The 136,891-nt window shown below is 40.4% G+C and overlaps 23 protein-coding genes across 35 annotated transcripts; 10 read left to right on the top strand and 13 right to left on the bottom strand.

Moving 5' to 3' along the window:
• Nucleotides 1-2,393: 2,393 nt before the first annotated feature.
• On the top strand, nt 2,394-23,521 carry LOC106654554 (protein yellow). The gene is made up of 6 exons (XM_014374477.2): nt 2,394-2,670; nt 12,017-12,146; nt 12,561-12,723; nt 12,796-13,155; nt 21,258-21,446; nt 22,130-23,521. The coding sequence occupies exons 1-6, from the start codon at nt 2,394-2,396 to the stop codon at nt 22,316-22,318; spliced, it is 1,308 nt and encodes a 435-aa protein (XP_014229963.1). The 3' UTR covers nt 22,319-23,521.
• LOC106654617 (zinc finger protein 845-like) lies at nt 14,480-16,981 on the bottom strand. The gene is made up of 3 exons (XM_023459167.1): nt 16,893-16,981; nt 16,706-16,817; nt 14,480-16,635 (listed from the first exon to the last, which is right to left on the bottom strand). The coding sequence occupies exons 1-3, from the start codon at nt 16,925-16,927 to the stop codon at nt 14,737-14,739; spliced, it is 2,046 nt and encodes a 681-aa protein (XP_023314935.1). The 5' UTR covers nt 16,928-16,981; the 3' UTR covers nt 14,480-14,736.
• Nucleotides 23,522-26,662: 3,141 nt separating the features above from the next.
• LOC106654552 (ankyrin-1-like) lies at nt 26,663-28,798 on the top strand. Its single transcript, XM_014374476.1, has one exon. The coding sequence runs from the start codon at nt 26,663-26,665 to the stop codon at nt 28,796-28,798; it is 2,136 nt and encodes a 711-aa protein (XP_014229962.1).
• An 829-nt stretch (nt 28,799-29,627) lies between these two features.
• LOC106654551 (zinc finger protein 260) lies at nt 29,628-32,325 on the bottom strand. The gene is made up of 4 exons (XM_023459115.1): nt 32,197-32,325; nt 31,824-31,899; nt 30,025-31,741; nt 29,628-29,653 (listed from the first exon to the last, which is right to left on the bottom strand). Exons 1-4 carry the CDS (start codon nt 32,229-32,231, stop codon nt 29,628-29,630), a joined length of 1,854 nt encoding a protein of 617 aa, XP_023314883.1. The 5' UTR covers nt 32,232-32,325.
• A 5,906-nt stretch (nt 32,326-38,231) lies between these two features.
• Nucleotides 38,232-40,531, bottom strand: LOC106654655 (ADP-ribosylation factor-like protein 1). Of its 2 annotated transcripts, none has more exons than XM_014374616.2 (6): nt 40,207-40,531; nt 40,039-40,128; nt 39,863-39,962; nt 39,666-39,782; nt 39,247-39,358; nt 38,232-39,122 (listed from the first exon to the last, which is right to left on the bottom strand). In XM_014374616.2, the coding sequence occupies exons 2-6, from the start codon at nt 40,040-40,042 to the stop codon at nt 38,913-38,915; spliced, it is 543 nt and encodes a 180-aa protein (XP_014230102.1). In that variant the 5' UTR covers nt 40,043-40,128; nt 40,207-40,531; the 3' UTR covers nt 38,232-38,912. The 2 variants fall into 2 exon arrangements, with proteins under 2 accessions (XP_014230102.1, XP_014230101.1); XM_014374615.2 differs by having other exon boundaries at nt 40,039-40,103.
• A 386-nt stretch (nt 40,532-40,917) lies between these two features.
• LOC106654715 (eukaryotic translation initiation factor 3 subunit M) lies at nt 40,918-42,980 on the top strand. The gene is made up of 5 exons (XM_014374713.2): nt 40,918-41,083; nt 41,223-41,497; nt 41,591-41,809; nt 41,897-42,309; nt 42,569-42,980. Exons 1-5 carry the CDS (start codon nt 41,039-41,041, stop codon nt 42,790-42,792), a joined length of 1,176 nt encoding a protein of 391 aa, XP_014230199.1. The 5' UTR covers nt 40,918-41,038; the 3' UTR covers nt 42,793-42,980.
• A 243-nt stretch (nt 42,981-43,223) lies between these two features.
• Nucleotides 43,224-52,289, bottom strand: LOC106654634. Of its 4 annotated transcripts, none has more exons than XM_014374589.2 (9): nt 51,961-52,289; nt 46,031-46,303; nt 45,755-45,928; nt 45,485-45,605; nt 45,226-45,406; nt 44,960-45,149; nt 44,771-44,888; nt 44,558-44,697; nt 43,224-44,481 (listed from the first exon to the last, which is right to left on the bottom strand). In XM_014374589.2, exons 2-9 carry the CDS (start codon nt 46,151-46,153, stop codon nt 44,359-44,361), a joined length of 1,170 nt encoding a protein of 389 aa, XP_014230075.1. In that variant the 5' UTR covers nt 46,154-46,303; nt 51,961-52,289; the 3' UTR covers nt 43,224-44,358. The 4 variants fall into 4 exon arrangements, with proteins under 4 accessions (XP_014230075.1, XP_014230077.1, XP_014230076.1 ...); XM_014374591.2 differs by lacking the exon at nt 51,961-52,289 and adding an exon at nt 48,116-48,316; XM_014374590.2 differs by lacking the exon at nt 51,961-52,289 and adding an exon at nt 47,728-48,039.
• A 1,480-nt stretch (nt 52,290-53,769) lies between these two features.
• On the top strand, nt 53,770-61,500 carry LOC106654954 (peregrin). Its single transcript, XM_014375119.2, has 10 exons — nt 53,770-54,513; nt 54,849-55,131; nt 55,208-55,597; nt 55,685-56,147; nt 59,307-59,609; nt 59,703-59,877; nt 59,956-60,335; nt 60,443-60,670; nt 60,784-61,233; nt 61,312-61,500. Exons 1-10 carry the CDS (start codon nt 54,364-54,366, stop codon nt 61,490-61,492), a joined length of 3,003 nt encoding a protein of 1,000 aa, XP_014230605.1. The 5' UTR covers nt 53,770-54,363; the 3' UTR covers nt 61,493-61,500.
• LOC106654956 lies at nt 56,153-59,202 on the bottom strand. The gene is made up of 2 exons (XM_014375120.2): nt 58,894-59,202; nt 56,153-57,894 (listed from the first exon to the last, which is right to left on the bottom strand). Exon 2 carries the CDS (start codon nt 57,839-57,841, stop codon nt 56,501-56,503), a length of 1,341 nt encoding a protein of 446 aa, XP_014230606.1. The 5' UTR covers nt 57,842-57,894; nt 58,894-59,202; the 3' UTR covers nt 56,153-56,500.
• A 425-nt stretch (nt 61,501-61,925) lies between the features above and the next one.
• LOC111693720 (beta-ureidopropionase-like) lies at nt 61,926-64,005 on the bottom strand. The gene is made up of 4 exons (XM_023459188.1): nt 63,148-64,005; nt 62,831-63,081; nt 62,373-62,752; nt 61,926-62,302 (listed from the first exon to the last, which is right to left on the bottom strand). The coding sequence occupies exons 1-4, from the start codon at nt 63,303-63,305 to the stop codon at nt 61,937-61,939; spliced, it is 1,155 nt and encodes a 384-aa protein (XP_023314956.1). The 5' UTR covers nt 63,306-64,005; the 3' UTR covers nt 61,926-61,936.
• Nucleotides 64,006-64,094: 89 nt separating this feature from the next.
• LOC106654550 (beta-ureidopropionase-like) lies at nt 64,095-67,754 on the bottom strand. Of its 3 annotated transcripts, none has more exons than XM_023459185.1 (8): nt 67,605-67,754; nt 67,317-67,461; nt 67,002-67,234; nt 65,691-65,814; nt 65,360-65,610; nt 64,871-65,259; nt 64,475-64,792; nt 64,095-64,398 (listed from the first exon to the last, which is right to left on the bottom strand). In XM_023459185.1, the coding sequence occupies exons 2-8, from the start codon at nt 67,457-67,459 to the stop codon at nt 64,315-64,317; spliced, it is 1,542 nt and encodes a 513-aa protein (XP_023314953.1). In that variant the 5' UTR covers nt 67,460-67,461; nt 67,605-67,754; the 3' UTR covers nt 64,095-64,314. The 3 variants fall into 3 exon arrangements, with proteins under 3 accessions (XP_023314953.1, XP_023314952.1, XP_023314954.1); XM_023459184.1 differs by having other exon boundaries at nt 65,691-65,817; nt 67,605-67,753; XM_023459186.1 differs by lacking the exons at nt 67,002-67,234; nt 67,317-67,461; nt 67,605-67,754 and adding an exon at nt 66,307-66,433 and having other exon boundaries at nt 65,691-65,817.
• Nucleotides 67,755-70,864: 3,110 nt separating this feature from the next.
• LOC106654960 (beta-ureidopropionase-like) lies at nt 70,865-72,910 on the bottom strand. The gene is made up of 4 exons (XM_014375130.2): nt 72,698-72,910; nt 72,185-72,435; nt 71,242-71,948; nt 70,865-71,158 (listed from the first exon to the last, which is right to left on the bottom strand). The coding sequence occupies exons 1-4, from the start codon at nt 72,793-72,795 to the stop codon at nt 71,078-71,080; spliced, it is 1,137 nt and encodes a 378-aa protein (XP_014230616.1). The 5' UTR covers nt 72,796-72,910; the 3' UTR covers nt 70,865-71,077.
• Nucleotides 72,911-74,929: 2,019 nt separating this feature from the next.
• Nucleotides 74,930-76,954, top strand: LOC106654549 (zinc finger protein OZF-like). The gene is made up of 4 exons (XM_023459114.1): nt 74,930-75,030; nt 75,106-75,196; nt 75,273-75,954; nt 76,737-76,954. The coding sequence occupies exons 1-4, from the start codon at nt 74,996-74,998 to the stop codon at nt 76,952-76,954; spliced, it is 1,026 nt and encodes a 341-aa protein (XP_023314882.1). The 5' UTR covers nt 74,930-74,995.
• A 5,653-nt stretch (nt 76,955-82,607) lies between these two features.
• Nucleotides 82,608-84,921, bottom strand: LOC106654709 (esterase FE4). The gene is made up of 5 exons (XM_014374706.2): nt 83,785-84,921; nt 83,562-83,721; nt 83,180-83,497; nt 82,974-83,121; nt 82,608-82,898 (listed from the first exon to the last, which is right to left on the bottom strand). Exons 1-5 carry the CDS (start codon nt 84,691-84,693, stop codon nt 82,757-82,759), a joined length of 1,677 nt encoding a protein of 558 aa, XP_014230192.1. The 5' UTR covers nt 84,694-84,921; the 3' UTR covers nt 82,608-82,756.
• Nucleotides 84,922-85,733: 812 nt separating this feature from the next.
• LOC106654547 (gastrula zinc finger protein XlCGF7.1-like) lies at nt 85,734-86,375 on the bottom strand. Its single transcript, XM_014374471.1, has one exon. The coding sequence runs from the start codon at nt 86,373-86,375 to the stop codon at nt 85,734-85,736; it is 642 nt and encodes a 213-aa protein (XP_014229957.1).
• Nucleotides 86,376-86,669: 294 nt separating this feature from the next.
• LOC106654696 (oocyte zinc finger protein XlCOF15-like) lies at nt 86,670-94,108 on the bottom strand. Of its 5 annotated transcripts, none has more exons than XM_014374681.2 (3): nt 94,009-94,104; nt 91,460-91,606; nt 86,670-87,522 (listed from the first exon to the last, which is right to left on the bottom strand). In XM_014374681.2, the coding sequence occupies exon 3, from the start codon at nt 87,514-87,516 to the stop codon at nt 86,836-86,838; it is 681 nt and encodes a 226-aa protein (XP_014230167.1). In that variant the 5' UTR covers nt 87,517-87,522; nt 91,460-91,606; nt 94,009-94,104; the 3' UTR covers nt 86,670-86,835. The 5 variants fall into 5 exon arrangements, with proteins under 5 accessions (XP_014230167.1, XP_014230166.1, XP_014230169.1 ...); XM_014374680.2 differs by lacking the exon at nt 94,009-94,104 and adding an exon at nt 93,888-93,999; XM_014374683.2 differs by lacking the exon at nt 91,460-91,606 and having other exon boundaries at nt 94,009-94,108.
• Nucleotides 91,823-92,428, top strand: LOC106654546 (zinc finger protein 573-like). The gene has a single exon (XM_014374470.1). The coding sequence runs from the start codon at nt 91,823-91,825 to the stop codon at nt 92,426-92,428; it is 606 nt and encodes a 201-aa protein (XP_014229956.1).
• Nucleotides 94,109-94,261: 153 nt separating the features above from the next.
• Nucleotides 94,262-95,799, top strand: LOC106654727 (protein arginine methyltransferase NDUFAF7 homolog, mitochondrial). The gene has a single exon (XM_014374727.2). It carries the CDS (start codon nt 94,365-94,367, stop codon nt 95,697-95,699), a length of 1,335 nt encoding a protein of 444 aa, XP_014230213.1. The 5' UTR covers nt 94,262-94,364; the 3' UTR covers nt 95,700-95,799.
• Nucleotides 95,800-96,165: 366 nt separating this feature from the next.
• LOC106654736 (protein OPI10 homolog) lies at nt 96,166-97,594 on the top strand. Its single transcript, XM_014374737.2, has 3 exons — nt 96,166-96,352; nt 96,620-96,749; nt 96,823-97,594. The coding sequence occupies exons 1-3, from the start codon at nt 96,317-96,319 to the stop codon at nt 97,263-97,265; spliced, it is 609 nt and encodes a 202-aa protein (XP_014230223.1). The 5' UTR covers nt 96,166-96,316; the 3' UTR covers nt 97,266-97,594.
• A 523-nt stretch (nt 97,595-98,117) lies between these two features.
• On the top strand, nt 98,118-109,428 carry LOC106654902 (myotubularin-related protein 3). Of its 2 annotated transcripts, none has more exons than XM_023459130.1 (12): nt 98,118-99,810; nt 103,795-103,870; nt 103,952-104,458; nt 104,527-105,149; nt 105,234-105,429; nt 105,517-105,702; nt 105,784-106,190; nt 106,278-106,541; nt 106,633-106,930; nt 106,999-107,100; nt 107,180-107,364; nt 107,448-109,428. In XM_023459130.1, exons 3-12 carry the CDS (start codon nt 103,964-103,966, stop codon nt 107,950-107,952), a joined length of 3,261 nt encoding a protein of 1,086 aa, XP_023314898.1. In that variant the 5' UTR covers nt 98,118-99,810; nt 103,795-103,870; nt 103,952-103,963; the 3' UTR covers nt 107,953-109,428. The 2 variants fall into 2 exon arrangements, with proteins under 2 accessions (XP_023314898.1, XP_014230516.1); XM_014375030.2 differs by having other exon boundaries at nt 98,118-99,814.
• A 71-nt stretch (nt 109,429-109,499) lies between these two features.
• LOC106654545 (gustatory receptor for sugar taste 43a-like) lies at nt 109,500-117,690 on the bottom strand. Its single transcript, XM_023459113.1, has 6 exons — nt 117,535-117,690; nt 117,370-117,459; nt 117,183-117,335; nt 114,608-114,824; nt 109,723-110,634; nt 109,500-109,650 (listed from the first exon to the last, which is right to left on the bottom strand). The coding sequence occupies exons 1-6, from the start codon at nt 117,669-117,671 to the stop codon at nt 109,501-109,503; spliced, it is 1,659 nt and encodes a 552-aa protein (XP_023314881.1). The 5' UTR covers nt 117,672-117,690; the 3' UTR covers nt 109,500.
• Nucleotides 112,806-114,120, bottom strand: LOC111693707 (zinc finger protein 236-like). The gene is made up of 3 exons (XM_023459131.1): nt 113,909-114,120; nt 113,757-113,832; nt 112,806-113,674 (listed from the first exon to the last, which is right to left on the bottom strand). The coding sequence occupies exons 1-3, from the start codon at nt 113,944-113,946 to the stop codon at nt 112,997-112,999; spliced, it is 792 nt and encodes a 263-aa protein (XP_023314899.1). The 5' UTR covers nt 113,947-114,120; the 3' UTR covers nt 112,806-112,996.
• Nucleotides 117,691-129,919: 12,229 nt separating the features above from the next.
• LOC106654674 lies at nt 129,920-133,303 on the top strand. Of its 2 annotated transcripts, none has more exons than XM_014374643.2 (6): nt 129,920-131,731; nt 131,809-131,896; nt 131,969-132,445; nt 132,521-132,643; nt 132,719-132,992; nt 133,064-133,156. In XM_014374643.2, coding segments are annotated over exons 1-6 (2,154 nt in total). In that variant the 5' UTR covers nt 129,920-130,540; the 3' UTR covers nt 133,065-133,156. The 2 variants fall into 2 exon arrangements, with proteins under 2 accessions (XP_014230129.1, XP_014230128.1); XM_014374642.2 differs by having other exon boundaries at nt 129,923-131,731; nt 133,059-133,303.
• Nucleotides 133,304-136,891: the final 3,588 nt, after the last annotated feature.

Genomic DNA, 136,891 nt, shown 5'->3' with positions numbered 1-136,891 from the left:
ATTGGATTTGACGATCGATTATAAGTAGTGAAAATACCGCGTGAAATTTTTTTCGCAAAAAATTTGAGAATTAATCCTTTATAGATCTGCGAATTCACTTTTACCCTTTTATCGCGGGCGCGCGCGGAGGCTTATTATCGCAGTCGCCACTGCTGCTGTTGCTGCTCCGATACATTATGACACTGAACTCGAGCTCGACGTATCTGTTTAAGAAAATCTGCGAAAATCATTTTATGCTCGAATAACCGTTTTATTTTTCGAGGTGTAATAACAAGACTGCGGTCCGCGTGTATACAACCTTGAGAGCTATTATATCCGTGCCTATTCATTAAAGTCAAATCATCGGGATCTACAAAGTAGTAACATTTGACGGGGAAATTTCATCGCGAAATAGATAATTATACGTACCTTCGGTATGGGAATTTTTCGTTTGTTGGTTCGTACGACTGCGCGTATACCCATACTCGTTACGAGCAATGATTGATAAAAAAAATTAAGAAAAGATGCTACTTATAGCTGTATCTACAAAAAATGTTACAAGTGCACTTTCGAGCTCGATGCATGTGCGTTTCAATTAGTAACGTTCCTTGTGAGTCATGAGAAATCTTACACACAGAGCAGACCCTTTTGGACTCAAGAGAATGTCACGTGGTATCGGTCAGTAGCCAAGATCGGACCGCTCAATCGAGATGTATAAATCGAAGAATTATATAATGTACAGAGTTGCGATATTTTCTGTAAAAGTAAATTGCCAATTCGTGAAAAACGAATTTGGAGAAAGGGTGTGAGAAAGCCCAACGATATAAGATAAGAGTTGCACATCGAAGCGAAACTTTTGTATACTATGGATGTGTATTTGCATTGGGAACGAGTCGAAGTCGTCGAGTTGTCTCAAAGCTGATAAGATTTACGCAAATATCATTGAAATGACATCGAACTAATAATGTCAGAATCGGGATTACACAATCACTATTACAATTAATCAACGCGACAGAGAGAGAGAGAGAGAGAGAGACAAGCCTTCTTTTTTTCAGGATATACCCAATTTGCAGCGAACGAGGTAGAAAAAATATTTATATAATTTGTAGAATAAAACAATCCAGAAATGACGTGTAAACTACCTGAATCGAAAACTACAACTGCACATGAAGTAGCGTTAGAGGAACATTCTAATCGTGGTACGGAAAATTTTCGCCCCGAACGCACCTCTGTAATATGAAAGTGGTTGTATTTGCACGAGACGTGCACGTGTGCAAAAATCGCCAATATTAATTACATATATACACGAGAGTAGCTTGTGTGTGTGTGTGTGTGTGTGTGTACTGCGTTCGAGCATTTATATTCATAATAAACACCGTATATATATAATACAAAGTATATCAAACGCACCGAAGTTTCAAGAACGAAATATTTTCTCAGGCACCCGCAGCCCGCCACGAACTTCTTGGAAGCCCAACGAATTATTGCATTGATAAATCCTACGAGGCGTAGTGTTTAATCGCATACGAATAATTGCAAATTAGATCGATTTCCTTTGGTTCGGACGGATGTGGTTTTCAACTATATTCATATTGAGTCGAGGTAAAAATCCCTTTCAGGAAAGTTTTGGGATTGAAACACGTGGAAAAGTCAAATTAACTTTTCGATCGAAGAAAAATCCGGCATAGCTGTAAAAATATTTTAACAACTCGTTTAATATTTTTTTCGATAAAATTATACAACCGCGAGAGTAAATTATTGCCGATGGTCTTCGATCCAGTTGCACTTACCCTAGTATGGGATTATGCATCTGGTTCTAATGATACGTATAATGTTTCGTTTTGAAATAAAAATTGAGCCCCGAGTAGAGGCCTGTTGCGATTTTTCAACATTGCACAATACCCGTTAAAATTCCGCGTGTCGCCATTTGTAAAATTAAGCCTCTCGACGAGCGTAATCTGGTTTTTGACTTATTATAAAATGAAATTCGATACCTCGCGTGTACCAATAACAATCGATATAATAGGTGTACATTGGAAAGGTTGACAGAAAATACATTTTGGTAACTCCAATGCATCGCAGAGAACCACACACACGACACATATATCCCTTCTAAAATAATATAGACTCTCGGATAGAAAAGTAGCTTACCCACGGAGAAAGCTCCTCCACCTATAAAGTGCAGCAAGGCCGCTTGTATGCGTGGTGTGGTGTGCAGTGTCTACGTGTTGCAACTGCAGCGTGGGGGTATTTCGCGGCAGCAATAATAATATATATAGGGGCTCTCCTCGCCATCGACATCCCATATAGCTAGTTTTCCGCGCATCTATACACACCGTATATCCACGTATGGTTTCGTTGCTCGTTCGTTTTTGGATCAAAGTTTGAAAAAAAAGTAGCATATATAAACGAGGATGAACGTTATTATGGTGAAGTGCTTGTTGGTGACGGCGTGCCTGCTGGTGGCGGCCGGCAGCGCCGCTTACGCGCCCGTCAAAGGCGCCGCGAGATTCGGCCGAGCTCCGCTGCTGGAGCGATTCGCCTGGCGAATTCTCGACTGGAACTTCCCGTCGGAGCTGAGCAGGCAGCAGGCCATAGCGACGGGCGACTATCAGCCGGAGAACGCCCTTCCCGTGGGCATCGAGATCTGGAGGGACAAGCTGTTCGTCACCGTGCCCAGATGGAAGGACGGTAGGCTATTATATATAGGTTTTTCCTCCACGACTCGATTGTGTAGCTTTGCTTTTGACTCGTTACCTAATTATTTAAGTAAAGTTGGGCGGGGGGAATACCAACATCGAACTTTTTTTATCACTAACAAAACATAAACATTCTTCAAAGAGAGCTCGCGAGATTACGCGCGACAAAAAAAAAAAGTAGAGAGATGAGAAACGACACTTCTTTTTCGGGAATACGTAATCGATGATTATATATTCTCCAAAAAGTATTCCACAAATTATACAATGCAATGATTTATCAAAAAAAAAAAAAGTCCATATCTGTTTTTTAATTAGCTTCGCTCGCGCGCGATGTGTGCGCAAACAATAATTCATTTTTACAAGACCTTATGCACACACGAGAGGAAGTTCGAGCCGAGTATATAAAGTTGAGCTCGCGACAGGTGCTCTTGTGTCTTTAGTATAGCTCAAAAATGCACGGGACGAATAAGTGCCGTTTAATCTTCGCGTTCGTCGCGTCGATCTTGTTGTGTAACGTCGAGGCGCGTCGTCCTCGCGGTGACAGATCGCAGCCGCCACCTCCTCCGCCGCAGGAGCTGATCTTCAAAGACGGCGCGAAACCCGTCGGCGTGCTCCTCGAGAACGGCAACGCCCGATGCGAGGTGAAGAAGGAGAATCGCGTGCCCCTGCAGGTCAGGGCCCAGTGGAAGATCCTCGACTGGGAGTATCCCAGCGAGCAGTTCAAGCAGGACCTGATCAAGTCCGGCGATCTCGCCGCGGAGAACGCGCTGCCCGTCGGCGTCGAGGTCTGGCGCGACAAAGTGTTCGTGACCGTGCCAAGGTGGAAAAAGGGTTAGCAGACAAAAAACATATTTATTTATCTTAATGAAATTCGTGAAATTCGGAAAAAGGCTCGACTGAAATTGTGTGTCGACGATTATACATTTATTTATTTTTTGATAAAATTATAATTTATCGAACTCGCGTAGTGGTGATCGATAATCAACAAAAGACTGACGTTAGTTAAATACTGCGGTCGATTAAAATATGTCAACTTATTCTGAATAATTCGACGTTTAATCATCATTGCTCAGGTGCCAAAGAAAAAAATCGAAATGAAACAGATCGTGTGTCAAACACAAATAAATGTGGCACATTTCGCGCAATCAAAAATTGTTTCTCAGAGCCATAATATTTTTATCCGAAGAAAAATTATCCTGTATCGGTTAATTACTCATTTTTGTACAAAATCGAGAGTTCATTTTATTATTTATTTATTTATTTATTTAATTTTTTTTCTATTACGTCAAAGACGAAGATTCAAAAAAAATTTTAACGACACGCTAAACCATAATTTCAAAGTCTTGCCACAATTACGTTCGAATAGACCACGCAAAGGTATTTTTATTATCTAATTCACAACTGAATCGCGCTCGATTTTTTTTTCTCCTCCACGCGCACGCATAACGTCGACAAAGATACGTCTTAATTTCTTCGGCCCGACGGTATACGGAAAAAGTAAAAATCGGCATAGTTTCTATCTCTCTCCCTCGCAGATATTAATTGGATCGTTCTCATTATATACGCACAGTCGTTATTATAAATTAATTTGAGTTATATTTGGTCGCGAAGCCGTTGATAAATTTTTTTCGATAGCTCGCAGTGCGTCTCTAATTTGTTTCAATTTAATGAAACGAGCATTTCTAGGCACGAGGCCGAAGCCTTAGCAAAAAAAAAAAAAAATAATGATGATGAAAAAAAGGGTCCGGCACACGGGCAATCGACGATATTATGCCCCGTGCGCGCGAGCGAGTCACATTCTGCCTCGTTACGTGCAAAGGTATTCGGTGTATATATTTATTAGGGACATTAAGTCTAAGGCCTCTCTCGGTGGTGCGTGTGTGTGTGTGTGTGTGTGTGTGTATTATGCCGACTCTTTCACAACTGCTTCCAGGGAATTGTCCCCTTGCATATGCCTCGCCCCGTGAAAGCACAGGTATATACGTATCGAACGAGAAAGAGAGAACATTTTCATAATCTCTTCTGGGCCCCGCGTGCAGCGGCAGCAACATGTTGATTCGAACCGTCATATCTATCAAAATAAGTGCGCGACACGCGAAATTTTGTTTATGCACTACGCCGATACGTCGATACATACACAGCGCGGACAAATATACGCCTTATTTTTATAACGCGCACTCGAGCATGTATAAATAAGCATAATGCACTTTTATGCAACGCAAAATTGTGCTGCCCTAAATTTTTATCATTGCTCTTTTGAATATTTTTTTTAAACGATAAAATTATAGAGAGTGTTGGATTTCGTGGTCATTTTGGCGTTTACATGCACATTTGAGGGGAACAATAGGAACGGACAGTTAAGCAAGTGGGCACGTTTCATTTCGATATTGGCCTCCTTTTAACGAGGATCGTAATACGTATTATAGCTGCACGCACCTTCGATAATAAGTACACTCGCGCGCGCACTCACATACTTTCGTATATTCTTTTTGAAAGTGACCATCCATCGACGAACGGCTCGCGATCGAAAAAATAATATACAAAATGCCAAAGGAAAAAGAGACCGAATCATATTATACGCTCGTTGAAAAGTTTGTTTACACAACAGGCATCAACGACCACAACGACAACAACGCCAATGGGCGTATAAATGCTGTAAATATCTATCTCTCGTCGTCGTCGGGCGACGTAATCACGGGGTTATATCGCACTGGTTTAATTAGGGAATTAGTTGGTCGATTGCGAAATGGTATCTCTCTCGCGTAAACACATTATATATATATATATAGAATAAAATAAGGTGCGCGTGCGTGAGTACGTGCGTGAGCGAGTATATATATATAAACAGCAGGGAGAGAGAGAACGAAAGTGCTATATAGTGCGCGGGAGAGAAAAGTCGCGCAGCAGCAGCGCCCGCGGCGCGTGGGATTTAGAAAATTGAAATTCTCCGACGTATATAATATGTGCTCGAGCGCATTCCGGTAAACAAATGGTTGCACGCGCGCTCGCAGACTCGCGAATCGCTCACTCGCACTCGCTTGCACTTATACTTTATAACTCGAGCTTCCGTAATGAACGCGGCCCCCCGACTTTTTTTTTCTCAGCTATGCGTTAATAATATATGTGTTACTGCTGTGCATTACTGCGCTCGAGATCACTGTAATAGCGCTGGCTTACGATGAGGCCAATTGCACAATGATAATTACCCGCGCGTGGAACGCGGCTCATCGAATTGTCGGCACCTATTTATAATTGTGGGCTTTATATATATTATATAGTTGAAAAATTTTAATTGACGTCACCGACGATCGGGTTCCAAATATTTTTCATTTTGCTAAGTACTTTCTTGGAATTATTTTACATTTATTTTTTGTTTGTAAAATGTAATTGACGAAAAGTCTCGAGAGATCGATATTCATGCATTTTAACTGTTTAATTACTCTATGTACGAGAGCGAACTCAACAGTCGAATAAAAGCTTTACACAGTCGAGCGATTAAAACTATTTTTTTATAATTAAATTCAATGCGTGTTTATGCATGCACTCGAAGGCACAAAAAATCAGTCTACACATTGCGCCGTGTCCGCAGAGGCATTATGTACACGTCGAACAGCCTAATAATAGTGCGCACTTGACAAGTAAGCGTATACATAGAAAGTACCTGTTTATGCCTCGGAAACATAAAATTTGTCCGGTTACACCGCACGCGAGTTCCTCTGGGGAAAAATCATCGTGTTTATACGTTCCGAAGCGACGACGCGTTGAGTTAGGCCCGACAAATTATATCGGCCTCGCGGTATATTGGCACTTTCTATCGCGTAACCGTATCACTGGCTTATGTACTTATGCGTCCGTATATCTCAATCGCTTCGAGTATCGTCTATTTTACATGGAAAATTGACTTTTGAGTAACTATTTCATATGATTCAAAGTGCATTGTACGATTAATTGGCTCATGTTTGTGGTTTTTCTATTACAAGTGTGCAAGAAAGAATATTCGGCGCATTTCAAATGGCCTGGAAATGATGTGACTTTTTAATCGCATTAAATTCTACAATACTACTTGAAGCCACCGCCACAAGATGGCGCGCACTTTAATTTGTAAATCTGCAAGTGGCAAAGTCAAAATAATTAGATAAATCAAAGCGCGGTTTTAAAAAATCCATAAAGTAAATTATTATTGGCATTTCTAGGATGTTGATTTGTATGTGTCCAGTTCTTTTGTTTCTTTTATGTTCAAGAAACTTTTTCGTTAGCCCAAAACTAGCCATAATGAAATATCAAGCATCTCTAACGGGTTTGCGTAATCAAGTATTATTAATAATCCGAAATAGACCTTTAAAAAAAAAGAGAAAAAGATAAAAATGTCCGTCGACTCGCGTCGAGGACGAAAAGAAAATACCCTCGTTGTTTGGTCGGTCGCGCATAATACGGTACACATACCGGAAGGAACTCTTTGATCCGCCCACGTCCTATACGTACATATATTATACGTACATAATATGTACGGGGCTCGCGCGCGCGACGCTCGCCTTTTTGTTCGGCGCGTTTCAGGGGGTTGTGCTGACTACTACTATACTACTATATTAAAAATCTCAAGTTTAGACCTGTCTATGCCACATATAACATAATATAGACTTCTCTCTCCTCCTCGTTGGGCCGCGCGCCGCGTACGCGTGCCGTCGTTTAGTAAGAATAATGGTCGCTTGTTAAACGTATACCTCGAAGTTGTATAGGCAATCGTTAGTCTTTTTTTTCTCTTTCATTTCGTTTCATTTCGATCCTGCCTCGTGCCCATAATTGTGTACTCTGTCATTGGCAAACTCCCCGCTCTCGGCCGCATATTATACATACGATGTATATTTTTCTTCGTCAAAAAATGAAAATAATAACGATGTCTTTGAAAACGCGTTCTCAGATTTATTGGACATTTTTCGGGTAAATTTCTTGCGAACGACGATGAATAATCGCTGCACGATGGCGGCACGCGCGCTGCTGCTCTCCGCCCGAAATATTATTATATTATTTATACGTATGAAGTATAAAATATACAAAGGGTACGCGTTTTTGAATGTAGACAATGGGGCGCAACACGCGTTAATCGGGACAGTTTACCGCGAGATTTTCGGGGGCAGGGTAATGTACGCCGAGTCGATTAATAACTGCAGTAATAACGCCGAGGGGCTCTCGTATACACGATCATTTCCGGTTATTTTAATTCTTTTCTCGTTTTGTTTCTCGACAGCAGAAGAGTTAAAGAGCGCGGCGCCGAAAAGACAACTGCTTTGCATATATTACGTCGAGTCATTAAAGTACACGTCTGACTTTGAATATTATTATGTGGGGCAGTATGTAATATTGTATATACAGAGTTGATGGACATTGCATTTCATCGAGGTGACGAAATCCCGACGACGCTTAACTCTGGGATCATTAAAATCCATTAAACGTCCAATTACAATGATCCGAAATTGAGATTAAGAACGATAATTTTCCGGAAACGCGCGGCCGAGAATCGAGCGGCGAAAGTCAACGAATGCTTCCATCGAGATTATCATGAACGTGCTCCGCTGCTAGGCTAAAACGCGACTCCGAAAATGAAAAAAAAAAAAAAAACGAAGCAAGCGTGTAATACGTGCAGATTGAAATTCCTCAAACCCCCTTTTTTTAATATTATATACTCTCGGCTACTTGATGCTACGCTAAAACGCGATAAACGAAGATTGCCCCCGTGAAGAAGAAGTGCATCGAGTGCGACCTTTTAAACGGCCCCGATTTCACGTATAGCCCGTATACGCGCTTAATCTTATCCACTCGTGAATCAATCTTTTGTTATTATATAAGTGCAGTTCTCGGGCGTATCTTTCTTTTTTTTTTCTCTCTCTCTCCGCTGCCTTACTTTTTTCTTAGCTTCGTATTATAAATGCGCGCAGCTCTCTCGGATGCTGCTGCTGCTGCTGCTAGCATTTGCATAATATTGTCCCGCGGCGTGTTATATATATATATATATGAAAAGTTTGAACCCTCCGCCCTTTCCTTCCTCTTTTGCTCTCTCTCTGGAGCTCGTTCTTTTTTTTTTTTTTTTTGAGGCCATGGGTATGGGCGTCTGGCCGGTTTCCGCCGTAACAAAAGCTCGTCTCTCTCTCTATACAGAGGCTGCTGCTGCTGTATACGTTTTATTTCGCCCGTTTTTCGGATGTCCTTTCACGGCCTCCGAGCTCCGATTTGAATGCAGCCCATTTATCCCATTTGCACGAGGCAGTTCCTCGGGGATATGTTATATGCGTACAAGAGTTCATAGAGTGAGAGACGTTGCTGCTGCTGCAGAAAACTTTCACGTCACGAGGCAGCAGCGCATTGATTCAATTGTGTGCGCGGGGGTAGTATATAGGTAGTACGAGCTCGTTCGCGAGAAGAGAGAGAGAAGACTTAATTATAATGCCTCGTACATAAAACGTGTCATTGTCGTCTTTTATTAAGTTTTACGAGTTTCCCGTGCGGTTACGTAACATATATAAACGCGAGGGCCCCATTGTACGTTATTATTGTAATAAATATCGGAGAACGGACTATATATAATATCCCAATTTGCCCAATTTTTCTGCGCAGGAGACATCGATGCCATTGTGTGCGCTTGTATAAGGTCATATTAGCGGTCGTAATACGCGTCATTGTCAACTCCTCCCCCACTGATACATGGAAATTCGATTAAACTTGACAAACGAATAAATGTGCGCCTGTTTAAGGTAGCTACATTATTACGCAACGCTCACAAGCTCAAAGACAACTACATATATCCTATACACGAGCTGGAGCTATTATGCCATTTGCAGCAGCAGTAGCAGCTCGATATATTGTATATATAGCTATATTACGAGCCGCGGCGCGTGCTGCATTTAAGAGAGAGAGAGAGAGAGAGAGTAAAAACTACCTGTAGCTCAACACGTGTTTTTATGTATCAATGTTACACAAGGCCAAGGTGTCGACGTGTATATATACGTAATATATAAAGAAACAACAAAAACGATCGACACCACAACGTAACTATAATAACTCGCTTTGTATACGGGGCGCGCAAAATTCAATTCGAGGACTCGAGATTGGCCTCAATATACACATTTTTATAATACACGAATATCCGTTATAAATGGTGTAATTGTCTCGTATGGACGTGACGACATGCCCAATCGACATCTCTGTCATTCCTGATCCTCTATGTCCCCGGGACGCGCAGCTTTATACGACCGAATTTTCAGACAAATATTACACGGATCAGCCTTTCGTATTACGTCGTAATAATAAAAAAAAATGTATGGTCCAAAGTCTTCGTTCGTTGAATAGAAATATGTAATACGTAGGCAATGCCGAACCGGAATTTAGATCGCATATACAACGACGCGTATCTCCGAGTCGTCGACTTTCGCACGTCGCGCGCGACTTTAACTCGCCAACAATTTTGTATACATGTCTAGATATATCCTTCGGTTTAAAAAACGTCTCGGGACGAAATACGTACACGAAAAAAAAAAAGTAAAAAAAGCTCGAGTAAAGAAGCGCGTGGGGTGTTTCGCTCCTTTTTCTCTCTTTCTTTCTTCAACGTTCGTCGTCGTCGTCGTCGTCGTCGTCGTCTTGGCCCATAGGGTTATATTGTTGCGTTCGCGGGCACCGTTACGAGCTGCATTGTTTCGCGACGCGCATCGTAGTCCTCGGGGTCCACCCTCTCGGGCTGTTACAACAACCAAGAGAGTTCCAATTTTAATCGCGCGCGCGCGCGCGCCACTCGAGCGCGATCGCCCTCGAGAGCAGTATAGTCATATACATAGGTTAGTTCTTGGCTTGAATGAGAAACGCTTTCTTATCCTTTCTTTTCACTCGCTCGCTCTCGGCTCTCTCGCAGTTTTTTTTTAACCCCATTATTCAGCGATCCTCTCGTGTATGAATAATGCAAGTTGTATTGCTCGAGCCAGTTCTCTAGAGCTCGAAGGAAGAATTGAATGCGAGAGCTGCTGCGGCGCATTGTCGAGCGACCGATCAACTTCTCTTGAGACGTCGTTATATTCATAAAGTGCGTGTGGTATAGCCTCGATAAATAGAGGCCCGAGACGAGAGTTTATAGCTACAAAACGTTCGTAGCTCCAGAGAGAGAGAGAACCGAAACGCGATACACAACCCTGTGACTTCTCGAGCGGTGAGCTCGAATGCGTTTTTACTATATAGCTGCTGCTGACGCCGACTTTGCACGCAGAAGCGAAAGACAAACGAACGAGCGTTACATTCGCGTCTTGATTTCGTCAGATTTTTGCCTAGATCTCTACAAAGTCCATGAGACTGTGCGTATTATGTACGCTCGATGTGTGCAATGACAATGGAGGTGGGAGTGTTGAGAGGGCTTTTCAACCCTGTCGCGTCGTACTGTGGTTATATAAACCGAGACAATGAAAGCAATGAATACATACAATTTGAGATCTTTTACTTTGAACGATCGTACGATGGTCAATAAAAAAAATTTATTTATTAAATTTTTCGGATTTTAGAAAAAATTGAACAGGTCATAAGTTATACCCCCAATTTCATGAAGGCACGTTATTTTGGGAACGAAAAAACGATGCAATTTGGAAATTATTTTAAATCTCATGTTATTTTAGTAGATAAATTTTACAGTACAAAAATTATTATTAGTATAGTACTCACACTAGGACGGATCGCTCGGTCGCTCCATCGAGCTCTCACCCGCCTCACAAATTGCGCGCCGATCCTCGTTCGCGAGATTCTCGTCGACGATCTGGCACCGGATCTCGATCGCGGCAGCCGATGCGTCGCCACAAAATTTCCGCCACCCATTCGCGCAAGAATCCGCGCAGCGCAGTATCGCGGCCGGTCGCGCGTCGAGTTTGTCGCGAGCCCCACCGTTGGGCCGCACCCATCCACGTGTCTCGTGCGCCTCGTCGAGCGGCATCCGCACGAGGTCGTGGAACGTACGCCCGTTCGTCATCTTGATCATCTTCAGTTCTTGCGCGACCGTTTCCTCGTCGTACCACGGCCGTGGTGGTTGTGCTTGTCGATCGTCAAGATCCGTCCCCGTCTCCGCCGCCGACATCTCGTACAATCCGTACTCGGCGAACAGTCTCGCGTTGGCGCAGAACCGCCAACGCGTCGTGTATATCCAGGACGTAAAAATCGCCGAAAACCATCCAACTGATAGTAATGCACTTTGAAAAAATGTTAAATAGTAATTTTGTCTTACGCCACCCATTTTATTCATTATTCGTTGGGACAATTTTTCCAGGCGATTTGCCATTACTTTTTTTAAACGTTATCCCTTTTTTTCTCGTTCGCAGGAGTTCCCGCCACCCTCAACTACATTCCGCTGGACCAAGTGCGCGGCGGATCGCCCAAGCTCATACCCTACCCGAGCTGGTCGCAGAACGTCGCCGGCGCCTGCGGTAGCGGCCTCACCACCGTCTACAGGTAAGAACATTTTCACCACCGATACTTTGGTTTTTTTCTGTATAAATACGAGCTCGTGCGCACGTGTGACACTTTAGTAAATTAATTAAGCGTGTATATAATACAATGATCGATCGGATAATGATCGGATTACAATAATGGGATCGAGGCGTCGAAAGTCACACGCCGAGGTGAGATTTAAAAATGTCTTCTTTTGTAAAGCAGAATCAATTCGTTAAATCTCGGTCGATTGATGCGATTATATATAGTAGCTTTGACGCCGTTTTCAGAATCAAGGAAAACCGTCGCGTTTTCGGGTTGACAATTTTGTCAAAATTCATTTTCACCCGCGCGGCCATCAAAGAGCTTAAAGCCAGCCAGAGATACATCAAAGTCTAATGTCGTCTTTATTTATTTTTTTTTGTTCGTACGCAGAATCCACGCCGACACGTGCAACAGACTCTGGGTCCTCGACGTGGGTACCGTCGGAATCGGCAACGAGACCGTCCAGGCCTGCCCCTACACTCTGAACGTGTTCGATCTGACGACCGACACCCTCATCAGGCGCTACGTTCTCAGGCCCGAAGACGTTAATTCGGTAATTGATCTCGCGCGACTCTGCATACCTGAAAGTATATTAACGATCTATATATTTTCCCTACCGTAATAGAACACGTTCATCGCCAACATCGCCGTGGACATCGGCAAGGGCGGCTGCGACGACGTCTACGCGTACATGTCGGACGAGCTCGGCTACGGCCTCATCGTCTACTCGTGGCAGCTGAATCGCTCGTGGCGCCTCGAGCACGGCTACTTCTTCCCCGACCCGCTCGCGGGCGATTACAACGTAGGCGGCCTGAATTACCAGTGGCACACCGAGGGCATATTCGGCCTGAGCGTGTCGCCGGTGGCCCTCGACGGCTATCGCACCCTCTTCTTCCATCCGCTGAGCAGCAATCGCGAGTTCGCCGTGTCCACGAGGATACTGCGCGACGAGAAGCTCTCGGCCAACAGCTATCACGACTTCCAGGTGAGGCGACGCTCTTTTTACCTCCTTTTTTTGTAATGAGTAGGAAAATATTTCGAAGGATCATGTTTTTTTTAACGATAATCGTAAAATCAATTTTTCGGACTTCGTTATCTATTGAAAATTTATAAGCAGCTAGGTAAGCAATGAGTTACAATTTTTTCTGTAGCAAGATTTATCGCAGTCAATAGCGGCAAATTTTATTATGAGTGTTTTGATTCCATCGACAGATGGCGTATCGTAAATTCGCAAGTGGCAAAACCAAGTTCCGATCATTATAAGTATTCAAAAAATATACTATCATAACGGATAAACTTTGGAAATGGTCTTTTTTTTGGATACTATACTCGATCATTTCTCACCAAGGCCAGAGAGCCTCGTACGCGTAATATACGCAAGCATGGAAAGTCCCGCGAAGAAAATTATGCGCGAATCTCGATACGACTAACGAGTGCCTATAATACACTCGGTGGCCTAATTGCGCTACATATGTAGGCGCGTCATGCATATTATAATAACGTATATCGAGAGCAGCGAGGTTTTTTTTCCTCTCCTCGTGCCCGCCTGGCTAAATTTCATAATGTACGCGCAGAAAGAAAAATCATAATACATGTGCAAGTGCGGGTACGTATGTACGCGATTTCAATGTGTATAATGTAATATTGGAAAAAAAACACTTTCTTCTATGAGCCGCGTGGCAATCGGAACGAGAAATAAGCTTGTCGCTCATTGAAAATGAGTACGAAATGTTATAAATATTCTGTTCAGATGTGTACACAAGCAAAATCAGCAAGTAAAAATTTTATATATTTAAATAAAATTGTGTGTCTGTGCAATAATCCAATAATAAACCAATAATAATCGAGCACAATTTGTTATTTACTTTCGAGCGAGGTTTTTCTGACCATCAATTATTCGTAATCATATCATACGCATGTTTACTAAACTGGAACTTATGTAGAATTTTTTTGCCCAAATCAGAGAGAAAAGCGATCTATGTACACTGAGGAAAAAAATTCATTGATTCAATGAAATATTTATTTAAATACAATTTGTGAAATAATTTCATTGATTCAATCTTTTTTATGTCATCCAAAAAAATATTTGATTGTTTTTACCAAAGTTTCATTGCTTCAATCAATCATTTGATTAAATTAATAGTAAATAAAATATTAAATTAGATTTCATTGATCAATGATTTTTTTTTTCTCAGTGTAGTAATCATTATTGCTAGGAGTTCGAAGTAAATATTACACTGTATAGTTCTTTTTCGATTGAAAAATTTATTAATTTTTTTTTAAATTCAGACATCGATGAATGACGCTAGAGAAACAATTGTCTGAATTAGTCATTTAAACAAATATACTAGATCAAGTATGGTAGTTTTGCAATACAATTAGCAATCAGTTTGTTACATTCGTTATCAGATTATAATGCATCAGCGATGAGCCTTTTTAAGATTATTCTTTAATAAAAATGATTTGCCGAATTTATGACATGGGTATAGTGGGCATTACTTGCATGCGACGATTTGACATGTTTAACGAGACTAGTTTGTTTCTTGTATTTTTGCTCACAGAAATTTCATGGGTAATTGATATTTTTATGAAACGAATCGGTGTGAGTTTTCAAACACCATTTTTGAGAAAATGTTTTTTCACAAAACTCGCATGGGAAGGTGATGCCATTATGTGCGAAATCGGTATGATGTTTCAAACGATCCTTTCGGAAAAATTTCTTGCCACAGGCATCACATTCATAACTTTTTTTACTATTATGAACCAAGTTGATGTGGGTTTGGAGACTACCCTTTTGAGAGAACGTCTTTCCGCAAATATCACATGTGGGAGTTTTACCATTATGTATCGCTTCAATATGTTTCTTGAGATAACCTTTAAGTGAGAATGACTTTTCACATAAGTCACAGCCATGAGTGATTTTAAGATGCATCGAATCGATGTGATTTTTAAGATTACTCTTACGTCCGAATGACTTTCCACATGTATCACAAGAATGGGCGATTTTACAATCATGCATCAAGTTGATGTGGGTTTGGAGATTACCCTTTTGAGAGAACGTCTTTCCGCAGATATCGCATGTGGGAGTTTTACCATTATGTATCGCTTCAATATGTATTTTGAGGTAACTTTTAGCTGAGAATGACTTTCCACATGTATCACATTCTTGTCTGATACTGTTATGTGCCGAATCGATATGATATTTCAAATAACTTTTTTGAGAAAATGTCTTTCCGCAAAAATCGCATGGGTAGGTGGTACCTTTATGCATGGAATTGGTATGAATTTTCAGAGTGCCCTTTCGGGAGAACTTCTTGCCACACACGTCACATTCGTAACTTTTCATTCTATTATGCACTGAATCGATGTGGGTTTGGAGACTACCCTTTTGAGAGAACGTCTTTCCGCAAATATCACATGTGGGAGTTTTACCATTATGTATCGCTTCAATATGTTTCTTGAGATAACCTTTAAGTGAGAATGACTTTTCACATAAGTCACAGCCATGAGTGATTTTAAGATGCATCGAATCGATGTGATTTTTAAGATTACTCTTACGTCCGAATGACTTTCCACATGTATCACAAGAATGGGTGATTTTACAATCATGCACTAAGTTGATGTGGGTTTGGAGATTACCCTTTTGAGAGAACGTCTTTCCGCAGATATCGCATGTGGGAGTTTTACCATTATGTATCGCTTCAATATGCATTTTGAGGTAACTTTTAACTGAGAATGTCTTTCCACATAAGTCACAGCCATGAGTGATTTTAAGATGCATCGAATCGATGTGATTTTTAAGATTACTCTTACGTCCGAATGACTTTCCACATGTATCACAAGAATGGGTGATTGTACCATTATGAACTGAGTTGATGTGGCTGCGAAGATTACTCATTTGAGAGAACGTTTTTTGGCAGATATCGCATGTGGGAGTTTTACCATTATGTATCGCTTCAATATGCATTTTGAGGTAACTTTTAACTGAGAATGTCTTTCCACATAAGTCACAACTGTGGGTGATTTTAAGATGCACCGAGTCGATATGGACTTTGAGACTTTTTCGTTGTCTAAATGCCTTTCCACATGTATCACAAGGATAAGCGATTTTTCCATTTGGCATGTCCACAATGTGTTTTTTGATATTATGATTATAATTCAACTTTTTCATAACTGTTCTTCTATTCTTTGGCTTGCTGAGTTCACAGTTTGAGTTCATATTAAATTGATTGGCGTCGTCCACAAAAGATTCCTTTTTTACTGCATCCAAAGGTTCTAATTTAATGTTTTGAGTTTGATATTCGTTACCATTTTCAATAGCTGCCAAGTGATCTTCAGAACAATTTTCAATTTTCATAACTGCTAATAAATCCAAGCTCGGCTTCATGTCTTTACATTCCAACTCGATCGCCAAGTCGTCATGTTGACTTTCGTGATTTTCGTCAGATTTTTGAAGCATATGAATCTGAATAAAATATAATTTATATGAAATGTTTCATGAATAAATGAGTTATTATGCTATTATAATTACTTACTCGATTTTCATGCGAATGCCTGAGGAATTGAAAATTGTTGACATCGGCTGTCTTGTCAATTACAATGTAATCATTTTCACCGAGCAACACGTCGATTGGTTCTTCTTTCACGCTGAAATATTTACAAAACGACTGAGTATTTTATATTGTAAAATGTTCATACTGTGATTAACATAAAAAAAATTACCGAACAGCACAGTTCAACGTTCCACTCGATTCCATCTTGACTGCTTAGAAATTTGTTGACGATTGATCTGTCTGTAATAGTGTTACAACACATCTAACTAACTTAAATTAAATAATATTTATAAATCACGAGATGAATATTCAAACTAACTAAAGTAAAGAGAAAGGCTGTAATAACAATATTATTATTGAAGTACTCTCATTATTGATTGTTAGATTTGAGCGACTGTCGCCTCTGCCCTCTGCCCACCTAGCGGCTATCTTCGACAGCTTGATATTGATGCCGTATCCGGCGCGCACTCACTTCTGTTTGAGCCTTTGCGCTGCGCGGACCCCTTTGTCCTTTTTAACAGTTTTTGCTAATATAATAAAGTGTTCTTAAAACTATAATTGTTCCTTTTCATTAGAACAACCTTAAACCTATCAGGTTATAGGCCTAGCTTACTTAATTGTGTTGCTTCCACTGTGCGACAACAATAAAAAAAAAGAAAACTGTGAAATTACCGCGTTTTGAGGTGTTCAGTTTCTTTGTGTCTGTTCGTGACTGGTGCGTTGTACCATGAGCGCGGATGCTGATGGTTTGGTCAGCGTCGAGGAGGTGCAGGTCATCCAGAATGGTGAGAGTGGAAATGGTGACTTGGGCATGCGTAAGTATGATTAAAAAAAAAAAAAGTTAATTAAGGTGTGTCTTCGTAAGAGTCTGTATGACCGGAGAAATCGTGTGTGGTGTTGCTTGTTTGTCGCGATCATAAGTTTGAGAATAATTGAAAAATATAACAATCAAAGTTAAAATAAATAAAGGAAAATTTGGAGGAAAAAAAAGTTTTCAATCTGTGTGCGTTTGGAACGTGGCTGTGTGACACGCGGGAGTATAGCGTGCATTCGCGACTCGAGTTTGTGCCTATCTTGTTTTCGTGGAATCCGAACAGGTCGAGCACGTGCGTGCGAGCAAGACAAAGGACGCCGGTCCGGACAAGAAAAACAGCACACGGCTCTTACGTAGATTCAACGTTTAGTTACGCAGACTAATATTATTTCCTAAATTCTGATGTTCTTGGTGTGATCGTAAAAGCATATATCGACATAGCATTGCGCGACTGATCACCGTGTATACTGCGACGTCGTATGTGCAAATTTATGAGTATAAATGGCGCGAAAATACCATACGCATACACGCGATAATTGATGTGCTAAAATGATGCGATGAAACATTGTATGATGTGTACGTAACCCGGGCTATGCGTATACAGTGTTTTTTATAATGTTATAAATATTTCAGCTGAAGGCGAGTTGGAAAATTTTTGGCATCGGTTGACACGTATGTTCTGCTTGAACCAGAATCACCGAAACGAGACGATAGCCTTTGATATCAATGCTGATTTCCTAAAAATAAAGACTTCTCTCGGAAAAGAATACGTTACTGGTGAGTTGTATATCTGACGAGTTACGATGAGATGTAGTGAGATTTGATAAATTTGATGTTTTTCAGTGCACTAGAGTAATTTGCTAGCATACTCAGTGTGACATTAAACTGTATAAATAATCAAAAATTGAGTATTTGTTTATCAAATTACTTTAGTTAAAATTGTTCCATGTTGAAATTCTAAATCAATTTACAAGTGTGTGCTTGTGTTCGGTACCAAACTTGTAATTGATTTTAGTGATTAAACTAGTGGCCGTGTGTTCCGATCACTGTTTATTCACTAGTCTTAGAGTGGTTAGCTTGTGTTCAGATAGCCACTATGAGACAAGAATGCCTTATTGGTAAGCGCGCTATATAAATTACTAATTGCATTCATATTTTGCACAGAACAAAGAATGTTTCCTGAAGCAGAGTGGGACAAATTTATGGATTGGTGTGGAAAAATGACGTCCTCAGAGAAAGAACTCATCATGCCAAAAACTCGAGCTATGAGTTTGCCAACAATGGAACAGATAAATGAGAGTAATGGCGAGTCTACCACGAACGGCGAGAAAGGAAACGACGAGAGGGAAAACGACGGGATGAGAAAAAGCAACGATGCGACTCAAAATAGTACCGGCGAGAGCACCAACAACGAAGTTCAGATTGTAAAGTCGAAATCAGTATTTTTCAATACAGAAAAGAAAAATCCTTCGTCCATATTTTCGGAAAAAGCTTTACAATTGGTCATGAATTCGTGTAAAGAGATGTCGGAAAATTCAAAGAAAATGACTGATATGGTGAGCGAATTAGTAAAGCTTTCCAAGCTCGAGTCAGAAGCAAGGAAACGAGAAAGACAAGAATATGAACAACGAAATGAAATGTTGTCTGAAATGTTGCGAAAAAATAATGAAAGGCAGATAAATTGCCTTAATTCGGCATTAGATAATTTTGAAAGTATGCTTAAAAACAACATGCAAGACGAAGACAGTCAAAATGAAAATGAAAGTGAAAGTGAGATTGACCCTAATTTTAATCTCCAAGATCAAATAAATAAATTGACTGAAAAGAAGTTTGAGTCGTTAGCAAGAAACTGGAGCCAGACAGTTCATAAAGAAGATAATGCTCAGAAACATATAAAAGATGCACTGGAACTTGAACTTAAATCGATAGGAACAAATGTAAAACGCGACTATAAACTTAGTTCAAGTATGAAGTACGAGCACTTTTATGACTATTTTTCGTCTGAATTAAGAGCTTGCGGACTCTTGCATGTAATTGAAAATACCAATCAGAATGAAAATGATCCAACATTTCAAGACAAACAATTCAAAGTTCGAGATATTCTCATTAATCATTTGGATAATCACTATCATGCAAAAGTAATGCATCTTAAAAATCCAAAAGAAATCATAAAGAAATTGCAAGAGTTAAAACGGTGTGAGCAAAATATAACGTCACACTCAGTACGTCAACAATTGTATAACATGAGATACATAGTTGGAAAATCAAGTGCCGCTGAGTTCGTCGAAAAGTTTGAAGAAACTGTAAGAAGTTATGAAAATACATCAGGCGCGGTACCATTTTCTGCGGAAGAAAAACGTGATGCCTTTTACAATGCAGTCATGATATCAGTACCACTCGTTCAAACAGTTAATACTGTGACTAAAAATATTCAGGGTACTGAAGCAAATTACGAGGAGCTGAAATCTCTCGTATTGCAAGATGAGGCTGAGAAAAGGCAGATCAATAACTCAGCTGAGACAATCACGACTGGGAGATCAGCGAACTTAGCCCATACAAAAGATATACGTTGCTTTGAATGTCAAGGCTTTGGACATATCGGAAAAGATTGTCCTAACTTGGGTAAAGGTATTCTCTGTTACAGTTGTAACACGTTTGGCACACACAAAAAGGAAGATTGCCCTCTGCGAAATAGATCTGGAAAAACGACTAAATACAACAATAGATCATTCAAATCAAACTCATCACGAGGCAGAGGTGCTTCTCACGCCAACAATGACGCGAAGAAGCGCAAATACCCTGACAACAGCGCGAAAGATTCTCGAGGCGGAAAGAGAGGGAGATTTGCTAACTACAACAAATCAAATAATAATAAAAGGCAATTCCAGAGTAACTCCAATCAGCAGCAGAAGGTACAAGATAAGCCCAACAGCGCTAATACAGGTAACAAAACTTTACATAATAAATTATATTGTAACAATGTCCAAATTGACTGTAGCAATAGTAAAGTAGATCCTGATTCAAATTTCAATTTCATTGCTGATTCGGGCGCGACTGAGCACTTCACTAATTCTAAATTAGTATTTTCCTCGTTGAATGAAATGGATTGTGGTGTGATTCAATGCGCAAATAAAAATGAATCGGCAAATTTAAAAACAGAGGGAGTAGGTAATGTTGTGATTCAATTATCAAATGGAAAATGTCTTACTGTAGATAATATGATTTTTGCGAAAAACTTAAAAGAAAATCTATTATNGAGTGTTAGATTTGAGCGACTGTCGCCTCTGCCCTCTGCCCACCTAGCGGCTATCTTCGACAGCTTGATATTGATGCCGTATCCGGCGCGCACTCACTTCTGTTTGAGCCTTTGCGCTGCGCGGACCCCTTTGTCCTTTTTAACAGTTTTTGCTAATATAATAAAGTGTTCTTAAAACTATAATTGTTCCTTTTCATTAGAACAACCTTAAACCTATCATTGATGAATCTAATGAGTATAATTATTATTTTCCTATATCAACGATATAATTTTATAGCAAAGAAATGAAAAATCAACCCCACAAAACCAGTCGCGTCATGTCTCCTATCTAAAAAACAAAACAATTTTGACTCTCGAACTCGGATCTTTATAAAAACAATGCAATTTCAAAAATATATATTTCCATACGCCTATTTTCATGTTTTAAAAAAAATAAAAAAATCCGTGTGTTTGTGCGCGTGCAGGTGCTGCCCGAGCGAGGACCGCTGGGCCACTCGACCGCCGAGATCATGGACGAGAACGGGCTGCAGCTCTTCACTCTGGTCGATCAGAATGCCGTCGGCTGCTGGAACTCGCTGCTGCCCTACGCCCCGAGCAACCAGGCCGTCGTCGCCCGCCACGACGAGGCAATGATCTTCCCGTCCGACGTTAAGGTATACACATAAACGACGACCAATCGTCGATCTCCTCTCTCTCATTGCGGTGATTTCGACGTAAAAAAAAACACTCGAGTACGATATAATGAATCCATTCATGAGCTTATACGTATATACGTTCGCTCCCCGCGAGCCAATGAATATGAAACAATTTTTTCCCTTCTTTTTTTTTTTTTAACGAGGATAAACGCGATCATTGGACTCGAACAACGGGTTTTCTCGTTGCAATTCTGGACGAGCTATACGTGTATCGGTATACACCTAATCGTTGATCCGATTGAAGCAATAACGAAAAGAAAAAAAAACACGTATACACATACCGTTCGATAGAGTCATAATTGCGGGGCCGTAATTTTGTAAACACGTGCCCCGTACGCGTGTGTACGCGCGCGTCTGTCTAATTTTCCCGAAATTTTCTCGCGACTTTCGCGCGTTATTATTATCATACGTATACGATCGTTACGTTTCCGCTCGCTATACATACACGATTGTTGCGCAATTTACGCGTGTTTTTACGCCAGCTACGGACCAAACGAGCGTAACCTACAGCACATGCCTCATTCATGTATATTATAGTGTATATAACGATGCAACGATTTTTTTTTTTTATTCGGCTCGTTGCCTTATCTTATCAAAATTAATTCGTACTTACGATTAAAAATTCTAATTTTCTTGCGCAGATCAACCGTGGCCTGATCTGGATCATGACCGACCGCATGCCGCAGTTCCTCGAGTCCGAGGAGGGCCTGAACTACACCGACGTGAACTTCAGGATACTGACGGTGCCGGTGCGCGACGCCATCGCCGGCACCGTCTGCGACAACACGCCCTGGACCTTCCAGGGCAATCAGCTATGGTGGGACCGATGATCGATTCGATAGCATATATAGAGCAATTCTCTCATCATTTTTATGTACGCCAAGCATCATCGGTGCGCTCATTTTTGTGTGCCTATATAGCAGCAAACGATTTATAATAGCCTAAATATTGTGACATCTACCGATTCATCGTCATTCCATTATAAATATTGTATATCAGCCACTCGCATTTCGTTCACGCCCACGCACGCACGACGCGCAAAAATTCGAATTTTTTTCTTCTTTCCTACATCGCAACTGGATTTCCGCGAAAACGCGTTTATGAAACTTGCACGTATATATGTATGTACGTACGAATGAAAGTCGCGCGCGTTGATGTTTCGATGCGGAATGTAATGGCAAAAAAGGAAAAACGCACGCCAGCAGCAGCAGCAGCAGTGGCTACCGTTTTCACAGCCTATACTGCACGCGCGACTTTCATATTTATATGTATCATGTGTGTGTGTGTGTTTGTACGTTTAAGCGAGCACACAAACATAATATAGACAGCTTGACGCACGGCGCGCGTTTCCGCGAGTAAACAATTTTCTCGCGGAGATTGGCCTCTGATGCATTAATCCATACCGGGAGCCGTGGCAACACCTACGAAACAAACTAGTAGCTGCTTGTATAAATTATTATGTATACACTGTTGCCAATCTTGTGTGCTTTTTCCTCGCCTTCTTTTTTTTTTTTTTTACTTTACTTCACTCGAACGCGGTGTCGCAGTACGTGCCTGTGTGGCGGGCTCGATGAATCGTTTGCACGTGCGCTTCTATACCATAGCATAATAGTGGGCAAAAAATTATGTGCTCCGAAAGTAATCATCCTTATCGAATTTTTCTCGCGTGTGTATCTTAGAAAATTCGCGATTGTATAATAAAACACTTCCGTGTCAAAATTTTGCAGTAAATACGGAATATTCACGAGAAAAAAAAATCAAAGATATTTACTCTCTCAATATTTATCGTCGACGCACCGACGACGGTTGACAAGTGCAATCTAGACCGTAATTGAGCATTGGGTTGTAACGCCGACTTTCAACTTACCTCTTTTTTTTTTTTTTGCTCGTCAAGATCATTTTGAGATAACAATCGAAAAGACAACATTGTATAATGTAACGTGACTTTAGTTCCTTTGAAGAAAAACAGTCTATATAGTTGAATCATTACCTACATGGCTTTTTCATAATACATGCTTACAGATATTTCCATGAATGTGCTCAGCTTTCGATAGTTTCGTAAAAATTAGTTTAATAAAAATAATTTAAAACCTTTTTCAGAAAAAAAAATAAATAAATAAATGATGATCCCGAAGTCGATTAGTTTGCGGAGTGCAAGGTACTACCTAGACATTCATCGATTTTTACCAAATACACGATAATCAATTTTTCCTCGTCAATCTTGTGAAAAGACTGTAATTCAAAAGACAACAACAATAGAATAAATTGAGTGTAAAATTAAAGCTGTATTTTTGTTCTTTTCATGAAAAAAACAAAATTTTTCCAACGATACATTAAAGTTTTTCAGTTACATCTGATTTACGCAAAAAATGACGAGAAAGTTTCATGGTTCGTACCCATCGTTGAATATAAAGTTTCGTACCGAGTCGGGCAGAGATCGAAAAAAGATTCTGAAAGACCTGATGCACTCATAGAACCAAGCTTTCAGAGGATGCATCAACTGTTCGACGCAGACTCCTTCGGACGAGCAAATGGTTTCATACGGACGATCATCTAAGTCGGATTCTAAAAAAAAAAAAGCGTAGATAGAATGTAAACTAGAATTGAAAACTAAACTCCGATACTCACCATGTTGCGCGGACGACTCGACGACGAACATCGCCAACGTAACGACGAGAACAACGAGTGTAAATAACGATTTCGATGCCATGTCGTACAGCGTGTTACTTCTAAACTAGTCGAATGTTTATTTTCTAACAATAACAAAAAAGTCAGAGAGTAGTCTATTTATAAGAAAAGGATTCGCAAAGCCTAGATCGTAAAAATTCTCGCGAAAAATTATTTTTACTACCGAGATAGCATTCCGACGGATAGCCATAAATTTTCGGCGAAGATACACGAGCGCGTCAAAAGTCATGTAATCTGCATTACGAGTGCAGCTCAGAGCCTTGAGAGAGAGAGAGAGAGAAGATTAGAGGTACTCGGCTCCGAATTCCGAAAAGCCGCGCGGAGAGAGAGGACAGGCTTTAATTTGCAATTGAAAGAGATAAGCGCGCGATACGCAACTCGTGCGCGTGTATGTGTTTATTATACGAGCGACAGAGATAAATATTGCGCCGATCGTGTGTCCGAGACACTTATACTACTACTTGCACTTGGCACTTGCAATTATGCATGCGTATATATACATGTACAGTGCAGGTAAGATTTGGCGGTCGGCATTCTCGGCAACTGGCAACGATCGAAAAGGGCGGCGGCGGCGGCGTCAATGCGCACATATATATACTACCATTAAAACGTCGACGCTGAGGATACGAGTCGTTGCGCGACGCGCGGCTCTTAATTGGAGCTCTTTTATATACACACGGTATGAATTTCGTCGTCGGATACACACGGTAGAGAGAGAGAGAGAGAGAGGGAATCGCGCGAAAAAAACTCACGCACGAAAAACCTTGTGTATATAATATACCGATCGCGCCGAGAGAGATGATTCGGCCGCACACGAGCCTCACTTATATACGTATACATCTCGAGTGCGGCGATACACAGCTGTATTATGCACTTGTATAGCCGAAAAACTCATATATGTACGAGTACACGTATACGCTGTAAAGATAATTAATGATCGCTGATACACGAGTGTGTGTGTATATAATCGAATCGATGTGGCTGTGTGCACGAGTGCTCTCGAGAGCGAGATCGTGTACACGTGCACGTTTGAATAAGTAATTTCATAATTGCAGAGACGATGTCGCACGCGCCATCCGCTTCTTCTTCTTCTCCTTCTTCTTCTTCTTCATCGTCATTTTTTTTTTTTTTTTGTTTTCATACCGAGACATCGAACTGCCCATTGAAGATTGCATCGAGTATATAATGTAAGTAGTGTGTACCGAGCCTCGGAGAACGATGGCCAATGAACTTGGTTCGGTGTGTGTCTCCCGATTGCACAGCACTCAAAATGTATATCCCTTACTTTATATTTATATACACGTACGTATGTGTAGCGACGGCGGCACGAGATAATTCGCGACGATGTTATAATTTACGAAGTGCGATGATAGCCACTCTCGGGGCCCGCGCGTATAGATAGTGTATAATAACGCGGTATTATCTTTGCTGCCCCTGCGCTCGCCCGTATGCGTGTATTACCACGTATAATCGATTTGGACTCTCGAGCCGAGTAAGAGAAAATTTGCATCTCTCTCCAAATTGTCTCGCGTGAATCTCGATCGGTTTCGTTTCTCCTCGGCGATGACAACGTGTAGTAGGTACCGATCGTATATATGATTCTTTCGGACACCTCATGCCTCGTACTTATACTTACGGTTCATTTAATTTTAAATTTTTCGCGTGCGCCGGGAGCGACATCAAAAAAACAATTTGATTTTGACTTCAACAATTTAGTTATGCCTGAAGAATAGCAAGGTCGTGTCACCCTTGACATTTCAATTTTTTTCCCTCGTCTTTGTGGCAAAATTATCTAATAAAATGCATTCTTCGAGCGCCAAGCAAAGTGTTGATTAAATTTCAGTAATCATCTGCAATCGAATAACAATAAACCACTTCGATATGTTATTGAAGATCGAAATCATATATGATTAAAACAAAAGAAGATCAAATTCAAAAGTTTAGTCTATTACTTCCAGTAGTTTTGCAATTCAATTAATTTTATTTACTCATTGACAAGATCAATATCACTCGCTCATTTATCTTTTCCTCGACCGAAAGATAGATTATTTCGAGAATCAGACATCCCCATATTGCTCCGTATATAGGACGCTTCCATCTACTGCAGAGGCTTGAGCTACACTAACGTCACCAACGCAGTATATATTGTAGGCAACACTAGGCCGCAGTCATTGCATTATGCCTATATAAACGATGCGTGCGCGCGCATAAGCCAGCGCGAGAGTTTGTCCGTCGTCTGCACTAAGCAAGACGCTTACCCCAACTTTGACACCTTAGTTCGAAACAATGCAATATTGACTTTGATTCAAAGTATAAGAACGACTTTATATTTTTGTTTTTTTCATTACTCGCGTTCGACGTTTCGTCTTGTACAGTGAATAGCTTCGACTATACACGTGTTTTTGATACACAAAAACTTTAAGTAGTGCATGTGTAGTAGAGTGCAATACGACTGTGTATCGTGCGTGATTGCACGACGACCAAAAATGTCCACGTCCAACGACTTGGAGAAACTGAAGAGTTTGCGAGCAAACGTCAACTGGGAGATCGAGAAGAAGCGAGTCGAGCTTCTGCCCAAACTCGTCAAATTATTCGGCAACTGGACGGGCCGACTTCCGAATCTCCGCGACGTATTTCGGCCCGCAGAAATCGACTGGCTGCTCTCCAGGGTCTTCGCGAAGAAAAAAATCGGCACGGAAAATTATCAAGGCGAACGATTCGTCGACTTTGTCATCAGGACCGGCTACAAGGACGATCAGCCCGAGACATCGGCGCGTCGCACCACACCGCTGCATCACGCGGCCAAACGCATCCACGACCGCGAGAACAAGAATCGGGCGATCGGTCGGCTCTTCGAGATATACGACAGGTTGGACGTGAACTACGTCGACGAGGCCGGATCGACGCATTTCCACGTGGCCTGCATGGCTGGCTGTCGAGAGGTCGTCGAGAAATTTCTTGAGCAGGGCCGGGTCGATCCCGATGGCGTCTTGCCGAAAACGGGCGAGTCTGCGCTGCACCTGGCTCTGACCAACGAACGCCGGGAGATCGTCGAGTCGTTGCTGAAAGCAGGTGCCGATCCGAATCTCGCCGACAAGGACGGCACGACTCCTCTGCACATCATCGGCAAGAGATGCACCGACGACGACGACGACTTGGTGGATAAATTCTTCGAAATAAGCGAAGAAAAAAATCGTCCGGTAAGGGTCGACGCCAAGGACGAGTCGGGCAATACGCCGCTGCTCTTGGCTCTCTACCACGGCAACAAGAGGGTGGCTCGTACACTGCTGAGCCGAGGTGCCGATCCGGATCTGGCCGGTGCCGGCGGATTGACACCTCTGCACGTCATCGGCAAGAGGCGACGCGACGTCGACGGCTTGGCCGAGCTGTTCTTGGAGGTACTCGACGAGGTGCGGAAGACGGTGCGGATCGACGCTCGGGACGATTGGGGCTGGACACCTTTGCACTGGACCATGCGATTCGGCAACAAGGACGGGGCCTCGTTGCTGCTGAGGAGAGGCGCCGATGTAAATTTGGCCAATAACGAGGGATCGACTCCTCTGCACATTTCGAGCAAGGGATACGGACGTTTCGACACGACGAAGATGTTACTCGACAACGAGGAGTGTAAAGTCGATGTCCGGGACAAGTGGGGCAACACAGCGCTGCACTTGGCTCTGGGCCACAGTCAAACGAGGGTAGCGAAGTCGCTGCTGAGGAGAGACGCCGATCCGAACGCAGCCAACGAGGAGGGCGAGACTCCTCTGCACGTCGTTTGCGCGATGTATCGATCCAACGATCTGCTGGAGATGTTCTTCGAGGTCAACGACGATATTCGAAAGATAGTGCGGGTGGATGCCAAGGATAAGAAGGGAAATACGCCGTTGCACTTGGCTCTGCGTTTGAACAACAAGAAGATGGCCGAGTGTCTGGTAAAAAGAGGAGCTGATATTAATTTAGCCAACGAGGAAGGATCGACGCCCATGCACGTCATTGCCAAGAGAGACAAGGACGACGGCTGGATCGAGCTATTTTTCGGGATCGTCGACGACGTTCGGAAGATGGTGCGGGTCGATGTCCAGGATAAGTCAGGCCGGACGCCGCTGCAGTGGGCCGTGGCGAATCTCAAGCCGAACGCGATCGACGTGCTCCTGAATCGTGGCGCCGCCGATCTGTCCAACTTCGTTTTCCCCACCGTGAGTCACTTCGACGAGTGTCTGAAGTCGCACAGAATCAAAGACGTTCGGTTCAAATCGAGGCTACCGTCCATCGCCCTGGACGTCGTCGATCGTCTCGAAAAAAGAGGATACGAACCGAGCCGAAGCGACGCCTCGACGATAGTGAAATTATTCGTAAAGTACGAATTTTTCGAGGAGCCGACGATGGATCTCGATGAGAAGTTTGCGCAGGAAGCGAAGAAAACGACGATAGATTCGGGTCGGTCGCTCTACGATCTGATCCAGTCGCGAGCCGAAGAGGCGGAAAAATTGTTCACCGACGAGGACTACACCGAGTTGAAGCGCTCGAAGAAATTGAGTCGGATCAAGCTGAGGCTTTATCGAGCTTCTTGGACGCGTCTGCGAGGGTTACTGGCGAGAGCATTTTTCCAACAAAGTTCGTGATGTTTTTTATTTGTGGTGTTACTAAATGATGATGCAGATTTTTCATATCGTTCAAATAAATATATTAAAAAAAAATTAAATTAATTTGTTGTGTTTCAATGTAGTTCCTTACCGTGTGAATTATCCATGCATTTTGTAACCGAGATCATGACTATTGACTAGTATATTCGTTTGGCAACGTTCTCGAATTAAAATAGAGAAAGAATTAAACATATCTCATTTCAAGTATTTTAGACAAAATATTACACGATTATTTTCATTTTGTACACAAGTTTTTTTACGAAAAATCCGAAAGTGACCAATCTAAAAATTCCGATTCTAATGTATCGCTCAAAGGAATCAGGTAAAATACTACAAAGGGTCGGTATTTAGCTGCGGCTCATGGCACGCTTGCACAAAGGAAGCGATCAATTGCGCGTGTAATATAAACGAGCAATTCTATTAAAAATTAAAGTTTGAGTAAAAATCCTTAAAATTCAAGGCTAGTAATCGTGGTTGAAATTTTTTTCCCCTCGACTCGTGTAAGTGACTAGTATTGTCAAAATTGCATAAAACCTAAGAGGATTAAAATATTAGCTCAAAATTAATAACATACTTCATTTTAATACAAAAGTTTATTTACTTTTTAAAGGTCGTTTTTATACAACAATGAAAATTTATAAATTAGTATTTAGAACGTTTGCATTAAATTTTATACGTTCATTGAGTTCTAAAAAGATAGCGATGCGCCGAATTAACGTGAACTTTAAGATTAGCACAATTTGAGAAATTCTTTTTGCATTAATCACATGTATGAGGGACTTTATTATGCATCGAATCGACGTGGATTTTAAGCTGATCCTTTCGTACAAATGTCTCCAAGCATATAACACATTTATGAGTAATTTCTCTATGTACCGAAAAAAGGTGTCTTTTGAGATTACATTTTTGTGTGAATGTCTTTTCGCACGTATCACATTTATATGTGATACCAGTATGCACTGCATCGATGTGGGTTTGGAGATAACCCTTTTGAGAGAACATCTTTCCGCAGATATCGCATGTGGGAGTTTTACCATTATGTATCGCTTCAACATGTTTTTTGAGAGAATCTTTAAATGAGAATGACTTTCCGCATAAGTCACAGGTATGAGTAATTTTATGATGCACCGATTCGATGTGTATTTTAAGATTACTCTTATGTCTGAATGACTTTCCACATGTATCATAAGAATGAGTGATTTTACCATTATGCACCGAGTTGATGTGGGTGCGAAGATTACTCTTTTGAGAGAACGTCTTTCTGCAGATATCGCATGTGGGAGTTTTACCATTATGCATCGCTTCAATATGTTTTTTGAGAGAATCTTTAAGTGAGAATGACTTTTCACATATATCACAGGCATAAGTGATTTTATGGTGCACCGATTCGATGTGTATTTTAAGATTGCTCTTACGCATAAATGACTTTCCACATGTAACACAAGAATGGGTGATTTTCCGATTATGCACCGAGTTGATGTGGATTTGGAGATTACCCTTTTGAGAGAACGTCTTTCCGCAGATATGGCATGTGGGAGTTTTACCATTATGTATTGAATCAATGTGGGTTTGGAGATTATTCTTGTGAGAGAACGTCTTTCCACATACTTCACAGGCATGAGTGATTTTATGGTGCATCGAGTCGATGTGTTTTTTAAGATTGCTCTTATGTCCGAATGACTTTCCACATAAGTCACAGGTATGAGTGATTTTATGGTGCACCGAATCGATGTGTCTTTGGAGATTGCTCTTCTGTCCGAATGACTTTCCACATGTAACACAAGAATGGGTGATTTTCCGATTATGCACCGAGTTGATGTGGATTTGGAGATTACCCTTGTGCGAGAACGTCTTTCCGCAGATATCGCATGTAGGAGTTTTACCATTATGTATCACTTCAATATGTTTTTTGAGAGAAGCTTTAAGTGAGAATGACTTTTCACATATATCACAGGCATAAGTGATTTTATGGTGCACCGATTCGATGTGTATTTTAAGAGTGCTCTTACGTCCGAATGACTTTCCACATGTAGCACAGGCATGAGTGATCTTATAATGTTCTGAATCAATGTGGGTTTTAAAATTGCCCTTTAGCGAGAACTTCTTGCCACATACGTCACATTCGTAACCTTCTCGGTAATTATGAACCGAATTGATGTGCGTTTGGAGATTACTCGTTTTAGAAAACGTCTTTCCGCAGATATGGCATGTTGGAGTTTCACCATTATGTATCGCTTCAATATGTATTTTGAGGTAACTTTTAAGTGAGAATGACTTTCCACATAAGTCACAGGTATGAGTAATTTTATGATGCACCGATTCGATGTGTTTTTTAAGAGTGCTCTTACGTCCGTATGACTTTCCACATTTATCACAAGAATGGGTGATTTTCCGATTATGCACCGAGTTGATGTGGATTTGGAGATTACCCTTGTGCGAGAACGTCTTTCCGCAGATATCGCATGTAGGAGTTTTACCATTATGTATCACTTCAATATGTTTTTTGAGAGAATCTTTAAATGAGAATGACTTCTCACATACATCACAGGCATGAGTGATTTTAAGATGCACCGAATCAATGTGAGTTTTTAAATTACCCTTCGTTGAAAATTTTTTTTCACATACATCACAAGTTTGGTTGATTTTACGATTCGGCATGTCAGCAATGTGTTCTTTGAGTTTATGATTATAATTCACATTTTTCATAACTGTTTTTCTGTTCTTTGGCTCGCTGATTCTGCAGTTGGAATTCATATTTAACTGTTTTACGTCATTCACTAGTGATTCTTTTTTTACTGCATCCAAAGCTTCTAATTTAATTATGGGAATGTTGGGCTTGACGTCTTCACATTCAACAATTATTTCCACTTCGTCGTCGAGTTCACTTCCAAGATTTTCTTCGCTTTTTTTTATTGTTTGAATCTGTTGAAAAATCAGTACTATTATATTTTATTTCCATGAAAAGGAAAACAACTACCAGTTTCTTAGAATTATCAACACTTACCGAATTTTCTGGCGGGAATGGTAAGAGTAGGAAGTTTTTGAGATCAGGCGACTCATCACTAGGCTCCTCTTTTATTCTGAAATAACCTCAATTACATCAAGTATATTGTTATGATTTTTTTATACCAGCGGCCCGAAAGTGACTACTTCCCTGCCGCTGGGCAAAGCGAGAAGAGCGATTTTCGGGCCACTCTGTATGAAAAATAGTATACAGGCCTATTCCGCGAAAAAAGAAAGCCCCAGAGCACGTATTTATCGACCTCGGCTTCGCCTCGTTCACTAATTACACGTACTCGGGGACTTTTCTGTTTTTCACGGCCTAGGGCAGTAATATACTATTTCGTATAGTTTCATTCTCATGAAGTAAAAATTACCTGATGGCACAATTGAGTATATCACTGGATTCCATCGTTCTCTCTTGGAATTTCGATAACAAGTAACCTTTCCGTGATGATTTCACATATAAAACTAACCAAACACGAAAAGACAAGCTGGGAGCGATGTGCTCTCTGCTCGCTTTATCACGGAAAACTATACGTCTGTGCGAAGAGCTCCAGCTTAGAGGCACAGATCAGCAAGAAACACCGCATCGGGCAAACGGCACGGCACACACACAGAGCCCCGCGCGGCGTAAACAACAGAATGATCACAGATCGTATGCTGTTCAAAATATTTCGAAAACTGCATACGTACTTTTTGGATGATTTTATAATACTTTTTACTCTCTGAAATTTTTCTGTAAAGTTGATACAATGTTCATCAACAATTTAATGTTTGCTAGAAGTCTTACTTTTTTAAGGTAATTTTTTTTTAGTAACTCGAAGCTATAAAGCTAAAAAGAGAGTCAGAGAAAAGTTACGAATGGTTCTGTTTCACGTCGAACGCACGGGTGATTTTTCGTCATAAACGAATGCACCACTCTTATACATGAAAAGAATACCAAGCGTATATCACCATATAGGTTACTCGTGCCTACCGCGCCTCGAGGACTCCTCGCGCATATGAGTTTGGCAGGCTGCAGCGCGCGGCAACAACAACAGCAGCATCAACTAGAGAGCTCGTAACACTAATCCGCCTCGTTTAAAGCCAAAACGAGTCGCCCGCGGGGCCGCTTCTCGTATACACTTACGTACGCGCGTATATCGATCTTTTCTCTACCTACCGAAAAATCGTTATCTCGGCCGGACAATCGGATATACATAAGCGTAACGAGGCTCGTGCAGATATTATACATATTATTGGAGCTACTCGTCTGTGCCGGGACCCGAGGCCATAGGAGCACTACTGCGCTGTACAAGTGCGTAAAAAATACTCGTGCGCAGCTACTCCATCGATCAGCGGGCGATTTAGGCGATGCAGATCGGTGCAATCGACTTAGCGTCGAATCGTTATTTTTCTTTTTTTTTTTTAGGAGTAATGATTAATTCGAGGCTAAAGACCCGCTCCGAGGAGCGAAAAAAATACTTTGCCCCTCTCTCTCTCGAGATACGTGCGTGCGTGTGCAATAACTTATGGTGCATTTAATGTGTAATATATATTTCAAAGCCTGTGCGTGCAGTGCACAGCTTCTGCGAGCTCGATATATATATCGATTCTTGACGCTCGTTCGTTTTTTTTTCTTCGTCTTGTTTTTATTTCAAAGCAATTACGATCGCGGCTCGTGTCCGCGAGGAGATATTTCAAAGACGAAGTATAAAAATATATCGGCAATTAAAAGCGTTTAAATTCGGCTCGGAGCGTCGATGCTCTCAATGCTGGTGACTTTTATGCCCGACGGAGTCGCCGAGCTAGCAATAAAATATGATTGAAACGTCATCAAAAACAAATATAAAACGTTACGCAATGATACACGTCGAATCCACGCGCATTATCATCATCCTCGTCTCGTTCCGCTGCTGCTGTATATATCGGCTTTATCGATCTCTGCGCAGCTTATATGAAGCAGATCCGAAACTCGGCGGGGAGCCGCCCACGAGCCGCTACTTTAATGCCGCAATAGACGCGCGCGCAAATTTCCTCGAACGAGCCGAGCGTCGAAAAATCTATAGGCCGTTGCGATATGGGCAGTTTGGCGATCGCTTGGACCTTACCTTACATATGAATATAACGCGTAATTTTGTTACTTTTTACTCGTAAATCATCGTACTACGAGGGGCCCCTCTCGTTAAACTTAATGCCCTATGTGCAAAAATCGCCTCTCTGGGCTCTCCTTCCAAGGCGCGCGGTGTAAAAAAGAGGCGCTAGACGCGCAGATGTTTCCGTTGTCGTGTGTGTACGAGAAAAAATTCGGATATATATATCGACGATCGATATACGTACGCGCGGGGCGATCCGATCGCGGCGATACCGATAACGATCGCCGCAGACAGAACCCGACCATTTTTTCGAGGGGTCAAATTAGTAGTGAGCAAGCATTTCTAGCCCTTCTTCTTCTTTCTCGAATCTCTCTTCCGAAGAACAATATGCTCGCAGACCGATCGCAATCGCTCGGAACAGGGCGCTGAAGCCGATCGAGCGTGCCAAATTGCTCATACGCATGCCGTTAAAGCGCATTAACACGTGTGGCGTCCAATGCGTTACATATATTATGCATAAACTGTATTGACTTTCATTTGGCTTGCTCATTGGCTCGACAGAGAATTTTTCATCCCGAGACTTGCAGTCGCTAATCTGTATATGATCGATTACGATCTCTCTCTCTCTCAGCGGCTCTGGTCGCGATCGCGCGGCGTTAATGTTTAAGCGCCCGTAACGCACCATTAATCATGACGCCGATCGAGAGTGTGTGGAAGACGCGTTGTGATGTGTAGAGCGCCACGTTAACGCCACGTATATACGTTACGATTTCAAGGAATGCAAAATGGTAATACGCGTATAAGAACAAAGCCACGAGGCGGGGATATCGTACGAAATTAATTCAACAATCAGCGAGTGTATAACAACGCTTAATTTTAGGCCAATTTTCCGCGCTCGTGCACACGTCTCTATTAAAATATCCTTTCGAATCGGCTCTCTCTACAAAGCAAACAGCGCCGAAATGTATATATGATAAATCGTTTAAATTCTCGTGAAGCGCTTATACGAAAAAGAGTCAAATATATATCAATATATATTTCTGCCACTCATTGTGAATTCTCTCCATGCGCGCGATTAATTCGATAATTACGTTAACACTTTTTGATATGCCAATGTCGGCGCGATAGGTCCCCGTTGCCACCCAACAGCAGCAGCTATGAAACACAGCTGCCATCAGCCGGGCCTGTAATTATCGCAACTCGAGCGCGATTAAGAATCGCCTCCGCCGCACACGTACACACACCTCTAATCCTTTTTGCGGCTGGCAAACTTGCGGCTATGATTAAAAAGTATATATCTCGCTTTATTTTTCCTCGCGCGTCCACACACGATGACATAATAATCAAGCGGCACACGTAGAAACGAGCGCCAGTTTTTTCTCTCTCTCTTTTTATTCGATATATATTAGAGCTGTTTATTTTTCCTCCCCCTCCAGCGATATCTCTATACGTGGCGCTGAACCTATACGCAGTTCCTGCGTTAATCCTTTAAACTTCCTTGAAATTAAAAGCCGATCTCGGCCCGGCCTAAGTATTGATCCGCGCGAGATTCGTTACATGATCTACGGTGGTCAGCTGAGCGGTGCAGCAGCACATGTGTTTGCTCGCGTAAAAACGAGAGCCTCGATATTCGATTGGCGATATAAGTCAAAAAAAAAAAAAAAAAAAGATCGAACTTACACACACGTGTGTTGCGTTGTGTGGGCGCAGCTACATTAGGTGGTATTGTTTCGATTATGCTAATTCCCTATATGTATATACCTACAGAAGCAGCAGCAGCTGGAACACCCGCCCCCGTAACGCTGCTGTCTAATACGTAAGAAATTTTATACGTAGGCTCGATCGAACTTTTTTTTTCTTTTATTTTATATATTAAGCAGCAACGTGAAATATGGACGGATCAATTTTTGCGCGCGCGCGCGCCACGAGGCTTTTTTTTTTATTTTGAGTAAATCACGCGGCAAGAAGAAGAAACCCTTCGACCGTATTTAGGGCCCCGGAGCGCAGCTCGTGTGTGCCATGCCGATCATCTGTTAGTGCAAGATGAGCGCGGGGCCCACCCCAAAGCGCATACGCGCACTTTTATACATGCGCGCGGCTAATTCTAAATCATCGGCGTATTAAACGAGATAAACGCTGTGCTTCACTTTTTTTTTTAAACTTTGTTTTAGTCAAAGTTGAAGATTTAATTAGCGCAGGTCGTTCCTCTCGATCGGTTATTTTTCGTCGGTAATGCTCTGTATATAATGTTCATTATCTAACGATAGTGGAAAATTTAATCAAAATTTGGTATATCTGAGTCATAACGATCGTAAATCAGGTGATTAAAAATAGTCACAACAGGAAGCATCTGGTTTTTTTGTGGAAAAAACCTATGCAACCGGAACACAAATAAAGCAAGACGTTCAAAATTGTATCGTCTTTATTTTCTAAACGATTTGATTGCTTTGCTAAAAATAACTTTGAAAGTTAATTTTTGTTTGTTATTATCTCGGAGGACGATCGTCGTTGCAGGTTGCAACATTTTATGCTCCTGTAAGCTCGAGGAGAGGATATTTTTTTTTTTACTATAATTTGCGAATTGTACAATTGATTTAGATTGATTTTTTGATTCCCTTAAAAATTCACTCGTGACGACGACCACCGGGTCGACGCTGATTGTGCCCGCCGCCGCCGCCGCCGCCGAGCACGACGGGAGTACGTCCCTCGCGACGCGCCTGACGCTCGGCACGACGCTCGTCGGCCACGTCCAGAGCCGAGGGACGATCGCGGCGTCTGTCGCCTTGCGGCAGCAGCTGCTGCACCGCCGGTCGTTCCTGCACGGGAACCCGTTGCTGTTCGGCCCGACCCTTGGCGCGAGCACCCGCGGAGGCCTGTCCGGCGCCGGAGTTGGCTTTCGAGTTGGACTGGGCGTCGCCCTCGACGAGGATCTCGCCGGTGATGATGCCGTTGATCTGGGTGACGACCTGAGAGCCGGAATTGGCACCCGCAGAGCCTCGACCTGCACCGGGTACGCGTCCCGCGGCGTTGGCTTGGGCGTCGGTCAGGGCGTCGTTTCTGATCTGGCCGTTGACGATGCCGTTGACCTTGGTGATGACGTTGCCGGCCGAGTTGGCATCGGCGGCACCACCCTGACCACGACCTTTACCGGTCGAGTCGCTGTCGGAGTCGGACAGACTCTGGCCCTTGACCAGCAGATTGCCCTGGATGATGCCGTTTACGTTGGTCTCCACCAGGGACTTGGAGTTGGCCCCGGATCGGCCGGCCCCGGCGGCTTTGGAGTTGGACTGGCCGCGACCGTCGACCTCCACGTCGCCCTCGAACACACCGACGATGTTCGTCAGCACCTTCGAGTCCGAGTTGGCCCCGGATTGGCCATCCTGGACTGTTGATAAATTTTACTTATAATAAATAAATCTGCCGACTGCGAGTGGAATTTTTTTTTTTTATTTTTTTTTTTTTTTTACTTGCCTGGTACCGCGTAAGCGCCGCAGCAGATCAGCGCCGCGAGCACGAGGAGCGTCGTCGAATTTTTCCGATTTGCCATCGCGACACCGAGCGAAAACATACAAACGAGTGAGCTGTCATCCTACCTGGCTCGAGCTTTTATATCAAACACACGCGATGCTAATTGTCGAAGTGTCTGTTTGTGCACTTGCGCTTTTAAAGCAATATTTTCAGAGCGCTTGTAAAACTTTTTTTTTTTCTGCTCTTTTTTTACAAGTCCGAAAGTTGGGATGTTTGAAATTAAAATATTATCGCAACGATCATGTTAAAAAAAAAAAAAAGAAATTCAATTTATCCTATATACGGTGAGAATTATGCATCTCTCCGAAGAATATCGCGAAATTGCATCATTCTGTCTGCGGATTGGAAAATATAATCTCTCTGGGTAATTATCGTTACGTTAACCGATCAGAGACATGTCAATTCGAGCTTCGGTAAAAGGATTTGATAAAGACGTCGCGCGTATATAAAGTTTATTTCCTGTTTGAAAAGCTGCGAGCATTGATTAAAGCGATCGAGTTTTTATAATCGTCGCTTGTGTTATTTGTTCAAGTGAAAGCTCATTGTTTTATGTTAGAAGTCGATAATTACATTCTGGGACTCTCGACTTTTCTTTGCTAAACCGATGTATAATGATCAATCGAATCGAAGAAAAAGTCATCGTGAGTCTTGCGCGTATCATAACTAACATAATACAAATGATAACGTGCATCAAATGTCAAAAAGTTAAAGATTATACTTCGAATAACAGTTTTTATCGAAATTTTTTCGAAAATCCCCAAAATAATCTATAATTAGTAGTAGCAAACATAGTATACATTTTGATGTTTTAAGGTATAATTCTGTTTATTAAACATTTTCATAATTCATTTATATAATGTGTGCCTTAATGATGATGGACTTGTGCGAATCACAAAAATGTGCTGCATAAAAAGTCTCAATATTCGTTTAGCTCGTACAGCAACTTGAAAATATTGGTATAAGATAGTTATTACGAAATTTTTCAAGAATATTCGTGATATAGTACAGTTGATTTAGTCATTCAATACTCTGACAGCCCTGCCATTTTAGCTATAATTATATAGAATTTCATTTCGTTTTCTTTTTTTGTTTCAAAATATCTAATTAATTGTGTAAGAATGTTCACAGTTGCAAAAAACTAAAGTAAAACATTATTCTCCATTATTATTTATACGTCTATAAATATATTTTTACATGCATACATTGTAAAATTATAAAGTACTATTGAACAGACAAAAGTTTTAATACAATACAAAAATACGAATTCATTCGCTCATTCAAAAATTCATCACTCATCACTTTCATGCTTGTTTATGTATTCGAATTCAACTTTTTCTTGACTTTATAAATTTTTGTATATTTATCTGCTTTGTTTTGTTCTACCTTGTAGATTATTTAGTCAATAGAAGTATGATACCTAAAGTTGCAAAACTGCAGATATTGAGTTCATTAAACTGAGTCTTTGTTAGTTCTGCAGTTCTCTTGGATCATTTTTTAGCTGTAAGTGCATTGGATAACCAATCCATGGCTTGATCCAGTCCTTCACCACGTTTTGCAGAGGTTTTAAAAATTTGAAACGTACGATTTTTCAAAGCATCTAAACCAAGGGCTTGATGAACTTCCGCTACTGACAAACAGCCTGGCATGTCTTGCTTATTGGCCAGAACCACTAAAATAGCATTTTGTAGCTCATCTTCCTGAAATATCATTTAATGCATGTTCAAAAATTCCTGTTCACTCGAGGCATGTAATTAAGCCATTTATTTTCCTTTGATATCAAAATTGTGAATTACTGAATTATTATTAATAATTTATCCTTACCCTTAACATGTACAATAATTCATCTTTAGATATTCCTATCCTGTCTTTGTCAGCTGAATCAACAACATAGATTATTGCATCGGTATTAGAATAATAACATCTCCAATAAGGTCTGCAAAGGAAAATAAAGTTTGAGTGAGTAAAATATAATATTTACAATAATTGATAATTCTATATCATGGTAAACAATTTATTCAAACTCATATTTAATATGATTTATTTGTCAGTGATTGAAGGGGCATACTGCAATACTCATGTGTCATATTGAAGCACATACACTTATTACATAAAACTTGTATGCTTATTAAGCTATAAATTTCAATCATTTATTTTGATATTTTCTATCAAATACTTAATGGCACATTTATATTTAACTAATACCTAAATTAGCAACTAAAAAATATCTAAATATTATTTACCTTATACTTGTTTGACCACCTAAATCCCACACTTGAAATTTTAAATTTTTGTAAGTCACCTGTTCGACGTTGAAGCCTATTGTGGGAATGGTAGTAACAACTTCTCCAACTTGCAATCTTTTAAATATTAGATAAAATTATTATTCAATATGTTTTTAATTGATAATATTTACAAAAATACAATCAATATGAAATACCTGTACAGTATAGTAGTTTTGCCTGCTCCGTCTAAACCTAATATAAGGATTCTCATCTCTCGACTGCCAATAAGGCTACGAAAGTAACTCATTATTCCACCTAAAAGTTCAACATAAACACAAGTACATTAAACAATTCTATTAAAAAACTGTGTAAATATTTAAATTTAACCTACCCATGTCAATGACTTTTTACTTCACAGCATGAAATGGTAATCAGTCAAATGCTTGTAGTCTCCCTCTAGGTTAAAAAATGTATACACACTCTATGATTTATCACTATTTTAATTTTAAATCGGTATAAAAATTGAACAAACTATCGTTATAAAAGAAATTATGCTTACAGAGTACAAAAACTTTGTTAACACACGCGACACAGGTGGGATTAAAAGATGTGTGTATATATACGTGTCGCTTGTCAGCTGGTACGCGATTTACTTAGTACATTGCTCTTGCCTCATAGATGCATGTTGATAAGCTCGAAACGTCGCTGATGCTCGAAAAGCAATTAAAAAAGTAAAAACGTAAGTGTCCGAGTGGTGATCGATGCACACGAATTGGTCATAAAAATGTTCACGAAGAAATCAACAATTCATTTTATCGGGCGCATTAATCGGATTTGCACAATGCGTGCACATGCGATTGGCGAAATTGCAGAGTTACTGTCCCGCTGTATTTTGCAGACGAACATACGGCCGTACGAACACATCTTCTAATGAATTTTTACCTATTGAGAAAATGTTGATGAAAAATTCCTGAATTCCAGGCCTATAATTGTTTTTATGAGAAACATTTTTTTTCATTCAAGTTTGTTGTCAAATTTTAAGATGAAATTTGTAATTTATTATGCGACGAAAAATGCAAATCCTCATCAATTTTTGAATAATTATTCAAGTATTCTCTTAAATTTCAGAAAAAAATATTAAAACTAATTGTTTGCAAGTAAATTTCAAAAACTAGTTCAAAATTAAAGTCGCTCCACGGGTAATGTAACGTCACGTTGTCATGTTTCATAGGCGGCCGGCTTCGTCGATTGTGCCGCGGCAGCACTGCCTTATGCTGGGATCTTGCAGGCTCGTAGAGTGTCCACGCACGAAGCCTGTTAAAATAGAACACGAGGGTTTACGCCCGTAATTTTGTTTATTGTTTACGAAAATCATAACAACGGGTATCAAAATGCAAGGACCCGCCGTATGCATGGACTGTTCCACCGAGGATCAGGTAAGATTCGGCTCTGTCAAGTTTTAGTTGTCACCTCTCGCGACTGCTCTAGCTGGCTTATCGAGCATATAGGTTATAAAAAGCCAGATGTCGATGCGATTGATACAAAAAATATATATAATTTACGATATAATTTTAGGCTCAAGAGCTGAGAGTTTATTTCAAAAGCCTTGGGGCTGAGATCAGTGAAGAGAAATCACCAAAAGGAATCGAAGATGATTTACACAAGATCATTGGTGTATGCGATGCTTGCTTCAAGGAAGGCAATGAACCTGAAATCGAATCTATCCTTAGTGATATCGTGTCTATAATGATCCTTGTTCCAACTGAACGCGCTGAGAACATTGTATTGGCTTTTTGCGACAAGTTGACGAAAGCCACCGGTCACAAATTGGGCCTTGTTTGCCTCAAAGCGTGAGTATTCTCAATAACAGCTGACATGTGGATGATTTCCATTATATTATTGTGAATGAAAAATTGGATTGTCCATTTTTATTTATTATTTAGTTTGTGGCTGCTTTTCCAATCATTACCTGAAGACTCCTCCATGAGGTATCACGTCTACTACCACTTGGTTCAAATCGCCAGGAATGTTGATCAAGTTAAAGCAGTATACAATGGTGTTGACCAATTGAAACAACAATTTGCCACATGCCCACCAGCTAACGAACAAATGCAAAAACTTTTACGTTTGTTGCATGAAGTTCTCTTAGGATGCAAGCAAGGGTATGTATTTTTACAAAATAATTGATTCTAATATTTATTGCTTTATTTATTCACACACTTATTCTAATTTCAAATTTTAAATTATAGAGAACAAGCTGCTGCTGTAATGGTTGAGTTATTAGGAACTTACACTTCAGAAAATGCTTCAGCTGCTAGAGAAGATGCTCAACGCTGCATTTTGTCAGCTTTGGCTGATCCTAACACCTTCCTTTTAGACCCACTCTTGGCTCTGAAACCAGTGAGATTTTTAGAAGGAGAGCTCATTCATGATCTTCTCCTTATTTTTGTTCAAGAAAAACTTCCAGCTTATTTGAAATTCCACAAAGACCACAAAGAATTCGTAGAGAGCAATCTTGGTCTGAACCATGAACAAAATATGAAGAAAATGAGGTTGTTGACTTTCATGCAGCTTGCTGAAACTAATCCAGAAATGTCATTTGAAACTGTTCAAAACGAGCTTCAAATTGAAGAGGACAAAGTTGAAAGCTTTATTATTGATGGTAAGTTGTTATTACAAACAAAATTAATTCAAGATTAAAACCCTTATAAACGCTTATTCATTATTATGATGATTAAGTAACTAATTTAAAAAATTTAAGGGAATAGAAAATGTATTAGTACTGGCTTGAAGAAACTATTTTCTTGAAGTTATCGTAATATACTACACCTTCAAATAATAATTATTTTGATACTTGATTAATTTGAATAATAGATCAATACATGAGTAAAAAATAACTAAACTTGACTTTATTATTCTAGTTTTGAAAACAAAACTCGTAAGAGCCCGCATGGACCAAGCTGGCAGGAAAGTGTTGGTCTCCAGCACAATGCATCGTACATTTGGAAGACCACAATGGTTGCAGCTGAGAGATTTACTTGCTGCGTGGAAAGCCAACCTTAGTGGTGTGCAAGATGGCATGAAGAGTGTAGCATCTGCTCAAATGGAACTTGCTGCTAAAAGTAAAGCACCAATTGTTCACTGACACACGAAAAAATTTCGCTAAGCTTGAAAAATGAAATCATCTCTGGAAAGATTAGCAAGAGGACATAAAAACGTCCTCCTCCTATTTTTAGGTATATATGTTAATTAAAATGTATGTATTGTATCTAAGAAATCAAGTATCCAATACAAGCACAAATAAATGCTGTTTCATATAGATAAAAAGAATTTCATAATTTATACCATTCTAACATTATCAAAAATATAATAAAAAATATAATGATGGGTAAAAAAAAGTATAACGCTTGATTACTTGTTTTTTGACAGAGAAAAATTAATAAACTATTTGAAAAATAGTTTAAAATAATCTCGTCAATTTTTATTCAATTGTTTTCTCATGTTATGAGCATTCATTACATATTTTGGCATGAAAACTGTAGTTACATCGTTGTTTCTCTTCTTTATATGTTTCACTTTTTCCATTGAAATAACTTTACAAGTTTATAAGCATTACTGCCATGAGTATTCAAAGTCAGTCACGATTTTTCAAATTATTTTTTGAATAAATCCATTTATTTGTTTAACTTATACGCCCTTTTCTGCTTCCAGTTGGCGTAAGCACAAGCTCGATTTCTATATTAAAATTTATCAATTTGAACAAAAAAAGATTTGGAAATCTTTCTAAATGGTCATTAAGCTTACTTGCATCGAAATTTTTTTCGATTAGAAAACCAAAGTTGTTCAAAATGTAGGACAACATATTCAAATATTTGATATGCATTTTCTAACTTTAATAATGAAAGAATTTAATAAAACTTGTTATCAACGACTATAGAAAATATATGTATTTCAGAAATTCATTTGCAAAAATGAGTCAAAAATCTCTCATCATTATCAAGAATATACAATATGCCAAAAATAATTTTTTTTCATAAATTTCATTTAGACGACGCTAATATAAAACAATCAAAGTTGCATTAATTAAATGTGTCACCTGTAAGTATGTAGAGATGATTGGATTTAACATAATACAAGTTCGTCAAATTACAGTAATGATTTCTAATATTACAGATCCAATTGCTTTTGACTTGCTACATTTTTTGTTATATATTTATATACTGTAAAAAATTCAGCTCAGTTTCATTTTTATAAGTGAGAATGTCAATGACTTAAATATTGCAACAACGGTCGATATAAACATACTAAAAAACGGTGGGTTTTAATCATGTCATTATATTGAGAGCCTATAATTTCTAATTTACAATGAAAAAAATAAAAATCTATTCTGCTCTTCAGAATTACAAGCAAGTTTTAAAAAAACAATTAAAACAACTTATTTCTCAGTTATTAATGTTTGACGTTAAAGTATTAGAAAAATTCAAGGAAATGTTTCTTCAGGCGTAAAAGAACTACCTGAATAAATTTAACATTTGATGCCACATATGTGATTACTGACTGAATGCTGCTACCATCTCAAAATTATTAAAAAGTATAAATAATAGCTACTGACTTCAATGTCATTATCAATAAAAAAAGAAAGTTATAATCACATGGGTTAGCGTTTCCAATTCATGAAACGCTGTTAATAGTCCTCACTTATTTCTTCAAGTCAAATCTGCGTTGAAAATCGAGGACGTGGTAAATCGCCAAAGACTGTATCACCATGTACACTTTTGGCTAGAGCTTTTATAGATGCTTGTATACTACTAGGATCCATAGAATTCACTGATATCTAAAAATAAACATATTTAGGTAAATGATCAAACATTTATCAAAAAAATGAAAAGGTCAACTAAGCAATATCATACTTGTTCTTCATCGTCATCATGCCTATCGAAACGCTGACCGAAAGCATGAAAGGTAGGCACAGTTACAGGCAATGATTTAGCTATCGCTGGATGATCGCTCCTGTGATGTCTAGTTAATGTAATAACTTCAGTAGCTGAATCTAAACATATCAAAAATATATCATTGTTTGCCTGTTGTATGAAAAATCAATTTGTTCAAAAGCATTTAAATACCTTCAGCATCTGATTCAATTTCTAAAGCTTGCAAAGGCCTGATGGGCATATTGTCAATACCTTCAAGTTCAAATAAGAATTCGTCATCGAAGTTGCTTCTTGTTTCATTGTTTCCATTCTAAAAGACACATCATAGTTCAATATTTTTTTTCAAAAGTCCTGAATAATGGTCAATATATTAATATTTACAAGTGAATGGATTTCTTTCACTGCTTTATTTGATGATTGATGACGGGCAGCATTTTTTGAATTCAAGCGTACTACTGTAGTATCTACATCATCTTTGGGAGCAGTTTTATTTGAAATGTTTTCTGCAGTTGCTGGAGGAGTAGCAAAATTAGACGAATTCTTCGAATTTTGATGTTGATCACATATTATCCTACAAGAAATTATTTTTTATATTGATAAGCAATGCTTGTATGCAAAAATATTTGAAATCAAGAAATTAAAAGCACCTTGTGAGCACATTATGTTCTTTATGTACACGTTCTCTGAACTCTTCTAAAATATTATATTGTTCTTTTGTAAAATCACGAATTTTTTTATCTATTGTTCTCACTTGATGTTGGATAGCTTCTTCTAATTGCTGTTCTAATCCAGTAAGAGCAAATCTTAAATTATTTGAAAGTTGGGATACTGAAAAATTTTCAACAATTTTTACAAGTGAAATCTTTATAACAGCAATCTACAAATGAAAACTTGTAATATTCATACCAGAAAATTTTGTTGGTGTTTCCAAAGGATCAAACATATCATCAGTGACTTTTATAACTATTCTAAAAGCTAGACTATAGTTTGGACTAGCTTTTAATTTCTTGATTTCATCTTCGGAGGTCTGAAAAATTAGTAATTATTAATAAAAAAGCAGAAGCTACTAGCTATTTCCATATACAATCATTATAAAACTATTCAAATCAAATATTACAAATAACGAAACAAATGTAAATTGATTATTCAATGACTGTTAAATATTCATTAACTCACAATTAGTTCAGAGCTCATCAAAACCATAGCAGCTCCAAATTCTCCATGAACTGCATGAGTTTTCATATCACAATTGTAACAACGATAGATAGCCCATGGCCCAACATGTCGAGTTTCAACAAGGCCAGGCTGTTCTTTAACAACATTTTCCAATTCCTTTGTAGTAACGAGCTTCTGTAAAATAGAAAATTCATTGGCATTATTAAAAGATATAATCAGACATATGTAAAATTGAATGATTTGAATTATTTTATAACTCAAATGATTGATACTAACATTTTTGAAAAATGAGTCGTCACATACATCAGCATTCAGCTCCATCTCATCAATATTGACATGATGCAGCTCATTGGTTTTAGTTGTGATGGATACATTCAAACATTTGCATGTAATATACATTTTAAGTATTTTTCATTAATCTTCAAATTGAAGATATCAAATGAAATTTTTATATTGATAAATTATTGATCTGTTCTTCTTCGTCTGATATTATTTTTCCTATGAGCTCAATGACATTTTCTCAAATTGTTTACAGCTCTGCACCAATACCTAAAAAAAGAAATATTATATGAATCACAATGAAGAGTAATAAAACTCATGTATTATTATTTCAAGTATAAGTGAAAAAAAGTTTGATTTCTTGAAGTACTAGTGTAAGGAATTGAACAATCATAGATTTGTATCATTTTTACGAAAAAAATACGCAAAAAAGACGAATTTATAATGAAAAGTGAATCCAAATAGCGACAACGATTGGTGGAAAACATCAGTCATAAAAATTGTCAGTGTAAATATGCATTAAACATTTACGTGATTTGCAAAAGCGTTCGTCAGTTGAAAAATAATAAATAAGCCGAATGATAAGTGCTCCGAAATCAGTAAACAGCAGTATACGATCGAATTTCGTTTTTTAAACAAAGCCAACAGCGAGCGAGTCAACAATCCAAAATATGGAGTCCAAACGAGTAACGCGAGACTATCGTTAACGCGTTTAACGGGGGTGTAACGATACACAATTACAAAAATTCGAAGATGTTATTTGCCGACTCTCATGATAGGTAATAGAAGAAGTATATATAAAGAATATAAAATTGTCCGAATGTTTGAAAACTCACGTACACACGCGTGCACATTGCAGAGAACACAGACACGCACACAGACAGGCGGACGCACATAAGTGACCCTTCGAAGTTTCTGAATTATTTGCGATAAGAGCACACGACCAACAACCCAAACACACAAACTTTATCGACGAACGGAGAGCAATTTCGAGCAATATAACGCGTCTAACGTATATAAACGCGTGTCTATATAATATATAAAACGTACTTATATGTGTGCGGTATCAAGGACAAATCGAAAGTATAGACACACAAAGAAAAGAGAGACATTTACACGGCTCATAGAGAGGCACACGATCGTATAGACGTGTGCAGTGTTATAGCGAGTACTGCTGCTCGAAAAGGGCATAAAAATCGCCGTCACTCCGATTAAACGTAAACAAATTACGTAGTCGTTTTCGCGGAGGAGCAGCAGCAGCAGCGGTAGCAGCAAGTATAAAGCTGCTACTCGACAAATTAATGAGGCAATTTATGCGATCGTACGTACGTGCATTTTTATATATACCCGCAGAGACAGAGACAGAGAGAGAACCGAATTCAAGTGCCCAGCGGTATAGCAGCGTTGGAAGTAAACAGGACACGGTGTATAATATTTAGGGCTTCTCTCGCTCGTATATACACGTATAGGAAGTATGCGGAATGAAGGGTATTTTAAACCTTTGTATCGTATGTATCGTACACTGTACACGCGGGGCTGCACTGCACTACTGACAGAGTCGACACACAGCTGCACGTATACGTATCGAAATATTATCGCCGACGCACAGAATTCCGCAACAACAACAACGACAAAAAAAAACCAGAAAAGACGCAGAAATAATCGCTCGAAAGGCAATAATAACTTTGCAGTACCTTCGGTTTTAACACACAAGAGAGACGGACAGACACACACGGCACATCAGCAGTAGCATATATATACACACACAGGCTCTATACAATGTTCGCGATATACAGTACAAAGAAGAAAGAGAGCTGTACTGCTGCTACTGCTGCTGGCTGGCGAACTTAGTCGCGCTGTGGCGGTGTGCTGCTGCTATATACTGCACTGCGCGCGTGTGCGAATATATATATCGCTCGAATGTGTGCGTGTGCGAGAGTATAAGGAAAGCGACGACCAGCGATGCACACACGCGTGTCTCTCTGTGCGGTAACTTTAAACGCGGAGCTGCTGCTGCTGCTCGCAACACACGAATACAGAGTGTAGGTTTATATTTAATTAACGATTTATATATATACGTACTGCTGCTGCTGCTGTTGCGGCGCTTGTACTACCACTACTACTGCTTAAAATCGGTGATCGGACGTTACTATACGCGCACATTAGCACGACGGCGATATATCGATAATAATTATAAAATACGTATCACCGTGTAATAACACATCGCGCGACAAGAGCCCGGAGCAGAACTAAGCGCAGAGAGGAGAGAAGAAATACTACGAGGGACCAACACAGTTCGGAGTCAGCAGCGGCGGCGACTCGGAGCAGACCATTATGCCTCGCGCGAATATATACCACTATACTACTACTATATTACGTGCAGATAGCAACGTCGCACGATTCGACTCGGAGTAGATGTGTGTCTGTGCGTGTGCGCGACTTATGATATGTATTCTTCGTGCCCCCGCGTGTTTCGACTTATAGATATAGGCGCACTTGCACCGCAGACCACGCGGCGCGGCTTGCTTCGTTATTTTTTACTTTAATTGATTATAATTGATCGCCGAGCCGAGTAATTGTAATAACGAGTTTGGTTGTATTCTACCCCCGTTCGATAAATCGGTAAAGTACACAAGAAGCTGCTGCAGATTCATCCGACATATAGTATTTATATTTAAATATGCCGTAATGGATTGCGATAAAGATCCACGCGTACACACACACGTGCCAATGCTGTCTTACATACGTAGATATACACGAGAATCGCGCGGGCGCGCACATATCCCTATTGTTTCGCACTTGGCAAAGTAAAAGTAATCATCCATTATATAGCGGTAGAATATAAACATTACGTTATAAGTTGGATTCGACGTAAGCGAGAGCCAACTACTCCGCATTTGTACGCTTTTAAACATTCGCATTTTAGCGTATAAACAAACTTAGAGACTTAACTCGACACACGTCTCTCCTCCTCCTCCTCGTGGATCGCCATCTAGTAGTTTATATAGGAGAGAAAGTAAAAGTTCTCTTCTCGACTTATCGCCTTATTCAGTTTGTATAGTAGTTTTTTTTTTTTCGCTACTATATGCTTCGTAATGTGTGCCGTGCAGCACGTAGATACGTTACAAACGCGCGTATTATATATAAGTAGCGAAACGACAGGCAGAGATCCCATGTGCCAAAAGCACATGATCGCGGGGAGATTGACAGGCCTACACGCAGCGGTTCGCGTCTCTATATTTTTTTTCTCTATCTACTCTCATCCGCGTCCGTCCGCGTCTCGATCGCGTTAATCGCGTTATAATATGAATTTTTTTGTTTTTTTTTACGAGTGACAAAAAATAGATATGCACCATTCACATAGTTGCGCAAAAATACGACGATATAGGATGTCTCGTAGAGCGAGCGGCTCTTTTCGGCTTACGATTTCAATTCGATGATTAATTACCCGACGCGTAATTAATAATTTCTTGACGCGACAGCGAGTTTTTCCGTTTGCCAATGAGAACTAATTCGAGTCGTTGGATAGCGAAGATTAAAAAAAAAAAATTTCCTACGATATTTTTTATGTATCGAGAGCGGAGTATAGTTTTTCCAAAACGAAATATGGCAATTTTTAATATCATCGGTCAAATCGTTCGATTTCGATTGTTACTCCGCGACGATCGATTTTTTAAAAGTAATCTTATCGCGCGCGTCCAGTGTCACTCGAGATTAAATCGCTTTTTCGGGACAAATCTCATCGTCGTCGGATCGTATACGAAAAATAGTATTTGCAGCGCGTTGCACCACGATTTATTCGCCGAATTTACGTAGACTTGCACTATCGAATCGGTATATCAAACGAATACGTATAAATTTAACCAAAATTCAAGCGAACAACGTAATCGAGAAAAAAATTGAATTTTTTTTTTCGTAAATTCCATTCGTTAAGTGTCGTATTATAAAAAAATTAGCCTCGGCGATATCTTAACGACCGCCGATATCTTCTAATTATCGTTCAAATTACACATTGTATTAATCATTAATTAAATTAGATTCGTTCGTTAATTTGCCCGTATATAGTAAGTGACTTTTACAATACGACAATTAGATGTTGTATTACATTATAGATAAAATTCCGCTCTGTCGCAGAGTCTCGCGCACGTGTGTGAAACATGCGTTAATAAAGTGATCGATATTTACATAACTAGCAAACATATTATATACATGTAATGATTCGTAGACTGCGTGAACATTTCGTGATGAAAAGGTGCTGGAAGCGCGAAGATATACCGGTACCATCGTCACTCTTGCATCATGAAAAAAAAAGTCAAGTTCGGGTAATCGCGATTTTCGATAAGAATTCACAGAGGTGTAAAAGAATGACGGCCCTAAGAAACACAAGAGAGTCTCGGTGTGTAATATGGTGCGACTTTCGAACCGTAAATGTTTTTCGTCCCCGCTGTACTGCTGTTCAAGTTACCGCGTGTTACGTATAATACAGTTTCGCGGAACATCAGGTCAGGTTGTCCGTAAAAAGGCCCAGTCGCGCGTAACGAGAAAATCTCGAGAAGACGCGCTGCTGCTCATAGACTCATCCTCCCAACATTTTTCATCATTTTTATTTACATACAAAACGCGATCCTCTTTGTAGATAATCTGACTAACGAGTACGAATAAATTGCGTGTGTGTCTCTCCAAAAAAAAAGAAGTGGAGGAGGCAGCAGGTATGTCCGTGTCTGTGTCACGCGAAGCTCGCGCAATTGTCAATGAAATTTCAACGGATAAAGAGTTACTATACTTATATCTATGCGAGCACATTCGCGCTATTAAAACTACTACTACGAGTTATAAATCAAAACATTCGACACCCGACGATGAAGCGCGCGTATATGCTGCGGTGGTGGAAACGGATAAAGAGCGCCTATTATTTTTAGATACGCTTTTCTTTATTATTATTGCTTAAAACGCAGCGCAGCGCATATATATACGAGGAGGCGACCGGTCGAAGTTTATAACCGTCGCGTTTTAGCGCGATGTGCACGTTTCCGCGCGATGATGAATTTTCAACTAACACACACACACACATGCCGGTTTGTTGTCGTTGGTAAAACGTTCGAAAAAAAAAAATTAACCGGTAGAAATTTACAATCTCTGGCGTTTTTTTTTTATTTTTTTATTTTTACGCTCCGAAACAATGTGACAATAATACTACACTATACACACTCGATAAGATATAATAGGCGTGCTGCAGGCTTTAAAGAGCCGTTGGCGGGCGCGCGGAGGGAGCGCCGAGCTTTATTGTTTTTGAACGTTTTAAAATAAAATGAATATAATTGTATCGTAAATACAGAAGACACGTTCTCTCTCTCTCTCTCGTTCTGCCTATATGTACAGAGATATATTTCGAACGCCCGCACGTTTACTATATAAAGAAAAATAAAATAACCGAGTTTTCGTCGCGCAAAAATGTGTTTGTGTGTGTATATTACGCGAGAGAGTAATACACCCTATAGACCGCTGGCTGCATGCGCGGCTTATAATGGAAAAAAACCACACGGCCGACGAGAGCCGGCCCCCGAGACGTCTCCTTCTCTCTTTCTCTCTCGCTCGCGCCTCGTGCACTTTGAAACCCAACTCTCTTGCGTTGCGTTGTGTTGTGTTGTGTGTGCAACATTCGAGAGAGAGAGAGAGAGAGAGAGAGAGGCAAGTAGCGTGCTGCAGCACAGCCGGCGCACGACGACGACGAAAACAACAAAAAAAAAAAAAAAAAAAAAAAAAAAAAAAAAAAAAAAAAAAAAAAGAAAGAATGAAAGAAAGAAAAGAAAAAAAAAACACACACGGGGCACAGAGTGTCGTCGATGAACGGAGCAACATTTATCACGTTATTTTACACAAAATTGTATTTTAGCGAGCGTGAAAAATCGTCGATATCATGCACTTACCTTCGATAATTAGTTGCGATCGGGGGAGAGAGAAAGAGAGTTAAAAACGATCCGTGTACGTATCAGCTGTGTGTGGACACTGTACTGAACACAAGGCAACTGCGCGACTGTATGTTGACTAAAAAACTGGCAAGTCCCAGAGAGACGACGACGACAATGATGATGAAAAAAGTGAAAAAGCTTGCGAGCCTCGGCGAATTTACCGGCTTATATAGGCCTATGTATACTATTACTGCCACTAGTATAAAGTATAATATAGCTCGAGCCTCTCGAAGAAAGAACGGGCGACTGAACTGCCTGTCTTCGATGAGTGCGGCTCTCGGCGGCCCGCGGAATAGCGACGACGGAATAGAGCTCGTGTGTATACACACAAACGCACACATACACACGTGTATAGATATATGCGAAGTGACTGCGCGAGCGAGAAAGAGAGAGAGAGAGAGAGAGAGAAAAAATGCCGGAGAAAACAAACAGCACGACGACTTCGGTCTCGGGGGCTTGTGCTTACATACACACACGCGTATATATATTTCGCGCGTTCGTGTGTACGTGTATTTCGCGATATTCGCCGGCTATTATAACTCGCCGATGCTCCGAGCTCCGAGCTCCGTCCACGAACGGACCGAGCTAACGAACAAGTGTGCGTGCGCGCGCGTGTGTCTGTTGTGCATATGTGCGCGAATATTTCGCGAGAGTCGCGCGACTCTCTTTTTTTCGTGTATACATCACACTCTCGCGTGACTTCGGCACGAGCGCAAAAACTGACAAATACATACAGACAACAACCGGCTAGACGCGAATTATACAATTGTCGTGCGTTGTACCACGCGTAAACGTATACGTACACACTTGTCGGCGATTTTCATCGCTGAGTCATCATCGAGAGCGTCGATATATATTCACGTTATTTTGTTCGTACGCATGTTATTATTTAATACCCGCGAGAGCTATCGCGTGCATTTGAAAGCTGATGTTGACAACGAAGCGCGAGGTTCTCACAACGACGTAAATTTACCTTGGATATAGTATACAGCGGCTCGCGTCGCGATAAGAAAATGCTGACGAAACGACAAGCGGTTCTTGTGCCAAGCTGGCTGCTCCGGTTTCGAATTCACCCGCGCCGCGGAATATCGCCGCGTTTCGTGGGATAGCAGACGACGACTCTGAAAATTGAATACGTGACTGGGAGCAAGTGCCGATGGCGCGAGCTAGCTATCCGGCATCAATGGGGCTTCTCCGGTTTGACACCTATATTGTCATTTCTTCTGTACCACCTACGAATCAACTATACGGTCTATGAAATGCTCATCGCATCGATCATCGAGTCCTTCGACTCGCTGCATCGTTCTGGAAAGCTCCACGCGCTCAATTCGTAATTCAGTCGTTTTCGCGCCCGAGCTAGTTGGTAGCGCGCCCCCTACACAACCTGTCAATCAACTAATACGAATGCACTTCCTTCGGATAATATACAATGATGCGCGCGTGCATTTACCACCTACCTACGGTCTATACAGACTGCGAAACACGCCGCGATGCAAACTCGCGGGCGACAGCTGCAACACACAACTGCACACGCACAGAATACGATGCCGTACATATTGGGTATAATTCACCTGCGCCGCGCGCGACGACTACCGCCTCGGCTGCATTCAGCTGCACGACGACGGCTGTACGACGGTGCAGCAGCAGCAGCAGCAGCAGCAGCAGCAGTTGCATAGGATCGAGTACGATAACGCGAAAGTGCACATCCGTCGTTGATCATCGTAGATAAATAATTAATACGCATAGTTCGATCGCCCGGCCAGTCGTTCTCTCGACCATATAGGTGCACTGCAATCCGTGATCAAGCTGACGCGTTCGAGCGACACTGCTGCCGTCACGGCGTCGCAGCAGCATCAACAACGCGCCGCTGCCGCCGCTGCCAAGAAGAGGAAGAAATCAAAAGCATCAGCTGCAGCAGCAGCAGCAGCGGCGGTAGCAGCCGTTTCAGATACTACAACAACGGACGCCGCCGCGTCGTCCGCGTTCACCGCCACTACTACTACTAGCAAACGTAACCGTAAACAAAAAGCGCCACCGCAGCCGCAGCCGCACGCGGCCTCCAGCTCGACGCCGAGTACTACTACTACTACCAGTAGTAGCAATAATAAGCGAGCCAAGATCGACGCCGAAGAATCAACGTCGGCAGCCATCGTCGCCAAGAACATAAGCAAGAACATAAGCAGCCCCACGAGTTCGTCGTCGACCAACGACCCTGCTACAACCGTTACTACTGCTACTTCTCGGCCGCAGCAGCAACAGCAGCAGCAGCAGCAGCAGCATCAGGTCGTCGTCGCAGCTCATGCTGCTGCCCATGCTCGAGTCTCGTTCTCCGCCGCATCTTCTCGACGCAGACGCAGGAGGATGCGTGGTCCGGGCGCGACGCCCAAGGGCAAGAGCAAGAGCAGCAAGAACAAGAGGAAGGGACGCAAGCTGCCCGAGTCGCCGGCCACGAGTCCGCTCCAGTCCCCGGAGAGCACTCCGCAGCAGCAGCAGAACGCCAAGTACGCGCTGGTAAGTTTGTGTTGACACTCCCACGTACACGCCGCGTCGTGCTCGTGCTGTGCTCGATTCGGGCCGAGCCGAGAGCCGCTCGCTCGTCACCTGTTGATATTTCAACCTCTCCGACTTTTGGTCTCTCTGAGTGGCTTGGAATTAGGTTAGGTTTTTTTTTTTTTGAGGTGTTTGACACAAGTTAGTTGTGTACTTTTTATCGAGTTTCAGTGAGTGTTTGTTATTTTCGTTATATCATAGTGTTTTCGAAATTCGTCGTTGTGAATGTTACCGTTATATTGTGGACACAGTGATAAATAGTTATGAATGCATTTTAAAAGTGAATTCTGTTACAGGTGACACCTTGGCACGAAGATCCCAACAAACCCTACAAATTACTATTTACTGACAGTATTCTTATCATAACACAAGATGAGTACGATTCTCATGAAAAAGTCACACCTCACAAAAACAGCGGATCGGCAGTTGACAAAGATAAAGAAGACAAAGCTATTTTAAGTTCATTACCTAAAGCTGTATCCAAAGAATTAGACGATTATGAAATTCAACTCGGCGTGGCTGATCCGCTTCCCAATTCCTATGTACGATTTATGGAACGCAGTGGAGAAGAATTGGACAGTACGTATGCTCGTGATATTCAAATCAAAACAAAACGCTAAGCTTCTCTTTACTTATTATAATTTTACTATCGTAGATGAAGTAGAGTATGACTTGGACGAAGAGGACGCAGCCTTTCTAGCTATTGTCAATGAACGTCGATCAGCCGCAGGCCTCTCACCCAATCTTGATCCGGACACTTTTGAATTGTTGATGGATCGATTAGAAAAAGAATCCTACTTTCAACAACAAACAAATGCTGGCGTCGCTGCTCTCTCGACAGCTCCAGACGAAGATGCAGTGTGTTGTATTTGTATGGATGGTGAATGTCAAAACAGCAATGCCATTCTATTTTGCGATATGTGTAATTTGGCAGTACATCAAGATTGCTACGGTGTGCCATACATTCCAGAGGGACAGTGGCTCTGTCGCCGCTGTCTCCAAAGTCCTTCTCGGGCTGTTGATTGTGCCCTCTGTCCCAATAGAGGTATTTGAAAAATTTTCTTTCAAGACTTTATAAGAACTTTCATAAGGATTTTTAAAGAACCAATAATTTAATTCCAAAATTTTTCAGGCGGTGCTTTCAAGCAGACCGACAAACCGGCGACCTGGGCGCACGTCGTCTGTGCCCTCTGGATCCCGGAGGTGCGCTTCGCGAACACGGTCTTTCTCGAGCCCATCGATAGTATCGACTGTATTCCGCAGGCCCGTTGGCGGCTGACCTGCAGCGTGTGCAAGCAGCGCAACGTCGGCGCTTGCATCCAGTGCCACAAGAGCAACTGCTACTCGGCCTTCCACGTCACCTGCGCCCAGCAGGCCGGACTGTGCATGAGGATGCGCACGGTGCAGCCCGCCAACGGCGAGCCCATGCTGGTCCAGAAGACGGCCTACTGCGAGGCGCACACGCCGCCCGACTACAAGCCCAGCACGAATCCCACGGACGCGAGGCGACGGGCCATCGCCAACAAGAAGACGACCTGCGCCCCGGTGATATCGATTCCGACCATTCCGCCCGAGAAGATCAAAGAAATCGCCAGGTGAGTAGTCGAAAATAATTATTTATTTGCTTACGTACATTTACAGTTATACATTACACTTGATGCACATTTTCCATTTGTACACTCGACTTACCCAAATTTATCTAAAGACATTTCAGCAACAAATCTGTGAACGAGCATTTTATATTTCACTCGATTGACATTTTCCATTCGTACACTAGACTTACCCAAATTTATCTAAAAACATTTCAACAACAAATCTGTGAACAAGCAATTTACATTTATAACGCGACACAAGGATTTGCTGTGAACAATTGTTGATTTCTCATTGTAAAAGTGCGTGAAAAAAAAGAAATCGATCCCAAAAGATTCGTCGTCGTCGTCGTCGTGGTTTAACACGAGTCTTTTATGAAGCTCAGACACATGGGCTGCTCGTTGCAGTGCGTCAAATTGAACATATCCCAGGTGGTGAAGTGCGGCATTATCTTGTACATCACCACGTCCAGCGGCAGCCTGTGCCTCACGATCTGCATCAAGATCCTCGTGGCGGCGCTCATCAAGTCGTGCCTCAGCAGCAGTCGCCGAATCCTCAGCTGGATGGGCTTGGCGTAGATGGGGAACGTCCGCTCGATCATGCTCCGCTGCTGCTCGGTGTTCCTCAGCGCCCTCAACAGATCCTCGTTGTGCACGTAGCCCAGCCTGCGGGCGAAGTCGCGCGTCAGCAGATCGAAGAACGTGACGCTGCCGTAGAACTGTCGACCCCGCATGAGCTCGAGCTCGAGGCCGCAGCGCCGATAGAAGTCCCGGAAGGGCGGCTTGTTCTCGATCATGGCCAGGTCCTTGGCCAGGGGCGGCGTACCCAGACCGTCCAGTCGGGCGATCTCGCGCAGTATCGCATCGAGGATCCTGCGGCCCTCGGCGGGCAGTCCGCGCATCCGGCAGAGCTCGTAGACGCCCGAGGCGAGCCTCAGCACCGTGAGCGGCTGCGGTCGCGAGTTCACGTCGGCGTCGTGGTCGATGATCAAGCCGAGCACCTGCTCGTCCAGCTCCGTGGGTATCTCCACGCCGTTCTCCATGCGATCGAAGTAGACCCGCAACAGGTCGAGGCCGTGCTGGTCACGGAGATTGACCTCGGCCCCGAGGCCGATCAGCAGCTTCACGAGTCGAGGCTTGCCGCTGGCCAGGCATCTGTGCAGCAGCAGCTGCTTGTCGCAGGCCTGATTCAGCCCATCGTTGACGCTGGCGATCTCGCAGAACAGCAGGTGGTCCATGGCCTCGGCTGGTGTCCTATCCGGCCGAGTCATCGCGTGCCTCTCCGGGTCCTGACAGTCAAGGTCGTCGTCCTCGCCGCTTCTCAAACTGGCGCCGCTCTCCAGCAGAAACCAGACGAGCTCCTCGCTCGCCGCCCGGAACAGCGCGTAGTGCAGAGGGGTGAGTCGGCGCGCGTTGCGCTCGTTCACCCGCGCCCCGTTCCACACCAGGATCTTGGCGATCTCGAGGCTGCCCAGGGCCGCGGCCACGTGCAGCGGCGTGTCGCCGTCCAACTTGCTGCGGCCGTTCGGGTCCTCGCAGTGGCGCAGCAGATGCTTGACCTGCTCGAGCTTGCCCTTGCGCACCGCGGCGTGCAGAGTCGGTAGCTGTTCTTTGCCAGCAGAGTCGCCGGAGGAGCCGAGTATCGAGCCGAGCTGGTCCCACAGCATCATCGAGGCGTGACTCTGATTCCAAGACATCATCTCGGCAATTTTGTTTTTACAAACTCGTGCTGCTGCTGTTGTTGTGGCGCATCCTGTAAAAACGTATACACACCAGACTACGTTACGAAAAGTCGACTGCGATTGATCGGAAAATTGAGCGATCGAAACGTCGATCGACGTTTGAACGATTTTCGATCATAATGCGTGCGTGTGAATCCGCCACGGCGCACACACAACACCACCACTGCGAACCACAGACAGGACGCCTCGCGATTCGAGAAAATTACTACTCTCCGTACTTTTCTGCAGCTTATCTGACAGCTACTACTGCTGCCTCGTAGTGTTTGTGTGCATTCGAGTGTGTGTGTTACAAGTTGCATACAAAACAACAACCGAGCGCATGCGTCGTGGTACGTCGCGATTCTTTTTCAGGCGCGCGCGCGATGCAACTCCACCACGTGCTGTTAGGTGCATTTCACAATGACGAACTTTGCGCGATAACTTCGCACTACTTTACGCGTAGAATTATGAAAATTAATCGCTTGATTTGTCGTGTAATACACGAGATTCGTAATCGATGCTCGATCGCGACCGTCCCGCAATCGGTCGAGTACGGTTCCATAATCGCAACCACTATATGTATGTAATCTCGAAGATATATCATTGCAGCGCGCGCCTCAATGCGTCCTTGGCTTTAGCCCTGAGATATCGTACATACGCGCGTAATAGAATCACAAGAATCAATGTCAACGTCGACGCCACTATATACTATTATATAGAGCTCCTCTATCGCCGCGTTTTTCGCGTGGCATGGTAAAAGCTCGAGAACGAAAACTCGCAGATCGTGCATTAATTTATTGTAAAATTACGAATCGTGAAAAATACGTGAACTCGAATGTACAATACGGTGAAAATACTCAATGCTGGTTATGAGATTTTTTGAACTATTTCACCGAAATAAAATAAGAAATTAGCTTTTACTTCGCGTTGTCTTATGGGAAATGTTTCTCGATGAATGCTAAAGTGATCCCCGCTCACCCGGAAATAGTGACGATATGCAGGTGATGCACGGGTCACGAATGATTATTTACCTCTTGGTACTTTAATTTCGAAAAGATGTCCACCCACACGAACGATCGGTGTTTCAAATATTATATATATACACGGCAAAACTTTCAATGCATCAAACCAGAGAGTAACGACGAGGTAGACTGTTGTGCCGTCTCCGTAATTCGCTGCACAATAGCGCGCACACGTATATAGCTCGAGTGCAACTGCTGCGTCTGCGAAAATATATAAATGTACCAACGTATATAGATGTGTGAAATATTATGACGCGACTAGAAACCGCGTTGGATACGGTCGCGCGCGGCCGGTTTCGCGACCGGCACTAGCGAATCGCATTAGCATTTTGTATATATGATAACGTCGTGGATAAAAAAAAATTTTTTTTCGCGCGAGTAAAATACGAAAATAATAATCCATTTTTTTTTTTGGTCAACAGTTTAGCCGACGGCATTCCGAAGAAGAATCAGCTGATACAGCGCCTCATAGCCTACTGGACGCTGAAGCGGCAGTATCGTAACGGCGTGCCGCTGCTGCGTCGGCTGCAGAGCGCCCACCTGCAGCCGAGGCCGCCCACCTCGCTCAGCTGCTCGTCGCCCTCGCCCGGCGACAGCGAGAATCGCGACGAGATCTACAGCCAGCTCAAGTACTGGCAGTGTCTGCGCCAGGATCTCGAGCGCGCACGTCTGCTCTGCGAACTGGTGCGCAAGCGGGAGAAGCTCAAGCTGGAGCTCATCAAAGTGTGAGTATCATCGTTGACACGCCGTTAGGGTTTTTGTGTGCCCGTTTTGTTTTCTCTCCGATTACGATTACGATTCGTGCGTGCGTCTTTCAGAAAGGAAAAGTACACGTGGTTGGAGCTGAGACCTCTGGACAGTATTCTCAAGCTGTTGCTCGAGTACTTGAAGATGCGCGACTTGCAGGATATCTTCGGGCAACCGGTCAACGTCGAAGAAGTGCCCGATTATTTGGACATCGTCAAGGAGCCCATGGATTTCTCAACGATGGAGGTATTTTTAGACTTTTCAAATTATTTACCACTGTTTTCTCATTCGCACCGCATCTCTGACCCCATTTCTTTCTTCCAGTCTAAAATAGATCACAACCAGTACAAAACCATCGAGGACTTCGAGGCGGACTTCAATCTCATGATCTCGAACTGTCTGGCTTACAATCGCAAGGAGACCGTGTTTTATCGCGCGGGAGTGAAGCTGCGCGACGCGGGGGGGCCGATAATCAATCAAGGCAAGAAGGATTACAGCACCCTGACGAATTCGTCCGTCCTGGCCGAATTGTACAAGTACAAGCAGGACTCGGACTCGGAGCGTGTCAAGGACGAAAAGTCCAACAACGCGGAAACCGAGCCCGAGCTCAATGGCGACGATCAGTCGTCGTCGTCCCCGGTATCGAAACGAAGAAAAACAGATAAGAGCGGCAGAACGCGTCATAACTCGGAATCTGTATTAAGGTACGAATTAAGCAAACAAAATTACGCGTATTCTCTGTGCAAAATAGTTGCTTAGAGCTTTCATCGATGCAATGTTATTTGATTTTTATTGTATACTTTTATTTCAGTGGCAATGAAAAGGATACGTCATTATCGAATTCGAAGCAAAACGCTAATGTATCCAATTCATCGGTCAATTCGACTCGTAGCACAAGCGGCGTCAATCGTCGCACAGCGGTACTCTTCACGCGTAAAGCTAAAGCCAGACAAAGCAGAAATAGTCAATTGCAGCATCGAGCTAGTCCCAGTAATCCGAGCAACGATAAAAAAGAAAGCGACAGTTTCTCGGTTTATAGGTACGTTCAGAAACTTTTGCGAACTGATTTGATTCAATTTAAACAAAATAAAACCAAATTTTTTCATAAAACTAAGTATGACAAAGTCGATAAAAGAAATGAATACTTTTCAGGAGTGGCGGTGGCAGTGACAGTGACGGAGCGGACGCAGAGAGAGAAATGTCTTCTTCTTCTTCTAGCTGCAGTAGCTGCTCCACGAGCCGTTCGTCTAGTCCAGAACCCGATGAAGATAGATCAGACACAAATTATGATCAAGAAGCTAGTTCACCCAGGTCGAAGTCAAATAATCACGATGACGACTATGATGGTGAATTATCTGACGATCAAGAATATCCTAAGATGGAAATCGATGATGATGGCACTCTCACTCCGCTGCAGTTGGTTTGGGCAAAATGCCGAGGTTATCCTTGGTATCCAGCTCTCATTATTGACCCCAAAACTCCCAAAGGCACCATATACAAAGGCGTGCCCATTCCGTCACCTCCTGACGATGTTTTGGCTTTGGCCAATAACTACAAAGACCAAATCTATCTAGTTTTATTCTTTGATACAAAACGAACATGGTGAGTTGAACTAATAATTTTCTACTTATTTTTAATGTCGACAGATTAATAATTTAAATAACTTGTTTTTTTTCTAAGGCAATGGTTACCTGGAGAAAAATTGGAGCCCCTCGGAGTATCTCAAGAGCTCGACAATGGTAAATTGATTGAATCGCGAAAACAATCAGACCGAAAAGCTGTGAAAAAAGCGTACCAAGACGCACTGAATCACCAAAAACAAACGCGTAATTCATCGACGGATGCAACGGCGAGCGATTAAATAATTGATTAGTCTCTTTCTATTTAATATTATACGAGTATAATATTTATGTTATAATGTTAACGTAATGAACTGTAATATTATACGTTTATACAATGTACAAAGTTTACTTTACAAAAATTAGGGCGAATAATTGCATTTGTTTTTTTTTTAGACAAAGACACGTTATGATGGTTTGAAAAAAAACTAGATGAATTTTAATCGATAATTTCTTTTTTTACATTTTAAATAAAAATTTTTTACACCTTAATAAGTTATTTTGTTAAACTAAGCTCGACATATCTTTCACTTTTGTAATTAGACTCATTGAATACTCTAGAAAATAACTTGTAGCGAATTACATTTCAAACCATTCGTAATGTGATAAATTAATAAAGAAGAAAAATTTCGATACGATAAATTTTTGTACACAGTTCAATTGCAAAATCGAAAATTTGTCGGTCGCTAGGAAAATCGACCAGATTTAGCAATCTTCATTGGCATTAAGAGCGAAAGGAGCCGTGGCGACGAAGTTAATGTATAGTCCCAGAAAGCTCTTGTTTGTCTACAGAGGTTGAGATCGAGCTCGGCCACTAGCAACCCGTCCATGTGTCGGTTGAGGCCACGAGTCCTCGAGCCATCGGGTGCTGCCACATAGGACGAGCCGAAAAACTTGCCGTCTCCCGAGGTGAACTCGTTGGGGAAGCGCTCGGTGCCGACGCGATTTATCGCGCAGGTGTAGTAACCGTTGGCTATGGCGGCGTTTCGCGTCTCGATGACCCACAGCGGCTCGGATTGTTGACCATCGATGGCCGACGGATTGAACACAATCTGTTGATTGTTTTTTTTAAATTTTAGTAATCGCTAAAAAATAATGGGAAATATCAAGGTAGATGCTAACCTCGGCTCCATTCGCAGCGAACATTAGCCAGTTCAGAGGATGCTGCCTCCGATAGCAGATGTTGACACCGATCTTTCCGAACTCAGTATCGAAAACCGGATGACCGGTGTCACCTTCCATGTAGTACGTTGATTCGTTAACGTCGCCGACCCGATTCTTGCGATGCTTGCCCAGGATCCGGCCATCGCTACCGATCACCACCGCCGTGTTCCAGATCTTATCTCCGATCGGGTCCCTCTCGAGGATCGGCGAGATTATCACCATCTTATGCTGCTTGGCCAGTGCACACAGTTTCTCGGTCGACCAGCCCGTCTCGTCGGCCGGCTCGGCGAACTCGAGCCAGGGCTTCTTTTCCCGCGTACAGAAGGCGAACGGCATCGCTGCGTCACGAGCAAAAAGAAAAGAAGAATCATCAAGTACAGCTCGCGATAAATCAAGTCGTGTCGCGAGAAACTTACTCCAAGCCTCTTGCAGACACACGATGTTGACCTTGCATTCGGCCGCGTGATCGATGTAGGCGGCGATTTTGCCCCATATTGCCTGGCGATGTTCTTCGGTCGATGCGTCGGTCGGCAGAACGATCGTGTTCTGAATCAAGCCGACTCGCACGAGCCTCGGTTCTCCGGAATTCTCTTGGGAAGTGCTGCCGATCTTCCAGCCTGCTACTTCGCATTTTTCTACGTCATCATATTCGGGAATGTCGAGTTTTCTGTAAAATTAATAATTTTTTAATTTTTAATCGTCATTTTTTAATATAAAAAAAGTCATTTCTCACTCGTATTCTCGTCCATACAGGACTCCATTGGCGAAAGCCTTTTTCTCGCCATCCAGCAACGCTTCATCTATAATTCCCTCTAAAGACAGTTTTTCCATTTCTAAAGTCATGGTGTTATCAGAGACTTCTTCACTTTCTATAAAAAGAAATAGGTACATTTTTGTTCTATTTTTAATTCATTATTCTCTGCCACGTAACATCGTCAACTAGTATCTAAATGTGTAAGAGAAGCTCCGATCGACAGTGTATTCTAGCGTATGATCGGTTTAAAATTAATGATAGAATTGCAGCTGCAGCGCCCAATCAATTGCGAGAATGCACACATTCTGTTAACATTTCCAGTATCGCGAGATTAATGAAAAGTTGCCACGAAAAAAAGCCCACGTCGAGAATTTCGTAGTATTTATAAGAAAAAAAGGAACCAAATTAGAATAATTAACCAGGAACGATTTATTTTATTTGTTGCATACTCTTATACTTCCTGAAGTCGAATTCATCGATCTGCACTACACTACTTCTCAATAAATGCTGAATAAACTTACTTCAATTCCCAATTGAAATAACAACGCAAAACAAAAACTACCGTGCAATATAATATTCTAGATGTAGACTGACGTCGTCGTTGTCGTCTGAAATGCGTCGAGCGATTCACAATTTTTCGGAAACACTGAAAATATCAGACCGAGACCTATGAGCCTTTAAAAACGAAGCAGCGTGGCAGCCTCTCTCGTGCGTTTATGCTCTCGTAAAAAGACGAAGGAGGGGTCGATAAGCTTTGCTATTTTGATTTTAAATTCATTTTTTCGCGCGACTCTATCTCGTTTCGCGAGGCGATATTAATCTTTTTGAGCGCGTAAGCGATGTGTAAATCTCGTATATATTTTAGCTGGATAATTTGTATAATATTATACAAAATTTATGAATAGCTAAATAAAAAATTGATAGAATACGATTAGTTTTTTTATTGATGATTTATCTTTATGGATTTTCATTAGTGAGCCAAGCACATGATTAAAAAACAATACACATGTACTCATTTAAACGTATCATATCAGGTTTGAATAGAAATCGACGTTTCGCGGTAAATTCTATTGATATTCTTAACATATGCACGCCACCGTCAAGTATAAACGACACGATAAATTTTTGTGCACAGAGTGCACATATTTATTTCTGTACGATTTGTTGCTTGAAATCTTCCTGGCTAGCTCTCGTCAATCCTTCGGCGTACATCTTCAATCGCTGGGTCATCTGAAACAGAAAATTGCATCAAATTCGTAAACGTCAAATGCGACAGAAAAGAAGCGATCCGCGCCAGTGTATTTACCGTGAAACCCCAGAGGTCCTTGGTCTGTCTGCAGAGGTTGAGGTCGAGCTCGGCCACCAGCAAGCCGTCCATGTGACGGTTGAGGCCGCGAGTTCTCGAGCCGTCGGGCGCCGCCACGTAGCTCGAGCCGTAAAAGTGCCCGAAGTCGCGATGGGCCGGTTTGCCGTCACCCGAGGTGAACTCGTTGGGGAAGCGCTCGGTGCCGACGCGATTTATCGCGCAGGTGTAGTAACCGTTGGCTATGGCGGCGTTTCGCGCCTCGATGCCCCACAGCGGCTCGGACAGTTGCCCAACGGTGGCCGACGGATTGAACACAATCTGTTGATTGTTTTTTTTTTAAATTTTAATAAATAAAAAATATATCGCTACAAAATAATGGGAAATATCGAGAAATACCTCGGCTCCATTCAAACCGAACATCAGCCAATTGAGGGGATGATGCCTGCCGTAGCAAATGTTAACAGCGATCTTGCCGAACTCGGTGTTGAAAACCGGATGACCGGTGTCACCTTCCATGTAGTATGTCGATTCGTTAAAGTCGCCGACCCGGGGTATGTGATTCTTGCGATGCTTGCCCAAGATCCGGCCATCGCTACCGATCACCACCGCCGTGTTCCAGATCTTATCTCCGATCGGGTCCCTCTCGAGGATCGGCGAGATTATCACCATCTTGTGCTGCTTGGCCAGTGCACACAGTTTCTCGGTCGACCAGCCCGTCTCGTCGGCCGGCTCGGCGAACTCGAGCCAGGGCTTCTTTTCCCGCGTACAGAAGGCGAACGGCATCGCTGCGTCACGAGCAAAAAAAAAATAAATAAATATATAAAAGAAAAATCATCATCGCATTGCTCGCGATAAATCGAGTCGTGTCGCGAGAGAGAAACTCACTCCAAGCCTCTTGCAGACACACGATGTTGACCTTGCATTTGGCCGCGTGATCGATGTAGGCAGCGATTTTCCTGTATATCGCCTCGCGCTGAGCATCGATCGGTTGATCGGTCGGCAGAACGATCGAGTTCTGAATCAGGCCGACTCGCGCGAGCCTCGGTTTTCGGAGCTGCTCCTGGTGAGCGCCGCCTACCTTCCAGCCGGCCACTTCGCACTTGTCCGGGTCGTCGTATTCGGGTACTTCGAGTTTTCTGTAAAATCATTAATTTTTCAATTTTTAATCGTTGATTAATGATCGAGAAGGGATTGCAGGGTTTACGTGTGCACTCACTCGTATTCGCGTCCGTAGAGGACTCTATTGGCGAAAGTCTTTTTCTCGCTACTCAGCGAGGCGTCGTCCAAAATATCCTCCAACGACAGTTTTTCCATTTCCAAAGTCGTCATGCTGCTGGAATCTTCTGCCGAGGCAAGGCAATAAAAAAAAAAAAAAAACAGTTACATTTTTGTTTAATTTTTAATGCATAATTTTCTGTCGCGCAACATCGGCAGAACTATTATCTAATTGTGTAAACAATTCGAAGCTCGACGACCGACAGCGTATTCTAGCGTATACTCGGTATAGAATTAATGATAAGATTACTGCAGCAGCGCTCGATCAATTGCGAGAATGCACACGCAGCGCGAGAATTACAATCGAGGCATTTTACGATTGAATTATGAATGGAATAAATCAATTTCGTTAAACTGTTTCTATTAACACTTCCAGTAAGGAGTTACCGAAAAAATTCGCGTCGAGTATTTCATTATTGAGAAACTAACGTATTCGTAAACGAACTAGATTAGAATAATTAACCAAGAACGATTTATTTTAATTATCGCGTACTCTTACACTTCCTGCATTCATCGAACTGCACTATGCAACAACGATAGAAGCTAAATGAACTTACTTTAATTTCTATTGGAACAACAACGACGCGAAACAAAAACTACTGCGCGATATAATAATATTCCAGATGCAGACTGACGTCGTCGTCGTCGACTGCGAGACGCGCAGAGCAAGTCGCGCGATTCATCGGCAACGCTGGAAATATCAGCGGCCAAGCCTATAACGAGTGGCTGGGCTTTGAAAACGAAGCGTCGTGGCAGCCTCTCCCGTGCGTTCATGCGTTCTCAAGAAGACGAAGAGGGGGTCGAATAGCTTTTATTTTTTTTTAATTTCTTTTTTCGCGGGACTCTCTCTCTCTCTCGTTTCGCGCAGCCGATGTGAAACTTCTTTGAGCGCGTTCGGTACGACCGCGTGTAATAATATTTTATAGCACTGCGTGGCATAAGTTCACATCTATGGCACGCTTTTCGGTGGCATAAGTCGCACATTCTGGCACCGCTGCGTTCGCATCACACTCGCATACGCTCGTGCGCTAACCTCACTTCGCGCTACCAGAAAGTGCGACTTATGCATCGGAAAAGGGGGCATAAATGTGAACTTTGCACAGTACTATAAAACGTTATTCGATACTCGGGCCATAGGGGACACTTTTCGGCCCAGCTATTAGGACCCTCGCTGCGCTCGGGCCCTAAACTACGCCGTGCCAAAAAGTGTTACTTATGGCACTTGTATCGAAAATTACTATTTCAAGCTTACCGCGTGCAACATCTTCCGGCGTTTTTGGCGATTCCCGCGATGTGGCATTCGTAGCCGACTCCTCTGATTCCGTTCGCGAATCTGCGACCGGCTCTTGTTCTTGCTCCGACGACGATGTGGAGGAAGTCGTGGGAAGCTGTGTCGATATATCATGCCCATTGAAAATTATTGGTACGTCCTGTGGTAATAATTCTTTTATAAGCTCCGCAATCTGTTTTGCTGACTCTTTGAAGCTGAAATTTCACGAAAATGATTCGGTTAAAGAGTAATTGACGATCTATTCGTTTGTTTTCTCGAGCCTTTCTTTTAAAATACCCCAATTTTTCTACAGGAAGGTTCTTCACTCTTTCCGCGAAACGTTGACATCTTTTGACCCATGAAGCTTGGTGGTCATCGGAAGGATCGTTGGGTATTTTGCCGATGATTTTAATTCTTGTTTCATTTTTATAAGTAGCCATGCCTGCGAGGAATCAAATTTTGACGCGTTAAAATCAAAATTAAAGTTTATCTCTCGCTCGATATTTTGATGCGACTGCATTACACACAACGAGCGATTGAAATAAAAATTAACTTGTTAAAATAATAATGAAGTATAAAATTTACTTGTTAACTGTATTGGCGGTTAAGATGTGTTAACGGCTCTTCACTCTTGAACTGTCAATGTCTGCTGAGCAAGTGTTTGTATTTCTATTTACAATTTCAGCTCGTATCGTGTGTATCGCGACTCGAAGTACGTAACACAAGGACTTATACAGGGGTATGTTAGAATATTTTTCGGGCTTGAAAATTTTGAATTAATTAAAATTATAGATTCTCTATTTACTATTCATGGCGGGGGGAGAAACGCTGTAAACAATTCACATTATCATCTGCTGCGAACTCATTTTTCAAATACGCCATAATGACTGAGAATACATTTTGTTTATTAGCATGATGAATAATATAATTTTGTTTGATCATTAACCACCTTAATAACATTTTCAAATTTTTGAACACAAAATTTCAATTCAAGAGAAGATTTGAAATATTTTCTTTGACACTTTGCAATTATTTTGTTGGCAAAAAGAGCGATAGGATTCAATGCAAGATTAAATCTCTTAATTATTTTGTACTTGTATAATCAAAAACTAATGTAAAATTTTGGGGTAGCTAAATAAAAAATTGATCGATTACGATTATTTTTTCAATTAATAATTTATTCGCATGAAACAATCTTTTTTGGATTTTCATTAGTGCACCAAACACATGATTAAAAAACAGGACACGTTTACTCTGTTAACCATCTTAGATTTTAATAGAAAACGATGTTTCGCAATGAATTAACATCATTATTAGTATTATTATTTATTATACACTCGGCAACAAAATTATCGCAACAAAAAATGTTAACTCGTCATTGACTCGAATCTTATCATAGTATATATGGATTTAAAGAGGACAAAATTTCCAAGAAATCAAAAAAAAGCCGTGTCGATACTATAAATATAGCCTAAGATAGAAGCATTTGACAATCGACAAAATTTCGATGAAATTTTTTGTTGCTATAATTTTGTTGCCGAGTATATATTATTAAAAAAAGCTTAAATTTAATGCAAATTTAATGTGAATTTAGATATTGAAATTACAGTTATCGATGAATTACAATTTATTTTTTATTTACGGTAACATCAAATCGTTGTGAAAAATGAATGTACCGGTACTGGTGTATTTTTGCGTTAATTTCTCATAAAATGTTTTGAATTCAGTCTCAGCTTCCACCACTAGATGGCGAGTACCTTGATCTGTAAATCGCAAAGTGAAAAGTAAAAGTAACTGTATTAATACCTGTATTAATAACTGCGTCTACAGGAATAACGACATCTCTTAGTGAGCTCCTACATATCAATTCCAACATTCCTTGAATAATCGGGCTGTTAAAATGATTCATAATTGAAAATTATTTTTCTCTCAATATTTTCGACGGTTCTTCGATCTCGATGTCTACTGAGCAAGTGTCCGCGTTTCTGCTGACAATTTCAGCTTGTATTTTTTTACACTTTTCGATCCATTTAGCAGGGTCTTTAGGAGGATCCGTCAATTCCCATTGTATTGCCCTGTAGTGGGTCTCTATGATAATTTCCTTGATTGTATTCCAATTAGCTATTTTTGCAAGGAATCGAATCAGACACGTTAAAATAAATTCAAAATTTATCTCTCGCTCGATCTTTTTATGCAACTGAATTACACCCTACGAGCGATTGAAATAAAAATTTACTGAGTCGATGTTCCACGATTGGTGCTATTATACTCGAAGAAACTACTCTGATTTTAAGAGTAAGCACTCGTTCATTACGTATCAGATGTGAAACATCAATGCTTGTGTTAGGATTTTCTGAGTTTTTTTCTTATTTCTTGATTGTTTATTTTCTAGTTTGGTTTTTTGTTGTGACCATTGATTCATGTTTTTGGATTTTTTTTTAGTTTTTTACTTATTTGACTTTTTTTATTATTACTTAATCAATTTTCTTAGTTTTATTTTATTTAAGTTTGAATTTTTTTTCTTTAATTAATTGATAAAGATCTTTCATATCTTACAGCTGTTTAGCAACAGCTGATTGTTTTACTCATAAGAACATCAAATTATCATTATTATTGGTATTATAATTTTCTGTATATTATTAAAAAAAGTTGAACTTTAATGCTGATGTGAATTCAGATATTGAAATTGCAGTTATACCGATGAATTTTAATTTATTTTTTATTTACGGTATCAACAAATCTTTGTGAAAAATTAATGTACCGGTACTGATTTATTTTTGCGTTAATTTCTCATAAAATGTTTTGAATTCAGTCTCAGCTTCCGCCACTAGATGGCGAGTACCTTGATCTGTAAATCGCAAAGTGAAAAAGTAAAAGTAACTGTATTAGTACCTCTACGTTCCAACATTCCCTGGATGATAGGGGAGTTAAAGTGATTCATTTCTGCTTCTCTCTATATTTCCAATTGTTCCAACTCGAACTGTCGAATGTCTACTGAGCAAGTGTCCATGTTTCTGCTGACAATTTCAGCTTGTATTGCGTGTATCGCGACTCGAAGTACGTAATACAAGGACTTATGCGCGGCTCTATAAGACTGTGTGCGGAGACTCGGCTTATTGACAATGGCTATAGTCCCTCTCACACACAGCTCAATGTTACTTTCGGCTTCCCTCGAGTATTCGTCGTTGGTCGCGTACAGAGTGACAAACTATGCCTTGCTCGTTCATACTTAGGCCCATATCATTAGCTGATAGCGCCGACTACTTGATGCACAATCTCGCGATCAATCATATGATCGATATTCAAATGTGTGTGTATCTCAGCTGCTCCATATGCATCACATAGCCCTATTTGTCTCTTTCTCTCGCGTAGACTCGCCTCCGTGTTACAAGCTAAATGAAAAATTGATAGAATAAAATTTTTTTTTTATTAATAATTTGAACAATATTTTTTTGGATTTTCATTAGTGAGCCAAGCGCACGATTAAAAAACAGTACACATGTACTCAGTTAAACGTCTCGGGTTTGAATAGAAAACGATGTTTGGCAGTGAATTCTATTGACCGAAATTAGTTAATCTTGAATTCTTTTATGCGAGCTACCGCCAAGTGTAAATGTACGATCGAAGAGTCAATTACATTTTCTTAAAATCAATTTTGAAATAATTTGTGAATTAGATTGGACTATCTATCTTCGTGTGCGTAATTATTACTATATACACGATGTAGAGTCGCACTTGTGCAAATAAAACTACCGATGATCCAGATAGTTCCATATAACATATTACATAAATAAGCTATTACAAAAGTATATTTTTTATATTGATTGTAATAAATTATGACACAATTTTATGGTTAATTTTTTATTTATTTGCGAAAGGCCTTAAAGTATACATTCTTTAAACTATTTTATCGAAAGTAAAGTACAGATTAGGCTGCTTAGTTTTATTGGTCGAAGCAAGTTTATGACGCTTTCTGCGAATATTCAAAACAATTATACATTAAAAAAAAAAAAAAAAAATTGGTACAAAAAGAAACAGTAACGAAAACGAAGAAGTTTTTAATTAACAATTTGTGGCTCGAAATCTGGCTCGGCCGCCTCGACCAATCGCTTCGAGTACAAATCCAATCTGCGGGTCATCTGAAAAATCCAAGAGAGAAAAAATCGTCATTATACCGAGTGAAAATCACTCACGCGTATCATCGATATATATCAAATCTTACCGGGAAGTTCCACGAGTCCTTGACCTGTCTGCACAGGTTGAGATCGAGCTCGGCGATCAGCAAACCGTCGCCGCTTCTGTTCAGGCTGGGTGTGCGCACGCCGTTGGGCGCCGTGACGTAGCTCGAGCCGAAGAACTCGCCGAGCTCGCGATGCGGGGGTTTGCCGTCGCCCGAGGTGAACTCGCGCGGATAGACCTCGGTGCCCACTCGATTGATGGCGCAGGTGAAGTAGCTGTTGGAGATGGCGGCGCACCTGGCCTCGACGTGCCACAGCGTCTCGAACTGCTCGGCTATGATGGCCGACGGATTGAACACGATCTCGGCGCCGTTCAGGCCGTACACCAGCCAATTGAGCGGATGGTGGCGACCGTAGCAGGTCACTACGCCGATCTTGCCGTAGGTCGTGTTGAAGACCGGATGGCCGAGATTGCCCTCCATGTAGTAGGTGGACTCGTTGAAGTCGCCGTTGCGCGGTATGTGATTCTTGCGCTGCTTGCCGAGCACGCGGCCGTCCGCGTTGATCACCACGGTCGTGTTCCAGATGATGTCGCAGTTCTTCTCGTCGCGCTCGAGGATCGCCGAGACGATGACGATGCCGTGCTTCAAGGCCAGCTTGGTCATGAGCTCGGTGGTGGGTCCCGTCAGGGCGTTCTCCGCGAACTCCGTCCACGGATACTTTTCCCGGGTGCAGAAAATCATCGGCATGGCTGCAAAGAGTCGCGATGAATTTTATGTAGGAATGTAGCTTTACAAAAAATCGTAGAAAAAACTAGAATCTTAAAACTCGATGTTTTATTCAAGCGAAGCTGGCTGCGCGTTACGCAATAATTAACGATGCAACGACGCACCTGCACTTATTCATCGGTAATTTGCAATTAACAAACTCATCGCGTAAAGGAAAAAATCGTCGATCCGGCTTTATTTATTATGTATGTATACTCACTCCAGAGCTCCTGCATGCAGACGATGTTGACGCCCGAGGCGGCGGCGTGCTCGATGTAGCGCACCAGCTTTTTGTGGATCTCGTCGCGCTGGGCCTTGATCGGGTCGCTGATCGGCAGCACGAGGCCGTGCTGGATGATGCCCACACGGACGATGCGGGGCGCTCGCATCTCCTCGGGCTTGGCCCGGGGCAGCTTGTAGCCCTTGAGCTCGCACTGCAGGTCCTTGTCCATCGGCGGCAGCTCGATCTCTCTGTAGGATCATTATTAATTTTTTACTTTGAGCAATAATAATTCACCGATGAAATGAAACTTTAGAAAATAGTTATAAATTTCGATAAATTATTGTTGAAGTGAATAAACAGAGTTCGATTTAATAAGAAGGGTAGATAAAGTATATCTTGAGCACTAATAATATGAAAACAATAACATCATAACAAATATATTTTAGTTAAAAATTAAAATTTTAAATTTAACTAGATAAATTGTTAGACACATATCAGAAAAATACTCACTCAATCTCGGCTCCATAGATGACTTTGTTAACTTTCTTCAACAACTCTTCGGGTACATGATCCTTGAGGATTTGGTCAACGGTTTGCTGGGAATCCATTTCTCTTGATTTTAGTTTAGGCAGGGTAAGACAAAAAGCAGCTATATAGCTATGTGCGAAATAGTGAAGATATGGTATCCGTAGACAAACGTCAAGTGCTATGCTCCGATCATCTGCGCTCCGGCTTTATATATATCGAGTTGACGGCGAATCGAGAGCTCTGACTTGCATTAAAAAAAAAAAAAAAAAAAAACACATCTTCGCGCGTCGCGCCTCGTATATCTTTAGCAGATTATAAATATACGATATTTACATTAGGAGAGCTTGAATATACATGCGGAGGAGAAACATCGTACGATAATTTTGAAACTGCCTAAACCAGGGCAGAGGATGATTTTCGATTTTTTTTCTTATGTTCAAGATTCGGCCGAATCATGGCTCTTCATCAATTTCCGAAAATTGGATTGTTACGGTTCTCATTTTTCACGATAAAAATATATAGTTCAGCGACGTGCAATTGTTGCGTTAAGTGATGTCACATACACACACACAGAGTGACCATTCACGCACCGCGAGGGGTCGCTTCAAATTTACAGATTAAAAAAAATCTGGTTACGACCAGTTTTGTATTTTCGATCATCTATGAGCGCGAAAAGAATAAGATGAATAGTTGCCGAATCTACTGTATTATTGTATTTTTTGCCTCTTTGATAAATTCGCTCGTTTTCCTAACACGAGCGAGATTAAGCGATAAACCAGTTTTAGCCTAGATTAATTGATATACAATTGTATATTCATGCGATGATAGATTCAATGACATAATATTTTTTCAAGACTTTCGTAACTTGGGTTTTAATCTGGTCTGATCTTTATTAAAATTGATCGATTTGTTGTCAACTTTTGTTTTATGCTTCTTGTTTTATATTTTATTTTTATTTTGTCTCGTATATTTTGCACGGTGATAAAAAAAATCATACGATTCTCCTCTTAATTTATGATTATCTTTTTGTTATGTTGATTTTTTTTCTAGAAACTTACTCTTTTTCTCTGACATTTATTATTTAACTTTTTTAAGGTGCAGATAATCATTGTTAAATGGATGTAATAACCCGTTGAAACATGAAGAATCATTTATTTTTCTGAAAACCTTTTGATGAAGTAAGAAAAAAACGCCGAGAAATGTATTTTGTAAATATTCCAAAAAATTGGAATAATTGATTTATTGTTAATAAATTTGCAAAAGTGAATTAATAAAACTGCACGAGTTGCATGAATCAGTAAAAGGAGATGTGCTGACAATAATTTTCATGTTAATTATTAATTAATCGATAACAAGAAACTAAGTGTTTATACCGATCTGCAATCTAAAATCATTTCTTCGCGACACTCAAAGATTATCTCAAAAATCAAATGATTGTCTGTCTGCTTATACGTTACTCTTGAGTCATAATATGCATTGTTCGATTTCTGATAAGAGTTCGGAACACCATAATTATTATTTATAAGCTATATATTATAAGAAATTTACTTATCTCAACAAGAAAATCAGTTTAAATGCTCTTTTTTTACTACATAAATTTTTCAAAAAAACACTTTAAAATTAATAAAAACCAAAATGACAGCAATAAATTTTGTTTGTTTTAATTGTAATAGTAAAATAGGCCTTTCAGGCCCTTCTAAGAAGAAGGTGTATTGTATAGAGAGAGAAAGTAAAAAAAAAAAGTAAGTTCTTCAAACCTCAACTTTATTAGCACTAATAGTAAATGCAATTTATTTTGATGATTCAACTTTCCATTCTCATACATATGCACACACACGTTTTCGAGTCTTCACATAGTTTCCTGATGGTTGAAATTTTTGACGATGAAATCGAACCGCTTCGTGATTAATTTTTGCATTATTGCTTTTGGTTGAACTTAAGTTTGAGCAGAGATATAATTTCATTAGCTTCAATTGATTGTTTTTATACGATGACATTTTTTTTTATATTTGCATTATTATCCGTACAATGTTTCTCTTCTATGAGCATATTTTTTATGGCTTGAATGTATTTATACTTCAACTATTGCATGCGCGCATCATGTCTATCTCGTCTGCTAATGCAATTTCTACCACCTTGACTTCATCTGCTGCTAGTAATGCTGTTCGATATTTGCAAGCACTCGAAATTGCTCGACTGCTACTTTTTCTCACGTTGAGTCGTCATTATTCTGATTTTATTGTTACACTTGATCCTTAAATTATTCTTAAGTTCAACAAAATGGAGTCTACCGATACAATAAACTATGCTGCTGAGTAATTATTATTTTGTAAATTGAAATAACAAAATAACTAAGAATTTATTTTATATTATTTTATCGTTATTTACAGAGTAAAAGAAGAACCTAATGATATGAGTTATTACGAAAATGATGGTGGCCAAAAGAAAAACCAAACCTTCGGATGTCTGCAAGAAAATACCGTAAGTTGATTGATAAATATTGATTAAATTGTCATTCTTTGAAGTAAAATTTCATAAGACTTCAATTTTATAACAGATTCACACGCTTGAACAACACAGAGAAAACCATGAATTCGAACCTAACCAAAAAATTAAAATAGAATTTGAGTGCAAAGATGTGAAACCCAATGTGGATTTATTAGTACTTGATAAAGTGAGCGAAGGTATCCGTGGAATTCAACCGATGCAAGAAATTAAAATAGAGTTTGAGTGCAAAGATATGAAACCCAAAATGGATTTATTAGTAACTGATGAAATGAACGATTGGTCTAATCAATGTAAAGATGTGAAAACTAGCTATAATCGTATTTCTTCTTCGATTAAAATAGAAAATGAGAGGATAGTAAAAAACGAGATCGATAAAACCTTCGATATAAATACTAGCTGCACATTCAACGGACAGAATAAGAAAATTCATCATCCAATGAAGAAAAGTAAGCGATCTAATCAATGTGAGATGTGTTTTAAAAAATTTGCTTCAAAACAAAACCTGAACTTTCACATTGATTCGGTGCACCATCATATTACTTACTCGTGTGAAATTTGTGGACAATCATTTTCCCGTAAGAGCAATCTCAAAGTTCACATTGATTCAGTGCATAATGGTCGAAAATATCACAACTGCGATACGTGCGGAAAGTCATTTGTGCATAAGCAAGGTTTGAGAATTCACATTGATTCGATACATAATCATATCAATCACCCATGTCACACGTGTGGTAAGACATTTGCATATAAGTATAATCTGAAAATCCACATTGATTCAGTGCATAATGGTAAAAAATTTCACAACTGCGATACGTGCAGAAAATCATTTACAACAAAAGGTTATCTGAAAATCCATACTGATTCGGTGCACAATGGTATCAAACATGAATGTGATATATGTGGAAAGTATTTTAAAGACAAAGTTTATCTCAAAGTCCACATCGATTCAGTGCATAATGGTCGAAAATATCACAACTGCGATACGTGCGGAAAGTCATTTGTGCATAAGCAAGGTTTGAGAGTTCACATTGATTCGATACATAATCATATCAATCACCCATGTCACACGTGTGGTAAGACATTTGCATATAAGCATAATCTGCAAATCCACATTGATTCGGTGCATAATGGTCGAAAATCTCATAACTGCGATACGTGCGGAACGTCATTTGCAAAAAAGGTTATCTGAAAACCCATATTGATTCGGTTCACAATGGTACAAAACATAAATGTGAAATATGCGGAAATTTATTCAAACAACAAACTACTCTTAAAACCCATATTGATTCGGTGCATAAAAGTATCTCTTATCTGTGTGAAATTTGTAGAAAGTCATTTAAAAGCAAAGCTTATCTCAAAGTCCACATTGATTCAGTGCATAATGGTCGAAAATTTCACAACTGCGATACGTGCGGAAAGTCATTTACAACAAAAGGTCATCTGAAAATCCATATTGATTCGGTGCACAATGGTACCAAACATAAATGTGATATATGTGGAAAGTCTTTTAAAGGCAAAGCTTATCTCAAAGTCCACATTGATTCAGTGCACAATGGTACCAAACATAAATGTGAAATATGCGGAAATTTATTCAATCAACAAGCTACTCTTAAAACCCATATTGATTCGGTGCACAAGGGCATTTCTTATCCATGTGACATTTGTGGAAAGTCGTACAAAAGTAAAACTTATTTCAAGTTGCATATTGATTCAGTGCATAATGGTCGATAGCTTACACTCAATTGTACTCGCTAAGACGCCATATTGATTCGATGCAAAATAGTATTACTTAACTGTATAACGATGTATTATCATATGAGGATAATCTCAAAACCATATCAATCATACAAATTTGACGTGTAAAAAGACATTTACACGAAAGGGTATATTCAAAGCCCACATTGATGTAGTGCCCAGTCGTATTACTTACCTGTACGACATTTGTGGAATATGTCATTTGCCGAAAAGTAAATCGATTCTAAAAGTCCACGTCAATTCAAAACAAAAAGGAATTGATACATATTCAAGATAGAAATCAAATGTAAATTATCAAAAAAACATATTCAAGTTCATTGTATTTAATTTATGTGGTATTATTAGAAAATATTACATATTTTCAACCATTGTAACCGCTGCAAATACATTGATAAGTAGCTTCCTTATAAAACTAATAGATGATTTGCATTTTTTCCATACAATTCATTATCATATAAGTACAATTACGATTACACAAATATTCCAAAAAATAACTTTCACTCTGCAAAAGCATAGCAATTGAAGCAAACCTCTTTTTCATTTTCATAATATAACTTTTAAATTAATTTTTGGAATACTTATGTATCTATTCTTTCTTAAACTTTTTTACTCGTCTTTCAAAATCACTGCTCTAATATTTAAATAAAAAACATTTCAACCCGGTAAAAGTTATAAACAAGTAAATGAAAAAAATTCAAAAGAAACATGAAAAGCCTAAATAATTTTTAAATATCAAATTGATCAAGAAACCCCTTTTTTGCTTTATTCTCAAAAACGATGTAGATATTTAAAAAAATTTCCTTCTTTCCTATTTAAAATTTGAATAAAAATTTATTTATACAAGATACTTTAAATTGTTATACCTTTTTTTTAAATTTGTCAGTATTATTTTCTACAAAGATAGATTGAAATTCATAGAAAAGACATTGTTTACTTTAGTCAGACTCGCTTAGATTGAACACTGAATAATAATAAGAAATGAAAAAAAAATGAAAATCTCAGAGATCTTGGAATCTTTTCTAGAAATTTATCAAAGTTGTGTTCAAATCTTTTCTCGAATCTCTTAAATGAAATATTAAAATAGAGCGACATCAATTACTTCATATAAGAACACGACAACTGTTCAAGTATGTAATGCGATTTATGTATGAATTTAAAATTTAGAACATAACGTTACGTATTTAAGAAGACATTTGATGTAAAACCTTGTACCTCATGATAAATTGATTTATATGTAATAACTAGTAATGAAATTGGAAAAATATATATTTCCTCTATTTTCTTGCATTAATAAAAAATAAATTTCCTAAAATTTCTCATTACCTGCATTGTTTTTTGACCAAAACAAATAAATATTTTCATGCATATTTTTTACTCGACTGTTACAGTGTTTTGAGAATAAAATAATAATTCCTGAACCATATTAAAAAAATAATTTTTTATAGTTACATAGCTTTTCGCGTTCGCCGCTGATACGGATCTACACGTGCCGCTATACGTATATTCCGGTTCATTGAGTCAAATAGAAGCGTATCGTAGCCGCACTGATAAGTTTGAGCGCGACATGGGATCACGTGTTAATTATAGACATTCATTGAATATTTATAAAATATAAAACGTTCCAATTAATCGATGCGCTAAACGTCGTTGAAAATAATTGTTGAGAACCATTAAATTTGCCACCTCATTCCACACGTATTAATTTAGAATACACCAATTTTTTTCAATATCGATGAAATAAGTAACACATAATAGAAATTAGTTATGTAGAATAGACAGGGCTAATGAGCTTATCTTCTTTTTTTTCCGTTACATCGATTTTTCCGATATTCGGGCATTAATAATTGAAAAATTGCAACCATCCGAACGTTTTTATATATAAAGCGATCGTGTTCGCGAATCAGTTCAGTGTCGGTGGCGACGACAAAAAAAAAGCTACGAGTCGGCAAACTCGTATATAGTCGAATGGATTCGATCCATTACTTTTAAAATCTAGTATTGTTAAATTAAAAAAAAAAAAAAATGAAGTGTACAAGTGCAGTTTTAATCGTGGCCGCTTGCTGCCTCTTCGCCCCGGGCCAGGCCAAGAGACAGTCCATCACCCAGCGCATGACCAGCGACGGAACTCTGTTCGATCCCAACGGCGTTTACAAGCTGGCCCAAGAGGTCCGCGAGGACATCAACGGCAAAGTCGACACTAAGTCGAGCTCGGACAAGAAGTGCTCCCTGCCCAGTCGCGCCAGCCTCGACTACACCATGACCAAGTTCCGCATCACCACCCCCATCTTCTTCTCGCTCTTCGCCCAGAACTCGGACGTGCAGACGAGCTACGACAAGTTCATCATCAAGCTCAATCAGCTGGATCACTTCTTCGCGCAGTTCCTGAACATACGCAAGGGCGGCAACGACACCTTCTATCAGGTCATGAAGACGAGCTTCGTCCGGGGGGTGTTCAACGCCGAGCACGGAGTCGAGGCCATCCTCAGGAGTCTGCACGAGAACGCCATGGACTACAACGGACTGCCGGTCTTTCTCACGGATCGCATGACCGACGCCCTGGTGCACGAGGAGAGTCAAAAGATCATGTGCAACCTGGCCATATCGCCGCAAGCCCTGGTCTTCGATTTCTACAAGTCGGTGTCCCTGGCCGAGGTCAAAGCTCACGTCATCATGATGGGTGCTTACGACTTCCTTCGACAGGTTGGAAGTAAGTATTTATTTTCATTCTTATAATTTTAATTTGGGACTACATACGATAATAATAATTGCGATTTATCGAAAGAACCCGAGGCCGAGGATCAAATCGATCAGAAACTGGCCGATCTCAAGGAGAGAATGGCCAAGCTGTACGGCTTCATCAAGCCGAAACTGCACGAGGCCTCGAACGACCTCTGGAAGTGCGACCCACACATTCACGTCAAGGGCAAGACGTACGAGGAGTTCGGCCCCGTCATCCAGGACTACCTGATGATCGAGAGCGCCCCGCATCCGTTCGAGAGCGTGAAGAGCCGAGCGGACGGCCACTGCTCGCAGACCTGCGACGACATCCATCTCGCCGAGCAGAAGGGCTGCTCGGCCTGGAACGACGACGGCTGCGCCGAGTTCTCGCCCAACAAGTGCCAGGGCAAGATTCGCAACTGCAAGAAGTTCGAGTCGATACTGAGCGTATGCCCGTCCAGCGTGAGTTATAAATCATACTTTCTATTTTATTCCCCTTCGAATGTTTAAAATAATAGAATTAAGCCCCTACGGAATTTTGAGCGCCACTCTAATTCTTGAAAACTCTTAAAAACTCTTTAAAAGTCTAAATAAGTCCTGAAAATTCTTATAAATGTTCGGATTTCGTAGCATGATTTTTAAGAGTTAATAAAACTTTATAAGAGTTTTAAATGATAAAAATAGAAATATTCAGACGGGAATGTTTACAAGTTACAATCATTTTTATAAAGAGTTATGAAGAGTTATTAAGAGTTATATAGTGTTGATGAAATTTTCAATATTTTTAAAGACTTCTTTGATCGATATCCACGCTCGCCAAAAGTCATGGTGAAAAAACTATACAAGCGACTATATGAACAATATAGAAAAAATAAAAAAATTGAAAAAAAACTTAACATTTTTGCTAAAAAATTGAATCTCCAAAAGATTTTATGAATTTTTAAAAACTCTTATTACTTCTTTTGTAAGACTTTTTTAGAATTTATAAAACTTTCTCACGAGAAAAATTTCCGTCGGCGAAATGTACTTAATTGTTTGTTTTGTATACAGGCCGACAGCAATCGCAGATACGAGTACGTCGAGTTTCCCAACGGCGAGGCCTACGGCACGACTCAGTGGGAAGGCCCGCGTGACTGCGCCGCGAAGAAAGTGTCCGGCTACACCTTCCTGAAGCTCTTCTGGAAGTGCGACTACTGCCAGTGCACCTGCGAGGAGAGCCGCACCGACATCGATCGTTTCGTCAATCTGCGCGAAGTCACCTCCGACGTCGACAGCAACAAGGTCGTGACCGGTATGCGCTTGAGAAGATCCAACCACATCCTGCACATCCAGATACAGCAGGGCGTTCTGCTGCCCCACGGCGCCGTCAACAAGTCCAGCATACGCTGGCGAGCGATGAAGAATTACACGGTGCAGGACGCCGGAGTCGTCGAGAACGTGGACTATCACAGCCTCGACTGGGACAGACGAGGATTCGCTCTCGATGACGTGCTGCTGCCCACCAACCGCGTCGTGACCGGCCTGAAATTCATGCAGTCCAACAACGGCCTGTTCCTGCGACTGGCCGTGCGATCGACTCCGTTCGACTTCGCTACAGGCAAGCTGATGAGGGAGAACGAGACGTGGGTGTTCGCCGATCCGAAGAATACGAAGTAAGTGAAAAATTGATACAGTGGAAATCGTATGATTCGAAATGAATTATATTTGAAATAATGTTAAGAACGTGCATCGAATCGAATTTTTTTCAAAAACTACAAATTATGAGATAGAGTCCCTACCCAGTGAATGAAAGGTTTCAAAAAAGTTTGCTTAAATTTAGCTCAAATTAACGATTTTAATAAATTAAAGGCTATTATTCAGATGGATTATAATAGTAAATGTCTTTCTCTACCCAATAGAATTTTTGCAGAATTTTTACTTTCGACTTTCATTAATAAAATAAGGGAAAAAATACACGATGCACCAGTGAATGAAGCATTTTTACCAGCAAATAAAACCATTTTCAGAGTCATTTAATTAATAATAATAATATTCATAAAGTTGTTAAAAACTATGGAAATATTTAGTATTAATGCTCAATTATATTATAAAATTTCATTATCGATGAATTAGTTCAGTATAATTAAATTATATTAATTTATAAATAAAGTTTCATTCACTGGTGCGTTTTCAATCACTGGAGAGGTGACTCTACTTCAAGATACATTCAACATTTTTTTTAAATTCTACGATCAAAGAACGATTAATTCTTGACCAATTAGAGTTTAGAAATACGTATGTAGAAAATCTTTTCCGACGCGCTAGTAAACCTCATCTTTACAATGAGCGAAACATCCAATAGTACTTACATTATCGCTAGATGGCGTGTGGCCCGATTTTCGTAAATCACAAGAGACAAAGCAAAGTTGTAGGAATAAATATCGGGAGGAATAAACAGGGGCATCCCATTTCCAGTCGTACAAATAATTCTACCGCAGACATTTCTATCCCCGATAACATCGAACGCTCGACTCTACACGAACCAATTTTTGTTTTTCCTCCGTACAGCAACGCCCTGACTCTGATAAACGCCCTGCCACCGACCAGCACCATGAAGCATCAGCCCGACTCCGTGCCCGGACAGTACGTCGAGCTGGTGACGTCCAACTTCAAGCGCGACCTGGGCCAGACGGTGCTGCCGTTCATCGACGTACAGCCGGTGCGCTCGAAGATACCGATGCCGCTCGCCGGTGCCGGACTGTTCCACAAGGGTGCTCGGGACGACGCCCGTCACGTGTCGGGCGGTTTCTTGGCGCTCAAGATGTTCACTTACGATCTGACGGCTCACATGGAGAGCTGAGATATGCGAATCGTGTCGAAAAAAACATTGTCGAAAAAAACGTAGAACAGGCATATCTTTCTACACGATTTTTATTGTTTCTTGTAGTATTACAATTTAGTAAATTTTTAAAATAATTACTCGTAGGAAATTAAAATACAAATTTGTTGAACTAATGTTTTAAGAATAAAATGTTGTTAAAAGAACGTTGAGATTTCGTGACATTCTTTATTAACATGAATCTACGATGAGTATCGGTTCAGAAGACTATTGACTTTATCCATTTTCATATCTTCGTCGATGATGAGAGCCTCGAAATTCTTGCCATCCTTCACCGGCTCCCACTCGACCGGTACCAAATCCGTCTTTGTTGGATTCGGTTCGCTACGATGCAACGAATACAAATTATAGATGCGTACAAAATTTATAAAAGAAAAAAATGTATGAAATTTTATTTACCCCGTGGTCGCGAAGTTGACCCACATCTCGATTATTCGCTCCATCATCTTGAAATCGATCGAGCCGTCCTTGATCAGCGGAGCACCCGTGAACTTTTCGATCATGTTCATGCGGAATTGCTGCGAGAGCTCGTCCCCGTGAGCGGCTCCTACCATATCAAAACATCATAATATATTTCGAATCAATAATCAATCGATTGACCTTACCCTTGGCCGAGCTCTTCAATTCCATCTTCGACAGCGAGAAGCCCTTGTCGTAATCGTAACGGTAGAAGTAGGTGGGGTGCTTGCCATTGGTCACCTGCCAATTGACGACCCTGTGAACGCCCTCGGTGATGTAGGCGTCGCCCAGCAGATCGATCAGTTTGTCCTGATTATCGGCCGTGATCTTGTCGTCGCCGAAGTAGAAGCTCTTCAACTTTTCTCCGGACATGTCGGCCAAGCCGTACATGTGCTTCGGTACCATCACCACGTAGGGATGGATCTGGCTCTCGATGTCCTTGTCGAAGTCCTCGTAATTGCCGACTTTGAAGGAAAGTAAAATGTTAAAAATCGAGAACTTCCATTGGATTATTACGAATATCGTTACGTCGGTAAAAGCTGATTCCTTCGCGATTCGTGTGGCCGATCATGAGGGGAACGTGTGCGCCTGCCGTCGATCTTTTTATTATGCAGTCGGGGAAGAACGGATTGTCCGACTCGGCGTCGATGTTCGGACTGAAGGGGAAGGCCACCATCTGTGCCATTTGCTGTATGGATTTTTTTTCCAAATTAAAAATCAGTCTAAATTCAAACATCAATAAAATAATTACCGGATAAGGCACCAACTGTCGCTGAACGTCGATGATCTTCTTGTAATCCACCGTGCGCAAAAAGTCCATGATCTGCGCGTGATCCTTGGTCGGATTTCCCAACTTCTCGCATATCTCGTAGACGATCTCCGCCGCCCTGGGATGCGGCAGCGCCCAAGGATTGATCGCCACGCCGCTCTGAGCTATGGCCTTGTGCAGCAGACCCTTGGACATGGGCGAGATGGCGAGGTAGTGGGCCACTGCGCCACCGGAGCTCTGGCCGAACACCGTGACGCTGCCCGGATCACCGCCGAAGGCCGCGATGTTCTCCTGGATCCACTTGAGCGCCAGCACCAGGTCCTTCATGCCCTGATTGCCCGGCGCCAGCTTGTCCTTGAGATTGAGAAAGCCGAAGGCGCCCTGGCGATAGTTGACCGTCACCAGGACTACGTCCTTGCGCATGAAGTAGTCCGGGCCGTAGAACGAGTCGTCGCCGCTGCCGAAGATAAAGCCGCCGAAGTAGATGGCCATCATGACGGGACGTTTGAGGCTCGGGTCGGCTTTCTTCGTGAAGACGTTGAGATAGAGGCAGTCCTCCTCGCCCATGACCTTCTGCTGCATCATGCAGAACTGCGGGCACTGGGCCGCGTACGACTTGGCGTCGAGCACACCCTGCCACGGTTCAGCGGGCAGAGGATCCCTGAACCGGAGCTCGCCCACCGGCGGCTTGCCGTACGGTATGCCCTTGAAGGCGCAATAGTCGCCGCCGTCGGCGATGCTCTTCTGCGAGACGCCCTCCAGTTTACCGCCGGCCACGCTGATCTGGATCGTGTCGCACGAGCTCACCCATCGGCTCTGTTCCAGCAGCAGCAGCAGCAGAACCACCGCCAGGGGTAAAAAATTATAAAAACTACTACCCGATCGCTTCATTGTCTATTGTGCGATGCGCACGGTCGAAGCTGCGCCTCGAAACTGAAGCCCAGCTCTAAAAGCTCGGCGTGGAAGATGACTTACGTGAAAAAAAAAAAAAATGTTCATGCGACTCGCGTGCGACCCGTACATTAAACACGCGGACTATACTAGGCTTTTTAATTTATCATTACGTGTACGATGCAGCGAATGCGCGACTCTTAACGAATCCCGAAATTGTGCAAAATCACGGCACTCGCGAATTAACTACCGCATACTGCTACTGTACAAGTGCAGCAGCTCATGTGCGGTCATTGTCAAGTGCGGGCCGGTAATTACTTAACAAGTAGTCACCGTAGTTTTCCAATTCATTATATTTCATAAAATGCGGCAGAGATGTAATAGATATTTTTAAATCAATTTCGAAGTTAAACGCAGGCCGTTTGTTCCTAAAAAGGGTAATGTCGTTTAATTTTTATTTTATTTTATTAGTCGAGTCATGCTTTGGCAAAAAAAAAAAACGAACGAACTCCAGCTTGAACGCGTTCGGTTGCAATTTTCATGCAATCCTTACAAAAACACGTGTGTATTATGTCGGCGATGTGTTTATGCGTCCAGAGGTACACAATTGCTAGTAATCATTTTGAGTAATATTGGGCTCTGCGGGTAAGCGGTACATATAAGAGCTTCTTGGAAAAAATGTGATACAAATAAATAGATAATAACAACAGATATCCTCTGATGTTTGACATTTGTCTCTGCGAATCGAGTAATATTTTTTTTTTTTTTGGCGCCGGAAAACAATGGAAATATAATGTTACGAGTGGACGCGTAACGTAGTAAATAAAATATAAACTATGTAAGGTAATATTATGTGAGTACAATTACTGCACATACCACGCATAACTTTTCACAAATGACATAGTCTTACATATATTTTATAATCATTTCAATGCGCGACACACGATGACTCCGACATAAAAGTTTGAAAATGAAACTACCGCTTCTATTCGAATTAATTTATTATCTTTAATCGTATCACACTCGTGTATTAACTCGAATCAACTTTTGTGCACGTTCGCCGTGTGAGCCTTCAGGTACTCCTTCCTGCCGAAGGGCCTGTCGCATAGCTCGCACCTGTACGGCTTCAGCTTCAGGTGCACCGTGTGCAGGTGTCGCTTCACGTGGTTGAACTTGCTGAAGAGCTTGCCGCACTCGGCGCACTCCAGCCGCCTCGCGTCGTGCACCCGGGCCACGTGCAGCTTCAGCGTCACCTTCAATCCGAACGCCTCGGGACAGCGATCGCACAGGAACCTCTTCAAGCCCTGATGCAGCACCGCCCGATGCTGCCTGAGATTGTCCTCGCGCGCGAAGCCTCTGCCGCACTCCCCGCAGCGAAACTGCCTCCTGCCCAGATGCACCGCGGCGAGGTGCTGGGCGAGCTGGCTCGGCTTGCCGTAGCGTTTCGGGCAGATCCGGCACTGGTGCGGGGCCTCGTGTCGCGCCACCCGGTGCTGCCTCAGGCCGGACTTCGTGGCGTACGCCGAGGGGCACAGGTCGCACACGTAGCGGCGTCGCAGTCGTGGATGGGCCTCGGCGTCGAGCAGATGTCGCTGGAACGCCGCGTGCTCCTCGTAGCGAGCCTCGCACGCGCAGCAGTAGTAGGTGGTCGGTTTGTTGTTGTTGCACTTCGTAGAATCCATAATTTTATTTTAATTTCAATTTTTGACTCGCGATCGCCACTGTCCACTCGACGCGCGAGACTGTTATAAAAACAGTTTCAAAGTCGAGTCTAGAGCCGTGTGGTCATTTTTGATAACGATTTCCCAACTGCCTTATGATAATTCAATTTAATCTCTCAATTTCTTTGATTCGTGTATAAAATAAAAAAATACGCACACAAAGCAATAACAGTTCCACATTTTTTATTTACTCGCTTTTTTCTCTTTTTTTAAGTTGTATGTCATGTATACTTTATTTAATATACAAAATAGTATAAAAATTAATAATCTAATTAATTATCACATAATATATTATCATATATTAATGGCTTTTATATCTTATTTTGTTCATACGCTACACTACAGATAAAGTATATTTACATCAACAACTTATACGCTGCTCGTTTTATATACATCGCCCTTCAATTTTTCCCCCTCACATTTAAACCTGCCTCGTGCTTCGCCCACCCAGCACGTGTACACTGACTCGATGCGACTCCATATTATCCTTGCGCGCGAACTGGCGCGGACACTCGGGGCACTTGTGATACCTTATGCCGAGATGCACCGATTCCACGTGGCGCCTCAGATGATTCCTCAGGCCGAACTTCTTGCCGCACTCGTCGCAGCCGAACTTGGGCGGCAGGTGGCAGCTGGCGAAGTGGAAGGTCAGAGTGCTGCGCCAGCCGAAGCTCATGTCGCACTGGCCGCACTTGTACTTCTTCACGCCGAGATGGACGAGATTGACGTGTTGGCGGAGATTGTCCTTGCGCGTGAACGCCTTGGCGCACTCGTGACAGCTGAAGGGCTTGAGGCGACGATGCTCGCGATCCTTGTGCTGGCGCAGATAGGCGCCCTTGCCGAATTTCTGGGGGCACTCGTCGCAGGCGAATTTGGGCTCGTGCGAGTTGGAGCGATGCTGTCGCAGACCCGCGTTGGTGGCGTAGGCGGCGCCGCACTTGTCGCAGATGAAGGGCCGATCGATCTCCGGGTGCTGCTTGAACACGTGCTGCTGCAGATCGAGCTTCTCCGAGAACAGGGTCATGCAGATCTTGCAGTAGAGTTGCTCGCCGTCTCCCATGGACGCTGGGAAGTTGTTCTTCTGGCTTTCCTTTCTGCACATGCTTTTCTATGAAAACAAAGTGAGATTATTTTCGTAAATGAGTAAAATAATCATACTCGATATTGTCCACGCCCGCACCTTCGATCGAGTAATCATCGCGCTAAAATTTAAAGTTAAAACTCGGATTTGTAATGTTGTATAATGCCTTATCTTTCGGCTGTGCTCGTATTTACGCACGATATTACTACGAGTACGGTCGCTCGACGTCTATATTATTATTCTCGATAGCTGATTAATTAGAGCTTCGCGAGGCAGCGTTTGACCCCGTCTGCATGGTGTTGTAAAAACACGTACGAGCACTTGTTCACATTCGCGAAAGCAATTTAATTCCTATCCCCTACGGAAATTTCAGCGCCACTCCAATTCTTAAAAACTCGTTAAAAGTCTAAATAAGTACTAAAAATTCTTATAAAAAATTGAGTCTCCAAAAGGTTTTATGAATTTTTAAAAACTCTTATTAACTCTTTAAAATTATCAATCAGGTGTGCGAAATCCGAACATTTGTAAGACTTTTTTAGACTTTATAAAACTTTCTCATGAGAAAAATTTCCGTCGGGGATGCTTTCAATTAAGGATAAAAAATTATTCAATGTTTCCTCCCCTGTGTCTTATCTCAGCGTACGAAAACGTGATCTTTATTTATTTATTTTTTATTATACTCGTAAGAAACAGATGTACCGAAAATTTAAGCAGCTTCAAAGGTTCTTTTTAGTCCAGTTACGTTTGACTCAAGTCAAAGTGGAATCTAGCGACATCTATGATGAAAAAAGACACTAAAAACTCGAATGAAAATTACTAATAAAATCAAAACACATCGGTATTCGTAGCACGAGTAGCGATTTGCAATTCCGGCTTCGTAATGAACTCGCGTGTTTGCACGCGAAAAAAAAACAATATACATCGGAGTGGAGACCACCTCCCGCGGAGTGTTTCTTAATCTCCACTCGAAGCTGATAATAACTAAAACTCGAGATGAAATTTCTATACGCACAATACGATTGACGATAACTGCCATATTTTTAGAATATATCGACTGTCTACACTGAGAAAAAAAAATCATTGAAAAAATGAAAATTTCATAGATTCAACAAAATTATGTAATCTTTTTTATTTTATTGCACGAATGAAATTATTTGGTAAAAATTGTTAAATAGTTCATTCATTAAATAAAATAAATTTATTAGACTGATGAAATATTCTTTTCAATCTATGAAACATTTCTTCAAAATAAAGGAAAAAAATTTCAAAAGTAAAGTATCTTTAATGACAAATACTAATTAACTTTTCTCCAGTACCTGTAATGGAGTATAGATCGTTAACTATTTAATTATTATTATTAAATATCTTGTTGATTTTACAATTTATATACATATTCATTTGCACTTATAGTTGCACTTATAGTTTTAACTTAAGAATAATTGAACAATTATACATATTTATTAATCTTATCAAGCTATACTCGCAGTTTTACCTAACGATTAGCCTACCTAGGAACGCACGCACTTAACAACTATTAATCGCATTGGAGTTGAGTAATGAGAGGTTTCTTGTATAGCATTCAAAAATTCATTTAGCCACTCGCGAGTTTTGATATGCGCCCACTAGAAACTTCGGTTGAACAACAAAAAAAAATTATTTCATTGGTGCAACAAAATATTTGATAATTTCTGTTAAATGATATTATTAAATGAACAACATGGATTACATTTGAATTATGAAATATTTTAAGATGATGCCGAAGCCCCGATTTTGATCGACCGAGCATTATAAGTATAAATTCAAATAACTTTTTCACTACACTGAGAAAAATATTTGGCCCGATCAACCAAGGCTTCATTGTTTCAACGAAATTATTTCTTCGCGGGCAATCAATTGATTAATTTCATTGATTCTATGAAATATTCTATTAAAATTTACAAAATATTTAATAGAAAAAAAGTATTAATTTGAATAATAATACACGATATATAATCGAGTTAACTAAATATTTAGTTGAATTGTCAAAATAATTTAATTAATTATGACACAATTTAATTCTAGCAATGATATTTTTTGTAAAATTAATTAAAAATTTTTTTGTTTTGATAAAATATTTCGAAAATTTTAACAAAATAATTTTTTGATTTTATTTTCTATTTAAATAGAATATAAAATAAATTCTTGTGTTTTGGTTTTGACTTCTTTGAAGTCTTACACACTGATATCAGTTAACAGTCATTTTATTTTCGATTTGAAGAAATTATTTTAATTTACATACATAATTTTATAAATTTTTTTGCACTATTTAACACATATTCTATAACCTAACGCATTTACACGCTTGTAAACGATAACGCGACGCTATCGCTTACTAAGGGGTCGCTCGCTTATTTACTTATTCAAAGATGAACCTTCCTTATATACCAATCTAAAAGATATTTCGTCATTTGCGGAAACGAGAAAATAGTTGCCGAATACCTTTTAGCGGCAAAACATTAGACTCATTTTTTATTACGGATTATTAAATCAATGAAATATTTTATAACAATATTTTGAATGAAACTAGGTTCATCAACTTGATGAATCAAGTAATCCTAACAATGAAGCATTTCGTCAATTTTGTGAAATATTTATTTGGTATGTCTGCCAATCAAATATTTCATCGAAGTAATCATAATTTTATTAATTTTATTTGATCATTTCATTCATTTCGTGAAATACGAAATATGAAATGATATTTTCATATCACTTCATATCGCAAATATATCACTTCGTGATTGTTTCAATGAAATTTTTTTCTCAGGGTAGCCCGATTTTCGAAAAACGGATTCTAGTCTGGGCATTAAATAGACCCAAGAAAAGCTTGTATCTTCGGAAGCCTCGAGAGAGGCTAAAGAGAGGTGAATAAATAAACTGAGTTCTTTGAAAAGGGAATCTCGACTAATTCTTTCACCTACCTCCCAGTCTGGAATATATTGTATAGCGACAAATATAATGAAAGCAAGCAAAAGTTACTTGAGCGTCGAACCCTGTTTAAAGAAAATCGCTGGATTTCCAGTTGAAAAATCGAGCAGGATATGACTGGAAATCGAACTCGATTTGACTAGAAATCGAGCTGTACTTGACTGGAAATCTAGCTCGATTTTTGAAAATCCAGCTCGAATTTTGGCCTGAAATCTAGTTTGATTTTTGATCTGAAAGTAACCCAACAAATATTTGAGTAAATAGTCCGTTGTTGAAAAACAATCTCCTAAACTGCTCGTGACTTACTCCTTCATCTCGATGTCGGTCCAAATCAAACTCGTGTTCTTGGAGAAATGCGATGCCTTCAGGATTAAACTTGTCCTTGAGAACGTCGAACTTGAAATTTATTTGCCACGTGTTGATGTGAAAGATCTGATCTTCATTCACGCCGTAAAACGCGAGGCCAAATTGAATCGGACTTGAATCTCGTACTGTACTTTTTATGTAAGTCCATTCATGCCTTAATTATATTTGTCGCTATACAAGTTCACTACCATTGCAGTTTAGTGGAAAATTATTATATTTAAGTTTATCGCTAAGTATCGATGCCCAGCACTCCCAACACTGAGGCTAACATTAGTTCAAGTGAAAGTACATCAAAAAACGAAAATTTTAAGAGGTTTTGAAAGGTAATCGGTCAAGTAGATGCAAAGTTACAGCCTTCTGAGCTTGGTTCATGAGTTCATGTTGCCTCAGTGTGCACGCCCTAAGCGCTCGCTCGTTTCTACGCTCAAACTACGAAAGTTTCATTGTCTCAATCATTCATTTGATTAAATTAATAGTATATAAAATATTAAATTAAATTTCATTGAATCAATGAATTTTTTTTATCAGTGTAATGGCAAATGGGGTATTATGAATCTCCGAGAAGCCTTGAAAATTTGAAAAAAAGAACTTGAAAAAAAATTGCCTTCATATTTGAACGTTATATTTTACGCACCTGATATCCTCATCGTTGAATACGTTTTGCTTTTTCTTGCCGCCACTTTCTTTTGTTTATTGGTATGATAGTATTTAGGGTTAAGTTCCCCATGCTTTATATGTTTTTTTTGTGAGAGTGAAGAGTAGATTTAAAGGAATCTAAATTCTGAAAAGAGATAAAAGTTTCAGTATATTTATTTCATATTTTCTAACTACAAAAAATTTTCAAGCAGTATTTTTCTATCGTTGCATCGAGTCATTCGCGAATCATTCATATTCCATCCAAAGGAACTATCCAAGTGGAGGTCAAAAGAGGTTAAGAAGTTCCTAGTTCAACTTCAGTGCGCGGAAAATTCATAGATCGATAATACACAGAATACACATGAGTCTCCAAAGCGTCACTTACGTCCTGGCCTCGTCGATGGCCTTCGATATAGCCCCACCCCAGTTACCCCGACGGCAGTCGCGAGTCGAACCAGCCCCGGCCATCGGCAAAAGAGGCTTTGTCGTGGCCCGTCTCGACTCGCGCACTCTGCTCTTTTACTGCGATACGTGTCCTCACCGGTCCGTCGACCACGCGGATTTTCAGCTGCACGTGCGCAGCCACCACCCGGACACGTGGCCGGGCGGCTGTTTCGTCTGCCCGCGATGCGGCCTGACGTACGAGAGCCAAACCGAACTCGACGTGCATCGCAGCTTCATGCACGACGATGCCGGACTCCAGTGTCGCAGATGCTACAGCACGTTCGGCTGCGAGGCGCATCTCAGGAGTCACGAGTCGAGCGTGCATCGATTGAGCAGGAAGAGGAGGGAACCACGATGTGGTGATAATGCGGGACAATTTTTCTATCCCAGATGTCGTCAGCGGCCGAATTATAACCAGCAAGATAGGAAATATAGATGCAGCACTTGTTCGAGAATATTCAAAGGCATGAGAAATTTGTTGGCTCATAGAAGACAGGCGCATCCCAAATCGTCGCGTAATTGAGAGAAAAAAAAACTTTTGATTCGATCGTCCGAAGGGATAGAAACGAAGCGACAATTTTTTTTTTAAACGCGAAAGGAAACCAAGTTATATTAGCTTTTAATCGTACTTTATTTATTTTAACAAACTTTTAAACATATAATATTAGCTCTCTTTGCAATTCTCGCTCTCACCTTGACGATATTTTTCTAAGAAAAATATACACCCAAGTGTTTGTTATAATCTTCGTTATCAGTTTGAAAATTTTTTAATTTTCTACACCGGCTTCGAGAGAGAGAGAGAGAGAGAGAGAGACACTCTTTCTGCGATGTCGCGCGCGATAAGATAATGTAATGTAAAGGTACGTTTTTCGTGCAAAAAGTAATTATAGTGTTTGAAATTCCAAGCTATGTCACTAGAATTAAGGAACCTGTTCTCATCCGTGTGAAGTAATTATAAGTTTAATTGTCCTATTATTGTTTTGTACCACATGCGACGATTCAGAATAAAGAATAATTTATAAAGCACACACGACTCTCCCCAGCATCTTTATTTTTTTTCGAGATTAAAACGTTTACCAAGTCACGAACGTATAATGAATCTTATATCAAGCGGAATCTCGAGCGTTGTTTACTATTTCAGCACTTTTTATGATGCGCGATGCACATATGACGGATTGTTTATCTGCATACAACGCGTGTACGTAATACTTGTAATACGATCGAAAAAAACGTTTAGGATATCGCTCGTAGTTAATAAAATAATACCGATAGCCTAAGACTTGTATCCGCGATGAATTACGCACAAGTAAGCTGTTTGATTTGGTTTTTAAATAAATAAATAATTTAAACTCGAAAACAATCCCCAGCATCTTAACGTCGAACGTTTAGCTGTTAAATGTCACGCGATACGATAAAAAAGTCGAATCTCCATCAAGTATGTGAATAATCAGTTCCAAAAAATCACCGAATCTCTCAGTTCTAGGGTATACTTTTATCAAGGACACCATGTGCCTAAAAATAGCTCATTGCTCAAGAATGGGATCAAGATTTCGGAAGGCGTACCATATGCAGCATACGGTAGAAATTGAAAATCTCGCTCAGACTTTCTTACGAGTTTTTTTCCAGATAATTTCAAACGCGCACAGATGCGTTCCGGATAATTTCAAACGCGCGCATATGCGTTCGACATCACAATTTCTAACCAGCTCCGAAGCTATGCAATAACGTTGAACGCTTGAAAGGTATATAATTTCTTGTCTATGTACAATATAGGTCATAAACGCACGCGAAGGCGAGAGAGGTCTTACGCAAAATAACTCGTATTGCGAGCTCCGAGTGACTATTCATTTGTTAATACGTGAATAGCGAATAATGGGCTATTGACAATTCGTTGCGAGTTTGTGCAGTTTGTTCAAATTCGAAGCGATTCCTGGCTTACCGAATAGACTTAAAAGTATATTTATTTGAAGGGGTCGACTTACCGTAATTTTTTATTAAAAATTTTCTTGTAGTAGTCGATCGAGGATATAACTCCGCAAGAAATTCGGCCGAAATATAACTCCGCTTTACTCAAAAGAAGAAATTTCACTTGAATCAAGTTACCTGTGACTAAAACTCGCCGCAGCACGTGCGAGTGGGAGAATCTTCTGATGCTGGTTTTCACACGACGAATTTCGACCGACACGCAGATCGAGTATTGTGGAGTGTGGACTAGATGCCTGTACTACTACTGCCTGTAGTCCGTCGAAGAATCTTGAATGCCGCCGCGCCACCACAGCTGCGTCATTCCTCTACTAAGCTAGCGGAACGGAGCAGCAGCTGCTTCCTTATACCAACTTAGCTTCGTAGCAGCCGACGCGAAATGATAAACATGCCCTGCGTGACAGTCGACTTGCCACATTTGTTGCTTGTTGCGGCTCACATCACTGATAGCGAATTTTATCGCGTAGCATTTCAAGATGAACAACAATAACGTCAAGGTACTCGGTCAAAAGTTGCTGTCTTATTCGAGGCTGCGCTGGCGTGTCAAAAATGCCAGCAGCTTCATGACGACCGCCGCGGATCGATCCACCGTCGAGCAGTGTCAACAAACCAACAGTGTTAACCAAAAATCCGACCTCTGCAAGGATCTGCAGTACAAGATCAAGTTGTCCGGGCCGCTGAGCGTGGCCGGCTACATGAAGCACGTGCTCACCCATCCGGCCAAGGGCTACTACATCAACAAAGATGTACTGGGACCGGAGGGCGACTTCGTCACGTCACCCGAGCTCAGCCAGTTGTTCGGGGAGATGATCGCCGTCTGGATAATAAGCGAGTGCAAGAAGATACACAACAAGAAGTTTCAGATCGTGGAGCTAGGGCCCGGTCGTGGCACGCTGTCCAGAGATATCTTGAGGGTCTTCGACAAGCTCAAGATGAACGAAGAGGTGTCTTTGCATCTTGTGGAAGTTAGCCAAGCTCTGGCCAAAGTGCAGAAAGACATGCTCTGTGGGTCTGAATCGAGTTCGGAAGATAGTAAAGAGAGTAAGGGCAAACACTACATGAAAGGCAAAACATCTAATGGAATAGACGTCTATTGGTACAAATCTGTGATCGATCTTCCTCAAGGATTCAGTATCTTTATAGCGCAAGAGTTCTTCGATGCCTTGCCAATACACAAGTTTCAAAAGACAACAGATGGATGGTTCGAGGTGATGGTGGATGTCGATGCGAGCAATGAACAAGAGGATAAATTTAAATTTGTTCTAGCCAAAACAGAAGCGTGTGATGCTATTTTAGATAAAAACGATCCCAGAGATCATGTAGAAATAAGCCTCGAAGCGATGAATGTAATTAGGTACACTTCTACTGCTATTGCCCAGAATGGAGGTTTCATGCTGATTATTGATTATGGGCACAGTGGGGAAAAAACTGATACGTTCAGGGCTTTCCGACAACACAAGCAAGTAGATCCATTGGTGGAACCAGGATTATCTGATTTGACTGCAGATGTGGATTTTGCCCTTTTGAAAAGGATAGCTAGATATCACAACAACACTTTGTGCTTTGGACCTGTAACTCAAAAAGACTTTTTAACTGAATTAGGAATCAATATTCGTTTAGCAAATTTATGTAAAAATGCTACACCTGCCCAAAGAAAGCAATTGGAACATGGTTATAATAAGATAGTTGGCGATGATGAGATGGGAACTTGTTTTAAAGTTGTTGCCATGTTTCCCAATGTTTTAAAGGATCATTTTAAAAAATTCCCTGTCTATGGATTTAATACCTACAATGAAGATGATTTAAAGTGAATCACTAGTTAGACACTAATTTATTTGTTACAACTAATATGATAGTTGAATTTTTTGTACTTATCTAGTCTAATTAAAGAACTAAGTTCATTTGTAAAAATATTGATTTGTTTGTAAATTGACCCTACATTATAATCATAAACTTTGAATGACAAATAATACTGAAGTATGACTTCAAAATCAAAAACCAAAATATATTTTTCATCACCTTCATTTATGTCCAAATCAAAATTAAACTTTACAGTACCTCATATGATTGTTCAGCACATTATTCAATTAAATCAATTAAATTTTAATAAATTTTAAATCATTCCAATTGACATTCAATAAATCTGACATTTTTGAAAATTCCCGCCTCTCTCCTGGCGGTGGCGGCGTCGGCCGTCGCCTCCAAGTTGGAGCAGCATCAGTATTAAGGAAGAACCGTCAAAAGTTCACGCCGCTGCATGGGCTACCTAGTTTTGGTTAGCTCGCTGTGTGGTAGTCTACTTGTAGGGTACATTGTGTACACACGCACGGCATTTAATACAGAGAGTGTTAGAAATTTCGGCACGCGCGGGCAACTCGTCTCGTCGATTTTCAAGTTGTATACGGTTCAATTACTACGTTATTAAAAAATGAGTATGCTTGGATTAATTGTGTCCGGTCGTCTGGTAAGTGAAACATCCATAAACGCATTAACCTGGCTTTTTCCACCGGGGTTTTTCACTCGAGCGTCAGCTGATTTGTCAAATTTATCCAAAAGTTTCCAGAATATTCGACAATCGTCGGCAATCGAAAATACGCGATAATTCGTGAAATTGTCTTGAAATTAAAATTTTTTAAATAGCATTTCAGTTTGAAACTCGAGTTTAATCTATTTGGTTTTATTTTTATAATTATTAAATCGAAAATAATGAAAATTGCATTTGTGTTTTCAGGTTCAGACTGACTTTCAACCCGTTAGTGATCATCAGTTTTTAATAACTGTACCCGATGCTGATGACATCAATCACATTGTTGTTTTTCTAACTGGATCAATTCCACTTGCAGAAGGCATGGGTGGTGCTGGTAAATACTTATAATTAATTACTAAAATTACCTCATGTCATACAATTCTAATCAATAATATTTTTTTTCTCAGTGTACTTTAGTTGGCCTGATCCCAGTGCACCACCAAACTGGCAGTTCTTAGGATACATAACAAATCACAAACCTTCAGCTATATTTAAAATTTCTAATTTGAAAAAAAATCATGAATTTGAGAATAATAATTTAAACATCTTTGGAGGGAAGATATCTCATGTTGCACAAATAGGTGTGTCAGTTGAGCCATTGAATATCATAGAACAGCAAGCCATGATGGCTTCAGCCACATTGAATGCAAACCACGCAAATACAGCCCTATATTCTGCACAAAAAATTGTACAAAACTTCTTGAATTACGTATCGAGCTTCTCAGTGACGCAATCACAAATGACGCCAAACCCTACAGAAAATTTTGTGCCTCTATCGTCTATACAACAGTGGTATCAAACGTTCGAAAGAAGACTGCAGCAAAATCCAAATTTTTGGAGAGAAGGATAGAGAAATTTGTAATTAGATTCCCAATTACTTATGCTCTGCTTTCAAAAAGCAGAAAGTAACAGTGTGTGTATGTGTGTGAGTGTAATTTTCTACACAATCAATTCAGCGAACATCTTATACATTTTGCACGAGCATCTGTAAACGATATAAATATTTTTATAAAATTTTGTGTATAAGTTTTACCTAGTTTTAAAGATAAACGAATGTTTTTGTAATGCAGACAAATTTGAAAATTTGAAAGAAACAAATAACATTGTACAGAAATACCGTGTGTAATTTTTGTCTCCAGTTTTTAAATTAATTTAAAGAAAAAAAAAAAAACTTTATTTAATAATGAACTTCATCAAAATTGTAATATTATTTTATTATTTTTAACTTACAAATAAAATTTGCCATCATCTCACATCTAAAAAAAGTTCGTTTCATTTTGTAATTTTCCAATGCTGCTGTACGTGACTCGTTATCTATACTGATGTGCGAAAAACGGAGCTTCTACAGTGGCGCCTTGTGCGCGCGAAGTGAAAACACGATAACAATTGCGAATTTCAATCATTCCTAAGCCTAAATTTGCTCAAACTGTCGATTTTTAAATATAAATTTGTTAAATCCGTCTATTCCTTTGAATCTCGTCGATACTTCGAATGCTCCAGTTGAAATTGCGCATATTCGTAACTGCAGGCTCCGAACTGTACACAGTGGCTTAATGATATTACACAGAGAGAGAGGCTACCCGCCGTACATCACGTATAGTCGCACACACACAGAGACAGGGGCCCTACCTGCTGCTGCTATACTGCAAACGGAGCGTAGGAGTGTGTGTGTGTGTGTGCGTGTGCAGTCAGCAATGCTATATGTGTCTGTGTCTGTGTGTAAAAGCTAGCTTTACCAACGAGCTGCTGACTCCGTAACAGTTGCATGTCAACGTCTCTTGTTGACTGCGTCGGACGCGTAGTTGGTAATTTTAACAGCGAGAGAACATCGACGCTCTACGCCCGCGACCGTCGTCGATTCGCGCATCCCGTTGTAATCGTTATAAATCGCCGTTCGGGCAGTGAATCTTCGTCAATGGATATCGTCGAAATAATATAGTGAACGACGAGTTTTGGCTGCGACGCAAGCCAGACGTCAGTGTCGCGGAGCTGCGAGGCAGAACATTATCTATATAACAGTTGACTTTGTGCGTGCAGCAGCAGCAACAATAATAGTCAGTGTCCGTGTTGGTGTGTATATATCGAGTATCAAGTCTCGCGAACAAAAGTACATCGTGCAGCAGCAGCAGCTATCGCTGAGTGTTGTCGTTGTTGTGTGCGCGATCGCTTTTATTTCGTGCCCCAGTAGTGTGGTCGGCGACGCGAGGAGCTGTGCTCCGTGTGTGTGCTGCACAAAACAACCGCAGATGATGCGTTGTTGTTAATATCTCGCTCAACGCAGCAGTTGTTGTTGTAGTATACTCTACTATCTCGGTGCAGAGTGAGAGAGAGAGGGACTCCAGTTTGCGCAATACCCAAGAGAAGTTTCGTGTATACGCGTGTATACGCGTTTGTGTTCGTGTGCGCGAGCCAACTCCGTATTCCAAATTTCGCTGTATCGCGACCGTGTACAACGCATCTCGACAAAAGAGTGCTGCTGCTGTTCGGAGTGTGTTACATATAATCGTTAAAGGCTGGGCATATAATTCGCAGGTATTATAATATACCACAAGGAGTGCAGAGACAGACGGACACACACATATGTGCGCGCGTCGTCTCCGCTTGTGTTGCGATTATTATTCAGCAGTGGTGGGCTCACGCCGTTCGTTGTTATTTCGCTGTATCGCACAGAGTCACTCGCTGCTATATATACTATAAAAATATAGTACACGAACTGACAGTGACTGCACTACTCCGCTGTTTTACACACTCGTCGGTCGTACAGTAGTAGTAGTAGCAGTGGTGGTGGTGATGTAGTAGTAAAGCGAGCAAAGAAGAAGCAAAGAAGAATATATTACAATAACAAAAACATCGGGACATTGTGTGTGCACGCGAATAACGAACTATCCCCCGATATATTTTATATACATATAAATCGCTGAGCGGTGTGTGTATAGTTGACATACGTGCCTGCTCGACGCATTCGCGACTTTACCCAAGAGTGCAACAGACAGTTCTCGGTGTCTGTGTGTCTGTGTGTGTGCGAGAGGAAGAGAGAGAGAGAGAGATAGAAATTGATCGACGAGTCTCTCTCTCGAGGTGTGCGCGCTAGTTTCTCTCTCTGTGTACTGTACGTACGTGTGTCTTTTCTTGCGCTCATATACCGCGAGCAGCTGTGCAAATTGCAGTGTATGTGTGTGTGTTAGCATCATCATCATCATCATCATCATCATCATCATCATGCCATCGACATTAACGGCGTCGGCGATCATCGACATTCTGCTGCTATCTGCTGCAAGCTAAAAGGATACTACGTAATCATCGTCGCGAGTAGCTGCAGCAGCAGCAGCAGCAGCAGCAGCGTCGGCGGCGCCAGTCGCAGCAGCAGCAGCAGCAGCAACATCAACAGCAGCAGGGTAGGTGTGTTTTATAATCAGCCTCCTTCGTGTGTTCGTGTGTGTGTGTGTGTTATATTATGCCTGCGTTTCGGAGCAGCAGAGAGGCTATATTATAATAGACAGCAACGAGGCGCATATAATACACAAGTCCGAGGCTCGCTCGATGTTGCTCGTTTTATTATTATGTGCATATCTCGCTCTCTCGCTGCGGTCGGACTTTGTTATAAAAGAAACGCAGAGAGACAAGAAACATGACGTAGGCAGAAAATTTTGCAGGCTACATTTTTACGATATAGGTAGCACTAAAGTGCATCTCTGCCGAGATTGTTATGTAGTGCGTATATAGGCACACGAGCCAGACAGCTGTACTAATGCACGCATGCACATACCTACTGTACTACTAGGTAGTGGTGCAGCAGCAGCAGCAGCAGCAGCAGAGACAGTAAGACGAGATGCGAAGGCTGCCGCCGTAGTAGCCGCCGTCGTCTCTCTTGCTGTTGTTGCTGCTACATACCTATACGTCGTGCTGCAGCAACATTCTGCATGCTTAAACTTACACACGCACACATGTGTGTGTGTGTGTGTGGGGCATGCTCCGCTCTGCTCTGCACTCGACTCGGTTGATTCATTCCTCTGAGCGCGGCTAAAGTGGAAGAGCTCCGACTTGGCCAATATACTCTACACGCGCACAATATGTGACACGAGTAAACAGAGAGAAAAGGAATAACTGCATGAAAAAGCGACAAAATCAATGAATCGGATCGTACAGCCGCGAGCGAGTACTTACCTGCGCGTAATATACCTATGATCGAAGGTGGCGGCGCGTCTACGTGCGTAAAAACGCGTACGCTTACGGCGCTGTAGTATTTACGCACGTACCTTTTAATTTTTTTTTTTAAGCGTTAAAAGCGAGTTAAAAAACAGTCGCTATACATGCCTATATTGATTTTTGCCCGCCTCGATTCGGCCTGTATATACATACGTTACCTACATATTAACTCGTGCGTGTGTGTGTGTGTGTGTGCAGTGCATCTTTGTGTGTTAAAAGTGTGACTCTCAACGTGCTGCTGCTCATGCTCCTCGTGCCTAGTGCACACTCCACATTGTCTCGAACGCCTACATTTTTTTTATACGATATATATCAATAATAAAAGAGGCTCTAAAGCTCGTCGACCACTATATTTTGTATACTCTACCTATATGCACACACGCACACACTCACAAACACACATTTATATGCATATCTCTCATTGATAAGCTGCTCCAAAGTGACTCTCGGCGGCTCTCCGCGTGCAGCAAACTGCACCGAGCATAGGAGAGAGATTATTTACGAGTGGACGTTGTGCATGTGCATGTAGTAGCGGCGGCGAGCGCACAAAAATCCATGTGTCTATAAATAACCTGCCGAAGTAAACAAAACATGTCTAACGAGCTTCTATAATTAGTCGTCTGTGTGTGTGTGTGTGTGTGTGTGTGTGTGTGTGTGTGTGTGTGTGTGCAAGTCTGCTACTGCTGCTGCACTGTACAGTCTCGACCTCTTTTAATCGTGTGCGCCCCGTCGACGACGACGTCTCGAGTCCGCCTTTACAATTAACGTCGTTACTACGTGCGGGCTCTCGAATATATAAAACGAAACGATGACGATTCGAGTATTTTCTTTATCTTCTCGTCCTTTTGTGTTGTACGCAAAAAATAAACCAATTGCCACGTGTGCGAACGATTCGGAAAATTTTCCGAGCTTTCCTTACGGCACCGCTGAAATCTCGACGAATCTAACGAATTTATATCATCTTCTTTTTCGTCATCTTAGTCACCGGAATTTCGATTCCGTGACTCGGAATCTCGATGTCGCGCGGCTCTTTCAGGCCTTTCGCGTCGTCGCGACTTCCTTAAAGATTCACAAAAATAAAAGATTCAATGCGTATCGCGAGTAAACAAATCCATTCGTCGATTCCAACAATGTCTTCGAGGAATTTTCATTTTTTTTTATTCTTCGATGCACGGCGCGATACAGATTATCGCTGTCGCGCTCGCTGCTTCGAAGAAATCGTATAATTATTTGACTCACGCGCGAATTGTGTTCTATTAATTTTTCGATATAATCGTTCGCGGTATATACAGGCCAATATCATATCTACACACACACACAAGTGCGCATTTTCTTACTCGACGTTGACGTTCCAATGTCACCCCATTCTCTCGAAAGCTGTATAGTAAGTAGCAGCCGTCCTTTAACTGCCGCGTCAAAAGTCTCGAACGTGTGCAGTCACACGTAGGCGCTTCGCATCTTTTGAGCTTCGCTGCGCGCAAAATGAAATTTTCATCACGCATCACCGACGCCTTGGGTTGAATTTTTGTTAAAAAAAAAAAGTGAGCTCCGCAAGCGACTACACACACAGACAGGCAGACAGACACATACCACACTGGTATATCGCACGAAAGTGCAAACAACTTTCGAAATCACTCGGTAATAGTATTTTCTCTTTTCTCGCCGCGCGTATCGCAGCCGCCGCCACCGTCGTCGCTGCAAATGAAATGTCACTCCGATAAATGAACTCTAGCAATATAATTGTCCCAAGTATACAATAATAAGTATATATAAAAAGATAAGTGCGACAATGAATCGCTCGACGAGCTTATCGGACAAACCGCGGTGGCGGCGAGCTGTCAATGTTTATGTGTACATAGAGCGCATCAATTTTTTTCTTTCTCTTCAACGAGCTCCGAACGTCGAGTGTTATTATTATTTGCGTATGTAAACAACGTCCCCCGCGCAACAAGCCGGTGCATTTTAAAATCCACGCGAGACCTTTAAGATTGCGCGTAACACGCGTAAAAAAAAAAGACGTATTTCACTCGATATATAGGAAATTTCAAGGTGCTCAGCTGCAGCTAAGCTCGAGGCAATAATCTTCGGGAAGAACAATTTTTTTCTCTCTCTCTCTCTCTCTCTGTTCGCCGCTATATATCCGCTATGCACGTAGTAGTAAACGGGTTGAGCGCCGCCGCCGTATATATATACGCGCACACGTGACCCCGTATACGTCGTCGTCGTCTCTCTCGCTCGCTACTCCGACCAGCTAGCAGCTTATCTGTGTCTCCGCGCATTAATTGTACATATGTATACAACACACGACACCTGCACACACGTGACCTCCTTTTATTTTATATACTAATATTATACTATAATACGCTTCTATCGAGGAGGGAAAAAATTTAAATCCTAAAAAACACGCGTAAATAAATACACACTGTCTCGCGAGAGCGAGCGTAAACAAGCACACGCAGTTATACGTGTAGTGTGTGTGTGCAGCCTTGCGTCGTCGCGAAATATAATTCTCGAATTCGCATGTACACACGGATATATAAAAGGCAAATCGATCGCGCGCCTCGGGACGCTGCTCGACACGCTGTTTTGTAATTTTGTCCCGCGCCGCGCTGTACATACTCGCTGATCGCTTTTCGTTTTGTTGTATGTGTGCAGTGCGGCGCACAATGTGTGTACACATATAGTAAGAAACTACTCTCTGTGAGTGAGTGTGTGTGTGTAGTGCAGTGTGTCCTTCTTTCAGCTGTCTATAACATATTGTGTGTGGCTGAGCTACATGTGCATTATATACCTCTATATATATACTGGCATGTAATGCACAATGTGTATAGGCAACGGCGCCTCGTTCATTACCGATTGTATACATGTGTATCTGTGTGTGCATGTGCGCAGCTTTTCAAAGGAAATAATAATGTCGGACACCGATGAAAAACGCGAAACACTTTTTCCGACTTGTTTTTCGCTTTTCTTGCTCCGCGTGGTTCGTGCCGAGATAAATGCACGTGCGATGATGAACTTGCGAGATATTTTTACAAACTTATTTTCGTATGAATATGCTTGAACTTTAAAAAAAAAAATTGTGTGTTTAACATTGAGAATGAACGATCGAGTTTTATCCAGACGCTTTCGTAAAAAAAAAAAACAACTTTTATGACTTTTTTTTTTACTTCCAGGTGTAATCCGATACAAATCTAAGGTATCCTAGATGCTCGGAGATTAAGGCTGTAACCCTGGTCTGCTCTTACAAAGGTGAGATCGGTATTACCTATATCGGTTTTATACACTTGCATAAATTTCACAATTGCTTCCTTTTTCTGTACTAAAACACAGACGAAAAAAACAATGGAGAGCTCCGAAGAGCCGACGAGTCTGCAGTCGATCTGCCATCTGCGCGCCTCCGAGCTCTTCCCGAAATCCACGAGCTACGAGTGCGAGGACGCCACCCTGGCCTGCCCGTTCGCCCTGCTGAGCGGCGAGTACGTCGTGGCGCTGGGACACACCTCCGACGGGGTTCTCGCCCTCTCGAATTACCGACTGTACGTGCAGGTGGGCGAGGGATCGCACAACGTGCCACTCGGGCTCATCGAGCTGCTGGAGGTCAAGGAGATTTTTTACCTGCACATCAGCTGCAAAGACGCCAGATCGATCAGCTGTGCTTTCTCCACCAACGAGCATTGTCTGGAATGGTTCAAGAGACTGCACAAGATCACTCTTCCGAGGAAGAGCATCGAGGATATGTTCGCCTTCGCCTACTACGCCTGGTCGATGGAGGAGCGAAAGGAGTATCCGAAACTCGGCAAGGATAACGACACGTACCTCGCCACGTTCAATTCGGAAGTGAGTCATTTACGAACGCGATACGTATAGTCATTTTCCGTTTACTAATATAATGTACGATTTGACAGGTGGAACGTCTGAAATTCAATCTGCACGGCACGTGGCGCATCAGTCAGATCAACAAGGATTACCAGCTGTGCCCGTCCTATCCCCCTCAGATCCTCGTCCCGGCGTGCATCTCCGACAAGACCCTCGAGACGGTGGCGAAGTTCCGCACGTCGCGGCGCATCCCCGCGGTGATCTGGCGTCACGTCGGCAACGGGGCCGTGATAGCGCGCAGCAGTCAGCCCGAGGTCGGCTGGCTCGGCTGGCGCTCCACCGAGGACGAGGATCTGCTCAAGGCGCTGACAGACGCCTGCTTCTACGACCGGGGCGAGTCGACCATCATGAGCGACGCCACCACACCGACGACGCCGACGACGACGGCGACGACGACGGTAATCAACAATTACTCTTCCCCGGAGCTGAGCGACGAGCCGGTGGTGCCGGCGCCCGTCAAGAAGGTCCTCATAGTGGACGCCAGGTCGTACACGACGGCGGTGGCCAACAGGGCGCGCGGCGGCGGCTGCGAGTGCCCCGAGTACTACGCCAACTGCGAGATACAGTTCATGAATCTGCCCAACATACACTCGATACGCAAGAGCTTTCACGCGGTGCGACAGCTGTGCGCCTCGGACGCCGATCAAAACAAGTCTGTATCTCACCTCGCCCGAATGAAATCTTCGTGATAAACATTTTTTATTGTTCAATTTTTTTTTCTTTTACGATTCCACAGCTGGCTGAGCTTGCTCGAAGGCACAAAATGGTTTCAACACATGTCGGGCTTATTGAGGACGGCCGTCACGGTGGCATCGGCGATCGAGCGCGAGGAGAGGCCGGTACTGGTTCACTGCAGCGACGGCTGGGACAGAACCACTCAGATCGTCGCGCTCGCCCAGCTTCTGCTCGATCCTTACTACAGAACGATGGAGGTGAGATTTACAATAAGCTCGCTTATATAAGCACGAATAATTTTTTTCCGATCGTTTAATATTTGATGTTTTTTGATTTGCAAAAAGGGTTTCCAAGTTTTGTGCGAGAGAGAATGGCTGGATTTCGGGCACAAGTTCGCGGATCGCTGCGGGCACAATGTCGGATACGAGGATCCGAACGAGCGATGCCCGGTATTTTTGCAGTGGCTCGATTGCGTCCATCAATTGACCACTCAGTTCAAATGCAGCTTTCAAATGTCACCGGCTTATCTCGTAAGTTATCTTTTTCCAATGATACATATAAAAAAAAAAATAATAATATCAGTTACTTATTGAAATTCTTGTGTATTCAAGGTCAAATTAGCTCAACACGCGTACTCGCAACTGTTCGGAACGTTCTTATGCAACACGAGACAGGAAAGATTGCAGTTGCGAATAAGAGACCGTACCTTTTCCATTTGGCGCTTCTTGAACTCGCCCTCGTTCGTCAATCATCTGTACACACCCACGAAAAAAGTATTATGGCCGAGTTGCAACGTGCGCGATCTCAAGCTGTGGCACGACGTGTACCTGGGCAGCAAAGACTCGACACCGGGCATCGGCGATATCAAGCAGCAGCGCGTGAATCTGATCGATATCGAGAACGGAGACAGCGAATCGCAACTCACGGAGACTCGTTCCTACGGTGATCTTATCCAAGTACAAGAGCACACGGCTTATTTACCTAGACGGCAAAGTGATCCTAGCATTTCAATAGAAAAGTGAGTGTTTGCAAGGATCGAAATTACGAAATTTTATCCGAAAAAAAAAAAAACGTTTATCGATCGATCTTTTGATGTTATTTACAGAAAATTTGATACAATCACGTTAGAGGGTGGTCGCGCGAAACTCGGCAAAGAGAATGGCGACGAACTCGTCGAACTGAAACGGCAGCCAAACGAAACCAATTCCATTACCGAGCAATTACCAAAAGAGACTGAAGAAGTTAAAATTCTACCGAATGTTAAGCAAATTTCTATCGAAGCCAATACTTCTGTGGCTAGTTCGACTGACACGATCGTACCGAATGGTGATTTAATCGTTGCTAAAAATATTGACCAGGACAAAGATTTGTAAGTTACTTAGAATTTAAAAATTCGTACAAAAAAAAAAAAAAAACAACTGAATTGTCATTTTTCATCGCACATGCACATTATGAATTAGTGATCAAGAAACCACGTGTAACGACACGCAAGAATCTACGGATTCGCAATGGGTCGATGCCGCAGCCGTTAACGACTCTAGCGAAAAATCGAGTACCCCTAATAACGAAGGTGGAAGTGATTTGAGTGAAACTAGTGCAGCTCTAGCCTCGCGAACACCGAGCAGTATTTGTCCGGCGTCGCCGATCCATCAAGAAGCTCTGATCGACAATTTGGACAGACTCGACGACGTCGATGGTTTGCCGGTTATCCAGTGCGACGTTCAGATGCGAGTTCAACAAATTATCGTTGAGAATAAGGTACTTTGACAGATTTTATCATTAACGCGAAGTCATATAGTAAATAATTTTTTTATAAATTTCAACAGTTGAAGGAAGAAGCGTTGAGAAAAGAACTGCACACAACGAGAATGGCTTTGATAAAGCAAGTTTGTTACCACAATGGAGAGGCTGAGCCGATTGACGATGTTGTTAGTAGAAATTTTAATTATAATCAAGACATGAAATTCTTTTTTTTTGTTTCAGTATTATAACGAATCTTATTTTCAGGGCTCTTTACCGGATTCGATGGGCAGCGCCGGCGAACGCGGAGAGTCCTTACCGTCAGACATGTCGTGGGAAGCTCTAGATGAACCAGGACCAGCTCCAACTTTGTGGGTACCGGATCATGCAGTTAACCGATGCATGGGATGTGATACGGAATTTTGGCTCGGAAGGCGTAAACATCATTGCAGGTAATTTATCAGTGAACAGGAATGAAATATTTTTAATTTCATCTCCAGTTTTTCAATATGACTGATAAATAACTATATCACAGGTGCTGTGGGAAGATATTCTGTGCCGACTGCTCGGAAAATTCAACTCCGTTACCAAGCGAACAATTATATAATCCAGTTCGGGTGTGCAGTGAATGCTACACTCATTTACACCATCACACAAGTCCATGCCAATGCCGACAACAGCATCACTTGCAACAGCTGGAGACACAAGCACCACAAGAACATAAACCATGCCAACCTCAACAAACACTTGCGCAACATCAGTATCCGCAACAAAAATTGGAATCACAACCACAGCAGCAGCAGCCGCAGCAGCAGCAACAACAACAACAACAACAACAACAACAACCGCCACCTCCTCCACCACCACTACCAAAACCAAATAGTAATAACTCGATAGAATCAGTTGACGTTGCGGTACCCGCACCACCGATTCCACCTCCTTTCCCTCCCGCAAACGACTGTCATCGTTCGGCTGCAAACAGCCGAACATTTAATGATGAATGTTGCGAGGCTATCGTCGAACCAAGCGGCGCCAATTGAGCGCTGGCGCTCTCTCGTAAGCCATCGTTTAATTTGTTGATCAAGTGAGGCTCTTATTGAGATTCGTATTATATTTTTTTAAAAGCATTAACTTTGTCAAAGTTGAATGTGTAGTTGAACATTAATCGATGTTACGTGTCCTTCCCTTGAATTCGAGTATATATTAGAAAAATTTTGATAAATACAAACTTTTCAAATAAAGAATAATATCAATCTCAATGAATCATCACAAGTATTCGTAATCAAAGGAGTGCTGGCGATTCCCAGGAAATTTATACACTGAATTCTTTGTATTGTATACTTATATAAATGACTATAGTAGACCGCGCGATCGAGTGATCTAATAGTCCATAATGGAAAAGAAGATTTAAGAACTAATATTAAGAGTATTTCAGAACGCGTCACAAAAGATGGTATGATATGAAACTACATCTCTGACTTGAATGATAAAAAAAACGGCAAATATCGAACATAGACTATTTCAGTGTTACTTTTATTAAATTAGATTATTTGAAGAATCTAAAACAATTGTTGGAAACTGATTTCTAATTTTTTCCATCACAATTTAAAAACGTTATACTTAATAAAATAAGTCAAAGAGTAAAGTTTTAATAAAATGAATCGTGATTAAGCTCATTACTCTATTTAAAATTAATTTAAAATGCGTAAGTGTGATATATAAATGGTATATGTATTTGTTTGTGATTGGCTGTGACAGATATTTTAATTTTAAAGGACGAAAAATATTTTACCTATAACTTATGGCTAATCGATAATTTTTATTTAAGTAATGAAAAGTATGAATAAAAATTGGATTCTATAGTTATACTCAAATTGTTGTTTTTCAAATTCAATGGTGTAACAACTTTTCGAAGCGGTTAGATCTTTTGCAAAGAAAAATATTATAAACCATCATTAGTTGTTACTTTAGAATAAGCGAGTTTTAAGTGTTTTATTATTTACAATAAAACGAAATAATCTTAACAAATGATAACTGATAACCTGAACTTACCTTCTAAGTGGCCTGGTGCCAATTTTCTTCGACCAAAAAAGAAAATGGACATTCATGAAGTTTAAATGCCAATCGAGCAAAAAAATAAAAACCGCTCATGCATGTCCATATAAAAAATATAACGGGTGTAAGAATATAGAATTGGAAAAATATTTTATACTTGGGAGTCGATGGATTATACAAAAAAAAAAGTGGAAAATGATTCGATGGTCGATATCAAAAACTACGTGAAACGTATACATGTATATATTATTATACTTGAATTAAAAATGAGCGTATTGAATAAAAAAAAAAAAAAAAACAAAACAAAACAAACATTGATTACAACGCAAAGTATTAGAGTATTTATGATATCTAGACGTTGATCGCGACCTATTAGTTTTCATTTTAACAATTTGCACGTTCGCTCAAATTGCGAGCCGAGGTACAACAAATAAATATCATTTATTTACAGTAAATCGTAATATACTTGTTGTTGTGATTTTTTGATGCCTACAAATCTTTACGTAAGGATTATTTTTTCGAATCGATCGAGTTCATCTGACTTTGAAGGTAATATTTTTGAAGCTCGAGGCGTTCTTGAGTAGCTCGGTGGCGTTCTGGAGCATGTTTTTCGTTCCCTTGGTCTCGTCGGCGTTCTGAAACTGCACGAGAATCACGAGGTACGTCGTGACCGCTCCGGCAATCTTAAAAAATCACGCTCGTATCATATACATCTTTGCTCTCGAGGATTATATAATTTTGTATATATCACTCACCGAAGTCACCAGACCGCGATCCAGAAAGAACAGTCCGCAAGCCGTGAACTCCACGGGCCTCTGTAGCAGCTGCAGCGAGAATATCTCGAGCTGCTTCTTGGCCTCGGGCTGCCAGTTGCTGGCCAGGGCCTGGCTCACCAGGGTGCCGGTCTTGCGCGCCTCCACGGACACCATGTGACAGGGCTGGACGAGAAACAGCAGCCGGCAGACGTGAAAGAACGTCCAGAAGACCTGCATGGTGAGGACGTACCAGCTGCTGATGCTGTCGGAGAATATCTCGTTGTAGAGGAAGTAGGGCGTGATGATGAGGTGGATGAGGCAGCTGATGGTGCCTACCACGACGGCGCCGCCGTACGCCTTGTTGATGTTCTTGACGCTGTCGCAGAGGATGCCGTGGAGGCCGATCAGACGGCCGATCAGTTCGGCGGTTTTCGAGGGTGCCTCGGTGCCAATGCCGGCTCCCGGGCCAAAGTCCGAGATCTTGTTGTTGTTGTTGGCCCGGCGAAATCTGCCGATGTGGCCGATCTCGTTGGAAAAGAAGGCCATCGATTGCTCCTGCTGCTGATGACGATGGGTGAATCTTCGAAACAGCTGCTCCAGGGCCATGTTGCTCTTGGTGAGATTCGCCACGGACTTGTTGAGCTTGAGGAAGCGCTCGCCGACGTTGAAGAGTACGAGGGCGTACTGCACCTCGAACACCGTGACGACGATGTACATGAAGTAGATGGGCGCGTAATTGATCGGGCCCTTGTCGCCGAAGTGGGCGTTGTTCTTGCCGGCCGAGGAGGCGCGCCAGGACACGAAGTCGAGGCTGGAGATGACGACGATGTAGACGAGCGAGGCGACGATCACGATTATCGAGACTCTGCGCAGACGCTCGGACGTAGGGACGTCGAGAAGTTTGTCGTCAACCTGACGTAGTTAATGATATATATGGACTATATCGCATCAACTGTCCCCCCCCCCCCTTGGATCAGAGTTGTAATTTGATTTTTCATATTTTATTCTGCTTTCCAAGAGTGAATATGAAAAAATGATTGAAACATGATATTTTATGTAAAATTTGATGAGGTATTCAAATTTGATGTCAAAAATCATATTCGTAAAGTCCAAGTACCTTAATTTCTAAATTTCAGCTTAAATGGCAAAAATAAACATGTTCATATCCAGCGATATGACCAATATTGTAATATGTTCATCGATACACCAAAATACAACTTCGGATAAATTTTGGTAGTTGGAAGACAAACAGAATTCATTATTGAACATGATATGAGTCAAGAATAGAGGAAATCTAGAGAAAAACCAAGTTTTTTGACACGTATGAAGGTCAATAATGAATTCTGTTTGTCTGCCAACTACCAAAATTTATCCGAAGTTGTATTTTGGTGTATCGATGAACATATTACAATATTGGTCATATCGCTGGATACGAACATGTTTATTTTTGCCATTTAAGCTGAAATTTAGAAATTAAGGTACTTGGACTTTATAAATATGATTTTTGACATCAAATTTGAATTTCTCCTCAAATTTTACATAAAATATCATGTTACAATCATTTTTTCATATTCACTCTTGGAAAGCAGAATAAAATATGAAAAATCAAAACAAAAAGAGGGGGGGGGGACAGTTGACGCGATTTTGCCCATATAAACTGTTGTATTATCGATCGAAATGTATGCTATAATAAAAAGTCCTTAAAATTTGTGGCTAACACAGAAAATCCTCGAGGACGAAAAATTGTGCTCAACGAAACCGTTCGAAACTTTTCTCTGAGTCTTTGTTCGTCTTCAACATAGTGAATGTATAATATAAACAAAAAGCTTTCAGAGCTTGCAGGATCCATGTCGATCGAAAAATGCTGAAAAGTGACTTATAAAATTGACATCAACTTGAGAAGTTCAATATTGCATGAGCTTTGAAATTAATAATTTGCTTCATTTTCCGGCAAAAATTTATTTATCTTTTGGACATTGTTTTTACATAATAAAAGAACACTGGAGAAACTCATAATATTATTATTAATGAAAACGTTTTAATAAGTTTACTGAAATTGCGGATTAAATTTGAGGAGTAGTAATACGTGAGTGATGCATGCTATTGATGTGCTTTCTGAGATTAACTCTAAATGAGAATTTCTTTCCGCACGTATCGCATGCATGTGTGACACCATTATGCATCGATTCTACGTGAACTTTGAGATATTGCTTTCTTGTGAATTTCTTTCTACACGTATCACATTTAGGTGTGATATCATTGTGCGCGACATCGATGTGTTTCTTGAGATAATACATTACTGAGAATTTCTTTCCGCATTTGTCGCATTTATGTTTCTTATCATTGTGCACTGCATTAATGTGCATATTGAGATGTCCTTTTTGTGTGAATGTCTTTCCGCATAAATTACATGCATGAGTGACTTTATTATGCATCGAATCGACGTGGACTTGCAGACTCTGACTGTGAATGAATGTCCTTCCGCACATTTCACACGTAGGTGCAAGGGCGGATTTACAATTTTGGCGCTGTAGGCTAGGAGAGAGAAGCCGCCCCTAAAAAATCCGAATTCACACAAAAAGATTCACCAAAAAAACACTATTTTGAATCGCGAAAAAATACTTTGATTGAAATTTTTTTTATGAAAGAGACTTAAACTATGGCCAATAATACCTAAAATTGCGGATTAAGAACCTAAAGTTTAAAGTACTGTAGGTGGAATTTGAATATTCAATAAAATTTTTTTCTAAAGTAGATCGTTTACAAGCAAAAAAATACATTTTTTGGAACATTTTTTGGTAAATTTTTTGGAAAAATGTATTTTTTTGTGCCTACCATCTTGATTCTTCAAATCCCACCTACGGAACTTCAAACTTTAGGTTCTTATTCCACAGTTTTGGATGTTACATGTCACAGTTTAAGTTTTTTTAGTAAAAAAAATTTCAGTTATAGTTTTTTCAAAATCGTTTTTTTCGCAGTAAATTGTTCATAACTTTTTTAATTTTCATCCGAGGTTAATTATAAACTCATATTTAAAAAGTACATTCAATTTTACATAGAAAATGGGTACTCGAGAATTTTGCTCGCTCCAATAGATGATTTAATTGTAAATTACATAAGAAAAGAAAATTCTGTCCGTTTGGGCGTTAACGGGTTAAAAAATTTGCCCAACTTTGGGGTTTTTGACATGACATTTTCATGTTTACTTTCTTTCTCTTCAGCTTGCCGCCCCTCAAAATTTGCCGCCCTAGGCTATAGCCTACTTAGCCTATACCTAAATATGCCTCTGCGTAGGTGTGACACCATTATGCATTGATTCTATGTGGCATTTGAGGTATTTCGCAGTCGTGAATGTCTTTTTGCATTTACTGCATTTATGCTTTATACCCTTATGCGTCGTATCGATGTGAGTACGGAGACTGGTCTTGTGCTTGAATGTCTTTCGGCACGTATCGCATGCATGTGTGACACCATTATGCATCGATTCTATGTGAACTTTGAGATTATGCGTAGTTGTGAATTTTTTTCCGCACTTGTCACATTTATGTTTGATACCAGTATGCACTACATCGATGTGGTTTGTGAGCTTTCTCTTTGTTGAAAATGTTTTTTCGCGCCTATCACAAGGATGATTATGATTCAAATTTTTCATAACTACTCTTCTTTTCTTGGGCTCGCTGATTCTGCAGTTGGAATTCATATTTAACTGATTTACGTCGTTCACTAGTGATTCTTTTTTTACTGCATCCAAAGCTTCTGATTTAATTATGTTTTGAGTTAGATATTCGTTACCATTTTCAATAGCCGCCAAGTGATCTTCAGAACAATTTTCAATTTTCATAACTGTTAATGGACGAATGCTGGGCTTGACGTCTTCACATTCAACAATTATTTCCACTTCGTCGTCGAGTTCACTTCCAAGATTTTCTTCGCATTTTTTAATTGTTTGAATCTGTTGAAAAATCAGTACTATTATATTTTATTTCCATGAAAAGGAAAATAACTACCAGTTTCTTAGAATTATCAACACTTACCGAATTATCTGGTGGGAATGGTAAGAGTGGGAAGTTTTTGAGATCAGGCGACTCATCACTAGGCTCCTCTTTCACTCTGAAATAACCTCAATTAGATCAAGTTTATTGTTATGATTTTTTTTACAATTTCATTTTCATGAAATGAAGATTACCTGATGGCACAATTATTAAACTTATCACTGGGCTCCATCTTTCTCTCTAGGAACCACGTTAAATAAAGTAATCTTCTCGCGATGATTTCACGAATATCAAACTAACTGAACACAAAATAAATGACGAAGATCGACGTGCTCTTCGTTCGCTATATCTCGGAAAACTGTGTCTATGTGAAGAGGTCCAGATTATGCTCGATCAGCTCCATGCACAGTTCTCGGTCTAGTACAACACTATGGCATGCTCAGCAAAACACATACACGGTAAACAATGGAATGATCACAGGTCTGCACTCTTCAAAATATTTTATGATAATTTCTCGCAAGTTCGATAATTTTATCAAATGATTTGTAATTAAATTTGTATATTAACAGCTTAACATTCGTCAGCAATCATACTATTTTAAGATCATTTTTTCAAAGCTCATGATCATTTTTCTTGATTTATTGGATGTCCAAAGGCCAAAGCTACAAAAGAGAGTCAGAGAAAATTGTTTCGAATGGTTTCGTTCCAATACGTTAAACTCGGGATGAGCGGTGATACGTACGAAAAAACGCGAACAAAATACCCATAGAAATTTTCATTGTTCCCGCATTTTCCTATCTCCCAAGGGATCTCAACGAATACGTATACAGCTTGATCAGCCTCGAACTTCAAAGGATTTTTTTTTGCATAGAATCAAATTTGGATTGAATTACGTCGACGATCTTGTTGAGGGCGTCCTGGAGATGATGCCAGCGATAGCCGGAGCCGAGTATGGCGACGAAGGCCGCCGAGATGACGGCGAAGACGTCGCTGCAGGTGACGGTGATGGCCGTCTCCGAGGACAGCCGGGTGCTGTTCTCCCAGCCGTTGCGCAGGTCCCGATACAGGCCGTAGCACTGGGCACCCGCCAACGCCGCGACCAGGACGATTCTGCGAAAGCGCGACACAATTATATAATTATGCCGAGCGAAGCGAAGTCATTTCTGCATGAACTCCCGTGATTTTGCAAGGGTTTTTTGTAGACGCGGTACCATGAGTACTGCTGGATCGATCTTTTTGAAAATTTAGGAATTTGATAAAGGATGCTAGACAAAGATCTGATGACGTTCATAATCTCGATTGCTCAACCCTTTATGCACTTTCATGCATTTTAAATGCATTTTTTAAATATGATTCTTGTCGCAAAAAAATGCACTTTTATGCAGTTTCAATGAATTTTTTTTTCACAATTGCAAGAATTCTGTCAAATGTGACTGGAATTCTTTTATGATCCATTTGGTAGATAAAACATAATTTTCATCGTATTATTTTTTTATGTTTTGCATTAAAATGCAATTTTATGTAATTCGTATGAATTTTTTATTATTATTTATTATCATTTTTTTATTAATTTTAATCGGTGTTACTTGTGTATCGGTAAGTGCGTTTGTTTATAATTATATCGTATTTTAGTTAACATTGTACTGATGACAATTATATTATAAATCGTGTTTCGAGTAACATTACTGAACAAAAAATGATTGTGTTAGCTTAAAATAATATCGTGTTTCAGTTAACGTTGTACTAATGATAATTATACAAGTGGCAACTCGAGTTGTAGAATGCTGAGCAATTCCAATAAACTAAACATTCGTGATGATCACGATATAATATCATCACTGATGATACAAAATCATTAAATTTTTACAATAACTTTACAAAAACCCATATTTAATAATTTTCTGGCGCTGGTATGAAAGTTTATGTATTTGTCAATGGATGCAGTTATGCGCTAAAAAAAAAACCATACTGCGTCATAAAAAATGTGTTGCTTGGCTCAAGAAAAACAAAAAATCTTAAGACAGGCTAAAATTAAGCCTGACACAGTGCAATAGTTACCGCGTATCTATGTGGCAATGACTCGTCAATGGGCCATCCCAACTTCGTGTCCGCACTCCGAGGTTCTCGTGCACGAATCAAGCATAAAAGTCGAGGAGATGAAACATTTTACTTCGAAAATTACGAATATGTTGTCTTCGATCGCTGTCGGAGCACCTGGGGCTCAGGTCGGCAGTCGTCTACATCCTCTACGAGACTTTTACTTAAAAATTAACGGAAATTGTTCGTTTGCAATCGATAGATTTTTTCCGGCCTTGAGAAGTTTTTTCTTATACATAGATTCATACAAAATTTAATGTTCAATCAAAAAAGAACGTAAAAATTTGGGCGAAAAATCAACTTTGAGAATTTTTTTCAGACTGTTGCGGGGAATTTTCATCTCGAAAACCATTGAATTTATGAAAAATAGTTTATAGAACAAAAAATGTCTTAGAATTGGTTGATGAACAATCTCAAATTTTTTCAGAAATTTTGGAGCGCAATTTTCTGATTTCTGGATAATTTGTCGAGAGAAATTTCCCAGAATCACCTCAAAAAATTCTGAAAATATTTGAGAATGTTCCTTGATCAATTCTAAAAATTTTTTGTTTTTTTTTTTGTTTTTTTTTCTTGGTTTACTTTTTATTTTTACATCTAACTCGCGAGCACTGATAAATAAAAACATCAGTCACTGCAACCGAACAGACTATGCGCGGCCTAGTAGAAATTCGTACGAGTCCAAGATCGATTTACAGGTTAACGTAAACTTTGACTGTTGACACACATACACACACCCACATATGCATTTTTTGCTATATGATGATTAGAACACGTGAGAACTTCGGAGTGCGAACACAAAGTTGTGATGGCCCATTGTCGAGTCATTGCCGCAAAGATACGCGGTCACTTTTGTACTATGTCTGGCTGAATTTTAGCCTGTTTCAAGATTTTTTGTATTTCATGAGCCATACAACACGTTTTTCATGACGCAGTATGTTTATTTTTTTTCAGTGTGGTTTTGTGGCAAAAAAAGGGATCATGGCACAAACCGAAGGTGAATCACAGTTCTTGAAAATTTTAAATAATTAAAAATGCAAATCCAAGTAACCCTAAGTAACCCAATCGAACCCACTCATGTGTTTATTAAATAATTATGCAAGCAAACCAAGTAGCCTTAGTAATCCAGCTTATGTCATTTTTAAGAAATCAATGTCGCAAATAAAAGTAACCCCAAGTTACAGAATCAACTCCACACCAAATTTCACCGCACGCCAGTGTCCAAAAACGCTTAATGCGCACTAAAAAGTGTGCGCAAACCGACACTTTTCGCCTTTTATTACATAAAAATTTGCGCTCAGCATACTGCAACCAGAGTTGCCGCTAGTTATATTACGACCCGACCTGATTATTATTTATTACCCCCCGACTCACCCGTAAACCACCTCGGCCACGTCGAGGCGACCCTCGTACTTGCCGGCCTTGTTGACCTTGAACTTGACGGGCAGCAGTCCGCAGATCTTGCTCAGGTGGTAGACGGGCGCCAGCGTGTGGAACACGTCGGACTTGTTGCCGCCGTCGCCGCCACTGCCCGTGTCGGGGCCCTTTTTACGATCGTCGCTCGTCAATTTCTTGGGTCCAAGGGGTTGCTGCTGTAGCTGTAGCTGCTGCTGCTTTTGCTGATCGGCTGCCCCAACGCCGATCGGCTTCACTGAAACATCCGATCGTATTGCGGTTTTTTTTTTTACGAATTTTTAGGAGCCGTATATATTATTACTCGACTCACGATCTTTGGGACTGATGGACCAAGCATCCATATCGTCCGATTTGCGAGTACTCGTTGTTCGTCGTGGGATCGCGTGCTGCCGAATGCGTACAATCGTCGCTATTCGATCGAACAGCAGTAAAGCGACGAGCCGTCATTACGCCTATCTTGACTAAACATCGCCACTACTACCCCGTCCACGCAAGTGCAAAGTACATATTTGATTGGGGCAGCGATTTTTCTCGCGTGCGCAGTTACGATCCTCTGTAATCCTGAACAAATATTATACACACACCCCCGCCTGCCCAGTGCACTGCACACACACATACACACACACAACCTGGAATTAAATCGCAATTTTCATACGATATGAATTCGACCCGCGAGTCGTTGTTATTGTAGCTGGCGTCGAACGGGTGGCGCGAATTATTCATGATATTTGCCTGAAGCTCTGAAAAGGCGTGAGGCTTTTTTTTCTATATATATGGGCTGTATCGAGTCAACCGTGATGGTAAAAAGAAAAGGAAATTCGAAGCAAAGTATGTACTGGGAGATTAAATTAAAAAATGAGAATCCTGAAATTTTTAGCCCTGTAGGTCCTTCCCTCGTGGATCTACAGCGGCTCATAGTTTGAATTTGAATTTTCAAATTTTATTCTGCTTTCCAAAGGTGAAGATCAAAAAATTGTTGAAACATCATTTTTTATGTGCAATTTGTTAAGGAAATCAAATTTTTTATATGAAATTATATTCATAACTTCAAAATTCATTAAAGATCCAAAGTAAAAGTCAAAAAATGAATTTGTTCGTCTCCATTGATGGGACTGAAATTGAAATATGTTCGTGAAATATCTAAATACAACTTCTGATCAAGCTCAATAGAAATTTTTTTTCAGTTTTTCACTAGTGCATTTCTTTCAATACTAATGTGAAGTTCATCAAGAACCCTGTATTCAACTAAAAGTTTGCTCCTTTCAATACGTTAAAACAACATTCAGCTGACTTTCAATCGTTGCACGAATTTTTGCAAGAACCGAGTAGCAAAAAAATTACCGAGGAGAAGTATAAATTAACAGTTCACGAAATTTTATTTAGTAAACTAAACACCACCACAATAGTGAACAAAGCCGTAATGACAGTTGGTAGCTTTAATTTCAGATAACACACAATCATTTCGGTACAATTTTTATTGAAATCTTAGAAAAACGTCTATACAAGTATGAATATATATTTACAATTTAATAACTTTTTCTCGTACTTGTCTCAAGTTTGTTCCTTGCGTCCTTCATGGATGGCTTGTTGGTGGTAGAACAAATGTGCTTTTCGTTCGAAACAATTTCCTCTGGTTTCTTCTCAATTTTATCCATTTTGGTGCCTAAATTAAACGACGAATCAGTCTCTTTAAACTGAACGAGTAAAATTTATCTTTTGGTATTATTTCATCGGGAAAGACAACATTTAAACTAATTTATTTTCATTATAAACATGATCAGTGCGCCAAGGGGGCTACGTCAAAATCGTTCATGATCGTATTGTGTACAAACAAGCTACCGATTTATCTGTTTTTATATCGTTCTTATTGAATGTGAAAAAATTAAAAATTATGATTTGGCGACAATTCAACCTCCTAAAACTAAGTACTTACTGAAAATATTTAAACATTTTAGTTATGAACAATCATTAAATTTTCATTGAAAATAACTTTTTAGTTCCTTAAAAATGTACGATGCGTTATTAAAAGTGTATGAAATGCGACAGTAAAATTAATCTGCATAGCAAAGAGTAGTAAATAAGAACAAAAAAGTCACGTTATTTATATTAAATTGTTGATTTTTCAAAATAATTATCTATTATTAATATGCGATGAATTTTCAAAAAGTTTATTAAACTTTACATCAGAAAACACGTTTTTATACTTGTTTCGATCTTAAAAATTGTAAAATCACGTACGAAATGTACAAAAATGTACAATGTTACAAAAAATTCAAATTCAAACAAATTATGTTCTTATGAAGAGTTCATTGGCTGAAAAATTTAGGATTTTCATTTTTCAAAGAAATAATATCCAAAAATGCGCTTTTCAGGTAGTGAGCAAATAAATAATAAAAAAAAAACAAGAAACATCTTTGACCTTAATTTGCTATGATTTTTCCCGTGAAATCAAATAGCTTTATTGACTTTATTTAAAGAAAAACATTGAAAAATTCGTCTGAACCAACTTAAGGTGGCTAGTCAGTAAAATGGGTCGACAACAGATGTCTATGAAACTTTGCAGAAATGTCATTTAAAGTGTCCTTCATATGCTGTAGACATTTCAGCCTGGGTTATCGAACTAATTTTTGAGAACGAAGCCGTTGAAAATAGCAAATTTAACATGGGCTATTATGGGAGTCCACCATAATTTCATACATTTTACGCCATAACTTTTTTATTCGGCGACAGATCTTAACCAAAAACGAATATGTTATGCTTCAAGTCACTATACCTTTCGATCGGTATGTTAAAAATCACCCCTTATCGAACTAACCAATGAGTAATTAAACAAAAATGTGCGTAAAATCATTGATTTCGAATAGTGCGAGCGGTTGCCTGCCTAATGCGAGAAAGAGACAGACATACGCCTCGCTGCACTATTGCTATGATTATTGAATAGCCACCTTAATGCGCGCGATAGCATTTCATTTCGAAATTCGAATCATCAAGTATCGAAGAGCATTTTGAGTTTCTGGCTTTTCCGTCCTCTCGCAGCTGCGCAACTGCAGATTAACTTTTACTTTTTTTTCTTTTCTTTTCCTTTCTCTTCATGGATGCTAGTTCTAGTGAATTCGTTTGTACACGTTCGAACACGTCGCCACACAAGCATAGTGCATACACAGCAAGATTTAAAAGTGTTAGTAAAAAAAAGTATAATTAATACAAAATATTTAAAATTGTAAACAATTGTGTGAACTGTACGTGAGTACGTAAAAATGACGTTCATCTCGGAACAAGACTCCAGCAAAATTATTCAAAATGAAAATAAAGAATCCGACAAGCATGATTTCGAGCAAGCGGATACCATCGTCAATCAAGAAAAAGTCGAAATTTCAAAGGATCTATTACCTTCAGAACGACGAAAACTAGAGGTTATTATATAATTTTTTATAATTGTTTATATTATATAGTATATTACTGCCCTAGGCCGCGAAAAACAGAAAAGTCCCAGCGCCGAAGCGAAGCCGAGGCCGATAAACACGTGCTCTGGGGCTTTCTTTTTTCGCGGTTTAGGCCTGTATAACTATTTTTCATACACAGTGGCCCGAAAATGGCTCCTTCCGCTTTGCGCAGCGGCAGGGAAGTAGTCAATTTTGGGCCGTTGGTACGAAAAATATTGATAGAAGAGGTGTTACACGTAGTAAATTTACTCTCGAAATGTATTAAAAAGAATTTTTTCATTCATTTTTGCACGTTTTTAGCAATGAAAAATGTACTCGAAGAAGTGGTACAAAAAAAGAGGAATGTGCGCCGTTGACGAAATCTCGGGAACTAATGAACCGATCCTTACGAAATATTTACCAGACATTCTTCACGACTATAGCTATTGTATGGATTGAGCGATTTTCGATTTTTGCAAAATTGACAAAATGGCGGATATTTTTCCAAAAACAACAAAAAAACGCGCGTTTATTCACGAATTTCTAGCAAATAAAAATACTTAAAATCAAAATTTTGAAAAAGCCTCAATTCATGCAATAGCTATAGTCGTACTATCCGTACGGATGAATAGCGTAGAATGTTCTGGTAAAAATTTCGTTCATTATCTTCCGAGATTTCGTCAACGTGCCGTTGAAAAACCTTGTTTAGAGAAAAACGCGATTCAAGTTTTTTTTAGCATTTGTGCGCGCTTAAATGAAAAAGTAAAATTCGACTAAAAATACAGTTAGATTCAATCATCAATCTTCAATCTTTATGAATTTTTAATAAGATACTTTTGTATATATAAATAGGCTATTCCACAACAGGTGTTGCAGACCCAAAAATGAAGTTGAAACTAACTATTTACTCTTCAAGAACACAATGAAAAATGAAAATCCTGAAGAGCACAGCCCCCTAGATCCAACCCTCATGGATCTACAGGGGCTCAAAGTTGGATTTTCATGTCTTGAGGATATTCTGCTTGTTACTCTGCTTTTCTAGGGTGCATATGAAAAAATTTCTAAACCATGCTTTTTCATATAAAAGTTGGTGTAGAATTCAAATCTGTACTCAAAAATGACATTCATAACTTCAAAACCCCTTAAAATTGAAAAAATAGTGTAAAAGACCATGAAAGTAAAAAAATAAACATGTTCGTATACCTCAAATTGGCAAATATTGTATGTTCATCGATACACCCTAATACAACTTTTGATAGAGTTTTGTAACTGAGTCATCATTATAGACATTTTGGCTCTTCACAAGCTACCAAATTGTCTATAATGGTGACTCAGTTACCAAACTTTATCAGAAGTTTTATTTTGACGTACCGATGAACATATTACAATATTGGCTAATTTGAGGTATACGAACATGTTTATTTTTTTACTTTCATGATCTTTTACACTATTTTTTTAATTTTAAGGGGTTTTGAGGTTATGAATGTCATTTTTGAGTACAGATTTGAATTTTACATCAAATTTTATATGAAAAAACATGGCTTAAAAATTTTTTCACAAGCACCCCAAAAAAACAGAGTAACAAGCAGAATATCCTCAAAACATGAAAATCCAACTTTGAGCCCCTGTAGATCCATGAGGGTTGGACCTAGGGGGCTGTGGTGTTCAGGATTTTCATTTTTCATTGTATTCTTGAAGAGTAAATGATTCGTTTCAACTTCATTTTTTTGGCCTACAATACCTGTTGTGAAATAGCCCATATACTTTTCAAAAATGTAATAAAAAAAAATCGTTTTTTTGAAAATTCTTCAGGTAGCAAATCCCTTGAAGAGCTTACGGCAAAACGTCGTTGATTGGTCGATCGAAGAGCATCTATGGGCATTCATCCATCAACTTGATCTCTTGATCAGGAATTGGAAGGGCGATTATCCGAATCTCCGGGAAATCTTTCAGCCCGAAGAAATCGATCTTCTCCTCTCGGCAGCCTTGATGTTCGTCGAGGGCTTGGCGCGCTCGAGGAAAAACAAAGGAGCAGCCATCATCAGGTTCGTAGCTGCAAGCGGCTACAGAGACGAGCCCGAGCTCGACGAGAGCGGCGTCAGGCTGGTGCTGCATCGCACCACACCGGTGCATCGCGCCATCAAACGAGGGCGTTACATAATCGAGCGATTGTTCGACATTTACAACGAGAATTACATCGACGTCGAGTCTGGATTGTCGCAGTTTCATGTGGCCTGCAGGCGCGGCTTAGAAAAAATCGTCGAGTTATTCCGGGAGCTCGGCCAGGCCGATCCCAATGTCCTCGCGGAAAAGACGCTGGACTCGCCGCTGCACTTGGCCGCGGCCGGGGCCTGCATCGGCGTCATGCGGATGCTGCTGAGGAGAGGCGCAGATCCCGGCTTGGCCAACGCGGATGGATCGACTCCCATGCACGTGATCAGCCGCAAAAGCGACTGCGACGGTCAGGCGGAGATTTTGCTCGAGCTCTGTAGGGACGAGTATCTGCCGCTGCCGCTCGACGCCCGGACGAGCTCGGGCGAAGCGGCGCTGCACGAGGCTCTGACCAGAGGTCACTGGAGGATGGCCGAGTTTCTGCTGAAAAACGGGGCAGATCCCAATCTGGCCAATGGAGCGGGAGAGACGGGCTTGCATATCGTTTGCAGGAGGGAGCGCGGTTCTCGTTGCTTGGCTAGCAAGTTGTTCGAGGCCTGCAAAGACGTCGGACGGACGCTGGATGTCAACGCCGAGGACTCGAAGGGATGGACACCGCTCAACTTGGCTCTGTTTCACGGTAAAAGGAAGATGGTGGAATTGCTGCTGAAAGAGGGGGCCGATCCGCGTCGAACGAATTCAGAGGGAACGACGAGTCTTCACGTTATTGCCTCGGCGGTAGCCCACGACTTTTTGGCCGACAAATTTTTCCAGATCCTGTCAGAGTCACATCGGCCGTTGCGAGTCGATGCACAGGATAAATTAGGTAACACACCGTTGCATGTGGCACTGGCCAACAACAACAGAAGGGCGGCTGAAGCATTGCTTAGAAGACAGGCCGACCCTAATCTGGGCAACGATGAGGGATATACCGCTCTGCACGTCATATGCAAGAGAGACAAGGACGACGGCTTGCTCAGGCAATTTTTCAAGATGATCGATGCCGTCCAGACGACAGTGGAGGTCGATGCCCGAGACAAGGAGGGCAATACGCCGCTGCACTTGGCTGCCGCCGGTGGCTCTTTGATATTGGTCAAGTTGCTGCTGAGAAGAGACGCTGATCCTAACGCATACAACGATGAAGGATCGACGCCTCTGCATTTGATTTGCAAGAGAGACGTCGACGGCGGCTTGGCGGCGCAATTCTTCGAGGTTGCCCTCGATATGGATCTGGAGGTGCTGATCGACGCCCAGGACAAGAGGGGCAACACTCCACTGCATTTGGCCCTGGCTGCTGGCTGCTGCAACCGGTATATGGTACAATTGTTGCTGAGAAATCAAGCCGACCCGAATCTGCCCAACGAGGAGGGCCAGACGCCTCTTCATTTGCTTTGCAGCGGGGACGATCTCAAGGAAAACACGGCGTTTAAATTTTTCCAGATGTGCCAAGAGCAAAAGGAGCCGCTGGAGGTCGATGCCGTGGACGACCAAGGCCGCGTACACCGCTGCAATTGGCCGTGGCGAATCTTCTGCCGCAAGAGGTCCACTTGCTCTTGGCCAACGGCGCGGATCTAGCCGCGTTCGTTTTTCCTAGCAGGAACGACATCCACGAGGCGCTCGGTTACCGCGAGGACGACGATTCGCTGACCAAGGCGGATAGAGTGGGTCGTGCTCTGCTGGTACTGACGTTTCTCGAGCAGCGGGGATACGAGATGAATCGTGGCCTAGCCTTGATGATCATGCAATTGTTCGACGAGTGGGTACACTTCACGACGACGCGCGATCCTGAACAGGTTTGGTGCAAAGAGACGGGACCCACACATTCCGATTATTACAGTAGCGACGAAGCCATAAAAAAGGCTGCTCTTATGAGGTCGTTCGAGAGAGTAACGAAAAGTTTTTTCCGGCGATGGGCGGCGGATTCTCTCGAGGAGCTGCTTGACTACCGATTGTCGATCGAACGCTGTGAAATAATCCTCGATGAATCGTTCACTAACGAAAATTTATATAACGTTTTTTTGGCGACTACAGTGTAAAGCTCGCGATGGCAATCAACACATTCATTTCTTTTTGTAATTTTGCATGTTATTTTATATGTACTATCTATTCCATATCATGCTAATAAATATATTTAAAAGAAGAAAAAATTGAGTTTACCGATTCATTTTCTTACCTTGGTGTAACTATAATGTGCGTATAATGTGGTATTTATTTTGAAAAAAAGGCGTTTCTAGTCGTGGACTAGACTGAAACTTACAAAAATAGTTATTTTATGAGCTTTTTAATTTGATTTCCAATACTTTTTATGGCTTACTTTTTGAACATTTTCTTCGCAACAGGATTTTACATTTTAAAAGACTAAATCTATCTGAATAACTATAAAAATGTGCTTTCTGATGTAAAGTTTAATAAACTTTTTGAATATTCATGGCATATAAATTGTAGATAATTAATTTAAAAAATCAACAATTTAAAATAAATAACATGACTTCTTGTTCCTTATTACTACTTTTTGCTATGAAGAAACTAATCTCATCGTCATATTTCATACACTTTTAATAACGCATCGTACATTTTTAAGAAACTAAAAACTTATTTTCAATGAAAATTTTATGATTGTTCATAACTAAAAATTTCTGGATATGAAAAATTATATCTTTATTGTAATATCGTATGAAGAAATCAGTTTATGAACTTCATTTTTTTTCTCCTGAAAAACTTGATTTTACACATTTCCACTCACTGTATGCATTGCTTTTCCGTGAGTTTTGTTATTGTTAGTAAAGTCTGGTACAACTCGAATTTTTCTTAAAAAGTTATTTTTCGAATTTTCAAGATTTATTAAACGTTAAATGTTGGAATAAATATCAAGACCTCAACTAGAAACCTGAAAACAACAATGTACAAAGGATATTTGTAAGAATAATTTCAAACGCTGCAAGTGTAGATATATTTAAAAACCATGCGCGGAATGAGAAAATAGAAAAGTCATGTTTGAAACCCTTTGATGAGGTTTTTTGCCACGTGGGATTCTTTTAACACGTTTTTTGAAGCACAAAGCGCATTTTTTCTTAAAAATAATTAAGTTTAAACATTAATTTTTTCATTCTTTTTCAAAGACAAAGAAGGAAACCCAAAAAGTTGGTGTAAAACTTCTCTTAATTTCCATTTTTTTAGGCACTTCAAAGCTTTCAAACATTAATTATAAAAATTCATTATTTTTCAGTATAAAGCTTTGACTCACGAAATAATAAGAGTCAATTTACTAAATACATTTACCTATTTACAATATAATGCATGTTTATTACCAAATTTCCAGAGATTAGAAGCAGTAAACACTGTAAACAGCTTCGCTGCCCTTACGATTTTCACTCGGTACCGCACATAACTCGGACCACTTTCATTTCTTATTAGAAAAGACCCTGCAAAAAAAGCTGCTCGCCATTTTCTCGCACAGGTGTATGGCGGCATAGCAGAACAATGATTGCAGTCCCGGGTTTCACATCTCCAACGATGCGTAGCCTAAATATTGGTAATACTCGTACCTTAGCAAATTTGTCGCCTCCTCCGGACTCAACGGAATAAGGTCGTAGTAATTTGGATTCCGTATCTGAGATGATCGAAAAAATTTCGCAAAATATTTAAATTACGGCCAATTGATAGATTTAATGAGGAAATATTTACACCTGTGGTTTAACTTCTGGAGTAAGACTCTTTATGAAGATAAGTAAAAAATAAGAAAGTTGAACAAGAATTAAATAAATTGAAAGGGTTTTATAGCATTCAAAGATACGCACACTTACCCCTAAAACTTATTTTTTGAGTAATTATCTTACAATAAAGAGTTTGAACAATTAGAAAAGAAACTTCAGTTGGCACAGTATTCTATAAAAGTCAATAGAAATCGGAAAAAATGATCGAATAGTTTTTTATGAAAAAAGATAAACTGCCTATTGTCGATAAAGCAGAAACTTGAAGCCAGCTAAGTAGCCTAGTTTTTTATCGACCAAGGCCTGAAAATGTAAATTTGAGTAACATTTTTTTTAATCGATTTTTTCAAAACGGATTTTTAGGATCCTTCGTGTTAATGATGTGAATTAATATACCAAATTTTAATCAATTTCATTCTGTTGTTTTACCAGAAAACAAAATTATAACCCTGAATACGGAAATAAAAAATGTCGGTCGAGTTGTCCCAAAAAAAAACAAAATTACCTAAAAGAATTGAATTTATTTGCGCACAACGACTGCACTTGCTACTATAGTAGTGCAGCGAACTTCCAAATTATTCAGTCTGTAAATTATGTTTAAAATATATATGTAGCGAGAATAATTTAAAATTAGCTCCGATACTCTAATGGGTATTGTAGACTCGTACGGCGGTGCGCACAGCGCATGGTCGTGTCGCCTTTTTGGACGACACTCGCTACGTCTATCCTCTCTTTGTAGACTCGACTTTTAACAGCGCATCCAGTCGGCGACCTTGGCAGTTGGCAGTTGGCATGCGCAGTCGTGACTCGTGCAGTGCAGTCGAATCAAGTGTGATCTAGTGCTTGAGAGGTTACGTTTTCGGAGGTGTTTAGTTGGTAACAATTCACCATTGTAAAGTCGCCCAAATTCGTGGATAATTTTAAACTAGGGTTTCTTTTAAATTTGTTCAAATGGAAGTGGACCAGCAGAATTCAAGTATTTATGGTTTGGATGAAAAAAAACAAAAGTGAGTAACTGATTATTGTTTGATATTATGTAAATCGAGTATTTTTTTATTTCGTATAATGTGAATAACAACATTTTTATTTCAGAATTATCGATCTCGCAAAATCTGCGGGGAAGAAGGGAATTTTCGATGAGGACATTACACAAATTGAACCTGTTCCTCAGAAAAGAGTAGATATTATTAATTATCTCTTACAAAAGCACATTATTAAATTATTTCTAGTTAATAAAAAAAACAATTATAAATATAATAGCAATCATGAAACGAGTTTAAAATTAACTAAAAATATTACAAGAGAAGAACAATTGATTTATGACCATATAGCAAAAGCTGGAGACAAGGGAATATGGCACCGCGAATTGAAGACGAAAACCGGTGTACCAGATCAACAATTGACTAGAATAACAAAAACTCTTGTGAGTAAAAAATTTATCAAAATTATAAACTCCCCCCAAGATAAGAGGAAAAAGTTGTTCATGTTGTACCATTTGAAACCATGTACTTCGATTACCGGTGGTCCTTGGTATACCGATCAAGAATTTGACGAAGTTTTTGTTAATACGTTGAATCAGCAGTGTTACCTATACTTGGAACAAAAAAGAGAGAAAGCCAAGGCTCAGGATTTAGGCCCACTAATCGAGAAAAATGCCTCGTTCGCTCCGTCCGCAGATGTATTGAAGTACATTATGGGATTTACAACCGTAAGAATCTTAATCTAATCGTAGCTATATATTTCTTAAATTATTGAAATAATTAATTTTCATTTCATTCAAATTTTCAGCAAAAACTGGAAGTAACGGACGTGGAAATGATTTTAGACTCATTAGTTTATGACGGCAAAGTGGAAAGGGTCACGACTAGCGACGGAAACAACATGTACAGAGCCATTGCACGATTGGTCGAAGGTACAGGACTTGTGAAGAGTCCCTGTGGATTATGTCCCGTGCGAAAAGATTGCTCCGATGTCGGAAATATTACGCCCAACACTTGTCAGTACCTCGGCGAATGGTTGAGTTACTGAAGATTGCATTTTTAGACAAATTGTTTATGAAATTGTTGAATGAAATTGTAAAAAGATGTATATTTATATTTTTAGCTAGGAATAGAGGTATTAAAAATTTCTTAATCTTAATCTTGACTATTTTTTTATTTTCAACTTCAAGTACAAGTTCGATCGTTTTAAACCTGTAACAGTATGAAATTTGCGCGTACAATTTAAAAATTCGCGCAAACGACAGGAAGTCGAATATCGCAGCGGCGGGAGTAATTCAAGTTTGATCGCGCGCGCAAATTCAGCGCACCAAAAGCAAGCCAATTATTGTGTCAGTATATGTTGAATTTTTAAGCATGTACAAATATCAGTGGAAATTAATCCGCCGCTAAAAATGATAAAACTCATTTTTCACTGCTTTGACCAAGTCTGCAAGGCACGGTTTGATTCTGCGACCAACGCGACACATTTCACATAGACGGTACCATCTTAAAAATTTTTAATCTGCAACCGTAAATAATCATTTAACCCAGTTCAAGCTATTTTTTATGAATGAGAAAGTCAACGTAAGTATAACCAAAGTCACCTAGATGATGCAATTTTTGTAATATTTGCCGAATCAATCTATAGCTACTACTGTACCAAATTTTAGTTTATTTCTTTCGTTTGTTTTCTCAAAAAACAGAATAGAAAAGTTTAATCCTGAAAATTAAAATTGATAATTTCAATCCAGTTTTATCAAAAAACTACTGTACGAAATTAGATAAAATTTCATACAGTAGTTTTTCACTATTGTTTTTGGAAAATCAGTGTAGAAAACACAATTTTTCAAATTTTGCCCCGTTCAGGTGAAGGGGTACTTTTTTGAAGATTTTGAAACCCTACAGGACGAAATTGATGAAGAGCTCGCTTCAAGATCATGCAAAGTGATTTCAAACACAGTATTTAGTATTATGAAAAACATTCTCTTTTGTCACAATCCTGTCAGCTTATGGTTGACTCTTTCAAGAAACAACTTCTCCGGTGGCCCCAAGTAACCTCGATCGACGTCTCTCGATCAAAGTTGAAATGCATTTTTGAATGCATTCGAGTTGAAATAACAATAGCGTTTACGCATTCGAACGAACTTTATTAATTTCTAATATGTTCTCGACTATAAATCGAACACACACACACACACACACACACGGTCGCAAACAGAAGTCTACAGGTGGGAGCACGCACACAGCTGGGCAAAATGACAGCCCGCGACGCTCCGTTATAGGCCAGCGTCGAGCATCTCTTATATACAGTATATCGTTGTTATTATCGCGCTTTGTATACAAACCCGGTATAGGGCAGACGATGTGATTCGCGCGCGCGGTATAGTAGTATAGCCCCCTCGTGCCAAAACCGGCGCAACTCCGGCTTTTTTCAAATACCACATCTCTCGCTCTCGCTCTTTCTCACGCGCGCGGCCTCGGGGGCCGATGCGGCAAAGTTATAACGGCCGTCTGCATACACATATAACACGTATGCCGTGACGCCGCCGCCGCCGCTGCCACTGCCTGTTGTTGTATCTACACATAGGCTGTCTCTCCGCTATATATATATATATATTTTAGCGAAATTTTAAACGCCCAAGCCTATATACACGAGCAGCGGGCCGTGTTTCGCAGTCAGTATAGTAGCCTTAGTATAGATCAACGCGCGTTCTCCAATCGATTTCGCGTATCGATATACCCGCCACCAGGTATACGCATATCACAGTCATGCGGACTGTATTTGCGTGTCGCGCTTTTGTTTAAACGCGTGTGTTGTGTATACGGTGTTGTTGTTCGTTAAAAATTAAGAGTACTCGCGCGCGTGTACATATGCGTGCGTTTTATTAATGTGCAGTGCCATCGATTCGATTGAAGGTTATTACAGTCGAGAAAGCGACCGTTGGCAGTACCAGGTGTACCCAACGCTGTCGTCGTTGTTGTTGTTATTATTATTGCCATCGCGTACGTTGTAAACGTCGAGATCGCAAACAAAACAAAAAAAAAGAAGTGCCATGTCGGACCTCATCATCTTCGAGAGCCCGAGTCCCAGCAGCAGCGGTGGCAGCAGCAGCGGCAACTCGGACGTATGCGAGCAGCAGCGTCGTCGTTGTCATAATCAGCCGGGCCATCTTGCCTCGCCGCTCATCCCGGCGCCAACGTTGGTCCTCGCCGCGGCGCCTAACGACCTTAAAGACGACACGTCGTCGGACTTGATCCTGCGCCGCAGCATCGGCGAGAACAATCCCTTCGACGTAGTCTCGCGCAAGGCCAACGACTACGAGCGCAATCGCGACGATCCCTTCGAGCGGGTTATGTCGGCGGCCGCGGAGGGCGAATCTTTCGGCTGCGCCGCCGGTGGTGGTAGCAGCAGCAGCAGCCACTTGTACGATGATTCGAGCAACAGCTCCTCGCTGCCGAAACGTCCGAAACTCGTTGCCGCGTCCAGAAGACGCGATAGCTTGGTTCCCGAACTGGGCGACAGTAATCACGATGACGATGATCATGATGATGATGTCGAAGACGATGATGCCACGAACTCGGTGCCCGTTATAACGCTGTCCTCGTCGTCGGAGGCTGCGGAGATGTCAATTTTGAGCATTTCGGCCATGAACGACTCGCTCACGGATTCCAATGAGACCAATTTGCCATTAGCCGAACAAAGACTCAGAGTCAAATGTGATATAGATCCTTCTCTTAGTCCAAGAAAGTCGCCCCTAAATAAGCCTAAAAGGTCGCCATTAATTGATAGCTCTCTTAGAAGTAATATATTTAAGGAGGATAAGAAGCAACGCTCGCATTCCAGCAGCAGTATGTTCGATGATCCTTTACCGCTAGCTTTGAGGAAGTGTAACATAAATAGCAATGCCAGGTCTTGCGACAGCTTAAACATGCCATCTGATAGTAGTACAAGATTCGAGAGAACAAACAATAATAGTTCTGTTTTTTTGGGTACATCAGACATCTCAAGTATTCAAAACAGTTCTTCTGTGGCCAATAATTCAACAAATAAATCAAAAGACATATCTGATGTGATCAAAAGATTTCATAAAATCAAAGCCAGAATGTCTACAAGTTTAATAGAGCCTGAAAAAAGTACAAAAAAAGAAATAAATCAAATTAAAAATAAATCTTTGAATTTAAAGTCAAAAAAATCTTCACTGTGTGCCATCAAAAATCTCATTGATGTAGACAGTCCTCCTCAAGTAAATAACAGACACTTTTTAATCATAATTAGATAATGAATTGTTAGATTTTAATAACTTTTTTCTTTGTTTTATAGGAAACAGCAGGAGTTGATAAAATTATTATTAATGAGGCTAGAGCTATTGCACGGTCTTTAGAAGAATCATCTAGGAAAGAAGCAAATGGTATGTAACTGAAACAAGCTGAAATAATGACTTTTAACATTTTTAATTATTTTAAAATACTTTTTTTTACAGCTGATGATAACTGGCTTTTATCAAAAATGCATTTCAACTTTGATCATTTACCAGATTCTGATGATGAGACGGTAGACAATTTAATTGAATTATCACATTCATCTTTAAAAGAATCTGAACTCTCAAAAGAAAATAAATCAATTAAAGTTACCAAGTCAGAAATCAAACCAGAAATCGATATCAAAACTTTAGAAACTGAATTAATTAGTCCAAAAAAAGACGTTGATCAAATAGCCAGTGCTGCTGAACATCTATTCGAAATTGAAAAAATTGTTCAAAAGCATAAAACACCAGATGCACAACGTGTTATGCATAAATTGCATGATATACAAAAGTTTTTGGGTGTTGAATGTGATAACAATACAAAAACATTAAATTTGTTTTTGCACAGTCATAACAAGGAAAGCACAGATGAGAATAAAGAAAATAGAAGTCCCAATTCAAATGAAAGTTGCATTGTATTCAATCACAGAACCAGTAATATAATTTATCTTTATTTTTTATTTATAACTTAAGTAATATTCATATTTAATCATGTTTTTATTTTTTTAGCGAGACCTGAGGTACAACCAACGGTAGGTCTTGTACCAAAATTACGTAAGAAATCTAATTCAGAAATTGTTTCTAAGAAAGGTCCACTTAAAGCTGTGATACCACTTGGGTCTATGCACAAAGGTAATAAAGAAATAGAACTAAACCATTTCTGTAATGATGAAACATTTTTAATGTCTGTTTTTATTTACTTTGTAGTCAACAAACAAATGAAAGTATCAGGAGTATTAGTGACACCAACTAAATCAAAAAGTATACCTCGATTTTCTGGTGGTGCACTAAACATGAGTAATTCTAAAAAATCAAAACCAAATGCTTCTTCAACACCTAATAGAGAAATTTTGAGGTCACAGCGTATTTTGACTGAAAAACATTTCAATAGTCAGAAAAATATATCTCCATTGAATATATCTCCCGTTTTACATAAATCTAATCAATCAAAGTTGATCCCAGTCAAGAGGCACAGCGAATGGTTGTAATTTTATTATAATTTTTTTTATGTCTTACGCATTATTTTTTATAAATTTTTATTTTAAAGGTTAGATAAGAAGATGTCTCCTCAGAAGCGTATAACAACACCAACAAAAAAGCCAAGAGAAAATTTTGTGAACTCAAAACTAATTAGATACTCACCCATGAGTCCATTAAGAAACTAAGTGAATAGCATTGACGCTAAAATGAAGAGCATGATTGATTTAAGTTTTTATACATAATATAAGTGTTAGTTTTATTGCTCGAGTAATAATTTATAAATTCCAATACTATAAGTTTAGTGTACATTTTTATCTCTTTAAGTTCATTGTAAAGTTATGATTTTTATAATAAATTGAAAATTGTTGACAAGATATATATTACCTGTAATATTTATAGAAACATGAACATTTCAAGTAGAAAAATAATCATAGATTTTTTGAGATATATAAATTTGCGGCTTTCCTTTGCATCTTAAAGAAATTAAGTAAATAAAAGAAAAACTAAAAAAAAAGAGTTACTTATCTGCACGTGCTTTAAAACTAAAACGAATATCAATAATTATATTATTTTATTATAAAGATTATCACTATAACTTTTTACTGTAATTCGTTCAAAGCTCTCTGTGCTATAATTTTCTGTAATTAGAAAAAAACGTAACCCAAGTTCGTTTCGTTCGTTTTTTCGTTCGTTCAAACGTACCGCTCAATTGAGATACAGTAGTTCATTGTGCAGATTGTAGACTGCAGCCTGCAGGCTCCTGGAGACAGTAGAGCCGTTAATAAGTGTGGTACAAATTAACACGGCAGGCAGTATTTCCTTAACGAACGCCGCTGTGGATAGTACGTAAATCCTCTGCTATTTTTCTGCAAAGAATACTGCAAAAGACGCGCGTAACTCAACGTTGCAAAAGTTCGATTGAACGAACTGGAACCTCATTGAAATCGGCTTGAAAAAATCAGGTACGTTTTAATTCTATTGATTCTTTAAGAATTATTAAAAGTACGGGTATCCGAAAATCGTACGAAAGTGATCAGGCCCAATTAATTCGTTTTCTGCCGCATGTTCGTTATACAAATACGTGCAATTAATCCACGCAATTTTGTAATAAATAAATGGTTTACAACCGGTAAAGTCGTTTTCTAAATTATAGGGAATCGGAAAGATGTACTTGTTTTTTTATTTTTGGAAAACTTTTTGCCGAAAAACGTGGTAAACCTACGCGCTCGATGAAAATGAGGTTAAACAATTTTCTTTAATCTCACTCTTTATATCTTGGGATTTCACCATACTACCGTCGGGTACATCTGAAAATCTTCTTAAAAGTGTTTTTTGTGAATTGTATTTTTTTAGATTTTTAGTTTAGGTTTTGATATACATTCTATCATTTAATATGCGCTCAATGTTAAAAGCCCCAATTTTCTCATTTTTAACTTTTTTATACAATTAATGATGTACAATTTATTTATTACTTATCTTACAATTCTGAGAAGTAAAATCTAAGAACCAACTTTTCAAGGAGATTTTGAAACTTCTCAGACTGATATAGATCAATCTGAAAATTTTGATATAAAGATTCAATTAAGCTTGACTTCAGCGAATCAATGATTCTTTTTAAATTTAAATAATGTTAATCAGCCTCATCATGATGAGGCTGATTAACTCAGCGAAACGTTAGCGACAATTTTAATAAACTTTGACGTTTTTTGTTAATATTCGTGTTTGTGTTTTCATTGACGCGTTTCATTGGTAGGAACGTTGAAGTTTGGGTGCCACCTTCATAGCCATTAGAAATTATTTAATACACAATGGAAGGTGAAAATAATATATACTTTTTAATATTCTCATGTTATCAAAATTTTTCTGCCATCACTTGGTGTAATTACCGTTTTTATCCAAATTTCTTATACCCCCTCACTATAAGATGATCATTAAAATACCTTTCAAATACTCATTCTAGCATCATGAATTTAAAAACTACTGGCACATGTCTGAGAATATTTAAAGTAATATATTAAATATCAATTAATTAATTTTATGTAATAAAATGAAAATACACTTGCACTGAACACACAAGACATGTACATATAATATGCTGATCCTGCTGATATGCTGATCAACGGCATAGTCATCACCCCATTACAATTGACATATTTCATATTAAATGAGCTTCTTACTTTTGATTTTATTAGCGTTAACTTTATGCTGTAGTAAAAAAATATATTTGTTACAAGTACAGATGGACTTGCCATTAAAACTTGTAATCAAGACAGTTTAGTTTTCGATTCATCTCAATTCACATCAAACTGCACTTTTATCAGCTTTTGAGAAAACTTGCTATTTTAAGTAAAAATAGAAATACAGTGGAGGGCGGTTATAACGCCTTCCACTTCGCGGGACCATCGAAAAGTTCTTGTTATATCCGGCGTAGTTCAAGAAGACTTTTAAATTTTATTATTGGGGTAAACTAGGAAACTTATTCAAAATGTGTTGTGTTAATAACTTTATTATAAGTAGTGCAAGAGACGCAAAACATATATTTAAAGCGCCGTACTTAATTTCGCATTCTCGCACAAATTGAGTTAAGACGATATTGCGATCAACGACTCCTTTTTCATTATATGATAGCGACGTGCTAAATTTGATTTCCCTTATCCGAAATTCGAAGATCCAGAGAAGTCACCATTTCGTTACGCACCTTCGTTAGGCCGTTCATGATCCGATCGAAATTCGTTCGCAAGCGACAAGAAGCGCTTCGAGAATATACAAAACATATATAGGCTAAATCTGACATTGCTGCCAGGCGTTCACACGTGTTTAAATAGAAATCTATGTTATACACGGAGAGAAAATATACGCGATTGAGGGAGGACGTGGAGGACATTAAAAAATAAAATGTATATCATCCTAACGGGGGGTTGGCGAGCGGAACGAGCAGGGGGGTGCAGCCCCCCTAGTATATATATACACAGAGAGAAAATATACGCGATTGAGGGAGGACATGTATCAAGCAAGAATCGCCGGAACGCTTGCCTGGCTCAATCGCTGGCCGTCCGGCAATGTCGAGGCTCCACGCTGGTACTTGAGTCGAACTACGGCCGCGCGGCATTATTTAGCCTAATCGCTAAATTTATAACTCACTGAAAAAGTGCCTGAATGCACTTAGAAAAATTAATGAATCCACCATTCCGATAGAAAATTATCTTAGCTTTCCAATGGTATGGTCAAATTTTCCGAAATTTTCATTTTTTCCCGAGAAAATCGTCGGGAAACCTTAAAAGTCGAATATCTCACAAAATAGGTTGACTCCAGTTCCAGCGTGCGAGCGACCAAAGCGACGCTAGAGTCTCCGGATATCATCGCCGGACAGCCAGCGATTGAGACAGGCAAGCGTTCCGGCGATTCTTGCTTGATACATGTCCTCCCTCAATCGCGTATATTTTCTCTCTGTGTAGAGTCGCATCACCGCGTGCCTAGTGTATATACAGTGGAGGCCGGTTATAAGGAGATTCACGGGACCATCGAAAAGTTCTCGTTATATCCGGTCCTCGTTATAACCGACATGAGCAGTAATTACAATATTTTTTTTGGTATTTACCAGTTTCATTTATTCATCGAATAAGATGAGATTATTATATACATTGATTATTTTTTTACATTGTTACAAATAATAATAATATAATAATCAGGTTACAAATAATAATTATAATATAGGGGATTGTAAAATTGGTCCATTGATGGGCACATTTTGACTTCTTTTCATAACAAACCATTTATAAAGGGCTGCATCAACATCTGGATTCTTACAAACACGTCTTTTTTTAACGGACCCGCGGCATTCTTCGAAAGATTTTATTATACTCTCACGCAATGCAAACGTCGGTATGAGATTTTCCGTTT

Source organism: Trichogramma pretiosum, unplaced genomic scaffold (genome assembly GCF_000599845.2).
Source record: "Trichogramma pretiosum strain Unisexual culture from Peru unplaced genomic scaffold, Tpre_2.0 scaffold23, whole genome shotgun sequence".
Lineage (NCBI taxonomy): Eukaryota > Metazoa > Arthropoda > Insecta > Hymenoptera > Trichogrammatidae > Trichogramma > Trichogramma pretiosum.
The sequence above is the reverse complement of the archived record's forward strand: the minus strand, read 5'-3'. Positions and strand labels throughout refer to the sequence as shown.

Bases quoted from the DNA above. Each gene is read 5' to 3' on its own strand.
- LOC106654960 (XM_014375130.2), bottom strand. From the start codon at position 72,795: ATGGATTCCCAGCAAACCGTTGACCAAATCCTCAAGGATCATGTACCC. The intron at 72,436-72,697 runs GTGAGTATTTTT...ATGATCCTACAG, and splicing joins ATCTATGGAGCCGAGATTGA to AGAGATCGAGCTGCCGCCGA. The intron at 71,159-71,241 runs GTAAGATTTGAT...TGGATTTTTCAG, and splicing joins AGGACTCGTGGAACTTCCCG to ATGACCCGCAGATTGGATTT.
- LOC106654674 (XM_014374642.2), top strand. From the start codon at position 130,541: ATGTCGGACCTCATCATCTTCGAGAGCCCGAGTCCCAGCAGCAGCGGT. The intron at 131,732-131,808 runs GTAAATAACAGA...TTTGTTTTATAG, and splicing joins ATGTAGACAGTCCTCCTCAA to GAAACAGCAGGAGTTGATAA. The intron at 132,446-132,520 runs GTAATATAATTT...TTATTTTTTTAG, and splicing joins TGTATTCAATCACAGAACCA to CGAGACCTGAGGTACAACCA.
- LOC106654549 (XM_023459114.1), top strand. From the start codon at position 74,996: ATGGAGTCTACCGATACAATAAACTATGCTGCTGA. The intron at 75,031-75,105 runs GTAATTATTATT...CGTTATTTACAG, and splicing joins ACAATAAACTATGCTGCTGA to AGTAAAAGAAGAACCTAATG. The intron at 75,955-76,736 runs GTAAGACATTTG...AGTCTTTTAAAG, and splicing joins TCACCCATGTCACACGTGTG to GCAAAGCTTATCTCAAAGTC.
- LOC106654554 (XM_014374477.2), top strand. From the start codon at position 2,394: ATGAACGTTATTATGGTGAAGTGCTTGTTGGTGACGGCGTGCCTGCTG. The intron at 12,724-12,795 runs GTAATTGATCTC...CTACCGTAATAG, and splicing joins GGCCCGAAGACGTTAATTCG to AACACGTTCATCGCCAACAT. The intron at 21,447-22,129 runs GTATACACATAA...TTTCTTGCGCAG, and splicing joins TCTTCCCGTCCGACGTTAAG to ATCAACCGTGGCCTGATCTG.
- LOC106654727 (XM_014374727.2), top strand. From the start codon at position 94,365: ATGAACAACAATAACGTCAAGGTACTCGGTCAAAAGTTGCTGTCTTAT.
- LOC106654902 (XM_023459130.1), top strand. From the start codon at position 103,964: ATGGAGAGCTCCGAAGAGCCGACGAGTCTGCAGTCGATCTGCCATCTG. The intron at 105,430-105,516 runs GTGAGATTTACA...ATTTGCAAAAAG, and splicing joins CTTACTACAGAACGATGGAG to GGTTTCCAAGTTTTGTGCGA. The intron at 107,365-107,447 runs GTAATTTATCAG...ACTATATCACAG, and splicing joins AGGCGTAAACATCATTGCAG to GTGCTGTGGGAAGATATTCT.
- LOC106654655 (XM_014374616.2), bottom strand. The intron at 39,359-39,665 runs GTAAATAATATT...TTTCCTTTGCAG, and splicing joins GGTGGTCAAACAAGTATAAG to ACCTTATTGGAGATGTTATT. The intron at 39,123-39,246 runs GTAAGGATAAAT...ATGATATTTCAG, and splicing joins AATTATTGTACATGTTAAGG to GAAGATGAGCTACAAAATGC.
- LOC106654545 (XM_023459113.1), bottom strand. From the start codon at position 117,671: ATGACGGCTCGTCGCTTTACTGCTGTTCGATCGAATAGCGACGATTGT. The intron at 117,336-117,369 runs GCGACGATCGTA...CGACACGGGCAG, and splicing joins TGGACCCAAGAAATTGACGA to TGGCGGCGACGGCGGCAACA. The intron at 114,825-117,182 runs GTGAGTCGGGGG...GCGCTTTCGCAG, and splicing joins GTGGCCGAGGTGGTTTACGG to AATCGTCCTGGTCGCGGCGT.
- LOC106654550 (XM_023459184.1), bottom strand. From the start codon at position 67,459: ATGGCTACTTATAAAAATGAAACAAGAATTAAAATCATCGGCAAAATA. The intron at 64,793-64,870 runs GTATTTCTCGAT...AACAATCAACAG, and splicing joins TCGGTTTGAATGGAGCCGAG to ATTGTGTTCAATCCGTCGGC. The intron at 64,399-64,474 runs GTAAATACACTG...TTTCTGTTTCAG, and splicing joins AGGACCTCTGGGGTTTCACG to ATGACCCAGCGATTGAAGAT.
- LOC111693707 (XM_023459131.1), bottom strand. From the start codon at position 113,946: ATGGAGCCCAGTGATAAGTTTAATAATTGTGCCATCAG. The intron at 113,833-113,908 runs GTAATCTTCATT...AGGTTATTTCAG, and splicing joins TTTAATAATTGTGCCATCAG to AGTGAAAGAGGAGCCTAGTG. The intron at 113,675-113,756 runs GTAAGTGTTGAT...ATTTTTCAACAG, and splicing joins CATTCCCACCAGATAATTCG to ATTCAAACAATTAAAAAATG.
- LOC106654736 (XM_014374737.2), top strand. From the start codon at position 96,317: ATGAGTATGCTTGGATTAATTGTGTCCGGTCGTCTG. The intron at 96,353-96,619 runs GTAAGTGAAACA...TTGTGTTTTCAG, and splicing joins TAATTGTGTCCGGTCGTCTG to GTTCAGACTGACTTTCAACC. The intron at 96,750-96,822 runs GTAAATACTTAT...TTTTTTTCTCAG, and splicing joins AGAAGGCATGGGTGGTGCTG to TGTACTTTAGTTGGCCTGAT.
- LOC106654547 (XM_014374471.1), bottom strand. From the start codon at position 86,375: ATGGATTCTACGAAGTGCAACAACAACAAACCGACCACCTACTACTGC.
- LOC106654617 (XM_023459167.1), bottom strand. From the start codon at position 16,927: ATGGAATCGAGTGGAACGTTGAACTGTGCTGTTCG. The intron at 16,818-16,892 runs GTAATTTTTTTT...TAAATATTTCAG, and splicing joins ACGTTGAACTGTGCTGTTCG to CGTGAAAGAAGAACCAATCG. The intron at 16,636-16,705 runs GTAAGTAATTAT...TATTTTATTCAG, and splicing joins GGCATTCGCATGAAAATCGA to ATTCATATGCTTCAAAAATC.
- LOC106654715 (XM_014374713.2), top strand. From the start codon at position 41,039: ATGCAAGGACCCGCCGTATGCATGGACTGTTCCACCGAGGATCAG. The intron at 41,084-41,222 runs GTAAGATTCGGC...ATATAATTTTAG, and splicing joins ACTGTTCCACCGAGGATCAG to GCTCAAGAGCTGAGAGTTTA. The intron at 41,810-41,896 runs GTATGTATTTTT...TTTAAATTATAG, and splicing joins CTCTTAGGATGCAAGCAAGG to AGAACAAGCTGCTGCTGTAA.
- LOC111693720 (XM_023459188.1), bottom strand. From the start codon at position 63,305: ATGTACCTATTTCTTTTTATAGAAAGTGAAGAAGTCTCTGATAACACC. The intron at 63,082-63,147 runs GTGAGAAATGAC...TTAATTTTACAG, and splicing joins CTGTATGGACGAGAATACGA to AAAACTCGACATTCCCGAAT. The intron at 62,303-62,372 runs GTTAGCATCTAC...AACAATCAACAG, and splicing joins TCGCTGCGAATGGAGCCGAG to ATTGTGTTCAATCCGTCGGC.
- LOC106654546 (XM_014374470.1), top strand. From the start codon at position 91,823: ATGAGTCTCCAAAGCGTCACTTACGTCCTGGCCTCGTCGATGGCCTTC.
- LOC106654634 (XM_014374589.2), bottom strand. From the start codon at position 46,153: ATGTATATTACATGCAAATGTTTGAATGTATCCATCACAACTAAAACC. The intron at 45,407-45,484 runs GTATGAATATTA...AAAATTTTTCAG, and splicing joins AACACCAACAAAATTTTCTG to TATCCCAACTTTCAAATAAT. The intron at 44,482-44,557 runs GTATGATATTGC...GTTTATTTTTAG, and splicing joins ATGATGACGATGAAGAACAA to ATATCAGTGAATTCTATGGA.
- LOC106654956 (XM_014375120.2), bottom strand. From the start codon at position 57,841: ATGATGTCTTGGAATCAGAGTCACGCCTCGATGATGCTGTGGGACCAG.
- LOC106654551 (XM_023459115.1), bottom strand. From the start codon at position 32,231: ATGGAATCCAGTGATATACTCAATTGTGCCATCAG. The intron at 31,900-32,196 runs GTAATTTTTACT...AGGTTATTTCAG, and splicing joins ATACTCAATTGTGCCATCAG to AATAAAAGAGGAGCCTAGTG. The intron at 31,742-31,823 runs GTAAGTGTTGAT...ATTTTTCAACAG, and splicing joins CATTCCCGCCAGAAAATTCG to ATTCAAACAATAAAAAAAAG.
- LOC106654552 (XM_014374476.1), top strand. From the start codon at position 26,663: ATGTCCACGTCCAACGACTTGGAGAAACTGAAGAGTTTGCGAGCAAAC.
- LOC106654709 (XM_014374706.2), bottom strand. From the start codon at position 84,693: ATGAAGCGATCGGGTAGTAGTTTTTATAATTTTTTACCCCTGGCGGTG. The intron at 83,122-83,179 runs GTAAGGTCAATC...TTGATATGGTAG, and splicing joins ATTGAAGAGCTCGGCCAAGG to GAGCCGCTCACGGGGACGAG. The intron at 82,899-82,973 runs GTAAATAAAATT...GTTGCATCGTAG, and splicing joins GTCAACTTCGCGACCACGGG to CGAACCGAATCCAACAAAGA.
- LOC106654954 (XM_014375119.2), top strand. From the start codon at position 54,364: ATGCGTGGTCCGGGCGCGACGCCCAAGGGCAAGAGCAAGAGCAGCAAG. The intron at 59,610-59,702 runs GTGAGTATCATC...TGCGTCTTTCAG, and splicing joins AAGCTGGAGCTCATCAAAGT to AAAGGAAAAGTACACGTGGT. The intron at 60,671-60,783 runs GTACGTTCAGAA...AATACTTTTCAG, and splicing joins GACAGTTTCTCGGTTTATAG to GAGTGGCGGTGGCAGTGACA.